General features: G+C 37.6%; 1 protein-coding gene across 1 annotated transcript; it reads right to left on the minus strand.

Moving 5' to 3' along the window:
• Window positions 1-18,391: 18,391 nt before the first annotated feature.
• Window positions 18,392-93,577, minus strand: LOC129670238 (cysteine-rich secretory protein 1-like). Its single transcript, XM_055598719.1, has 12 exons — window positions 93,465-93,577; window positions 93,024-93,063; window positions 87,210-87,376; window positions 74,722-74,939; window positions 61,616-61,695; window positions 58,817-58,951; window positions 54,809-54,899; window positions 52,326-52,474; window positions 48,805-48,902; window positions 45,959-46,047; window positions 38,288-38,445; window positions 18,392-18,422 (listed from the first exon to the last, which is right to left on the minus strand). The coding sequence occupies exons 1-11, from the start codon at window positions 93,575-93,577 to the stop codon at window positions 38,318-38,320; spliced, it is 1,308 nt and encodes a 435-aa protein (XP_055454694.1). The 3' UTR covers window positions 18,392-18,422; window positions 38,288-38,317.
• Between the last annotated feature and the right edge of the window lie 50,602 nt (window positions 93,578-144,179).

Below are 144,179 nucleotides of genomic sequence, written 5' to 3' on the forward strand. Positions count from 1 at the left end.
AAAATGATCCTAAATCTGAGGTTATGAAAATAATAGATGTCTTAAAGGAGGAAAATAAACCTTTCAAAATAGCTTGGGAAAACACAAGCAGGTGATAGAATTGAACAAATCCCTTAAAGAAAAGCAAGAAGCTACAATCAAGCTGGAGAAGGAAATGAATAAAATTGTTCTATCTAAAAATGGAACTAAAAACAAGAAAAAAATAGAACACAATCTGAGGCAATCCTAGAGATGGAAACTTATAGAAGAGGACAGCAAACAAAAGACACAAGCATCACCAGCAGAGTAAGAGATGGAAGTGAAAATCTCAGGGTTAAAAGATATAATTGAATACATTGATACCTTAATCAAAGAGAATGTTAAATCTAAAAAGCTCCTGAAACAGAACATCCAAGAAAAATGAATCACTATGTAAAGACCAAAACTATAAGTTATAGAAGAAAGAGAAATCTCCCAGCTCCAAGGCCCAGAAAATAATTTTCAACAAAATCACAGAATAAAACTTCCTGAACCTAAAGAAAAAGATGCCTATGAACATGAAAGAAGCTTCCAGGACTCCAAACAGACTAGACCGGAAAAGAAAATCCTTCTGCCTGCAAATTTCATGATTTCCTCATTTTTAATTGCTGAGGACTTAGAAATGATCATCCTGAGTGAGGTATCCCAAAAGCAGAAAGACACACATGGTATATACTCACTTATATAGACCTATAAGATAGGATAAATATACTGGAATCTATACACCTAAAGAAAATAAACAAGAAAGAGGACCTGGGGTAAGCTGATCAATCCTCACTTAGAAAGACAAACAGGATGGACATTGGAAGTAGGAGAAAACAAGTAACAGGACAGGAGCCTAACACAGAGGGCCTCTGACTCTACCTAGCAGTGTATCAAAGCAGATATTAAGACTCACAACCAAACCTTTGGCAGAGTGCAGGGAATCATATGAAAGAAGGGGGAGTTAGTAAGACCTCGAGAGGACAGGAGCTCCAGAAGGACCAAATATATCAGGGAACAGGGGTCTTTCATGAGACTGTTTCTCCAACCAAGGACCATGAATGGATATAAACTAGAACCCCTGCTCGGATATAGTCCATGGTAGCTCAGTATCCAAGGGGTACTCTAGTAAGCAGAACAGGAACTATTTCTGACTTGGCTAGCTCTTCGACCCCCATACCTGAGGAAGAAGCAGCCTTTCAAGGCCACAGAAGATGACATTACAGTCAGTCCTGAAGAGACCTGATAAACCAGGGTGAGATGGAAGTGGAGGAGTTCCTCCCCTATCAGTGAACTTGGAAAGGGGCAGGGAGGAGATGAGGGAGGGAGGATGAGATTGGGAGGGAATGAGGGAGGCAGCTATGGCTGGGATACAAAGTAAATTACCTGTGATTAATATAAAAAAATAAAAATCATTATAAAAAATAAAAAAGAAAATCCTTCTGCTACATAATAATCAAAACACTAAATATACGGAACAAAAAAAAGAATTTTAAAAGGTATCAGGGGAAAAAGGTCAAAACACATATAAACAAAAACTTATAACAACTACACCTGACTTCTTAAGAAAGAATATGAAATCCAGAAGGGCCTGGGCAGATGTCATGCAGATGTTAACAAAGCACAGATATTAACCCAGACTACTATACCTAGCAAAACTTTCAATTACTGCAGATGGAGAAAACAAGATATTCCATGACAAAACCAAGTTTAAACAGTACCTAGCCATGAATCCAGCCCTACAGAAGTTACTAGCAGGAATATAAAAACTCAAGGATGCTAACTACACCCACAAAAACACAGTAAATAAATAACCCCACATCCACAAATTCAAAAGAAAGGAAGCACACACACTGTACCACAACCATCATCAAATTATCAGGAATCAAAAACCACTGGGTCATTAATATCTCTAAACATTAATGGTATCAACTCCCCAAATAAAAAGACATAGACTATCAGAATGGATGCAAAAACATGATCTGTCTTTCTCCTGCATACAAAAAACACACTTCAGTAAGAAAATATAGATATTATGTCATAGAAAAGGGTTGTAAATGGTATTCCAAGCAAAGAGCCCAAAGAAGCAGGCAGGTGTAGCCATTTTATTCTCTAATAAAATAGACTTTCACCCAAAATTAATCAAAAGAGATAGAGAAGGACAGTTCATACTTATCAAAGGAAAAACCCATCAAGACCATGTCTCAATTCTGAACACATATATCCCGAATGCAAGGGCACCCTCATTCACAAAGGAAACATTACTAAAGCTTAAATCACACATTGAATCCCAAGCATTAATAGTAGGAGACTTCAACACCCCACTTTCTACAATGGACAGAAACTAAATGAGGAAATAATGAAACTAACAGACATCCTGAATGAAATGGACTTAACAGACTTCTACAAAATATTTCACCCCAAATGGCAGAGAATATACCTTCTTCTCAGCACCTCACAGAAACTTCTCCAAAATTGACCATATACTTGGTCACAAAGCAACCCTCAAAAGATAAAAGAAGTTTGAAATAGCTCCCTGAATCTAATCAGACAACCATGAAGTAAAGCTGTAATTCAACAACAACAGAAAGAACAGAAAACCTACAAACTCATGGAAACTAACCAATTCCCTACTCGATGACCACTTGGTCAAAAAAGAAATTAAAAAAAAAAAAAGAAATTAAAGACGTTCTAGTATTCAATGAAAATTAAGACACAACATACACAAATTTATGTTAAAAAGCGCTGCTAAGAGGAATGTTCATAGCACTAAGCACGTCATAAAGAAATTACAGACACTCGATTCTAGTAACTTAGCAGCACACATGTAAGCTCTAGAACAGAAAGACCCAAATATATCAAAGAGAAGTAGATGATAGGAAATAAACAAAATCAGGGCTACAATCAATAAATTGAAAACAAAGAGAATGATACAAAGAATAAATGAAACCAGGAATGGGTTCTTGAGGTAACAAAAAAGATAGACAAACCCTCAGTCAAACTAATTAAAAGGCATAGAGAGAGTATCAAAATTATCAAAATCAGAAATGAAGAAGGAGACATAAAAATAAGCACTGAGGAAATTAGAAAAAAATAAGAAAATATTAGTTCTTATTTCAAAAGCCTGTATCCCATAAAGTGAAAAATCTAATGAAATGGATGATTTTCTGTATGGATTTCACTTACCAAAGTAAATGGTTGGGATTTTAGCTGAGACTCCCAACAGGGGGTACATGAAGACAGAAGTGACCATCTCCTAGCCAGACAGGACTAATGGAAGAAGGGGATCAAAAAGCCACCAACAAATCCTAAACCAAATATTACACTGCCTACAAGAAGTGCAGGGATAATGAGGGAAGAAAGATAGAGGAAAAGTCCAAACAATAATTGGCCCAACCTGACACTCACCCCACAGTAGAGAACCATCCCCTGACACTAATAATGATACTCTGCTATACCTTCAGACAGAAGTCTAACTTTACTGTCATCTGGGAGGCTCCAGTCAGCAGTAGGTAGACACAGATGTTGGGACTTACAGCCAAGTATGGGACAGAACTCTGGAGGTCCTGAGTAAAAGTTGGGGGAAAAATGAAAGGACATGAAGGGTCTGAAATCTCAGAAGGAGTCCAACAGAGACAACTAACCCAGTCACGTGAGGTCTTTCAGAGACTGAGACATCAACTAAGGAGCATGCATGATATGGACCTAGGACCCCTGCACACATGTAGCCCACTGGAGGCTCATTCTTCATATGTGCCGCCTGGGCAGTAGAGGGGGTGGTATTTATTACATGGACTCTGTTGTCTGCTTTTGGGTCTCTTCCCTCTGTCAGGGATTTCTTGACTGGACTCAGGGGAATAAGATAAAAACAGTCCTGATGTGACTTGATGTGCTGGGGAAGGTTAATTCTGGGAAGAGGGGGGCCTCCCCATTTCTGGAGGAAAAGGGTGAGGGGAAGGAGGAAGAAAGGGAAGTGGAGCATTGGCTGGTATGAGAGGAGGGAGGGGCACCCTAGGAATGTAAAGCAAAGAAATTAATATGAAATTTAAAATATGTTAAATGAAGATCACTTAATCAGTTTAGACAGTCCTATAACTCCTAAGAAAATAGAAGCAGTCATCAAAAATCTCACAAGGAAAAAAAGCCAAGGTCCAGATGGTTTTAGTGCAGATTTCTACCAGACATTCAAAGAAGAGCTAATACCAATACTTTTCAAACTATTCCCAAAAATAGAAACTGAAGGAACATTGCCAAACTCATTCTAGGAAACCACAGTCACCATGATACCTAAACCAAAGACTCAACAAAGAAAGAGAATTTCAGACAAATTTCCCTCATAAATATTGATGTAAAAACACTCAATAAAATACTTGTAAACAGAATCAAGAAACACATCATCCAACATGACCAAGTAGACTTCATCACTGGGATGCAGGAATGATTCAACATATGAAACTACTTCAACATAATCCGCCATATAAACTAACTCAAAAAAAAAAAAAATTCACCATCCTTTCCATAGATGCAGAAAAATCCTTTGACAAACTCCAGTACACCTTCAGGATAAAAGCACTAGAGAGATCAGGGATGAAGACTCATACATAAACATAGAAAGGCTACATACAGCACACTGATTGCCAACATAAAATTAAATGGAACACAAAGCAATTCCACTAAAAGTAGGGACGAGGGAAGGCTGTCCACTTTCTCCATACTCTCTTCAACATAGTACTTGATCCTAGCTAGAGCAATAAGTCAACTAAAGGAGGTCAAGGGGATACAAATTGTGAAGGAAGAAAGCATCACTATAATATGACAGCATACATAAATGACCCCCAAAATTCAACTAAGGAACTCCTACATCTGATAAACAACTTTAGAAAAGTGGCTGGATACAAGATTAAGTAAGGAATAAATAAAAACAAAAACAAACTAAACCATAGCACTGCTGTACAGAAATGACAAATGGGCTCAGGAATAAATTAGGGAAACTACACCCTTCACAATAACCACAAATAATATAAAATATCTTGGTGTAACTCTAATCAAGCATGTGAAATACCTGTATGACAAGAACTTCAAGTCTCTGAAGAAAGAAATTGAAGAAGATATCAGAAGATGGAAAAATGTTACAGGCTCATGGATCACTAGTATTGACATACTATGTTACAAGATTGCTGTCTTACCAAAAGCAGCCTACAGATTCAATGTAATCCCTATCTATCTTGATTGAGTTAACCCAGAAGCCAAAAGACACACCAAGTGTATATACTCACTCATAAGTGGATATTAGCCATATAATATAGGAAAAAAATATTAAAACAAATACTCCTAAAGAAGTTAAACAACGAGTTTGCGGGGGGCGGAGCCAAGATGGCGACTAGCACACACAGTTTCCGAGCTGTGGAAGAGATAAAGTTCTGAGTTGATGAGTGGAAGAACTTCTGAAGCCAGGGAAACAACGGAGAGACTTTCTAAACAACAGGGAACATCGCAGGAGGTGAAAACCTTGGTCTCCGGTCACCCAGGGACTTGTTTGGGGAAGGTGAGAAACGATCCTTTGATCTCTCGGCACTCCCCTCCCCCAGACCTCCCTCCTCCTCGGCACAGAGGACTCGCCTTTCTCAGCACAGACCTAACTGCCTGTGGCCTGCAGCCACTGAGGCGGAGCCCCAAGCCCTTTATCGGCAAAGGCCAGCAGTACTGTGTCTCTGAGCCCCAGATTCACGCATGGCGGCTGCACCATCCTCCCAGGGCCCGAGTCTGCTAGACGCCATACTAGCTCCGCAGGAGCGCCATCACTGATGGTACGGCCCGCCCAATCCCACAGTGACAGAGAATACGCTATATACTCACCAAAACCAGACAGAAACGCCATACAAGCTAGACACACCAGGCGCTGGGCCTCCGAAGCTTGGAGAGCACAGTGAAGAGACCCCAGGACTTCCCAGAAAGCATCTGGACTAGCAACCCAGTCTCCAGTTACAGCGGGACTTTCTAACCTGGCGGCGGAGCAGCACTGAGCTGGCGGGGCACATCAGCCCTCCAGCTTAAGACTAACCAGGGACAAACCAGAGAACAGAAAGGCTGGTTACCCCGATTCCCACTGACGTGACCACCCTGAAATCTCCAGCTGCAGCAAGAACTCATAACCTGGCAGTGACAGCAGCACGGAACTGGCGGAGCACATCAAAGAAGCAGGGCCAAACCAGAGAGCAGAGAGCCCAGATACGCCGATCTCTGCCAATTGTCCTGCCTGTAAGTGAGTGCACCCTTGAGAAACTGCAGCTCCACTGATCCTGGGTTCTTCTAAAACAGAAGCCAGGCATCGAACCCCCTCCCACCCATATACCCACTTTGGGAAACAGAGGGGCACTTGGAACATTGAAGTTTCTGCTCTGTGGGTCTAATTGAGGAGTTAAGGCAGTTAATGCCAGAAATTGCGCTGCGATCATCACTAGCGCCTGCGACATATACATTGCAGAGCCCCTCCCACACACTCAAGGGTTCAACATTAGCCATCATTCTGTCCCTCGAGACACATGCCCACACCCACTTACACACACACAAACATATAAACACGCACACACGCACGCTTGCATTTGCCTCTGTTTGCGCCTGCGTACTTTCCTCCCACAGGTACAGCTAGTCCTCAGCATACACTAAGGACACGGGACCTCTCTCAACTTCCTGAAGAATTCTCCAGTCACTAGAGAGAGACAGTACCAGTCTAATCGGCAAAATCCAAAAACAAACAGGGAAGGTCTCAGATAAGCCAATGGCCAGGGGTAGGCGAAAGAACACCTCCAACATAAATCAGGACATCATGACTTCACCAGCAAACCCCAAAATCGATGGATACTCCAATTCATCAGAAGCACAGGAAAATGACCTTAAAGCCATGCTTGCTCAATTATTTGAGGCTCATAAGGAGGAAATGAACAAATCTTTCAAAGAGTTGGCCAGTCAATTGGAGGTAAAGAAAGAAGAAATAGACAAAACCCTTAAAGAAACACAGGCAAACATAGCCAAACAAATAGAGGCATAAGTAGAGAAAAAATTAGTGGCATACAAAAAGGAAATGAACAAAGAAATAGAGTCCATCGTAGAGAGACAGGAATCCAAATTCAAACAAATAAAAGAAATGGTGCAAGGCATGAAAACAGAATTAGAATCAATAAAGAAAACACAAAATGAGAAAACTCTTGAGCTGGAGAACTTGGAGAAAAGATCAGGAACCACAAAAGTAAGCATCACCAACAGAATACAAGAGATGGAAGAGAGAATCTCTGGAGCTGAAGACACACTTGCAGAAATTGATACTTCTCTCAAAGAAAAAGTAAAATCAGAAAAATTCCAATCACAAAATATCCAAGAAATCAAGGATGCTATGAAAAGACAAAATCTAAGAATAATAGGAATTGAAGAAAAAGAAGACTCCAGGCTCCAAGGTCCAGAAAATATTTTCAAAAAAATCATAGAAGAAAATTTTCCCAACTTAAAGAAAGAGATGTCCATAAATATACAAGAGGCCTACAGAACACCAAATAGACTAGACCAGAAAAGAAACACATCACGTCACATCATAGTCAAAACACTAAATCTACAGAACAAAGAAAAGATATTAAAAGCAGCAAGGGAAAAAGGCCAAGTAACATATGAAGGTAGACCTATCAGAATCACACCAGACTTCTCATCAGAAACTATGAAAGCCAGAAGGGCCTGGGCAAGCATCATGGAGACTCTAAGAGATCACAAATGTCAACCGAGACTACTATACCCTGCAAAGCTTTCAATCAACATAGATGGAGAAAACAAAATACTCCATGACAAAACTAAATTTACGCAATATCTATACAGCAAACCAACCCTACAGAAGATACTAGAAGGAAAACTCCAATCCAACAAAAACGAATTCACCCAAGAAAACAGGGCATACAGATAATGTCCCAACAAAAATGAAAAGAAAACAAGCAATGAAACAAGGTAAGATCATCGACTCCATTACAAAAGGAACTAACATGCATTGGTCAATATTATCTATCAATATTAATGGACTCAACTCACCAATAAAAAGACACAGGCTAACAGAATGGTTACGGAAACAGGACCCAACATTCTGTTGCATCCAAGAAACACACCTATGCAACAAAGATAAACACTACCTCAGAGTAAAGGGCTGGAAAAATGTTTTTCAAGCAAATGGTTCCAGAAAACAAGCGGGAGTAGCCATCCTAATATCTAATAAAATAGACTTTCAACCCAAGTTAATCAAAAAAGATAAGGAGGGCCACTATATTCTCATCAAAGGAAAAATCCAACAAGAGGACATCACAATTTTGAATATCTATGCCCCAAATACAAGAGCACCTACATTCGTAAATGAAACAATATTAAAGCTTAAATCATAAATTGATCCTAATACCTTAATAGTGGGAGACTTCAACACCCCACTCTCATCAAGGGACAGATCAACCAGACAGACACCAAATAGGGAAATAAAAGCACTCACAGAATCCCTAAATCAAATGGACCTAATAGATGTCTACAGATCTTTTCACCCAAACTCAAAAGAGTACACCTTCTTTTCAGCACCACATGGAACTTCCTCCAAAATAGACCATATATTGGGTCACAAAGCAAGCCTCAACAGATACAAAAGGATTGAAATAATCCCTTGTATACTATCTGACCACCATGGACTAAAGCTGGACATCAACAACAACAGAAACAACAAAAAGCCGACACGCACATGGAAACTGAACAACTTACTACTCAATGACAGCTGGGTCAAGGAAGAAATAAAGAAAGAAATTAAAGACTTTCTAGAATTCAATGAAAATGAAGGCACAACATACCCAAATTTATGGGACACATTGAAAGCAGTGCTCAGAGGAAAATTTATAGCACTAAGTGCCTACAAAAAGAAATCCGTAACATCACATACAAACAACTTAATGACCCAACTGAAAAACCTAGAAAAAAAAGAAGCAGATACACCCAAGAGGAACAGACGGCTGGAAATAATCAAACTAAGGGCAGAAATCAATCAATTAGAAACAAATAAAATTATCCAAAGAATCAATGAAACAAAAAGCTGGTTCTTTGAGAAAATCAACAAGATAGACAAACCCTTAGCCAAACTAACTAAAAAGCAGAGAGAAACCATACAAATCAGCAAAATCAGAAAGGAAAATGGGGGCATAACTACAGACACTGAGGAAATCCAAACGATTATTAGGTCATACTACAAAAGCCTATATGGCACAAAATTTGAAAATCTAAATGAAATGGATAACTTTCTTGACAGATTCCATCTACCAAAATTAAGTCAAGATCAGGTAGAAAGACTGAATAGTCCTATATCTCCCAAGGAAATTGAAGCAGTCATTAACAGTCTCCCCTCCAAAAAAAGCCCTGGACCAGATGGCTTCAGCGCAGAATTCTACAAGACCTTCAAAGAAGTACTAACACCAATTCTCCTCAAACTATTCCATAAAATAGAAACAGAAGGAACACTACCAAACTCATTCTATGAAGCCACAGTCACTTTGATACCTAAACCACACAAAGATCCAACCAAAAAAGAGAACTTCAGACCTATCTCTCTTATGAACATTGATGCAAAAATACTCAATAAAATACTTGCAAACCGAATCCAAGAACACATCAAAGATATCATCCACCATGACCAAGTAGGCTTCATCCCAGGAATGCAAGGGTGGTTCAACATACGGAAATCCATCAATGTAATCCACCACATAAACAAAATGAAGGAGAAAAACCACATGATCATCTCCTTAGATGCTGAAAAAGCATTTGACAAAGTCCAACACCCATTTATGTTTAAAGTCTTGGAGAGATCAGGGATACAAGGCACATACCTAAAGATAGTAAAGGCAATATACAGCAAGCCTATAGCCAACATCAAACTCAATGGAGAGAAACTTAAATCAATCCCACAGAAATCAGGGACAAGACAAGGCTGCCCACTCTCTCCATATCTCTTTAACATTGTACTTGAAGTCCTAGCCAGAGCAATAAGACAACTAAAGGAGATCAAGGGGATAAAAATCGGAAAGGAAGAGGTCAAAGTGTCACTATTTGCAGATGATATGATAGTATACATGAGCGACCCCAAAGATTCAACCAGAGAACTTCTTCAGCTGATAAACACCTTCAGCAAAGTGGCAGGATACAAAATCAACTCAAAAAAAATCAGAAGCCCTCTTGTATACCAAAGACAAAAAGGCTGAGAAAGAAATTAGGGAAACAACAACCTTCACAATAGCCACTAATAACATAAAGTACCTTGGTGTGACTCTAACCAAGCAAGTGAAAGACCTGTTTGAGAAAAACTTCAAGTCTTTGAAGAAAGAAATTGAAGAAAATCTCAGAAGATGGAAAGATCTCCCGTGCTCATGGATTGGTAAGATTAACATTGTGAAAATGGCCATCCTGCCAAAAGCAATCTACAGATTCAATGCAATTCCCATCAAAATACCAACTCAATTCTTTACAGACCTTGAAAAAAAGATTCTCAGCTTCATATGGAGAAACAAGACACCCAGAATCTCCAAAACGATCCTGTACAACAACAGATCATCTGGAGGTATCTCCATTCCCAATCTCAAGCTGTACTACAGGGCAACAGTAATAAAAACTGCATGGTATTGGCATAGAAACAGAAAGGAGGATCAATGGAATCGCATAGAAGACCCATAAATAAACCCACACACCTATGAATACTCAATATTTGACAAAGAAGCCAAATCCATTCAATGGAAAAAAGACAGCATCTTCAACAAATGGTGCTGGACCAACTGGATGTCTACATGCAGAAAAATGAAAATAGATCCATATTTATCACCCTGCACAAAACTAAAGTCCAAGTGGATCAAGGACCTCAACATAAAACCAGATACTCTAAATCAGTTGGAAAAAAAAGTGGGAAACAGCCTAGAACTCATTGGCACAGGAGACAACTTCCTGAACAGAACACCAACAGCACAGGCTCTAAGAGCAACAATCAATAAATGGGACCTCATGAAACTGAAAAGCTTCTGTAAAGCAAAAGACACTGTCATCAAAACAAAAAGACAGCCTACAGATTGGGAAAGAATCTTCACCAACCCTTTATCTGACAGAGGGCTAATATCCAGTATATATAAAGAACTAAAGAAGCAGAAAAGCAACAAACCAAGTAATCCACTTAAAAAATGGGGAACAGAGCTAAACAGAGAATTCTCGAAAGAGGAACATCGAATGGCAGAGAAACACTTAAAGAAATGCTCAACCTCATTAGCCATTAGGGAAATGCAAATCAAAACGACCCTGAGATATCACCTTACACCCATCAGAATGGCCAAGATGAAAAACTCAAGTGATAGCACATGCTGGAGAGGTTGTGGAGAAAAGGGAACCCTCCTCCATTGCTGGTGGGAATGTAAACTGGTTCAACCACTTTGGAAGTCAATCTGGAGCTTTCTCAGACAACTAGGAGTAGTGCTACCTCAAGACCCAGCTATACCACTCCTAGGTATATACCCAAAATTTGCTCAAGTACACAACAAGGACATTTGTTCAACCATGTTCGTAGCAGCTTTATTTGTAATAGCCAGAACTTGGAAACAACCCAGATGTCCATCAACGGAGGAATGGATACAGAAATTGTGGTATTTTTACACAATGGAATACTACTCAGCAATCAAAAAGGAGGAAATCATGAAATTTGTAGGCAAGTGGTGGGATCTAGAAAAGATCATTCTGAGTGAAGTATCCCAGAAGGAGAAAGACAAACTTGGTATATACTCGCTTATATAGACCTACAAGATATGATAAACATAATGAAATCTACACACCTAAAGAAGATAATCAAGAACGTGGACACAGGCGAAGGTGATTAATCCTCATTTAGAAAGACAAATGGGATGTGCATTGAACTTATGACAGGAGTCTACCACAAAAGGCATCTGAAAGACTCTACCTAGCAGTGTTTCAAAGCAGACACTAAGACTCATAACCAAACCCTCGGCAGAGTGCAGGGAATCATATGAAAGAAGGGAAGTTAGTATGATGTGGAAAGGATAGGAGCTCTACAAGGACCAAACATATCTGGGCACAGGGTCTTTTCTGAGACTGACACTCAACCAAGGACCATCTATGGATATAACCTAGAACTTCTGCTCGGATGTGGCCCATGGTAGCTCAGTAACCAAGTAGTTTTCCAAAGTAAGGGGAACACGGACTATTTCTAACAGGATTTCAAGGGCAGGCTGTTTGACACCCCCCCCCCCCCCCCGGGGGAGCAGTGTGTTTGGCCCCAGAGGAGGACTTTGCGGCCAGCCCTGAAGATACCTGATAAAACAGGGTCAGATGAAAGGGGAGGAGGTCCTCCCCTATCAGAGGACTTGGAAAGGGGCAGGGAGGAGACCAGGGAGGGAGTGTGGGGTTGGGGAGGGAATGAGGGAGCGGGATATAGCTGGGACACAGAGTTAACAAAATGTAACTAAAAAGAAAATAATAATAATAATAATAATAATAATAATAATAATAATAATAATAAAAGTCTTCTTGGAACACAGCAAAAAAAAAAAGTGAGACCAACAAAAATGCAAAAGAATGTTGCAGTAAATATGAAAAAATGAATAAAATACAGAAATATTTAGTAATGCAGATATAATAGACAGAAAATTCTATGACTTAAAAGGCAAGACACAGAGAATGAAAAATGGTATTAGATTACTCAAACAATCTCTTGCTTGAAAAGGGACAAAAGACAAAATAGTGCATGATTGACTCAACCATCAATGCTGGGAAATTATTCAGGGCTGTTTTCCAATGTAAATTGAACCTACCACAGAGGGCCTCTGAAAGCCTCTGCCGTGCAGACTGTCAAAGCAGATGCTGAGCCTGATGGCCAACTGAAGGGCAGAGTGAATGGAATTTTATGTAAGAAGTGGGAAATAGCAAGAGCTGGAGAGGACAGGAACACCACAAGGAGAACAACAGAAGAAGAAAATTTGAACACAGGGAACTTCCCAGAGACTCATACTCCAACCAAGGACTATTCATGGAGATAACCTAGAACCCCTGCACAGATGTAGTCCATGGCAGTTCAGTGTCCAAGTGGGTTACATAGTAATGGGAAGAGGGACTGCCTCTGACATAATCTGATTGGCCTGCTCTTTGATCACCTCCCCCTGAGGGGGGAGCAGCCTTACCAGGCCACAGTAGAGGACAATGCAGCCACTTTTGATGAGAACTGATAGACTAAGATCAGAAAGGAGAGGAGAACCTCCTCTATCAGTGGACTTATGGAGGGGCATGCATGCAGAAAGGGGAGGGAGGGTGGGATCGGGAGGGGAGGAGGGAGGGGCTTATGGGAGGATACAAAATGAATAAAGTGTAATTAATAAAAAAAAGTAACAATAATACAGAAAAAAATACTTTGACCCAGCTTATTCTAATAGTACCTTTTTGCCTTCAAAATACTTAGATGTTAATGAATGTTTCTATTGCCTTGGATCCTGTCATTCTTTCTGTGTAACTGCTTTTAGGATACTCTTGTCATAATTGAAACGTCAGGCTTTATTTGTCGCTGTATATCTTGCCCATTTTGAATGCACTTAATTTCATAGAAATGTAAGTACATCATTTCCTCTGTATGCTCTGATCAATCTAAAGTGTTTCCTATTCTTTGCATCAACCTTTGGAAGATGTCTTGGAATTTGAGGCAAGCTTTTGGGACCTGCAGTCTGAATGCCACATGTTGAACTGATTCTTGCTCTGATACTTTTGTTACTGTGTGTTAAGCTTCTTTCCTCTTAGGCAGCAGATTTCAGATCACCTAGAACTGGAGTCCAAATCTGTTTTGCTAGGCTTGCATATTAATACCAATATAATTAAATCACAATAAATTACATTTGGCACAAAAAAATTTAACTAATATGATGAGAGAAAAAAAAAAGGTCAAAGAAAAACACTTCATTCAAACCACTTTCTGCAGCAACATTCTGCAAACTACATTCTGCAGCCAATGCAGAACAGCCACTTATGTCTTCAGAGCTGCAAATACCTGTCTCTACTCAATAAAAGAAGGAGATCCGGAAAAACCATAGACTAATGGGAATTTGCAACAGAAGCTGTTCTGAACTGAAAGCTCATGAAACAAGATATTTGAGCTAAGACTGGAGCATGAAAGTAATTTCCATGGTAGGATGACAGTATTTACAATGCCAGTGACACATGGAACCTCTGTAGTTAAAATATATGGGCATAGCCTAGCAATCTTAAAAGCGAAATCTGGTCAAGTGGGAACACACCATGATGTTGTCTAGAAAACTCAGTTTCAATATGTTTCCTCATCTTCCCTTTATAGATCTCAAGACCACGTTGGGCCTAAGCTGTCATAGGGAGCATAAGTCCTACTTGCAACTCATTATTTACTGTTCCACCAAGTAGAAGAATAAACATCATTGCTCTCAACGGTCTAGGCAATGAGTGTATAATAATCTAAGGTAACATAGAATTTTTTGTAGGTCCTTTGTAGTTATTTGTGTCTATGGAGTAAGAGCAAGAAAACGGCATTGTAGTTAGCTATGGAAAGATTTTTAACTCAAATTTGAGTCATAAATGCCAATGAAGAATAGGCAGTGATTTGAAAGAGAGAGTTATGGAGTATATTCAAGGGTTTGAATATACAATTTTTTTATACAATTTACAAAAGTGGTAAATTGTATAAAAATGTCAAAAGTACTAGATGTTTGCTGGTAATGACTCTGTATTGTCTTTGAACTAGGTAACAGTCTGAAGCAAATCATATAATTTTTAAATAAAAATTTGAAGGTGAAAAGTTAAGACACATTATAAAAAGAAGGTACCACTCCTTCAATTTACAAGGTAAGCTATTTATGAGTTCCATCAGGAAGGCTAATGCATCCACACTGAGTGGCCTTTAGGAGCATTTAAAGAATCTAGGATTTGGCAAATTAGAAAACTGGACATTATGTGAAATGAGTGAGTGTATTTAAAACTTAATAAAAATATGAAACCACCCATCTCTCAAAGCATGGATTGAGTGAACTTAAATAGAATATAAATACAATGCATTAATTGTTTTTATATTTTCCTATTGAAGGAACAAAGTGAAATTTGATTCAAGTGTAAGAAAAACTGGCTTAATTTATTTATTTATTTTAGCCAAACACTTTTTTATTTTTATTATGGCATATTTAAAGTTACTAGTAACATTGATCAGTTGGTTTCAATTTGCATTTAACTAACAGAAGCAAGATTGTGTTATCAAACAATTTGGGATGTAAATCAAAGTTAAATAGAGCAGAGAGTGACACAAAGTCTGAATGATAAATCATGTCTTTGAAACAGTCTGTTCATTATCTGTAACCATTCTGAGATTTTGTTACTCCAAATTTAGTTAAATTTTTGATGGGGAACAAAGTTGCCGTTAGACTTAACCAATCACAAATGCATCTTAAGTTTAATGACAACTCTATTAACTTAATAAATAACAGAAATTTATAGATAAGCTTCATTTGGTCTCAGTCTTAGCTGCATTTATTTTTATTTATTTTTTTTTCGTATTTTATTTTTTTCTTATCAGTTACATTTTATTAACTATGTACCCCAGCCGTGTCCCGATCCCTCATTCCCTCCCAGTCCCTCCCTCCCTCATCTCCACCGTGCCCCTTGCCAAGTCCACTGATAGGGGGGACCTCCTCCCCATTCATCTGATCCTGTTTTATCAGGTATCCTCAGGACTGGCTGCAAAGCTCTCCTCTGTGGCCTAACAGGACTGCTCCTCCCTTGGGGGGGTGGGGAGGCCAAAGAGCCAGCCATTGAGTTCCTGTTACAAATAGTCCTTGTTCCCCTCACTATGGGAAACCAATTGGTTACTGAGCTACTACAGGCTACATCTGAGCAGAGGTTCTAGGTTACATTCATACATGGTCCTTGGTTGCATGTCAGTCTCAGAAAAGACCCTGTGCCCAGATATGTTTGGTCCTTGTGGAGCTCCTATCCTTTCCTCATCAGACTAACTCCCCTTCTTTCTTATGATTCCCTGCACCCTGCCAAAGGTTTGGTCATGAGTCTTTGCTTTGAAAACACTGCTAGTTAGAGTTTTTCAAATGCGCTCAGTAGACTCCTGTCAATGTTTAATGCATATCCCATCTGTCTTTCTAAACGAGGATTGATCATCTTACCCCATGTCCGCTCTCTTGATTATCTTTTTTAGGTGTATAGATTTCATTATGTTTATCCTATCTTATAGGTCTATATAAGTGAGTATATACCGTGTTTGTCTTTCTCCTTCTGGGATATTTCACTCAGGATGATCTTTTCTAGGTCCCACCATTTGCCTGCAAAGTTCATGATTTCCTCCTTTTTGATTGCTGAGTAGTATTCCATTGTGTAAAAATACCATAATTTCTGTACCCATTCCTCCGTTGATGGACATCTGGGTTGTTTCCAGGTTCTGGCTATTACAAATAAAGCTGCTATAAACATGGTTGAGCAAATATCTCTTTTGTGTACTTGAGCAAACTCTGGGTATATACCTAGCAGTGGTATAGCTGGGTCTTCAGGAAGCACTATTCCTAATTGTCTTAGAAAGCACCAGATAGATTTCCAGAGTGGTTGAACCAGTTTACATTCCCACCAGCAGTGGAGGAGGGTTCCCCTTTCTCCACAACCTCTCCAGCATGTGTTGTCCCTTGAGTTTTTCATCTTGGCCATTCTGATGGGTGTAAGGTGATATCTCAGGGTCGTTTTGATTTGCATTTCCCTGATGGCTAATGAGGATGAGCATTTCTTTAAGTGTTTCTCTGCCATTCGATATTCCTCTGTCGAGAATTCTCTGTTTAGGTCTGTTCCCCATTTTTTAATTGGATTACTTGGTTTGCTGCTTTTCAGCTTCTTTAGTTCTTTGTATATACTCGATATTAGTCCTCTGTCAGATAAAGGGTTAGTGAAGATTCTTTCCCAATCTGTAGGCAGGCGTTTTGTTTTGATGACAGTGTCCTTTGCTTTACAGAAGCTTTTCAGTTTCATGAGGTCCCATTTATTGACTGTTGCTCTTAGAGCCTGTGCTGTTGGTGTTCTGTTCAGGAAGTTGTCTCCTGTGCCAATGAGTTCTAGGCTGTTCCCCACTTTTTCTTCTAACAGATTTAGAGTATCTGGTTTTATGTTGAGGTCTTTGATCCACTTGGACTTCAGTTTTGTGCAGGGTGATAAATATAGATCTATTTTCATTTTTCTGCATGTGGACATCCAGTTGGACCAGCACCATTTGTTGAAGATGCTGTCTTTTTTCCATTGAATGGTTTTGGCTTCTTTGTCAAAAATCGAGTATTCATAGGTGTGTGGGTTTATTTCTGGGTCTTCTATGCGGTTCCATTGATCCTCCTTTCTGTTTTTATGCCAATACCATGCAGTTTTTATTACTATTGCTCTGTAGTACAACTTGAGATCGGGGATGGAGATACCTCCAGATGATCTGTTGTTGTACAGGATCGTTTTGGAGATTCTGGGTGTCTTGTTTCTCCATATGAAGCTGAGAATCTTTTTTTCAAGTTCTGTAAAGAATTGAGTTGGTATTTTGATGGGAATTGCATTGAATCTGTAGATTGCTTTTGCCAGGATGGCCATTTTCACAATGTTAATCCTACTGATCCATGAGCATGGGAGATCTTTCCATCTTCTGAGATCTTCTTCAATTTCTTTCTTCAGAGACTTGAAGTTTTTCTCAAACAGGTCTTTCACTTGCTTGGTTAGTGTCACCCCAAGATACTTTATGTTATTAGTGGCTTTTGTGAAGGGTGTTGTTTCCCTAATTTCTTTCTTGGCCATTTTGTCTTTGGTATACAGGAGGGCTTCTGATTTTTTTGAGTTGATTTTGTATCCTGCCACTTTGCTGAAGGTGTTTATCAACTGGAGGAGTTCTCTGGTTGAATTCTTGGGGTCGCTCATATATACTATCATATCATCTGCGAATAGTGACACTTTGACCTCTTCCTTTCTGATCTGTATCCCCTTGATCTCCTTTAGTTGTCTTATTGCTCTGGCTAGGACTTCAAGTACTATATTGAAGAGGTAGGGAGAGAGTGGGCAGCCTTGTCTTGTCCTTGATTTCAGTGGGATTGATTTAAGTTTCTCTCCATTGAGTTTGATGTTGGCTATAGGCTTGCTGTATATTGCCTTTACTATGTTTAGGTGTGTGCCTTGTATTCCTGATCCCTCCAAGACTTTAAACACGAATGGGTTTTGGACTTTGTCAAATGCTTTTTCAGCATCTAAGGAGATGATCATGTGGTTTTTCTCCTTCAGACAAACTGCCTTTCAAAGGTGCTTCAATATCTTGTCACAACCTTGGCACACTGATTCATGTCTAGTACAGATGAAAGCTGTTTGAAGAGAATAACAAAATAAAATATTATAAATGTTGAAAAATAAATTTAAAATTTGTAATTGATTTTTGTAAATTTCCCTTTTGTAGACAGAATAATAGACATGTACAGAACAAAACTAGGAATTTTTCTCTGTTAGCAAATACACATCAGAAACATCAATAAAATCATTTAGCTTATGTATCATCCACATTAGAGGCAAAGTTGGCACAATTAAACTACAGTGGCCCTACATGGAAACACTTCCATTGTCATATTGTTAATGAACTTGGCACACATAGTTGCTTGCATATAACCTCTGTCAATATGTTGGTTACCCTCTGTGTCCCATGCACTGCTGTCTCCAACTAAAACATGTTCTCTGCTTAGCTTAGCCATGGCTTCTTTACCAGTGATGTTTTTTCTAATAACTCTGCTGCTTCCATAAATGCTCACTGAAGTAATGGTAAGTGTAAAATGCATAATCATCTCAGATCTACCTAACTAGTTTGTGAAATTGCACACTACTTGAGAATAACGCAATCCAGAGTCTAATAAGTGACAACATTCTGAAGGAGTCTTGAGGCACTTAACAGGATTATGAGTGATAAGAGAGTAAGTTTGCACTTTCCACCAATAACAGGTGTAAGAGCCACCAGTGAGACATGGCAACTGGATACTTAAAAATGGGGGTACAGTTTGATCACCTCCCCCTGAGGGGGAGCAGCCCTACCAGGCCACAGAAGACGACAATGCAGGCACTTTTGCTGAGAACTGATAGACTAAGATCAGAAAGGAGAGGAGAACCTCCCCTATCAGTGGACTTGGGGAGGGGCATGCATGCAGAAAGGGGAGGGAGGGTGGGATCAGGAGGGCAGGAGGGAGGGGTTTATGGGGGGATACAAAATGAATAAAGTGTAATTAATAAAAAATAAAAAAAAGTTTAAAAAAATGGGGATATACAGGGACTTCTGACATGAACTGATTGGCCTGGTCTTTGATCACCTCCCCCTGAGGGGGAAGCAAACCTTACCAGGCCACAGAGGAAGACAATGCAGCCACTCTTGATGAGACCTAACAGACTAGGATCAGAAAGAAGAAAAAGAAACCCTCCCCAACCAGTGGACTTGGGGAGGGGAGTGTGTGGAGAAGGCGGAGGAAGGGAGTGATTGGGAGGGGAGGAGGCAGGGAACTAGAGGGGGATACAAAGTAAATAAAGTATAATTAAAAATAAAAAAAGAATAAAAGAATTGGAAAGAAAAAATGGGGATACACTACAAATACACTGTAATTGAGATGCATGTAAAGTACAAAGCAAGAAGAGTTGAATTCATGTAGGAAGCATGTCTTGGGTTGGAATGGCGCATTGTGAAATATGAGGCAGGGGCAGAAAAAATCTATCAGTGGACAAAGAATTTTATTTTAAATCAACTTTATTTTGAGGACCAACTCCAAAAATTATGCTTTAACCTCTATAGTATGTGACATCTTTTTCAGTCTCAAGAGATAAATAACCTCTACTTACTCTGTAGCATATGGATGGTTTTTAATAGGATTGTTGATAGAATGTTCACTCAATATCTCAGTTGAGATGCTATATTTTATCCTCAATAGCTATAAAAATATGTGTCTCCTAAGAAATGTCTTATGATAGTAATTAAAAATACATCTTTAAAAAATAAATTTTATCTAAAAAGAAAGTTGTTATAAAAAGCAGAAAATTACTATTAACTTTTCTCTTAAGAAAACTCATTTTTGAGTTTTGAAATGAATTTTCTTTATATTTCATTTTGAATTTAAAAGAAATAGACTGGTGATGACAATGTTAGCTTTGATTATTTGATTATTATTGCAATGATTATTACAGATGTCTAGCATGTGCATTCTTTCTACCTCGAATTAGTATGTTTGGTAGGTGTATTTGTTCAAGCACTCTCTAAGGGTTCCTGTTCTTTGGAATATAAAATAGGAAAGAAATATAGACATACATTAGAAAATTGCTATAACGTATGGGGAGATATATGAGGACAAGCCTCTAAAAGTGTACAGAAATCAATCTTCATTCATGGTCCAGTGAATAACTCACCTTGAACTGTCAAAGAATATGCAAAATGACAGCATGTCTTTTACATCTGTTTAAAATGGTGCTCTTAGTCATAGGCCAATACAACTGTTGTAGAAATTCAACCTTAGATCCCATTCTGACAATTCACAGGCATTGTTCTACACCTAAACTCAGTCCCTACATGCACATATTGATAAGATAATGTAAACATTTAAACCTGTGCTACTCTATTATCAATTATATTAATGTTGTTAATCTGAACTGAAAAACAATCACGTCACTAGTTCACACTAGTTCAATTTACTCTTCCCAAATAGAATAAAGCATTTCTGTGTTAATATCTGAAATTTGGATGTTGAGAAGCCCTGAAAATTTTGACTCAGATATGTGAAATAATCCTGTGAGAGTGCTAAGTACAAAGCCTCCTCTTGCACTGAGTTCAATCTTTTCTAACTTTGGGTGACAAGAGGCTGGTGTGTCCTGGAAAGACTAGAGTAAATCCTGAGCTCACACCCTCTTCTTATCATACTTCATCTTGTGCAAATACAAAAGGATAGCTTTTGTGTTTCTTACTGTAAAGCTTGTTGTATAAAGTTATCTCTACTTCAGGTTCTGACACAGACTCAGGAAAAAACCCACCATATCTCCTGATCACAAGACAAATGTCAAGGCTCTCTTGGACACGATTATCTGTGAAAATTTAGGAAATAAATTCGAAGATATTAACAAGTCGTTACATGGCTACAACAAAGACCTAATATTGCTTGAGTACACACCCGATGATATTCAATATATGATTGACAGGTGTATTATCTTGAATATCCTAGGACTATGTTGTTATGGCAAGTAATGGACACTGTAATCTCCCTTAGCATGGCCTGTTCAAGGTCCTCGTGTTAGGCACCAAAAATGATGGTTTACTCACTCATTCAAAAACTCTTTTGACAATAATTGAATTTAGTGAATTCTGAGTTTATTTTTCCCCCAAATAAACTAAAAGCCTCTTAGGGGCCTAAACAGTGGGCCTCCCATTATTCTCTCCAGCAAGTCTGTATACTCATTACTTAACACAAACACAAGAAGCATGGAGAGTGTACATAAATTCAATAAACTAAGAAAATTAGTGTCTCCACTTAGAAGCTGAAGTGTTCTGAGCAAGCTGTGTGTGGAAGTTAGGAACTAGCATCACTTTAAAATTAATGCCCTAACCTTTCCTTCTTTAATTCAGTGGATCTCAGCCTTCCTCATGCTGCAACTCTTTACTGTACCTCCTTATGTTGTGGTGACCCCCAACGTAAAGTTATTTTCATTGCTACTTCATAACTGTTAATTTCTTAATGTTGTAAATTATAACATAAAGATCTGATGTTTATGATATCTAATATGTGACCCCTGTAACATGGTCAGTGGACCCCCAAAGGGATTGTTCCCAAAAGGTTAAGAACCTTTGCCTTAAAGTCACATGTATTTTGTTGGCAGAATTCCCAGTAAAATTCTTTCTTACACTTGCTTAGCTTAATCTGATCATATTGGTATGAAACTGTGCTATGCTTTAGAATATGTACCTTTGTGGTTATTCAATAGTAACTCTCATGTTTTTTGTTGTTTGTTTGCTTGCTTGCTTGTTTTTTGAGACAGGGTTTTTCTGTGTAGCCCTTGCTGTCCTCGTTTTGCTTTGTAGATCAGGCTGGCCTCTTACTCACAGCAACCTGACTACCTCTGCCTCCCTGAGTGCTGGGATTATAGGCATGCACTACCATGCTCAGCTCTTTTCATTTTATGTGATTTTTTAAAATGATTTCACACTAACGTAATAGATTTTGATCACACTCCTATATCTGGCTTTTTTATTTCCATCCATTTTCCATTAACTCTGATTTATTTCAACCAATAAATACTCTCATTATTCTTGCCCTTTTTGTTGTTATTTGTGATGCACTGGATTTAACCAATGCTACACTCACAGTCATGTGTATGAAGTAATGCCTGGATCAAAAGAAAATCACTAATGGCTCAGCCCTGAAGATAATGATTCCACCTGCTCCAGCAGCTGTCCACTACCAATGCTTCCCTAGAGAGCAACCAGGTCCTATGAGAGCCTTGCTCATTTATGACTGAATGTTAACACGGCCTCTCTTGTGCAGGCCTGTAATGGCAACCCAAAGTCCATTTTTCCATGTGGAAAAGAAGAGTAAGTCTCAGTTGGATGCTCCCATTCATTAAAGGTGGTTAACTTCTTAAATGAATTGTAGAAGGTTGTGGTAAAGTACTTGTTCTTGAAGATGGACATGTGTAAATGGAACAGCTGCTCATATTTCAAAACGGCTGGCCATTCTTCTTCCAGCTTCTTCTGAAATCATGATAGGGATATTTCTCCCTAAATACTCACTTTGCAACCTCATAGAGCATTTGAGGTAAGCTTTGGAAGTACTTTTTTCCAGGGAATGAAACTCCTTGACACTCATATCATAGAAATTCCTTAAAACTGATTAAGAATTCATAGTTTGTATTGCTTCCCATGGAATTTTTGGTGGTGGATTCTTGCTGTTTGAATTTGTTTCTTTCTATTGATTATGCCCAGTCCTTAGACAGTGATCGTCTATGGTATAATGATTTTTTTTTTAAACTTGTTTGAGTTTTTTTTTTTTTTTAATTGTCAGGACAGAGTATCAGCTACTAATTCTGTGACTTCTACTGTATCAATAGTAGAAGACAATACAATTTGCTTTTAAATTTATAATTTAAAATACAGTTGAAACATAATTCAAAACGTTTTTAACATTTTTATTTTATGTTTCAGTTGACATCCTTGTTGCAGCCTCATTTCTCCTCTCCTCACACTCCCACCTTCCTATCTACTCCCTCTCCCTGTGCCATCTTTCCTCCCCTTTTCCTATGAAAATGAAAACTCCCTATGCCCGCCAGCCCAGCTCAGCAGTTTCATCAGTACTGAGCATGTCCTCTTCCCCTGTGGCCTGGCAAGGCTCTCCAGCCAGGGAGAAGTGATTTAAAAAACCACTGGCAATTGATTCCAATGTAGTCCCCACTTCCATTACTGGAGGTCCTACCTGAGGCTGAAATTGCCCATCTGTTACATCTTTGCAGGAGGCTTAGTTCCAGTTCATGCATGGTCCTTGGTTGATTCTTCAGTCTCAGCAAGCTCCTCTGAGCCCTGGTTAGTTGGCTCTGTTGGTCTTCTTGTGGAGCTCCTATCATCTTCAGGTCCTTTGCTTTTTCCTCTCAATTTTTCACCTGATTCCCTGATGCATCATGCAGTGTTTGGCTGTGAGTCTTGGCATCTGTTTTCAAGAGCTGCTGGGTAGCACCTCTCAGGTGACAATTCTATCAGTGTCTGTCTGCAAGTTTAGCGGAGTATCCTTCATAATGTCATAGGCTGGCATTCTCTGATAGGGTGGGTTTTTAGTTGGACCAGTCCTTGGGCATTCTCTCAATCTCTGCTCTTTATCTCTTCACATCTTGCAGGCAGGGTAAATTTTGGGTCAACGTTTTTGCGTATAGGTTGGTGTTCTCCTCCCTCTGCTAGGAGACTAGTCTAGTTAGAGGGTGTCCTCTTCAGTCTCTATGGCCTCTGCTACTAGGAGTCTCTGCCTGAATACTCCTAATGTCTTCCTAGGAGCCTACAGTGACATAGGTCTCCAGCTTGTCACAGGGATACCCCAACCCTCAGTTTCTCTTTTCTCTACAGTCAGTCTGTCCTCTCATCCTTGCTCGCCCCACTTCTGTTCTCCGCCCCCTTAACTCTGCCCCTCTCCAACCTTGATCCCTCCCTTCAGCCACTACCTCTTCCTATTCTATTTCCCCTTCCAAGTGAGATTCATGCATCCTTCCTTGGGTCCTCCTTATCACTTATCTTTTTGAATCTATGCCTCATGCTAAGCTAATTGTGCTATGTGGCTAAAATCCACTTATGAATGAGTACAAAGCATGTGTGGTTTTCTGGGTCTGGGTTACCTCACTCAGGATGATCTTTTCTGGTTACATCCATTTTACTGCAAATTCCATGATTTCTCTTTGTTGTTGTTGTTGTTGTTAATAGCTGAGTAGTAGTCCTTGTGTAAATGTGCCACGGTTTCTTTATCTATTTTTTCAGTTGAGGAACATCTAGGTTGCTTCCCAATTCTGGCTATTATGAATAAAGCTGTTAGAAACACAGTTGAGAAAGTATCCTTGCTGTATGGTGCAGCCTTTTTTGGATATATACCCAGGAGTGGTATAGCTAAGTCTTGAAGTAAAGCTATTTCAAATGTTCTGAGGAAGTGCCAGATTGATTTCCAAAGAGACTGTAGCAGTTTACATTAGCTCCAGCAATGGAGGACTATGCCCCTCATGCCACACTCCATGCAGCATGTGCTATCCCTTTAGATTTTAATTTTAGGCAATCTTACAGTTGTGAGATAGAATCTTATAGTCTTTTTGATTTGCATTTCCTTGATGACTGAGGACGTTGAACATTTCTTTACCTGCTTCTCAGTCATTTGAGATTTCTCTGTTGAGAACTCTCTGTTTAGTTCTGTGCCCCATTTTTAGCTGATTTTTTTTTATTGGTGTTTTATTTCTTGAATTCATTTTATGTTTTGTATATTACCCCTTTGTCCATTGTTGGATCGGTAAAGATCTTTTCCCAATCTGTAGACTGTCATTTCATTTATTGACAGTGTGCTTTGCCTTATAGAAGATTTTCAGTTTCAAGAAATCCCATTTTTTATTGTTAATCTTGTAGCCTGAGCTATTTAAATAAATGAAAAGAAAGAAAAGGAAAAGAAAAGAAACTGGAAAATGCCCTACAGACTTGTCTACAGCCTGATCTTTTGGATACATTTTCTTAATTGAGATTTCCTCCTCTCTGATGACTTTAGCTTGTGCTATATTGACAAACAAATACCCACTACACTATGTTAAGAGAAAATTGAGAAATTTGTACAAGGATATGCACTAAAACACATTACAAATTAAACTGAAATAAAATCCTTTAAAATATTCTAATGACCCAGAGGAAGCCTAGGAAAGAAAACAGAGGAAGTGAACATAGGTCAACACCACACACACACACACACACACAACCACCACCACCACACCCGACCACACCACACCATACCACACCACAGAAACATACAGAAAACTAATGTAATAACAGACTGAACCTCCAGTAATATTTGAAGGTGAAAGTAGACAAGGGGTCCCTGGGAAATAGTGATCTAGTTCAGCTCAGGCACATTTCAACCTTTGTCACAGCGTGAGATTTGCTGAGACAACACTGCGCAATACATTACATTTAAACATGTACCAGAGAAGCCGGAAAAAAAAAAAAGTTTCTGAGCAACGGACTTGGCATCATTGCTAGGACTTGACTAGCAGAATTCCACACTGAAGGAGAAATTTGAAGTGGGGACGAGGGTAGGTTTTAGTTACTCTCTCTAAACTACAGGCAAGGAGTAGTTAGCACAATGCATTTCTCTGAAAAAATAAAAAATCTCTATAAAAGCCTTTGAAGGACTAAGAAGAAATGAAAAGGAAAACAAACTTCAGGCTCCTGTTTTGTTAGAAACTGCTTGAGAAATCCAACAGCGCCCTCTGTTGGTGCAGTACAGCAGTGCATCGAAATTCAAAAGTGGATGCATTTTTTTAAATTTATTTTTAAATTAATATTTCATTAATTATAATTTATTCACTTTTTATCCAAGATGCAGCCCCAGTCCTTCCCTCCTCCCAATCCACCCTCTCTTTCTTTTCTCCTCCCACTCCATTCCCACAGTACACTGATGGGGAGATCTTACCCCCCTTCCATTTGACCCTAGCGTATCAAGACTCCTCAGGACTGGCTGCAATGTCCTCTTCTGTGGTCTCGTAAGCCTGTTCTCCCTTCAAGGGGAGGTGATCAAAGATCCAGCCACTGAGTTCATGTCAGAGACAGTCCCTGTTCCCATTGCTAGGATACCCACTTGGACACTGACCTGCCATGGGCTACATCTGTGCAGCGGATCTAGGTTATCTCCATGCATGGTTCTTCAGAAAGTCATAGAGGATAGACAAAGAAGAGGGAGAAAATAGGGAATAGGTCAGGATCCTGCCACAGAGGGCCTCCAAAAGACTCTAGGCACCAGAGTATTAAAACAGATGCTAAGACTCATAGCCAAACTTTATGCGAAGTGTAGGGAATCTTTTTTTTTAATTTTTTATTAATTACACTTTATTCATTTTGTATCCCCCCATAAGTCCCTCCCTCCTCCCCTCCCGATCCCACCCTCCCTCCCCTTTCTGAAAGAAGAGGGAATAGAAAGACCCGGAATGGACAGGAGCTCCACAAGGAGAGTAACAGAACCAAAAATCTTGGCCTAGGGGTTTTTTCAGAGACGAAGTTTCATTCTTAACTCCATTCCTATTGTATCTAGGCTGGCAGTGATATTCGCATGGACACTCCTCCCCTAACAACCATACACATACATATATGATACATATATTATATATGTATCTATATACATATTTGATATACATATATGTATATAACATACTACGAAATATGTGTGTGTCCTAGTTAGAGTTGCTATTATATATGTATATATCCGTACCTATATGTATATTAGTAAATGAAGGATGTTTCATCTCTGTATATAGATACATATATGTATCTATATATGTATATGTATATAGATATAGATATATCTATATAGATATATCTATATAGATATATGTATCTATATACAGAGATGAAACATCCTTCATTTACTAATTAAGAAAATGCCATAAAGTACCAGATAACCAAGCTACAATCCACAGATTCAAAGAAGCCAAGGAGGGGCCAAAGGAGGATACTTGATTCTCACTCAGAAAAGGAAGAACATAGGTATCTAAAGTAGTTTCTGAGCAATGGACTTGACATGATTGCTAGGACTTAAAGAGCGGGATTCCACATTGAAGGAGAATCTTCAAGTGGGGACAGACACTGGTTTCAGTTATTCTCTCAAAACCACAGGCAGTGAGTAGGTAGCTCAATGTGCTTCTCAGGGGAAAAAAAAAAAAAGGGCTATAAAAGCCTATAAAGGACTAAGAAGAAATGGAAAGGAAAACAAACTGCAGGCTCCTGTTTCGTTAGAAACTGTGTGAGATACTTTAACCAGAAGAGCATATGCAGCAAGTACTATCCAGAGGCACTGTGTGTATCCAGACACCTTAAGCATATTAAACAGTTGTGCACAAACAGTGCAAAAGATACACTTCTCATCAATAAAATAGCGCTTCTGTCAATTTGCCTTGTTTTGTAAAATAATGTTACTTTATTAAAATGTTATTTTAGAAAAGAAAGAAAGAAAGAAAGAAAGAAAGAAAGAAAGAAAGAAAGAAAGAAAGAAAGAAAGAAAGAAAAAGAAACTCTTGTGAGAAATTCACCAGAGCCCTCTGCTGGCACAGTACAGCGGTGCAGCTGAAATTCAAAAGTGGAGGCTCTTGTTTAAGACCTGGTTTGTTCTGTGATGTCACTATGAAGCTGTTTCAAATAGAGGAGTTACTGTCTACATAGAGACAGGGAGACATATCCATTCTCCATTCTTTTCTAAACTAGAAATAATATATCGTCTAATATATGTCAAGTAAGAAATACTTGCTTGTAAGAAATACAATACTTGCTTGTAAGTAAGAAATATATGCTGTAAGAAATAAAGTGCTACTATGGAAAAGTTGCTTTCAGATGCAAGACACCACGTTTTGTATGCGAACTTAACTGTCTTTTGAATCAACATTCTCTCCACTCCCAGCTCATACATTACTCACTTTTATTTAGAATACGTTAACTGCTTTGACATATTTTCTACTATTTTACGTTAAAATTTCTCTAAGTTTTTTTCTACATAAATCATTTTATCTGTTTAAAGAAACTCTGGTGTTTCTAAAACATTATAAACAGATAAACACAACTGTCACTGCCAGACCCAGAGGCTTTTAGACAAATATCGTACCAAAACCACCATCCGATAGCCCGCAAAGTAAAAGTCTTGAAGGAATCCTGCTCCCCCAGGTGGCACCTTTGGAAGGAATTCTGTACGCAGCATGTGTGGTCTGCCATCTAGTGGTCCCGTGGATTGACTTTGCTGGGAGATTTCTGCACTTTTGTTCAAGAGAGACTTTTCACCATTCCTTCTATGAGGCTAGGGCTTTCACAGGAGCAACCTGCGAAAGCTTATTTCTTTCCCATAAAAATACTCAAACACTAAAGGCTCATTTAAGAGTTGGGGCTGTGCTACATCGTTTGTGGTAGCAGTTTTGGGTGAACGATCTCAGAATTACGTGAGACCTTTGAGATGGTACTTTGCAGTGTGCAATAGTGTGTCCTTCCCTGTTGGGAAACACAGTGAAACTATAGAATTAATCACATCACTGTGAATCAGGATTCAGTATAGAGATTTAAAAGACCCCATTGTTTTTATCTCCACATAAAGGGCAAGTACGTTGTGCTACTGAACTGCTGCTACTGCAGGAGGTCAGGAATGGAAAAGAGAACATGTTCTGGATTTTCCTAAAATTTCTGTCTTCTACATCTTTTTGTCCCTGCTTTCTTCTTCTTTACTGTGATCAAACAAGCCTCCTACTTGGGTACTTATCCTGAATGCCATTCTTTTTAACGTTGTTTTATCTTTCTCCTGATTTTTGTCAATATATTAATATATTGCATGTATCAATAAATACACACATGTGCTCAATGCAGGATAATAATCTTCTCCTGCATCACACATAGCATTTACCATGTTATAATATAAATGTAATGTTGATTAGACAAAGGCCCTTTATGAACTACGGACCTGGAAGGCAGTAGAAAAGTGCCCACTGTATGATTCACATTTTGTGTAAATAAATCCCAACAAAGCACATAGAATTTTCATCTTTGAGAGATCCAAGATGGCGATGCCAGGAGGACATTGTGTCTGAGGGGCAGGACAGCAGTGTCAACATAGCGACCAGGAGACTGAACTCTGGGACCTAAAACACCAGCTTTTGTAAATGCCAGGTGAGAGGAAATCCTATTTGTGAAATCAGTTAGGACCAACCTCAGGTCAACCAATCAATCCCTAGAAAAGGTTCTGCGGACCAGCGGGCAGACAGCCGCTGGCTCAGATCAGAATGCACAGCCTCCCACCCAGAGCGGCGCCCCCAGTCACCATCCCAGACCAAGACACACAGTCTCCAGACCAGAGCAGAGCCCTCATTTGCTCGCCCAGAGAGGATTGCACAGCCTCCGGCCTAGAAGGGGAGCCCAGAGTGAGGCTCACAGCTACCAGCACAGATCAGGGCGCACAGTGTCCTGACCAAAGCGGCACCCTCAGCCACCATCTCAGAACGGGCACACAGTCTCTGACCCAGAGCTGGGCCTTCAGCTGCCAGCCCAGAGTAGAGCACTCAGCCTCTGGCCCAGAGACTTACTGTGCACTCGACTCACCTTCCTAGGGAGAACTGTGGTCCCCAGGGCACCAGACACTGAGTTTCCCTGTTGGGAGAAAACCCCACAGCTAGGGAATCAGCAGATTCTTCAAGAGAGCTGTACCTGGAAAATAGTGTAACAGCAGCAGCTCACTAAATTCAGAAAGAGAAACCCAGCAGCAGGGCAGCTGTCTCTAGGACTTCTATGGGTGAGAGGAGAGCCACCCTGACTAACAAAGACCACAACTACCACTCAGGTGTGTATGCCTGAGGTGAGCAGTGACAATTACTGAGAAACACTGGCCATTCAGTGACCACACCCAAAAAGCAGAGGAGGCCTCATTCAGGAAAAATCATCTTCCTGCCAAGAGGATTCTCTCTACCCCAGGATACCAGGAAGCACCAGAAACTAACAGCCAACACTTAAAATAGCCCAATGGGTAGAGGTCAGAGTAAAAGCTCAACCAACAAAAGACAGAGCAATATGAAATCTCCAGAACCCAGTCATCCAGGAATGAGCAGCTCTGAATACCTCAGCATAATTGAAATTCAAGGAGATGACCTTGCTTCTATGCTGAAGAAGAGGATAATAAAATAAACAAATAAAATACGTAAAGATTTAGAGGAAGATAAAATCAAACAGATTATGGCCATCCATAAAGAAATGCAGGAAGTTAAAGACAAACAGATTATGACCACCCATAAAGAAATACAGGAAGTTGCAGTCAAACAATTTGTGGCCTTCAGAGAAGAAGTAATTAAATCACTGAAAGAAATAAAAGAAACAGAGGAATGTTCAAACAAACATGTGAAGAACTAAAAGAAAACAAGAAAATACAATCAGACAGGTGAAGGTAATAAAAAAAATCAAGATCTGAAGATAGAATTGGGAAAATTAAAGAAAACAAAACGGAGAAAATCGTGAAAAGGAAAAATTTAGGGAAGAAAACAGGAACTTCAGAGGTAAACATAACCAACAGACTACAAGAGATGGAAGAAAGAATATCAGGTGTAAAGGATACAATGGAAGAAATCAATGTATCTGTCAAAGAAAATGTTAAAGCTAAAAAATTCCTGACACAAACCATCCAAGAAATCCAAGACAATATGAAAACACACAACCTAAGAATAATAGGAATACAGGAAAAGGAAGATTCCCTCCTCCAAGGCCCAGAAAAATATCTTAAAAAAAAAAAAACATAGAAGAAAATTTCTGAACTTAAAAGAGAGGCCTATAAGAATAAAAGAGCCCTAATAAAAGAATACCAAATAAATTAGACCAGAATAGAAAATCCTCCTTCCACATAATAGTAACACTAAGTATACAGAACAAAGAAAAAATACTAAAACCTGCAAGAGAAAAAGGCCAAGTAACATATAATGGCAAACCCATCAGAATCACACCTGACTTCTCAACAAAGACTATGAAAGCCAGAAGGACTTGGAGGGATATCATGCAGACCCTAAGAGAACACAGATGTCAGCATAGGCTAATATATCCAGCAAAACACTCAATTATCATAGATGGAGAAAGCAAGGTATTCAATGATGAAAACAAATTCCTAACCACAATACCTACCCACAAATCCAGCATTACAAAAGATACTAGAAGGAAAAATAGAACCCAGAAAAACTAACTACATTCAGGAAAACACAAGAAACAAATAACCTCACTACAGGAAAACTAAAAGTAGCCAAGCACACAAACACACACATCAAAATCAAAGGATCGTGAACTGCCATGGGCTACACCTGTGCAGGGGTTCCAGGTCATCTCCATGAATAGTCCTTGGTTGGAGTATGGGTCTCTGGGAAGTTCCCTATGTTCAAATTATCTTGTTCTGTTGCTCTCCTTGTGGAGTTCCCGTCCCCTCCAGCTCTTACTATTTCCCACTTCTTACATAGAATTCCATTCACTCTGCCCATCAGTTGGCCATCAGGCTCAGCATCTGCTTTGACGGTCTATACTGCAGAAGCTTTCAGAGGCCCTCTGTGGCAGGTTTCAAGGTTGTTTCCTGTTTTCTTCTGGCTTTCAGAGGCCCTTTGTAGCAGGTTCCGAGGTTGTTTCCTATTTTCTTTTTCTTCTGATGTCCATCCTCTTTGCCTTTCAGGATGGGGATTGAACATTTTAGTTAGGGTCCTCTCTTTTGCTTAGTTTGTTTAGATGTACAGATTTTAGTGGGTTTATTCTATATTGTATGTTTATATGAGTGAGTATATACCATGTGTGTCTTTTTGCTTCTGGGACAACTCACTCAGGATGATCCTTTCCAGGTTCCACCATTTACCTGCAAATTTCATGATTTCCTTATTTTTCATTGCTGAGTAATACTCCATTGTATAGATGTACCACAGTTTCTGCATCCATTCTTCAGTTGAGGGGCATCTGGGTTGGTTCCAGCTTCTGGCTATTACAAATAAAGCTGCTACAAACATGGTTGAGCAAATGTCCTTTTTTGTGGGTTACATAGTAATGGGAAGAGGGACTGCCTCTGACATAATCTGATTGGCCTGCTCATTGATCACTTCCCCCTGAGGGGGGAGCAACCTTATCAGGCCACAGTAGAGGACAATGCAGCTACTTTTGATGAGAACTGATAGACTAAGATCAGAAAGAAGAGGAGAACCTCCCCTAGGAGTGGACTTGGTGAGCGGCATGCATGCAGAAAGGGGAGGGAGGATGGGATCGGGAGGGGAGGAGGGAGGGGCTTATGGGGGGATACAAAATAAATAAAGTGTAATTAATAAAAAAATTAAAAAATATCAAAGGATCGAATAGCCACTGGTCATTTATCTTCCTTAATATCAATGGACACAACTCTCAAATAAAAAAACACAGACTAACAGAATGTATATGTAAACAAGACCCAGCAATCTTTTGCATACAGAAAGAAGCTTAAGTCACAAAGATAGACATTACCTGAGAATAAAGGGCTGGAAGACAGTTTTCCAAGCAAATGGACCTAAGAAGCAAGCAGTAGTAGCCATATCTAATATCTAATAAAATAGATTTTCAACCAAAGTTAATAAAAAAGTTAACCAAAGTCAATGGGGCAGGTCATTTCATATTAATCAAAGAAAAATCCACCAAGAAGACAACACAATTCTGAACATTTATGCCCCCAAAACAAGAGCACCCACATTTGTAAAAGAAACATTAATAAAGCTGAAACCACACATAGATCCCCACATATTAATAGTGGGAGACTTCAACACCCCACTTTCAAAAAAGGACAGGTCAACAAAACAGAAATTAAACAAAGAAACAATGACTCTAACAGAGGTCATGAAGCAAATGGATCTAACAGACATCTACAGAACCTTTCACCCAAACAAAAAAAAAATTATCTTCTTCTCAGCACCTCATGGAACCTTCTCCAAAATAGACCATATAGTTGGTCACAAAACAAGTCTCAACAGATACAAGAAGATTGAAATAATTCCTTGTATCCTGTCTGATCACCATGGACTAAAGCTGGATCTCAAGAACATCAGAAATAACAAAAAGCCTACACACACATGGAAACTGAACAACTTGCTTCTAAATGACAGTTGGGTCAGGGAAAGAATAAAGAAAGAAATTAAAGTCTTCCTAGAATTCAATGAAAATGAAGGCACAACATACACAAACTTGTGGTAAGAGGAAAGTTTATAGCATTAAGTGCCTTCAAGAAGAAATTCGAGACAGCTCATTCAAGCAACTTAATGGCTCACTTAAAAACCCTAGAAAAAGCAGAAGCAGACACACCAAAAAGGAGTAGACAGCTGGAAATAATCAAACTCAGGTCTGAAATCAATCAATTAGAAACAAATAAAACAATTCAAAGAGTCAATGAAACCAAGAGCTGGGTCACTGAGAAAATGAACAAGATAGACAAACACTTAGCCAAACTAACTAAAAGACAAAGAGACACTATCCAAATCAATAAAATCAGAAATGAAAAGGAGGACATAATGACAGAAACTAAGGAGATCCAAACAATCATTAGGTCTTACTTCAAAAGCCTATATGCCACAAAATTTGAAAATCTAAATGAAACAGGCAATTTTCTTGATCGATTCCACTTACCAAAGCTGAATCAAGACCAGATAAATCAATTAAATAGTCCTATATCCCCTAAGGAAATAGAAGTGGTCATTAAAAGTTTCCAAAAAAAAAAAAAGAAAGAAAAAAGAAAAAGAAAAAACAAACAAAATAAAATAAAATAAAACAGGGTCAGATGGTTTCAGTGATGAATTTTACCAGACCTTCAAAGAAGAACTAACACCAATCTTCTTCAAACTATTCCATGAAATAGAAACAGAAGGAACATCATCTTGGTACCTAAACCTCATAAAGACCCAACAAAGAAAGAGAACTTCAGGCCAATCTCCCTTATGAACATTAATGCAAAAATACTTCACAAAATACTTGCAAACCGAATCCAAGAACACATCAAAGATATCATTCACTATGGCCAAGTAGGCTTCATCCCAAGGTATGCAGGGGTGGTTCAATATACGGAAACCCATCAATGTGATCCACCATATTAACAAACCCAAAGGAAAAAAAAAACACATGATAATCTCCTTAGATGTTGAAAAAGCATTTGACAAAATCCAACATACATTCATGTTTAAAGTATTGGAGAGATCAGGGATACAAGGCACATATCTAAACATAGTAAAGGTAATATATAGCAACCCTATAGCTAACATCAAACTAAACAGAGAGAAACATAAATCAATCCCATTGAAATCATGTTGCCCATTCTCCATACCTTATCAACATAGTTCTTGAAGTCCTACCTAGAGCAATAAGACAAAGGAGATCAAGGGGATACAAAATGGAAAGGAAGTCAAAGTATCACTATTTGCAGATGATATGATAGTATAACTGAGTGACCCAAAAAATTCTAACAGAGAGTTCCTACAGCTGATAAACACCTTCAGCAAAGTGGCTGGATACAAATTTAACTAAAAAAAACTCAGTAGCCCTCCTGTATACAAAAGACAAAAGGGCTGAGAAAGAAATTAGGGAAACAACACCCTTCACAATAGCCACAAAGGACATAAAGTAACTTGGTGTGATCTTAATCAAGAAAGTCAAAGACTTTTTAGTATGAAAAAATTTCCAGTCTCTGAAGAAAGAATTAGAAGAAGATATCAGAAAATGAAAAGATCTCCCATTCTCATGGCTTGGCAGGATTAACATAGTAAAAATGGCCATCTTACCAAAAGCAATCTACAGATTCAATGCAATTCACATGAAAATAACCACACAATTCTTTACAGACCTTAAAAGAAAAATTCTCAACTTCATATGGAATAACAAGAAACCTAGAATTGCCAAAATAATCCTGTGCAATAAAAGATCTTCTGGAAGTTATCTCCATCCCTGATCTCAAGCTGTAGTATAGAGTAACAATTGTAAAAAATGCATGTTACTGGTGTAGAAACAGACTGGTGGATCAATGGAATCGAAGAGAAGATCTTGAAATTAACCCATACACTAATCGACACTTGATCTTTGACAAAGATGCCAAAATCTTACAATGGCAGTAAGATAGCATCTTCAACAAATGGAGCTGGTCTAACTGGATGTCTACATGTAGAAAAATGCAAATAGATCCACACTGATCACTCTGCACAAAACTAAAGTCCAAGTGGATCAAAGACCTCAGCATGAAACCAGACACACTGAACCTGTTAGAAGAAAAATGTGGGGAAGAGCCTAAAACTCATTGGCACAGGAGACAACTTCCTGAACAGAACACCAACATCATAGGCTCTAGAATCAACAATCAATAAATAGGACATCATGAAACTGAAAAGCTTTTTTAAAGCAAAGGACACTGTTTTCAGAACAAAACAACTACCTATTGATTGGGAAAGGATCTTCACTAACCCTATATCTGACAGAGGGCTAACATCCAGAATGTATAAAGAACTCAAGAATTTAAACAGCAACAAATAAAGTAATCCAATTAAAAATTGGGGAACAGAGTTAAACAGAGAATTCTCAATAGAGGAATATAGAATGGCAGAGAAACACTTAAAGAAATGCTCAATGTCATTAGACATCAGGGAAATGCAAATCAAAATGATCCTGAGATTTCACCTTAACACCAATCAGAATGGCAACACATACTGGAGAGATTGTGGAGAAAGGGGAACCCTCCTCCACTGCTGGTGGGAATATAAACTTGTACAACCACTTTGGAAATAAATCTGGCACTTTCTCAGACAACTAGGAATAGTGCTTCCTCAAGATACAGCTACAACACTCCTAGGCATATATCCAAAAGAGGATCAAGAACACAATCAGGACATTTGTACAACCATGTTTGTAGTAGCTTTATTTGTAATAGCCAGAAACTTGAAACAACTCAGAAGTCTCTCAACTGAGTAACAGATACAGAAATTGTGGTAAATTTACACAATGGAATATTACTCAGCTATATAAAAAAAAAAAAAAAAAAAAAAGGAAATCATGACATTTGCAGGTAAATGGTGGGACCTGGAAAAGATCATCCTGAGTGAGCTATCCCAGAAGCAGAAAGACACACACAGTATATACTCACTCATATAGACATAAAATATAGACTAAACCTACTAAACCTACTAAAATCTGTACACCATAAGAAACTAATCAAGAGGGAGGACTCTGGCTAAAATGCTGAATCCCCATCCCCCTCCATTGTTCTACAAGGAGAGCAATAGAACCAAAAAATCTGAAGGGTTCTTTCCTGAGACTGATACTCCAACCAAGTACCATGCATGGAGATAACCTAGAACCCCTGCGCAGAGGTAGCCCATGGCAGTTCAGTGTCCAGTGGGTTCCATAGTAATGGGAAGAGGGTCTCCTCTGGCATGAACTGATTGGCCTGCTCTTTGATCACCTCCCCCTGATGGGGGAGCAGCCTTACCAAGCCACAGAGGGAGATAATGCAGTACTCCTGATGAGACCTAATAGACTAGGATCAGAAGGAAGGAAAAGAAGACCTCCCCTATCAGTGGACTTGGGGAGGGGCATGCACAGAGAATGAGGAAGAAAGGAGGGTTAAGGAAGGGAGGAAGGAAGGAGCTATAAGGGGGATACTAAGTCAATAAAGTGTAATTAATAAAGAATTAAAACAAATTTTCATCTTTGAAGCTAAACATGTTTTCCACCCCCAATCATAAAGCATATGAAAAACAGCAGGAATTTGAGGAACTTCAGTTTAGAAATTTTTCAGGAAGAAAAGGTAAACTTTTGAAAGAAAAAGCCTGAGAAAGTATCTTCACCAACCCTATATTTTACAGAGGGCTAATATCCAGAATATATAAAGAACTAAAGATGTTAAACAGCAACAAATCAAGTAATCCAGTAAAAAAAAATGGGGTACAGAGCTAAACAGAGAATTCTCAATAGAGGAATGGCTAAGATCACCCATCAGAATGGCTAAGATTATAATGTTTTCCCCAAAGTTCCTCTCCAAATCATAGACCATCTAACAAAACCCGAGTTCCAGGCAGGAGAACCCTCCCTTCCAATTGCTGGTCAGGTGAACATAAGAGAATATGAGACTCCTTCAACAATAAAGGCCGTCGCCATTGCCCTTGGTTGCCAGCCAGAACTTGCAGGTAAGATCCTATCTCTGAAGATCAAGTGACAGCACATGCTGGAGAGGCTGTGGAGAAAGGGGAACCCTCCTCCACTGCTGGTGGAAATGTAAACTTGTACAACCACTTTGGAAATCAATCTGGCGCTTTCTCAGACAAGTAGGAATAGTGCTTCCTCAAGATTCAGCTCTTCCACTCCTAGGCATATACCCAAATGATGCTCAAGTATACAACAAAGACATTTTTTTCAACCATGTTCATCGCAGCTTTATTCGTAATAGTCAGAACCTGGAAACAACATTCCCTCAATGGAGGAAACTGTGGTACATTTACACAATGGAATACTACTCAGCAATTAAAAACAAGGAAATCATGAAATTTCAAGAAACATGGTGGGAACAAGAAAAAAAATGTAAGATAGGTTAAACGTCCGAAAGTCTGTACACCTAAATGAAGCTAAACAAGGAGGTCCTGGGGTAAGATGATCAATCCTTACTCAGAAAGACACAGATGAAGGACTCAGTCATTATTTGGGTTATATTGACCTTCACACCACAAACCACATGTATCAAATTTGAGGCAAGCATTTTATTTGTCTTCTCATTAAAACAAGGAAGCTTAAAACTGTCTTATTACAGGATAGATCAGGAAATGGAGAACATCATCTTGATGAAACTATATTGATATCTATAAATAGTGATTAAAACTTAGGTTCTTGAGCACACTATATATAAAATAACAAATAAAATCAGCAGGCGACCTTACACTACATTAAGGTGAAATAAGGGATCCGGAAGTAATCCTTTACCTTCACAGCACAGTAGTCGACAATAGCCAGTTATTTTATTTCAGTTTTACACAGACAAGAAGCCTTGCAGAATTGCAGAACTGATGGATGTGAGCATCCAATAAGTCTCATTTGTTTGTCACAGTTGTTGTATTCATCGTAATAAAGGCAAGGGTTAGCTGAAAAAAAAATATAACAGTACATAACATTGTGCTTAAAACAGACACAACCATTGAAAAAGACATTATCTTCCTAAGAGAAAAGGATAAACATTCTATACGATACAGGATTAATTTGATTAATGTGAGCTGATAGGTATGCACTGAATCAGATCCTTCTGAGGTAAAAGACAAAATTCTTTTCATGATATAAAGATTTATTCAATCTCAGTTTTTTAATTGTTGACACTATACCTCAACAGACTGGAGATGAATAATCTTTTCAATTCCTCTGTTATTTTGAGAATGATAATGTCATAACAATAAAGCATACTTTAATGCATTAAAGTTTCAGCCATTTTTAAAAATTTATATTAAATTTATCATTGAAGGACAGAGGTAATCTTAAGAGGAAGCAAAAGAAGCTATCCAACCAAGTCTCTCCAAGGACATGTCACATCCATTGAAGAATGAAACCATCCTCACAATACATTAATCAGCTGAGAGTTCTCAGTAATTTTTTTTCTTGTATAATAGGAAAATAATTTCAAATTAGTGAAAGAACTGGCATCATAACTACTTCCTCAACATAAAGAAATACAGCCTAAAGAGAAATCTTTCTGCTTGTGAGAAAGAAAGAGAATTAAGTCCAGGTTGTAGACTTGAAACCCTTTATGGAACTCAAAACAGAGAAATTCAGAATCAGAAAAAGCCCAGCCAACCTTTGTATCACTGCTCATGAATTGAGCCTTCAATCCTGTGTTAGCCGAATTGTCATAATCTTCCTCCACCAGCCCTCTGATGTACAAAATGACATCAGTTTCAGAAAAGACCCTGTGCCTAGATTTTTTGGCTCTGTGGCTCTTCTTGTGGAGCTCCTGTCCCCTCCAGGTCTTTCATCTTTCCTTTCTTTCAGAACATTTCCTGCACTCTGCCTAAAGTTTGGCTATGAGTCTCAGCATCTGCTTTGATACCCTGCTGGGTAGAGTCTTTCAGAGGCCCTCTGTGGTAGGTTCCTGTCCTGTTCCCTGTTTTCTTCCTCTTCCAATGTCCATCCCATTTGCCTTTCTGAATAAGGACTGATCATCTTACCCAGAATCCTCCTTCTTCCTTAGTTTCTTTACGTATACATATTTTAATATATTTATCCTATGTTATATGTCTAATATCCACTTATAAGTGAGCATAAAGCATGTGTGTCTTTCTGCTTCTGGGATACCTCACTCAGGATGATCTTTTCTAGTTCCCACCATTTGCCTGCAAATTTCAAGGTTTCCTTGTTTTTAATTGCTGAGTAGTATTCCGTTGTGTAAATGTGCTACAATGTCTGTATCCATTATTCCTAAGTTGATAGACATCTGGGTTGTTTCCAGATTCTGGCTATTATGAATAAAGCTGCTATGAACATGGTTGAGAAAATGAGCTTCTTTTTTTTAAATTTTTTATTAATTACACTTTATTCATTTTGTATCCCCCATAAGCCCCTCCCTCCTCCCCTCCCGATCCCACCCTCCCTCCCCTTTTTGCTTAATAACAAAAATATTTCAAATGCTATAAGATTATGGAATTATGGAAATATGTAGAAATCATGGAAGAATAGAAATTATACAAATTATTTGTGAAAAACCAATGGAATGAGAAAGAAATGCTATATCTATCATTTATGACTTTGAATGTAAGAATTGATTTCATTTTCCATTTAAAAGATGTAGTAAATGAATAGACAAAATTAGACAAATATATGTTGCTTGCAAAAAATCTTTGAGGATACATAGAAAGTATGAAGATGGATTAAGATATGGCATATCAATAATCAGAAAAAATCGAGAGTAATGTTAAATCTAATAAAATAAAAAAGGTCAGTACATAATGATAAACATTAAGAGAGTGAAATAATTGAAAATTTAAGTACATATGCATAAAAGCTTCTAAGTATATAAACCAAATGTTAGTAAGTTTCCAGGAAGTAATATTAGAGGACTTTAGCAGCCTACATTCATCAAAAGACATTTTTGTCCATAAAGTAAATCAAGAAACAGAAGAGTCAATTTATGAAGTAGACTAAACAAACTTAGCAGAATCTACAGAATATTTCAAGCAACAAGTACAGAGCATACAATCTTTTTATCAGCATATGGAACACCCTCAAGCATAAATCATATGATAAGCTACCATTCATGTCATAACAATTTTAAAATATTGGAACTATTCAATAAAACTAGAAATAAGAAACCAAAAAATGCTTTGGAAATCATGGAAATTATACAACTTAGTTATGAATAACCAATGGATGATAAAGTAATCGAAAAATCGCTTTACTAATATTAGTTTTATAATTTGGTATGAATTACATTTTATAATAGTTTAAGTTAAAACTTTAAACTATTTAGAATTTCATACATGAGTACTGTATTTACATCATTTTCACTCTTCCTCATCTAATCCCAAAGTTTGTTCCTTTAACTGATGATCTCTTTTTTAAATTTTTATCTCTTATATTAATTACAGTTTATTCACTTTGTATCCCACCTGTAGCCCCCTCCCTCCTCCCCTTCCTATTCTACCCTTCCTCCCTCAACTCCTCCTATCCCCCTCTCCAAGTCTATGGATAGGGGAGGTCCTCCTCTCCTTTCATCTGACCCTAGCTTACCAGATCCCATCCGAACTGGCTGCATTGTCCTCCTCTGTGTCCTGGCAAGGCTGCTCCTACTTTCTGGAGTGGCAGTCAAAGAGCCAGCCACTGAGTTCATGTCAGAGACAGTCCCTGTTACCCTTACTATGATACACACTTGGATACTGATCTGCCATGGGTTACATCTGAGAAGGGGTTCTAGGTTATATCCATGAATGGTCCTTGGTTGGAATATCAGTCTCAGAAAAGACCCCTGATTATCTCTTATTTAAATATTATATCTGTGTCAATGCTTGGATGACCTGTCAAGGAGCTCATTCCATGAATAAATCTGATTCTTCATTTTTAGGCAATCATTAATTGCCTGTTGCTCTTCATCTAGGATGTCAGATTTTGACATCCTTATTGACATGAATGTCAGCTGGTGTTGACAATGTGCATGCCTTGTTTAGGTGACCTTATTGTTGCTATCCCATGGGTATGTAACTTCCCTTGAAGATCTCAGAGCACATGTCCTGCTCCATGGATCTTACAGTTTCATGGCCTCCTCCTCTGGAATGTTTTCTTAGTTCCGGTTGTAAGGGGTGTGCTGTAGTTGTATCAAATGGAGTTGCACACCCAATGTTAGTCTCTGTATTTTGATCAGTTATGAGTTTCTGTAATAATCTTCATTTCTTGCAAAAAGAGACTTCTTACATGGGAAGGGAGAGCTAAACTTATATGTCAAAATGAAGATTAGTGTTTAAAATCCAGTTAGAAATTATCCTGGGTTAGGAAAGTAACAGTAATAGGTTCTCTTCTAGGGCCTGTGGCTTCAAAATCTATGGGAGTTGGCAGTTTTACAATATTATGCACGAATTTATTCCTACTTAGAAGATCCTTAGTCCCACCAGATAGCTGTTGTCTACATCAACACTTGGGGATATCTTGTCACAGTGGTCTTTGTTGTAGTTTGCAGAATTTACAGCACCACAGGGGAACTATTGATTTCCTTTGGCTCTTGGCAGCTTGCATAACACTTTCACAAGGTATGAGAGGTGGTCCACAGGAAGGAGGCTTCCAGGTCAGTTCAAACTTGAGTCCTCTGAGTCCTGTATCTCACCTCTGTACTGTCTTCAGAGATAGGATCTTACCTGCAAGTTCTGGCTGGCAACCAAGGGCAATGGCGACGGCCTTTATTGTTGAAGGAGTCTCATATTCTCTTATGTTCACCTGACCAGCAATTGGAAGGGAGGGTTCTCCTGCCTGGAACTCGGGTTTTGTTAGATGGTCTATGATTTGGAGAGGAACTTTGGGGAAAACATTATAATCTCATGTTGAATAACTTTTTAAAACTACATATATATTTTTAAATGATATATAAGTTCCTAATGGTTTTTCTGAATATGCTTAGCGTTGCATATCCCTCATTCCTCCTTCTCCCTTCCCTTCTGCTTTTATCCCCAGTAATAGTCTCCTTCCTATTTTTTCCCATGTTGCATTTTAGAGTACCTGTGTACTATTATTCCCTCTTCTAGAACTCCCAGATCCACACCAGTGTTCAATATTACTTTCCTAGTTGCTGAAAGTTACTCCAAGTTATATACTAACATACAAAAATTTGGAGCCAAGACCCTAGGAGAGAACATGTGGCATTTGTTTTCTATGCCTGGGTTATATCACTCAATACATTATTTTCCAGTTTCATCTATTTCCCTGAAGAGTTTATTTATTTCATGTTTTTCCAGAAGAACACAGTTCCACTCTGTGTATAGGTGTCATAGTTTCATTACCCATTCATCTGTCGAATTGCATTCATGCTGTGCTCATTTCCTCATTACTGTGAACACCGTCGCAATGACCACTGCTGAGTAAGTATATGTGGAGAAGAATATCAACTCCTTAAAGCATATGCTTAGTGGTATAACTGGATGTCAAGGTAAATCTACTTTAAGTTTTTGAGACTTCTCCACATTGATTTCCACATTGACTACATTAATTTCCATTTCTACTAACAATGAGATTTCCCATTGCCCCCTCCTCCATTAAGTGTTACTACTTATATTCTTCATCTTAAAAGTTCCAAATGTGGTCAGATAAAATCACAGTGTACTTCTTATTTAGGATCTTCTTAATTTCTAAGGATGTTTAACTATTCAAAAGATATTTCTTGCCCACTTTTTTTCTTATTTTGAGAATTCTCTGTTGAGCTCTATAGTCTATTTTTAATTGAGTCATTTGTTTTCTATGCTCTTGTTTCTTGTGTTCTTTGTTTATTTTGGGTATTTATTCTCTATCAGATGTACAAATAACAAACAAATTCTCTCTCAGTTTCTTAGCTTCCTTTTTATTGGATTGATTTTGTGAGGTAGCTCTGATGAACCCATAATGATTGAAATAATTCTATTGTATCATTTGCTGCATAGAAATTAGTCAGTTCTATGAGGTTTCATTTGTCAACTGTTGATCTTAATTTGTGAATGAAAACCAAGGCTCAAAGTCCTTCCCCACAGCTATCTCTTGGAGTGTATGTACTATGTATGCTTTCTCTTAGCAATTTCAGTGTTTCAAGGTTCGCATCAGTGTATTTGACCTATTTGGGGTTGTTTTGTGCAGGATGTTAGATGTGAACATAACTTCATTATTTTACATGTGAGCATTCAACTTTCCCAGCACTGATTGTAAGAATGGCTGCCTTCTCTCTATCTTGTGTTTTTGGCATCTTTGTCCAGTTTTCTCTCATGATGGAAACACTGTGTGAATCATAGATAGAAAGAAGTAACCCTTTCTTATAAGAAAGCCACTTCTAATGAGCCAGTAGTTGACATCATGCTGAATATTATAATTTTGATCTAAGATTTGAAGCTACAGAAGTATTCTCACTGTCATGACTTTTATTCAACACAGTGCAGAAATCCTAGCTGGAGTAGTCAGAAAATATAATTAAATGAATGGCTTTTTTTAATTGGAAAATGGGTAGCTGAATTGTCATTGTCTGCAAATGACATGGTTACATACATAGAAAAGGACAGATATTCTGCCAAAATTAAGAAAACATAATTTAGTTCAGAATGGTTACAGTACATCAAAGCAGCATTTACAATCTGGAACACTGGTGTATGCACTAGCAAAAATCTGAAACAGAAATTAATACTAATAATACACTCAAAAATCACACTGGAGTGAATTCACTCAAGGTAGTCATATCTTTATCGTGAAAATGATAAACTATTGTAGGTGAAACACAAATACAAGAATAAATCTGTGCTATTGAATTACCATTTTTAAAATGTCATTTCAGGGGTCCACCCCGAGACAAAGAACTAATGACTACTCTGAGAAAGAAAATTAGCCTCTCCCTCCCAGAGATGAAAACCATTACTGATTGTCCAATTCAGAGTGATCAACCTTGAAAACAAGCACACCAAAAAAAAAAAAAAAAAAAAAGGGTGTCAGCATGTTATAATTACATATTTGTATTCACACATAATTCAACACTAATATCCCTCAAAAGAGGCTATCACCTTTAGAGTAGAGGGACACATTGATCAGTGTGTTCTAAGAAGCAGTTAGAAGCGAGGGTGGCAATTATGTAATTGGTGTTAATATATAATGATAACATACTGCTACTTTTAAAAGATGAGATTTTGAACAGTGCTCCAAAATGACAAATGTTTGAAAAAAAGAAGCAGATATGATCACCCTGATCACAAAAACACATATTCACCCGTCAGAATATGACCTTAACTCCCACAGATGCAACCTTTATGTGTTATTGGGCAAAAGTCAGAAATTACTTAAGCATTGAAGGGTAAATTTTTATGGAACCCTCTATCAGAGAGTTCTTGATCTTATATAGAAGAAATGATGTTCAGTTTACAAAAATTCCACACTAATATGTATTCAGGCAAATTGAGGGTTGTAGGGCAGCAAGCATTTTGGAGAGACTGGCAATCTGGAAGGAGTCTGCATAACTTGTGGTCAGCAATAAGGTATCCCAGGAACTGTCTAGGAACAGCAATCACACATACGTTGGAGGAGGGTACAAATATGTTTTCAAATACTGATTTCATTTCCTTGAGATCTGGTTACTGCTCTGGCATGCATACTATTATAATGTTGAACTAGCTCCTGTGACCATGTGATGAAAGGAATGTTCCTCAGTTATTCCTGATTTGATGATTAAAAGGCCTAAACCTGGGCAGGACTGAATGGGGTAGGTGTGGCCAGAGTTTGAAGGCTTAGAAGAGAGGAGGAACTTGAGAGAAAGAGAGAGGTATAGGAAGAGAAAAGATGCAGGGGACCATAATGAATTAGAGTGGAAAGGAGCTAATAGATGGAGGAAAGTACCCAAGACAAACAAATAAAAATATATGGAATTATGGATGGGAAGTAGCCCAGGTGAAAATTATTAAAGCAGATGGCATGGGATGGGAGCTTGAAAGATAAAGATAGCTTAGGAGGTACTATCTGTCATGCCTCAGGTAAAATAAGGCTATTCTAAAATCTATCATGTGTCTGTGTCTTTTATTGAATGTAATAGCAGGTTAGGTAATCTGCCATAATAATTATAGTGCTAATAATAAACACTATTAGCCATACCTTTAGTTTAACCACAACACACTTAGGTTAAGATTTTTACCTAGGTTGGCTTTAATTCATACTTTTAAACTTTGGATGGAAACTTGAGTTTTCATACCTAGATATTCTAATCCCCCTTCTAATAGTAAAGTCAAAGAAATTGCTTACCCTGGGAATGACGGAGAGGGAAGGAGAAATAATTTAGATATATCTTAAAGTAATATTGAGATGAAAATTGTAGAAATATAGAATGTAGATTAATGCTAAGAGTAAATGATATGTGGTCCTCATATCAATATGCTAACTTCAAGCAACCCAAATTAAACAACAAAAGCCACTCACTGCACAGTCCATCTTCACAGTGATCTGGACAATCTCCACATGGTGAGCCTTCCTTATAAGGCTTATTTAGCATGTCAGGATAATTTCCCCTTTAGAAAGAAAAGAAGTAAAGGTATAATAAAAAACTACCACTGGAAAATATTTATTCACTTATGTTCACTGTCAACAGCCAATTCAAAAGGTATATTGTTTAGGCAGATTTGTGAACAAACAGAGCTAATATTTGTATTGAATATATGACCCAGATTTATTGATATAAATATTGTTTTTGCATTCAACCACTAACAATTCTGTTGAAGGGCTTGTAGTCATTGTGCCCTATCTCTTAACATTCCTGTACTAACAGGACTCAGAACATTTGTGCTGTTAAGTCCAGAGCATGGGGCTTTAGTATAATATTTATTTGTTTATGTATTTAATCTTCATAGATCTTAAGAAAGTGTTGGCCAAAATTCATTTGCATTGGGTCATTTTAATCTCCTTTTACAGCAATGACGAACATACACTATATAAAACACAAAAGCACATAAGCAGGGATAAAACTAAATAAAGTACTAGGTGTAGGGAAGAGCACAGAAGAAAAAACATCAATGTAAAATATTTGAAATTTCAGAAAGTGCAAAGAATACTTGCCTGTCAACATCTAAAAGTTATTTAGATAATATGCACTTCTTAAGTATTACCACATTTAAAGTTACATGAAGGCACAGTGAATACAGGTGTTCACTTAAACATGTTCTAGAAATACTTTATAATCTATGAATATGCCACAGTTCAGTAAGCCCTATTTAAAATCTATATATGGTCCACTTTTTTCAAAATTTTTTAAATTATTTTTATTTTTATTAATTATAGTTTATTCACTTTGTTTCCCCCCTGAACCTCGATCCCTCTTCCCCTCCCAATCCCACCTTTCCTCTTCACCACCCATGTCCCTCTCCAAGTCCACTGAAAAGGGAGGTCCTCCTTCTCTTCCCTCTGACCCTAGTCTATCAGGTCTCATCAGGAGTAGCTGCATTGTCTTCCTCTGTGGCCTGGTAAGGCTGTTCCCTCCCCCACTTCAGGGGAAGGTGATCAAAGAGCAGGTCAATCAGTTCATGTCAGAGGCAGTCCCTGTCCCCATTACTATGGAGGCCACTTGGATACTGAATTGTCGTAGGCTACCTCTGTGCAGGGGTTCCAGGCGAACTCCATGAGTGGTCCTTGGCTGAAGTATCAGTTTCAGAAAAGACCCCTGTGCCCAGACTTTTAGGGTCTGTCGCTGTCCTTGTGGAGCTCCTGTCCTCTCCAGGTCTTACTATCTCCTACTTTCATAAAATTCCCAGCACTCTGCCCAAAGTTTGGCTGAGTCTCAACATCTGCCTCGATACCCTGCGGCATAAAGCCTTTTAGAGGCCCTCTGTGGTAGGCTCCTGTCCTGTTCCCTGTTTTCTCCCTCCTCCACTGTCCATCCTCTTTGCCTTTCTGAATGGGGATTGAGCATCTTAGCCAAAGTCCTCCTTCCTGATTCGCTTCCTTAGGTGTACATATTTTAGTAGGTTTATCCTATGTTATATGTCTAGAATCCACTTATGAGTGCATATATATCATGTGTGTCTTTCTGCTTCTGGGATCCCTCACTCAGGATGATCTTTTCCAGTTCCCGACATTTACCGCAAATTTCATCATTGAGTAATATTCCATTGGGTAGATGTACCACAATTTCTGTATCCATTCCTCAACTGAGGTGCATGTGGGCTATTTCCAGCTTCTGGCTATTAAAACAAAGCTGCTACAAACATGGTTGTGCAAATGTCTTTGTTGTATACTTGCGAGTCTTTTGGATATATGCCTAGCAGTGGTATAGCTGGATCTTGAGGAAGCACTATTCTCAATTGTCTGAGAAAGCACCAGATGGATTTCCAAAGTGGTTGTATAAGTTTACATTCCCACCCGCAGTGGAGGAGGGTTCCCCTTTCTCGACATCCTCTCCAGCATGTGTTGTCACTTGAGTTATTCATCTTAGCCATTCTGATAGGTGCAAATTGAAATCTCAGGATTGTTTTAATTTGCATTTCCCTGATGACTAAGGACGTTGAACATTTCTTTAAGAGCTTCTCTGCCATTCTCTGCCTAGAATTTGTTACTAGTACCTGGGATGACAGTATTTAGAATACATAAAATGTTATTTATTCTAAAAAATTAGTCATTTTATTTTTGTGTTTGTACTGTGTGTGTGTGTATATATAATGTTTGTATGTATGTAATGTATATATGTAAGTTATGTATGTATGTATATGTGTGTATGTATGTATATATGTATGTATGTACACATGTCTGTAGGTGTCAGTGGAGGCTGGGGGGTGTCATAGAATCTCCTGAACCTAGAGTTATGGGCAATCCTGAGACTATTGTTTTTGGGTCCTGGGAATAATTTTTGTCCTTTGCAAGAGCAACAAGTTCTCTTAATCGCTAAGCCATCTCTCCAGTGGCACATGAATTTCATTTCTAAAAGAAATGCATAAGTCAACATTGGAGCTAGAAAGCTGAGCACAAAAACAACACTTGTCTGAACAGTTTTTAATCGATGCTGCAATCAAATTCAGTTCAAGTTCACTTCCCTGTGTGATAATACTTTCCACTGAATGACACATTGTAAGATCACCAATAAATTTTCTGAATGCTTATATCTCTTATTGACTTATTTAGTAAAAACAAGATAAAAAATGAAGGGTTCACGGTACATATTGACATTTTACTAATGACTTTACTGGAGAAAAACAACATTCACTTATAATACTTGAAACATTAGACAATTTTTAGGAGGATAATGTATTTAGAAGGAATAATAAATTGACATTACATACTCATGACAATAGTGACACACATAGAGATATGTAGCTGTGTTTTGTCTGCGACATGATGCAACTTCACAACCAATTAGGTAGGAAGAGGCCCAGACCATCTGTAAGGATAAGAAATGGCATTATTACAGATTTGCATGCTCCCTAAATGACTACAAGATCATCCGCATTATTTTGATTCAATGTAAGCTTGCAGGGGGTTGAGCAATGTATCAGCAGTTACAAGAAATTGCTGCTTTTTTAGAGGATATGATTTTGATTCCAGCATCTACCTGGACTGCCCACAACCATCTGTAAATCCAGACCCAGGATATCCAAGGCCTTCTTTATTACTTTTGTGGGCACACTTGAGCACATACACACAGACACAGAAACACACACACATAAAAATTAATCTTAAAAAAGTCTTTAGTTTGCATTCAGCATGGCTTTCTCAGAAAGCAGACATATGAAAAACTCGGGTGTTTAGGTCATCATACTGGAACCTGTTATATTCATTCCCACCAAAAACCAGAAGTAGTGCCATCCACTCTGCTCATTCTCTCCACATCAAACCTATATGGTGAAGAATCTAAGCTAATATGATAAAGATTGTTTAAGACTCAAAACAAAAAGCAAAAAGTGTTGGATTTTTTAATTGTTTATTTTTTGAGACAGTGTTTCTCTGGGTATCCTTGTTAGGACCAATGAAATTGATGACGCCCATAGCAGATTTTATATGAAAGAGGTTTATTAGATGGAGATGAAGAGAAAGAGAAGGAGAGAATGAGACATGATGGGGGAAAACAAGGGATGCCCTGAGAGAAAGGGGAGAGGGCAAGACAGCAAGAGAGAAACAAACTGGAGGGTTGAAACTTTTTTAATTTAATTTTTTTTATTATTAGTTACATTTTATTAACTCTGTATCCTAGCTGTATCCCGCTCCCTTATTCCCTCCCAATCACACCCTCCCTCCCTCATCTCCTCCCTGTCCCTTTACAAGTCCACTGATAGGGGAGGACCTCCTCCCCTTTCATCTGACCCTGTTTTATCAGGTATCTTCAGGACTGGCTGCAAAGTCCTCCTCTGTGGCCTAGCAGGACTGCTTCTCCCTTGGGGGATAGGAAGGTCAAAGAGCCTGCCATTGATTTCCTATCAGAAATAGTCCCTGTTTCCCTTACTATGGAAAACTACTTGGTTACTGAGCTACCACGGGCCACATCCGAGCAGAGGTTCTAGGTTATATCCATACATGGTCCTTGGTGGAGTGTCAGTCTCAAAAAAGACCCCTGTGCCCATATATATTTGGTCGTTGTGGAGCTCCTATCCTTTCCACATCATACTACCTCCCCTTCTTTCATATGATTCCCTGCACTCTGCCGAAGTTAGAAAGACAAATGGGATGTGCATTGGATGTATGACAGGAGTCTACCACAGAAGGCATCTGAAAGACTCTACCTAGCAGTGTTTCAAAGCAGATACTAAAACTCATAACGAAACCTTTTTAAGGAGAAACATAAAGAAGACTGCAGGTGTGGCTACCTGGAGGGTTACAAATGATGGCATCATCGGTTGCTAGGCAACTCAGAAGCAGGCTGCCATATACTAACAGCCTTGGCTGTCCTGGACTCGCTCTGTAGAACAGGCTAGCTTCAAATTCACCGAGATACTCTTGCCTCTGCCTCCCTGAGTGCTAGGATTACAGGTATGCATCACCATGCCTGGCTGAAAGATGCTTTCTTACTGGTCAAGCATTCAAATGGCTTTCAATGCAAGTGAGTCAAGTTTAAATTCCATCTCTGAACTTCTAAGATGGGTGATGTTTTTGTTTGTTTTGTGTGTGTGTGTGTGTGTGTGTGTGTGTGTGTTGTTGTTGTTGTTGTTTAGCAATTTCTTGGTTAGAGCTTCAGCTTCTCATCTGTAAGATGGGTATAATAACACTGCTCTGTACATGCACATGTATAGTGAGGGTTAAACATTAAAATTATTAAAAATATAAGAAATTGGAAGAGGAGGTGGGGGTAAATTCAGTAGGGCTCATTATCCCCTGTGACCTCTGTAGGATCCTGCCTAGGATCAAGGAAACTTATGGTTCCAGAATGATAAGAGTCCATCAGAGTGGGGAAACAAGACATCCAACAGCAGACATGACGATTGGAGCAGAGGCTGAGGGCACACATCTCTAGTCTCATGCAGAAAGCAGAAAGAGCTGACTGGGAAAGGCAGAGGTCTTTAAACTATCAAAGCCTGTGTGCAGTGACATACTTCCTCCAGCAAGGCTATACCTCCTAAACCTCTGCAAAAGATACCAAAACAGGGGACAACGTACTCATGTGGGCAAGAATATGGAGACAGCTCATTCAATCCACCACAGTACATATTTATTTTTGTGGATAATGAGAATTGAATTGTTTCACTTATTTCTTTGACAGTTGTCCAATTCAGTGGAAAATCAGTTCTTATGATATGTGCTCATGATATTTTGTATTTCGTTTTAGTATGTTTTAATGTTCCCGGTTTCACAAACATTTAAATTCTTTTTTGATTAAAGTTTTATTGTTTTAATATTAGGTACAATTTATAAACTTTGTATTCCAGCAGTATCCTGCTCCCTCATTCCTTCCCAATCCCACCCTCCCTCCCTCATCTTCTCCCTACCCCTTTCCAAGTCCATTAGTAAGGGAGGACCTCTTCTCCTTTCATCTGACCATAGCTTATTTGGTATCTTCCTGCAAAGTCCTCCTTTGTGGCCTGGCAGAGCTGTTCCTCCCTCGGGTGTTGGGGGGGAGGTCAAAGAGCAGGCCATTGAGTTCATGTCATTATACTTAATCACATCAAGTCAATCTCTTGTCTACTGTTCTCCACTGATTGCTTCCTGATTTAAAATGAATGTAAATTTTATAATGGCTAACTGGTTTTACTCATACCTCATCACTTCGGTTCTGCCGTGAACACTTTTTATATTCCTATTAATCACTCTTTAGCTTTCTCTAGCACTAATAAGGAATGAATACTAAAATTAATTAAGAAGATTGTTCTGTTTAAAAGGTATAGTAATACTGAACTACTTAGAATGTTTAGCAAGGAGCCTTAAATAGTTTAAGGTGAGATTATCAGCACATTAACTGAAAGAAATTAAAGAAGATCTGGTGTGGTTTGAAAATTGATATTGTTTCCCCACAGTATCAGGTGCTGAACTTTTTAACCATAGGATAGTTGTACTTTGCAAGAAGTTTGACTCTCCAGTAGATACAAGAAAAACATTCAACATAGTTAGCTGTTAGATAAATTTACCCAATATTTTAGTAAGATTCCATATCACAGCTTCAAAAAAATTAAAAGGACAAGCTAAGAGGTGGGACCACATGAAATTTCCCCTGTTGGCCCTTGCAGATCAAGTGTTGTCATTGTACTGGTCCCATTCCAGGACTGGGGTTGTTGGAATTTCATGGGTCATTTTCCTTAGGCCTGAGGGGAGAACTAGTACTTATATTTTACACACATATGTACCCAGCCTTGTTTATATCTAGAAGGATACAGATTACCTGAGTATAGTGTTCAGTCTCAAAGTCATCATCTGTTGAAGGCCATTCTCCATATTTGAAATGTTTGGACTCATTGTACCAGCTTTCAATTACCTTTGACCAGGAGAAGGGGTAATATTCCAAATGCATATTTTCTCCACAAAATGTATCTGAAATGAAGCAAAGTGACTGTATAAAATTTCTTTAAAAAATAAAATACAAAGGTTTTCCTCATTTTGTCTCATAAATGTTTTAATGATCACCTAGGCATAATTTTATAACAGGAAATAAACTCGTTTGATTATCTGTTGAAAATCTTCCTTTTTGTTGGACAAGCATGTGCTGCTCAAGTCTGATGAGAAATTGACATTGGCAGATTATGAAAAGGCTTTGAAATGATGACTACAGATATTTTAATCTCTGTCAATTAAAGAATGATGGTGAAAGACTCTATGAGCACTTGGGAGCTATAACTGAACTCTGGAATTGAAAGCAGTTGTAAAGAGTGTACACATTCTGAAAAGATGTTGGGTCCATTCTTCATACATGCTTCAGGTAGGTTATGGTACTGAGGAATAATCTGTATTTCTCTATAATACAAAGATCCCCCATTGCTAATGCACTAATTAATACCTTGGCATAAGAGTTCCGATAATCTGTCGACATAAAGTTGCATTTTTATTTTTAAAAATTAGTTTGGAAGAAGGCCTTTATAAACTGTTACCTAATTTTGTAGGATGCACTAAAAATTGGGTAGTAATTATTTAGGTCATATGGCAAAACCAAGCCCACCTTTGAGCATTCAAAATTGATTATCAGGATAGTCCTACAGTTACATATAATTTAGTCCTTAGTGCCCCAAAGCCGAGGAAATTCCAATTCTGATGTTGTGGAGACCTGAGATAACTTTGATTGGAAGCCTCCTAGGTAACTAGACACACTCAGTCCTTTAATAATGCTATTTGTGGTTCTTCTCTCCTGTTGATCACAACTTAGACCCCCAAACAAAGAAAACCCAGATTACAAAAATTAAAAACAATATCAGGCTACAGTCTACCATCAAGCGTAGGTAAGGGTCAATGTAGATCGAACCTTTTAACTTACTATTGTCAAGTTGTTTGTATCCATGATTTTTTGAGATGTAATTGATTCATTTAAATTTTGTTTAATGGTAGTTTGTATCTAAAATACACTACACTCATTTCTTGAAGGCTTATTCTCTGGATGCCAAAGGTTGAGTAGAGTTGTAGAAGCTTTGAGAAATATGGCCACCCTGACAGAGTTGGGTCTTTAAAGGTACTCATGTCAAGAGTAGCTCTTTGCACACCTGCTTTCACTTACTTTCTACAGCTCTGTATCCTATGCTTGTTTGTTTGCTTGTTTGTTTGTTTGTTTCTAATTGGGGTCAGCAGCCTCCTCCATTTTAACCTCCATCATATTATTTGGCCTCAGTTCAGTCCTGAATCACTCAAGCTAAAAGCCATGCACTGTGCTTTCTGAAGCCATTAAATAAAAATGAACCTCCTCTGGCATACAACAGGGTAGGCTCCTAGGAAGATGTGAGGGTGACTGCAGCAAAGGCTCCCTCCCAATAACAGTGGTCCTGGAGACTGAAGAGGCAACCCTCAAATTAGACACAACTCCTAGTGGAGGAAGGGTAACACCAACCCACTCACAAAAGCTTCAACACAAAATATACCCTGCCTACAAAATATGCAGGGATAATGATAGAGAAAATAGAGCAGAGACTGAGTGAAGGTCCAAACAATGCCTGGTCCAACCTGAGTCTCACCCCATGGGACACAGCCAACCCCTGACATGATTAATGATACTCTGTTATGCTTTCAGACAAGAACCTAGCATAGCTGTCCTCTGAGTGGCTCCAACCAGAACTGATGGAAACAGATGCAGAGAACCACAACCATTGGGTAGAGCATGGTTGATGAATGGGAGGAAGGATAGAAGGACCCAGAAGAGACAGGATCTCCATAGAGACCAACAGAGCCAACTAACCAGGGCCTAGGAAAGCCTTTGGAGGCCAAGGACCATACATGGACCGGACCTAGGCTCCCTACACAGATGTAGCCAATGAACAGCTCCATCTTCATATTGGTACCCTAGAAAGGGGAATGGGGGCTGACCCTGACAAGTACTCTGTTGCCTGCTTTTCAATCCCTTTCCCTTAGTGAGGCTACCTCACCACACCACAGTGGAAGAGGATGCACTCAGTCCTGATGCTACTTGATATGCTGGGATGGGTGGGTAGAGGGGACTTTCCTTCTCTGAGCAGTAGGGGATGGGGGATAGGGGAAGCAGGGATGAAGGTTGGGACCAGGAAGAAAGGAGGGAGGGGACTATAACCAGGATGTAAAATGAATACATAAAAATTAAAATTAAAAAAGATAAAAAAATACACTTCCCTTTAAAGTGATTTTTCTTTTTAGGCCTTTCATTCATGTTAGAAAAACTGCTTCAGAGAAGTTGAGTAATAAAGACACACATACTGTCAAGTCTCCTCTCAAGCGGGTCACTCTCTGCCTTGTCACAATACCTCGCCAAGATCCTAGCGTTTTCTGCAGCAGCTAGACTCCAACTCTACAAGGCAAGGAAAGAAAACTCCATGAAATTAGCATTCTCAACCTAAGATACTTGCTTAATGTTGTTAAAAAAAAAAAAAAAAGAAAAGAAAAGAAAAAAGAAAAAAAAACCTATGGGACTTGTAACATCTTTTTTTTTGGAAGCTGAATTTTTATGTAATTACATTTTCCCTAAGCATTCTAGTACAAACAAAAAGGAGATAAATGTGTAACCCATTTTAGTTTCTCAAGAAATAACAAATTCAAAATCAAGTTATAACATTCAGAGCAGAGTTTGTTCCTTAGGATTTAAGTAAAGACTTCTCAGGAAGACAGATTAGTGTCAGAAAACTAACCCAACAGTTTGCCAATTTTTTTTGTTTGTTTTGTTTTGTTTTGTGTTTTTTTGTTGTTGTTGCTGTTTTTTGTTTGTTTGTTTGTTTGTTTGTTTACCTCTGTGCTGGTCAGTTTTCTGTCAACTTGATACAAGCAAGAGTCACCTGGGAGGAGAGAGCCTCACCTGAGGAACTGCAACCATAATGTTGGCCTGGGAGCATGGGTTTGGGGGCATTTTCTTGATTAATGATTGGATCCGATTTGGGGTGGTATAAGAAAGCAGTCTGAGGAAAGCCATGAAGAGTAAGCCAGTAAGAGGTGTGTGTCCATGCTCTCTGCTTCAGTCCTTGCCTTGCCTCTCCTCATTGATGTATTCTTATCTAGAACTGTAGTCCAACTAAACCCTTTCTTCCACATGTTCCTGGTATCACACCAACAGGGAAGCAAAACGAGAAGATCCCTAGGCATGTCGTGTTAGATCCTTGAGTCTCAGTTTCTGTAAAGATGATACCTAAGTTATTCTAGAAGCTTTGCTCAACAAACTCAATGTGGTGATCCTCACAGTAAAGCCATGATGTTCTGAGTCTCACAATATGCACTCAGCAAATAAATGACATCTGTGACTTCAAGCAGAGTCACTTATCTCTGCCTGAAATGCTGATCAAAGCAAAGGAGGGAGCAGTTAGTGTCATGAGAATCTGTTACTAACTGTGTTTCTTCCTACTCTTCCATACAGTAACTAAGAATGGACAATGGTATATTTTACTGTGTGAGAGAAGAGAAAAAGAGTTTTAAAAGCTTTTAAGGATCACACAAATGAGAATTTCCGCTCAGAACTGTGCCCTGAGTTCTCCATGTGGGTGGGACAAGGGTTTATGTGCTGAGTTGAAGCATTTCACTATATACAGCTTAGACACAACTAGATGGGAGTAGCTGCGACATCCTGACAATCCTCTGTCCAGAAGCCTCAGAGTCTGTCCACAACCTATGTGAAACACTGCCAACTATTACAATAGAATTCACCTGTTTTAAGAACAATTACAACTTTTTGAACTCAGTTTCCTCTGCTTTCGTGTTTTCAGCGTGGTGTTATGAGCAAATTTTTAGAACACACAAAGTTTACTGGTCTTAACAACTTTGGGAACAACATGAGCATTAATGCCATCACTCTTTAGCATGGAAGTCAAATTGTGACAAGGGAGTGAAAAAGATAATTGTTGTGTGTGTATCTGCTGCCATCTCGTGGTTCTTTTATATAATTACTCTTCTGGTTGAATTACAGAGTTCAAAACATTGTTATTGTTTTTACATTTCTCAAGAAACAAAGATCAATTTTTCATACATGTGTCTATCTGAGGAAACTGAGAAGACCAAAAATTACATTCTGTCTGCAATAAGACTTCTCAATCAAGAGGCTTTCCTAGCTGCAACTATTTGTTCATCTGGCAGGAAGAAGATTGGATATTATTGGGTTGCAGCCTTGCCAGGTCACAGAGGAAGAAAATGCAACCAGTCCTGATGAGACCTGATAGGGTAAGGTCAAATAGAAGGGGGAGGGAAGACCTCACCTATCAGTGGATTAAGGGAGGGGCATAGGGGAAGAAGAGGGAGGGAGAGTGAGATTGTGATATAACAAAGGAGGCGGACACAGCCAGAATACAAATTGAATAAACTGTAATAAATAATAATAATAATAATAATAATAATAATAATAATAATAATAAATTTTAAAGATAATTAAGATAGGGGTTCCTGAGTATGTTCCTCTTGCGTTAAGAAGTTTGAATAAAATATATCATATTTTAGAGACTCTTTAAAGTAGAGAAAATTAAACTGGAGAATTAAATTAATTTTAAAAATTGTAAGAATTTTTCTGGAGCTCACCATGTAGCCTAAGTTGGATTTGAGCACACAATGATCCTCCTGCCTCAGCCTGGAAATCTATGTAAATGCTGTGATTTAGCTATGAACCACTATGATTAGCTGACAGACATTTATTAACAGTGATACAAACATGAATACCCATGACAAGTGATACTTTTAAAAATTGTTTATCAAATAATAAATACTGTTAATTTGTTAGGTGATTCAGAGACAAATTTTCAAAAACTACATTTTTCCTTTTCTCTTGTTGCTTCCTCTCCATCATTACAAGAGGATACTGTCAATTAAGATTAACCTCTAGGACAGTGTTTCTCAACCTTATGAATGCTATGACTCTTTAATACAGTTCCTCACCTTGTGGTGACCCCTAAGCACAAAATTATTCTGTTGCTACTTCATAACTGTAATTATGCTGCTGGCATAAATCATAATGTAAATATCTAGAATAGAGGATATCTGATATGTGACCTCCAAAAGGCTAAGATCCACAGGTTGAAAACTACCGCTCTATGGCCTGCATTGTATCTGAACTTCATCACTTTCGCTGTCCTGAGCCCTCGCAAGGATGCTGGCTAAGGTTCCTGTCTTTGTCTCATAATAAAACCGCCAGTTCTTGTGCTGCCAAGGCCAGATCTCTAAATTTTTTGGACCTCACCTCAATGAAACTCACTACTAGATTTTTTTTTTTTTACATAAAACTCAAATTTTCTTGTTGATACACAGAAAGTTTTACTGGGATACAGGCATGTTCATTCATTTACACTTCATCTGCGACTACGTTTATAGTGCCCTGACACAGATGAGCATTGTCTCAGAGGCCACATGGCCTGAACAATTTATATTTACTGTCTGGGATAGTAGCTGAAAATGTTATTGACCCTGATCCATTTGAGGGGAACTATCATATTTTATAGCCATGACCTTTCTTTGTAACTTTTGTAATTAAAAACTATCTCAAGTCATAAGTGGAATTACGCTTGTAAGGAAAGTTTTTGATCAGTTACGTAGCAATTCAATTTCCTCTCCAAGCACTAAACTTTCTGCACTTCTAACTTGTATTTCTATTATCTGGCATCCACTGTGTAGTAATAAGATTATCTTTTCACTAAGTCAAACAATAACAAAATAATAGCATTCCCATTAAAACTCTGAGACATGTGCGCTAAAGGTTTATCTTCCTACAACAGAAATAGTCCAGATTTGGCCTCTGTAATGCCCCATATCTTGTGCTTTCTCAGCCATGGAGGTTGTAAAGCTAAAGAATCCTTTTTTTAAAAAATCCCTTTCTTTGATAGGATGGATTATATAACCATGGTTGGCTATAAAACGAAAGAGAAGTCTTTTTTTAATTTTTTAAGATTTTTTCTTCACATTTGATTCATTATATATTCTGATTGAAGCCCCATCCCTGAACTCCCCCCTAGATTTTTCAATGTTTGCTTATTTGCTTAGTTTTGATATCTTGATTCCCAATACGTGTCACAAGTTTGAAGGCACCTAAGGGTGATTTTTGAGCTGAGTCAGAATTGTAGCCCTATCTTATATATAGAAATGTTATTTACATCCTCTTGGACTCAGTTGCTGCTGCTGTTACGTCATAGATTTGTTGTGATGGCCAGACAATTAGCATAGCCACAGTTCATAGGACTAACTTCCAAGGAAGGAAATACCACCAGTGTCCCCAATGTCACTGCTGATGCTATTCTGTATACTTACCATTTTCACCATGTTCTTGGCTGGTGGGGACACTTTTCTCCTGAAGGCATTGTGTGCGTTCACAATTTCTTCTTGTTGGTCTCTTTGCAGTTCAGTTACCAGCTTCTTATAGAGTGCTCTATGCACTTTGTGATGCTACCAAAAAAGTATTGATTAGTATCACTTCTCTTAAAGTGGCACCAGTCCCATGATCTATATTCCCTGTAGATCTACAGGCAATGTGAAATTAGAACTTATAATGAACAGGCAATATGTTCAGTATTCAGGAATCATTAAAATGTAAGTTTTAAGGATTTCTAAATTCTCGTATTGAATAAATTATGCTACATAAATTATACTACATAAATTATGCTATTCTTAGAGATTTTCAAATTTATGATTCAGAGGGTCAAGTAGAAGTTCTTGTTATTGGACAATAGGAATCACAGTGGCCATGGCTTGACATTTCTTGTTCACTGACTGACTATCTGCTTTGGCTCATTCTCTATACAGCTACTGAAAGCAGTACCTGTACTCCACAAATGAACCATGTGCACTTGAGTACTTCTCAAAGTGTTTGTGTGTGTGTATATATGCATGTGTAAGAACTAAACTTAAGAATGTATTTTGAGAGTGTGACCAAGTGTTCTTTTCACCTTCCAGTCTTATTTTTTGTTCGTATCTGAAAACTGCAGTGTCTACAGTGCATGCATTGAAAAGCTCAAGGCAAATTCAAACTCAGATTTCATCTTAGAATGTGCGACTCCTTTTTAAAAAAAAAGTATAAATTTTATTTTGTAACTGAGTAAGAGGAAAATGATTTATAAACAGTCTATGTCAGCATTAACCATCATAAAGGCTGTCTTATTATATGTGTCATTTATAACACATGCACTTCTTTTATCCATTATCAAAAATACGTTGTGCAATTTGAGAAGGGTATGTTTCTTCCTTGGCTACCACAGGACTGTTGACATACATTTAAGAATGGTCAGCATCAAAAATGTTTCCATGACAAAACAGAGGTCACTAGGTTCAAGAGAAGGCATTCCCACGGAATCCAGGACTCTACAGACACTACTTCCTTTCTAAGGGCTATGCCAACAGGCTGTTTTATTTCTCTTATTGCAATCAAATCTGATCTACATCAAAGAAAAGTTTTGAGACTCCCAAGAATCCACAGACTCCTTTGACAGACTCCTTCCTCCTCTGAACACTTTATTTTAGGGAAACAGATTACATTTGCCTCTCTGTTCATCCTCAAACATTTACAACCTCTATGACAAAACAGTAAAATTTTGCCCTTGTTTCCTGATATTCAGTTTCATTTAGTCTCATTTAAATCTTGTGTCCTAAAGCAAATTTTCCTGTACACCCAGATTTCTCTAATTAATGCAATCATCTAATATCCACATATGTGCTTGGAAGGCACTGGGGTCTTACGTCCTTATGAATTTTGCTCTTGACTCTGGTAGGGCAGATACTCTCTTTCATGATTTTTCCAGAATTGGATTGTAGTAACCTAGAGTACCAGATCATGAAGGTAAACATGGGCTTCTAACTCCCTGCTTTTTTTGTTGTTGTCACTTAGCAATGCATACTGTACTTGGTGTGAGCTCTGGTTTTGGTTGGGAGATGTCCCTCCACAAAAGGAGAGAAAAATAAGCAGAGAATCAGAGGAAAGAAAGAAGAAGCCTTCTATAAGCCTTCAATAATCTGCATCCTAGAAGATCTTTGGGTCATGGACATCATGGTGGAGGTGATACCATACTCATACCAATCCATGACTCCAGCAGCTGACGACAGCAATTTCTCAAAAATAATATGTGAAGTTTTACCACTTTCAACATATCCCTTTGTCTGATGATACACACACATACACACAGTCTAGCTCTGTAACAGAATGAGTGATTTTAATTCATTATACAATTAGGTAAACTATATTAAGGAGCATGTTGTTTTTCTTGTCCTATTTTAGTTGCTAAAGATCACAAACTGTTTATGATCACTGACCACAAACTGTAAGACAGTTCATCTTTTATACCACTGAGGATGTTGTTTTTGTTCTGTGATCATTGAAGTAATCATTATTATTAACACCATCATCATCTCTGCCATTGTCAACTTTTTGTGGTCATAAGGATTGAACTCTGGACATACACATAAAAGAGAAGTGTTGTAACACTGAAGTATATCATTAGACCAAAGGTTTTATTTTTATAAGCGAACAGATCCAGGCATCATATATTGATTCCATTGCTGATTCTCTCACACATCTCTGTAGTTGTACCTTTCAATTTCATATTTAATTTTTATGTATAACATTCTTAAAATCATAAATGGTGTAATGTAATTGAGGACACGGTTATCTGGGAGGAAAAGTAATAATAACCGTGTTTGTTAGTCTATTTGCTTCTATTAGTCATGAAAACACATGGGTAAATTGTAGAGAAGTACTTGTCTATGCTTTCATTATTTTTCTCCCTCCATTGCTCATTTCCTTTCTCTCTTTCTTTCGTAGCCTTCATCCTTTTGTTTATTTATTTTTCTGATTGTTTAGAAACAAGGGGTTAAAGTGAAAGTTGAACTTGGAGCCCCATCAATTCTAGTCATCTAAACTTGATGGCTTATTCCTATTCTTTGGTTCCATCCTTGCTTCCGCTGTATTAAGAACAGGACTTGTTTAACAGCATTATTCAGTGAAGACAGGAAGTAACAGATACAGCCTTCTCAGAGCAGTGCATATGAAATCATTTCATCACAGGGTTGTTTGTTATTCTTCTATAAAATAAAGTTCTGTAGCATGCAATCTGTACATACTCTGTAAGGCAGAGACAGTACAAGGACAGCAGCAACAGCAGCACCAACAAACCATAACAAGAAGATTTTTACTGCCATTCCTGAAAAAAAAAATAACAGAATTTTAGATTACACACAATGTGTACAACAGTATTTTCTAAGACACCTTAAACTACTTTTACTTTGTTTTCTTTTCTTTCTTTTATTTTTATTTTTATTAAATGGGACATGAAAATAAAGTATATTATACTTTAGCTAAAGGGACTCAGAAAATAATATACAGATGATTCAATTGATATGGACTTCTATTTAACATGATTTTTTTCTTTTTATTTATTATTTGTTACAATTTATTCACTTTGTATCTGGGCTGTAGCCCCCCTCCCTTATCATCTCCTCTGAGTCCCATGCTCCCTTCCTCTTCTCCCCCTATGCCCTTTCCCTAGTCCACTGATACAGGAGGATCTCCTCCCCTACTATCTGACCCTAGCCTATCAGGTTTCATCAGGACTGGCTGAATTGTCTTCCTCTGTGGCTTAGCAAGGCTGTCTTCCCACAGGGAGGTGATCAAAGAGCCAGCCACTGAGTTCATGCCAGAGATAGGCTCTGCTTCTTTTATGAGGGAATTCACATTGAGACTGAGATGGACTTTTTTTAAATTAAATTTTCATTTTTTAAATATTAGTTACAGCTTATTAACTTTGTATCCCAGCTATATCCTGCTCCCTCATTCTCTCCCAATCCCACCTTCCCTCCCTTATCTTCTCCCTACCTCTTTCCAAGTCCACTGATAGGGGAGGACCTCCTCCCCTTCCATCTGACCCTAGCTTATCAGGTATCTTCAGGACTGGCTGCAAAGTCCTCCTCTGTGGCCTAGCAGGGCTGCTCTTCCCTCAGGTGGGGAGGGATGTCAAAGAGCCAGCCACTGAGTTCATAAATGTAAACTTAAAAAAAAATGTTTATTTAGTTATTCACTTTACATCCCAATCATAACCCTCTCTTTTCTCTCTGCCTGGTTCCTCCCCTCCCTCCCTCATCACCATATCTCCCTTCCTTTAGCCCTCAAAAAAGGGGAGGGGGTTCTCACTACTAACCTATTTCAGCACATCTAGTTGCATTAGGACTGAGCACTTCCTCTTTCTCAGCGTCTTGGCAAGGCAGGCCCACCAGGGGGAAGTGATCAAAAAGTACACAACAGAGACCATGTCAAAGACAGCCCTCTCCCCTTTCTAGCAGACCCACATGAAGACCAAGCTGCCTCTCGGGTACATATGCACAAGGGGGCTTTGTTCCAGTCCATGCATGGTCATTGCTTGGTGCTTCAGTCTTATCACACCCCCTCCACTTCCAAGCCCAGGCCCTGGTTACTTGGCTCTGTTGGTCATCTTGTGGAGCCCCTTTTCCCTCCTTTTCTTCCCCCCTCCAATGTAAACTTCTTAATTTCCAGAGTGTGAGTATGTGCGTCATGTATTGATAGAGGATTAAGGTAATAGATGATGGCATTTAAGTTGCTAACCAAGTGACTAAAGCTAAAAGAATTTATCTTATATTTTCTTCATTAGCTTAAACTAATCCAAAAAGGTGCATAACTGTAATAGAAAAGGTCAAGAGATAACATCAGAAACATAGCTTAAAATAGACTCCATCAGCCATGCCTTATTTGCAAGAGTACAGAGAAGGGAGTTGATCCTGTTTCTATTAATGTATGTATGTGATTTCTGAACATTTCTATTACTTTGCAATGAGCAATTATCTTTGTGAAGTATCCAAATCAATACTAATGGATCATTGTTCTTATTTATTACAGGTACTTAATTCTAATAATGAGTATAAGCTTGTTAAATGGTATGGCACATTTTTCCCCTAACAATCTGTTATGCTTATTTTTATAAACTTAGTAATTATCTTTTATGGAAATTTCTAATTTTGTAAAGCAACTTAACTTTTCTGGTTCTGGGTTACTTCACTCAGGATGATCTTTTCTAGTTCCATCCATTTGCCTGCAAATGTCATGATTCCCTTGTTTTTAATTGCTGAGTAGTTTTCCATTGTGTAAAAATACCACACTTTCTATATCCATTCCTCCACTGAGGGACATCTAGATTGTTTCCAGATTCTGGTTATTACAAATAAAGCTGCTGTGAACATAGTTGGCCAAATATCCATGTTGAATGGTGAGACATCTTTTGGGTATATGCCCAGGAGTGGTATAACCGATCTTGAGGCAGTGCTATTCCCAATATATACTCACTTATAAACAAATATTAACCATATAATATAAGATAACCATACTAAAACCTACAGACCTAAAGAGGCTAAATAACAAAGAGGACCCTCGGGAAGATACTTAAATCTCCGTCAGAATGGCAAACAGCATAGACACCAGAAGCAGTGGAAGAGAGGGAACAGGAGGGGAGCCTATCATAGAGGTCCTCTGAAAGGCTCCACCCAACAGAGGAGCAGATGCTGAAACTCACAGGCAAACTTTGTGTAGAGTGCAGGGAGTCTTATGAAAGAAGTGGGGTTGGGGATAAGACATGGAGGGGACAGGAGCTCCACAAGGAGATCAATAAAGCTAAATAATCTGAGCCCTGGGCTGGAGAGATGGCTCAGAGGTTAAGAACACTGGCTGTTCTTCCATAGGTCTTGAGTTCAATTCCCAGCAACCACGTAGTGGCTCACAACCATTTATAGTGAGATCTGGTACCTAATTCTGGTGCGCAGGCAGACATGCAGGTACAATGCTGTATAAATAAATAATAAATAAATAAATCTTAAAAAAAATAATCTGAGCCCTGCAGAGACTGATTCACTAATCGAGGACCATTTGTGGAAATCACCTAGACCCACTGCTCATATGGTAGGCAGCTCAGTCTCCGTGTGGATTCCAGAGTAAGTGGAGCAGGAGCTGCCTCTGTCATGAACTCAGTTGCCTACTCTTTGATCACTTCCCCCTGGTGATGCAGACTTGCCAAGCTACAGAGGAAAAGGATCCAAGCAGTCCTGATGAAACTTGATAAACTAAAGTCAGACGGCAGAGGAGGAGAACTTCCCCTTTCAGTGGGCTGGGGGAAGGGGATGGGGGGGATGAGGGAGATAGGATGGAAGCAGGAGGAGATGAGGGAGGGGGCTACAATCGGGTTATAAAATGAACAAAAAAAAAAGGAAAAAGGAAAAAAGAACAAAAAAGAAAAGCAACTTAGTTTTTGAAGGGTTAAATATTAAACAAGAATATTCATGCTTATTTCCATACCCACGTGGTTGTCCTATCAATGCCCTCAAATGTCCCATGCCCACCTTTAGCAGGAGGGATGCTTCAGAAAATAAATCATCTGATTTTATTCTGCCTTCTCCATCAACTCCATTCCATTCATCCTCATTTTGCAAATGTTTCTCCCATCCTCCCAAGCAACCATGTCCAATAATTATCACACAGAAGGCAGCTGGGATCCATGAGACAAGAGTAGGGCCAGTAACAACCAGCTAGAAGGTATTCCAGACCAGGACAGTGAAACAATGTGACAGGTCTGCCAAGAAGTAAACAACATTCAAGCCAGTCATTTTATTATCTTATAGTTCTATCCAGCTCTGCTCCAAACAGCTGTTTCTTATAGGACAGTGAGTCAGTGAAGTAGGCCAACACTGTCTTGTGCTGTTTATCTCTTTACTGTTTCACTCTCTTACTCTCATTCTCACTCTGGCTCTGGTTTTCTTTTCTCTTTCTTTCTTTCTTTCTTTCTTTCTTTCTTTCTTTCTTTCTTTCTTTCTTTCTTTCTTTCTTTCTTTCTTTCTTATTGTTTGTTCTGTTTTGTTTCCCTTTTCCCATCGCCATCTTTCTTACTGTTATATTCCCAAAGCCTAGAGCCAGACTTAGTTTGTGATATCTACTACATACCTTTCTCTCCTCCTTTCAGTTTGTCATGAGGTCAAATCCCTACATATCCACCCTGTTTTTCCCTTCCTTCTATTACTCCCATTCCCGTGTATGGCCCTTTCCTCTGCTTCTCATCTAGCAATCCAACTTTAATCACCATTCTCACTGAGACTGCTTACCTAGTCTTTCTCTTCTACTCATCACAAAAAAATAACTAACCTGATACTCTGCAGGTTGTTCCTTAAACAATCAGTACTTAACAAGAGTCTCCTTCAGTTACTTGTTGGTCTATTATCAGAATGTACTAGTGGGTAGTGACTGCTCCTGCAGTCATTACCCAGCCCACAGAAAGAGACTGGAGATGGAGCCTGGTGCCAAGAAAAATAGTTGAGTAGGTGAAAATATCACCACAACTTTACTAGAACTGAGAGTCTACTGAAAATTACGAATACATCCACTGAAATAAGAGAAGCACCCTGAACCAAAAGAAACAGCCAAAATCTTTAACTGACATCTAACCCAGATGGGCAGATTCTAGCACAGAATGCTACAATCTGCTAAGTTGTCTCATATCCTGAATGTGAAAGCATATTATATTCTATAAATTGCCTTTAATTAGTAATAAAAGACAGCATTGTAAAAACATATTATCGCATAAAGAGTGATTAAAATATATGCGTGTGTATATGTTCATGCAAACGTTTTAGATAGAGATATGTCACAAATAGATGAAATATATATGTTTTATATAACACACATGAAGGATAGAACATGATAATATATGCCTGTCACTTATCTGTCAAAAATAGACAAACCACAAAATTTTTATTCTGACCTTGGAAAAATTATCATGTGACAACTGGTTTCTGGTAGAATTATGATTACTATAGCACATTTGTCTCATACCAAGAACTTTGCTTTAACACAGATAGGGTGGCTGAACTGAAAGAAGGAAATCTGCTAAGAGAGAAACCTCAAATCCCGGAGCCTGCTTTGACTTTGAGGCTGTGGACAGGTAGAAGATGTCCACTCAGGTTAATGTCCTTAGAGAATGGAAAGCACAAAGAAACTAGGGGATCTCATTCCTTAAAGTTCAAACAGCACTTACAGCCACCAAGACAAGGCAAGAGAATAATATTTAATACATAATCATCATGATTGCATTAAGGATTTTACGATTAAAAGGTTATCCATGGACTCTTGACAGGATTGCAGTTAGCCTAGGTACAAGAGTATGAGATTACAGTGACTCTCTTGGGTCGTGCTGATAGTCACAACTCAAAATCAGGAGGCAAAGGGTGGAGTAAAGGAGTGAAAAGTAGCAGGCAAGAGCCTGAGGCTTCAGCTGGAAGCAAAGCATGGCATCAGCAATGATGCTGGCATAAAGGTGGGGACTGGAGCGCATGACTCAGAAGCTGAATTAGGCTAGGAGGAGAAATGGTCTCAGGTTAGAGGCCTTGTGCCTCCAGTCTGAGCCTGTTCAGTAGGCCACTAGGACGTGATAATTCCCGTGGACTGACCAGAGCTAAGCATGTAGTGAATGTTCCATGATTCTCCATTAATCACAGCCTGAAAATCTAAAAACAAACTTGACCCAAGATGTTAACTAGTTTTCTGAACTCAGCTAAAACAGACATAAAGGATAATAAACTCATCATTTTCTTCTGAACACACTTGTTTTTATTCAAAATGTGAAGATTTCGGGCAATATTCTTTTAAAAACAGGTAATACTCCACACTTGAAAAACTGACTATACAAACTTTTTTTTCATAAACCTTAAGCTTTGACGAACAGACTGTGAACAATTAAAATTTAATATTTAGTGGGAGGAAAGATCAAGGATTTGGGAAAAGGCTGAGGAGGATCAAACAGTGCCCCTGGCAAGCATTGGGGAACACTTTCCCATCTAGAAATTGTTAGACCATAACCTTCGGTAATCAACTTTAATGAAGAACAAGCTCTTCCTTGCCTTGACCGAATAACCACTAAGAACGAACTCTGCCAAAAGCTTATTTTCCACATTAACTCCTCTTTGCCTTGGCAAATATGTTAACCCCCACATTCAACAGACTACAGAGAGGCAGACAAAACACAGGAGTCCAGCTTGATCACTTTGTACATACATGTATACCTGTTTCACTTCTATAACCACCAATAGTCACATTGAGTCTTCCCTATATCCAGATAGGTTCCTCTTGCCCCATTGTGCCTACAGCTCCCAAATGAAACAGCACTCTGATCTTCATGGGAATGCATTGTTTTGATCAATTCTTAACCTGTCTAGAGTAGACATATGGATATTTCAGTGCTGGCTTCTCTACTATTATGCCTATTTGAATCATTCATGGTGCATATGAAGAAGTTTGCATTTGTCGATAGCTATGTAGCAGTCCACTATATATCTAATACATAATGTATCTGTTTTATCATTCACAGATACTTTGATTTTTTTTTCAGTTGAGATTTTTAGTAAAAGTTCATATGGATATTTTATCCATCTTTTGGTACAAACTATTTATATTCCTTTAGGGAAGTGTACTGTATAACTTAGAGCATAACTATTGGGTTATATAAATACTTTTGTTTCTATTAGTAGATATTAACAAATAATTTTCCAGAGTAGTTAATTTTTAATAAATGCATGCCTTTTATAAAATAATCCATGCTTCTTATCCTCACCCACTATTTTTTTGTACATAATATTTTTTCATTACACTTTTAACTTGTATTTGTCCCACCAGTAACAATATTGAGTATATTTTTGTGTTTTACCAGACACAGGTACCATCTTTTGTGTACTCTTTACTAAATATTTTGTCTGTTGTAATAATTACTTTAATACACTTTTCTTATTGGGTTCTGAGATTTATCTGTATGTTCTCGATAATTTTTCAAAATATGCCACAGTTTTTATTAGTTTGTAGCCTATTTTTAAACTCCCTTTTCTCATTTCATTAGTTATTTGAGACTTTCATACAATGTATTCTATCATATTTATTTCCTTTTCCATTCCAAACCCATCCTTTTCCTTTCAAAAAAAAAATCAACTTTGTGTCTTAGTTTTTATTTGATTTGTTCGTTTGCATTTTAACCCTATAATGTACAATTTGTGGGTGTCATATACTCTTCAATATGGGATCATCCATTAAAGTGTGATCAAGCGACAAGGTATCATACCTTTAAAAAAAAATACTACCTCTCCCTCTTCCAGAAGTTTTCATGTGCCAATAGTCCCTCAACTATGAGTGGATTCATGCCCACTTCCCTTCTCCACTTCCCTTCTTTTCTGGTATTAACTTGTTGCTAGTACCTACATCTTGTCCATTCTGTCTCAATCCCTATAAGTTCATATCTACAATATTCATAGTTTGTCCAGAAAACAATGTTCACATAGACAATGTCCCTGAATATTATAATTATTTTGCCCTCTTTCTCAATAATCTCTAAGCCTTACATGGGGAATATATGGTATAGGTGTTCCATTTTCAGTTGTATGACTTATTTAGCAAAAGATTAAAAATTGGATGTCTAGTATTATTTTCACTTATTATAGAAAATGGTGTGTTTGTGGGTCTCCATGTACATGAGTTTTGGGTAATTTCTGTTTATCTGAAAAGATAAATCATGACAGTGTTTTTCATCTGGAGATTGATCCAGCTTTGATAAAAAAAAAAAAAAGAAGAATACCAAAGCTTGGAAACTTGCACTGTTAGCCATTGAGAGCATTGCTCTCATAAGTTTAGAAAAAAATGATCATGGGAATATTATAGGCTACAAAAATAAATTTAAACATATTATCATCTGATTTGTGACAAAGCCTAAAATGAAATCAAATAAGGAAAATTCACTAGAACACCTAATAAAATGTAATGAATTAGAACTCTATCTCACATATTAAACAAAAATTACATTTTATATGCTGTATATTTAAAAGTGGATACTGCATGAATTATTGCAGATTACATTTGATTGACATAAATCCATACTTTTTGATATTAACCAATTATGTGTAGTCATGAATTTTGAAATAAATTATCATATTTTTTGCTTTTCCATTTTTAATTTTTGTATTAAATTTATTTCATTATGTTATGTAACAATGGTCACAAAACAACAAGCATGTACGTACAGAGAGTATGGAATATATAATGAAGGCAAGATTGTCCTAAAGCAATGCACAGACGAATAGCACACACAATGGGAAATGTAAGTAGGAAGGATAGAGCAATCACAAGGAGAATGAGAAAGGAGAAAGTAGCAGAGAGGAAACACTGGTGAGGAAAGCTGGGACACGTAATTTTTTTCAGAATAGCAGGTCTCTCATGAAGACACTGAAGCCCTAAAGAAAGATCAAAGACAGGAAACTAGAAGAGCTGAAGAAAGAAATTTGAACAGCTAAAAATAGCCATCTTCCCCCAGGTCCACAATTTCTTTTGCAGGTTGCTTTGGTTATGTACAGTAAAAATGTTTATTCTATCATCCGCACAGTACCTTCTCATTGCCCATTGTAAACTGCAGATATAGAAGATGTGAAGGATTTCTACCCCTTGAAGTGTAATTCTCTTCTGCTAGCTGTGTATTTTGACTGCAACTTCAAACAGATTCAGATGAAATAAAAGGTATCCAGACTCCAGTAGCCTATAGTTAGAAGCTTTACACTGATACAAAGAGTGCAAACTAGTCCAGTCTCTCTGGAAATCAGTGTGGAGGGTTCTCAAAAATCCAACATGAAGTTTCCCATATGAAACAACAATACCACTCCTAGGTCTTTACCCAAAGATCTCCAAGTCAATACATCTCATAGACATCTGAAAATCAGTGTTCGTTCCAGCATTATTCACAAAAGCTCTATATGGAACCAATTTAGCTCTCTAACAAATAACAGAGAAGCTGAGGTGTGGCGATGCATGCCTTTAATCCCAGAACTCAAGGAATTCGCTGTGAGTTTGAGACCAGCCTGGTCTACAAAGTGAGTCCAAAGCAGCCAAGGCTACATAGTGAAACCCAGACTCAAAAAAATCAAGTAAATAAATAAATAAGTAAATAAATAAAGAGAAAGAACAACAACAACAAAAAAAAACAACAACAACAAGAACAAAAAATTAAACAGAGGAAGAATGGTTAAAATGTGATGTTTCTCTATCTACACAGATATAGAAAGAATCTATATAATGAAATCCTGTTCGGCCATAAAGATGAACATAGTCTTGTCTTTTACATGAGAGTGGAAACAACTAGAGATAATCATCATTAAGTGAGTTAGGACAATCTTATAAAAAATGTCACACATTTTCTTTCGTTTGTGATTCCTTGATATAAAATATGTACACAAAATGACATACAAAATATATGACATACAAGTAGAAGTGAAACTGCCTATTGTGACAAAAGAGATTAAGGGGGAAAGAGAAAGGAATGGCGGTATGAGGGGAATACACTCAACATAAACTATAGAAATGTGTAAAATTTAAAATGTAAATAAAGATGCACAAATTGGGACTAACAGAGTTTACTCCAGCAGTTTATAAGAATGAACTCAACAAGTAACATTATCTGGTACAGAATGTATTTATCATAAATCTTGCTAGATTGTAGAAATGATGGACCTTCACTTCTCATTAACATTGGAGACTTTGCATGTGATCTATTTTATAACAACGCTGCTGAATTGTTACGTAAACATTTCCTTTATGATTAAATGGACTGAAATATGGCATATAACTTACCCAAGTCCACAAAGCTCTTAAAACTGTGTGCTGATAAGAACCAGATCTTTCTGTGCACTGTGTACTAATGCTTTAAATGATTTCACAAAGAAGATCTGCTCAATGAGGCAGTCAGTACAAGGGGAATGACTTAAGCAGATCAAGGAACAGCAGCACAAGTGCTTTATGAATACAGCATGTTCAGAACAAAGCTATAGTCTGCAGATTACAAATCATGATCATGGGCACATTTCTATAACGTACGATGGCTTAGACAACATCACCAAGAGACTTTATCAGAGTTAAAATATTACACTGTGAAATTTAGCTTCAGGGCTCCATAGAATCACAACGGAATAGTAAGATTACTGAAAGGTTTAGTAGTGGTAAGGAAGATGGTGATAGGTTGTCAGTTTTATATCATTCTCTAACTCAAAATAAACATTTATTGGCGTGTGGTTTCTATGTGGTATGAATACATATGTTCATGTGTGTATATAGCTGTGTTCGCACTGTTTGTACTTATACTTACAAGTGTGTGGAGGTCACAGGCAATTGGTCAGTGTAGAATGCCTTCCTCGATTGCTCAGCACATCATTTTTTTTAAGAGACAAAAATGATTCCTGGTGAAATACATACCATCTCAGTTTGTTAAAAAGTTACATTTCCATTGGCTGGATAGTATTTTTTTTTCTTCTTTTTCTTTATATACCATTGGGTGTTTTTTTTTTTTCATTTTAAAAATTTATTTATTACAATTTATTCACTTGGTTTCCCAGCTGTATATCCCCTCCCTTTTCCTGTCCCAATTCCACCCTCCTTCCCTCTTCTACTCCCATAACCCTTCCCCAGTTCACTGATAGGTAGCTGGCTTTTTTATCACCTCCTCCTCAGGGAGGAAAGCCTTACCATAGAGGAAGACAATGCAGATAGTCCTGATGAGACCTGATAGGCTAGGATCAGCACATCATTTTTTTAAGATGATCTCTGAGGGACAGGCTTACCAGGTCACAGAGGAAGACAATGCATACAGTCCTGATGGGACCTGATAGGCTAGGATCAACACATCATTTTTTAAGTTGATCTCTGTTGCTAAGATTAGTCTATACTACCTGGCCAGCAAATCCTAGGAGTCCTCCTGTCCCCATATGCCTAGGAAAAAGATTAAAAGAATGTGGCAGCAGTCTTAGCTTTTGATTTCGGTGCTGAGCATCAGATTGAACTCTGGTCCTAAGGTGTGTCTGGCAGGGACATTACCTACTGAGTCATTTTTCCAGTCTTTTATTAAAATCTTAATATGAAATATATCCTTTTCTGCATGCTTAGCTGCTTATAATAAACAAACACACACTGTGAAATCTACAGAGGATTTTTTTTTCTTTAGTTCCTGGTGTTTAGTGCTTGCAGTGCATTTATGAGATGACATTCCAGGCAGGTTGAAAGGTTCTAAGAATGCCAAGAAAGCTAGTCCACTCTCATAGAGATCTCAGTGATTACAGAAAAATAAACATAAAAACAAACAAAAAAAATACATCTACAAGAAGACAGGATTCTGAGAAACAATCAGAGGTATATGGAGATAAAGTGCCTTGAGAATTCTAGAAATATTAAGTAGGTTTGTAATAAATGTTAGAGTAAAACTAAATATCCAGAAGTCTGTTTTGTTTTGAGGGTAAGACGTAAACAGAGTTGTTTTTTTTTTTTTAAGTGAGCAATGACAATAGACAGAAAGCATATATGAAAATAGAAAACTCATTCTAGGACTAATGTTGTTTTTTTTTTTTTAATCTTTAGTTGCTTTTAATTTCACTTATTATTCCAGAAGCATCAAAGTAAGGGGTCAGGAGTTGTTTGAGCTGGTTCTTGTATAAAACAAAACTGTGTTCTCAAGTGAATTTTAAGGAGCTTCTTTTATTTACCTTCTTTTGCCCATGCATAATTTTGAATGTATATGATTAAAATAAGAGACACATTGAAAATATACATCCACAGTAGAATAATGGTTATATGATAATATCTATCTCTTCTTTTCATCTATCTATCATCTATATCTATTCTGTATATCTATAAGTTTTCATTGATATATAAAATATATCTATCCATATATATTTTTGCATAAAATTGTATAAACATTTTTTCTCCATGGCTCTCTGATATATTTTTTTCATTGTAGATTAAGAAAACATTAAATAAGAATTTGGAGGAATGATATTAAGTTGATAAAGTACCAAAAGTTATTTAAAAATTGTTTAAACCTTTGTAGACAAGGAACTTTGCTTGATTCCCCAAATAAAGTACAGAGTGGTAAGGAATTCATTTGTCCATGTTGTAAGAAGAAAATTGGAAAAGAATTTTGTTTCTTCACTAAACCAGCCTGGTTTATGTATTGGAAATGTATGATTGTCATTTATTTCCTGCTACACTGCTGTTTACAAAGAAGAGTGTTGATTCAACACTAAGTCAACTGTTTGTGGAAGCTTAATTGCTTTGGTTTTATCTGTTGGTCCTGTCAATCCCTGGCATTGCTCTACCCAACACAGTGCTGTCTGTTTTTGTATCACTGATGACTTCATATAGAGTTGCTATCCAGCTTTAAATATGGTTTCAAAAGAATTTGGAAAGTGTTGGAAAGCACAGAGTAACTTGATTTGCATGCAAGCCCCAAACATGGTGCCAGTTGGCTGCTTCTGCTCATCTCCCTCCTATTTTCATAAATTGTTCTCTTTCTGCTTAAGCTTTTTAGCATAGTAAGAAATGATCTACAGTAACTTTTCTCTTGAAACAAAGAATCAAGACACATTGGTATAACATATGATGTAACAACATGATAGAGTATTTTAAATTGGAGCCATCCCAAAAAACCCTTGGGAGATAAATAAAGGCTAATGTGTTTGTGAACACATCCTGTTCATTAAAATGAATGCATTTAAAAGAAACTTTGAAATGAGTCATTCACTTAGAAATCAGCTACTAAAAATTTAGTAAGCATAAATGTATAATACACAATGAAATAAGACCCAGCATCCATGTGCTAAGTACTATAAAAGAAAGTTGCAAGCTTTTTTTCCAAAATAATTACATACGTTCTAGCTGAAAAAACTCCTAGTGCAGGATTTAACCAGGATTTAACACTGTTACCATCTTCTTTTGGGATACTCTCACGCTCATATGTGCATAGGAAATGTTTCTCTTGAGTCAAGTTAGATGCCTGATACTGAAAACCTAGCTAACTACTCAAATATAGTCAAGTCACAGTTATTCTAAGAGAATCTACAACACTAATTTACTACAACAGCATAATCCTTAAGAATTACCTATAAATACTTGTTCTTATACTCCTGGATAAGTGGAGTCTCATCCCTTACCAAGGAAACCTCTTTTTGAAACAGACAGAGACCATTAAAGAGAACCCAACCAATCTAAGTATGAACTTGTAGAGCTCAGTTTCATACCCAATGTTCAGAGAATTTATGGAAGCATGTCTGGAAACATTCTGAGAGCCAGAGGATCAAGGTATTCGGTATAAATTTCTGTCTCCTAGTAATACCAGAAGCCACATCTCTAAGGTCTTGGCAACATATCATCCCAAACATGAACTGAGCAAGGATGACACCAATGAGCATGTCAAACTTGACAGAGAAGAGTCCACAAGACTGCTGTTCTACCCAAAGAAATATGGACAACTGAGGAAGTCTTGGAGTGGGAAAAATGGCCTTTCTAGGAAAGAGTACACCAATTGGCTTTTCCAGTGCCACATAGTCAGCCCTAAAAGTATGCAGAGAGATGGCATTATACAGACTGAACAAGTTATAGTTAGGAATTTAGTGAAAAAAGGGGCATGAATTTGAGAGTATGAAAGGGTATATGGGAGTATTTGGAGGGAGGAAAGGGAAGGGGAAAATGTTGTAATTAAATTATAATCCTTAAAAAGATAATAAAAAAATGTTCTGTTCGCTTGCTTTGTTTTCTGTTTTTTTCAGCTTGTTCTCCCCATGGCCTCATTCTCATGCTGTTTCCACATGATGAGATAACCTTGTCTCTTGTCTTCGTCTTCTTTTTCCCTGGTTGAACTCTTCCTTAGGAGAGTTTACTGGGAATCAACTATCAGTCAGAAAATTTCTGCTTATGTTCCAAAGTCTTCCTAGCTGATGAAGTTGGTTTCAACCACATAAAAATTTCACTGTATCATATATAAACATCTCCTACATAAAGAATAATATGAGTCATTTTTATAATTTAATTCTAATAGAATGCATAGAAATCATGACTATTATTTTATAATTTATAAATTTTAAAATCATTTTAATGTACACCCATCTTTCTATACAAGTTGTATTTTTTGCCTATTCCTGAAACAAAAAAGCCAAAAGTCTTAAGAGTTTAAAACAATAAGCATACTCAACAGTTTCTGGGTGTTAGTGATTCAGAGTTTAGTGTGGTGTTTCATCAAATGTCAGTAGAGGTCAAAGATATTTATCATCTTTTTGTTTTGTATCCAACTTAATTCATTAATGATTGGAGTGCTGCCTTTTGTCTTTCCATGGGGAGCTTTTTTAATTTTCCTGATTGTCTTCCTGAATACTGAATAGCATTGTAGTTTGCAAACATATCTGTTATGATAAATTATTTAATTATTTTTTTACTACATTTTATTCTCTTTGTATCCCAGCTGTGGCCACCTTCCTCATTCCTTCCCAATCTCACTCTCCCCACCTCATCACCTCCCATGCCCCTCTCTAAGTCCACTGATAGGTGAGGTCCACCTCCCCTTCCATCTAACCATAGCCTATCAGGTTTTATCAGGACTGGCTACAATGTCCTCCTCTGTGCCTGGCAAGGCTGCTCCTCCCTCAGGGGGGTGGTCAAAGAGCCAGTCACTGAGTTCATGTCACAGACAGTCTCTGATTCCCTTACTAGGACACTGAGCTGCTATGGGTTACATCTGAGCAGGGGTTCTAGGTTATATCCATGAATGGTCCTTGGTTTGTATCAGTCTCAGAAAAGCCCCCTGTGCCCAGATATTTTGGTTCTGTTGCTCTTCTTGTGGAGCTCCTTTCCTCTCCAGGTCTTACTAATGCCCCCTTCTTTCATCAGATTCCCTGCACTCTGCCCAAAGTTTGGTTATGAGTCTCAGCATCTGCTTTGATGCCCTACAGGGTAGAGCCTTTCAGAGGCTCTCTGTGGTAGGCTCCAGTCCTATTTCCTGTTTTCTCCCTCTTTCAGTGTCCATCCCGTTTGTCTTTCTAAATGAAGATTGATCGTCTTACCCAGGGTCCTCCTTCTTGTTTAGCTTCTTTAGTTGTATCGATTTTAGTATGTTTATCCTATACTATAGGTATTGTATCCACTTATAAGTGAGTATATACCATGTGTGTCTTTTTGCTTCTGGGATACCTCACTCAAGATCAAGATCCCACCATTTGCCTGCAAATTTCATGATTTCCTTGTTGTTAATTATTGAGTAGTATTCCATTGTGTAAATGTACCACAATTTCTGCATCCATTCCTCCATTGAGGGACATCTGGGTTGTTTCCTGGTTCTGGATATTACGAATAAAGCTACTACAAACATGGTAGAATAAATAAATGTTCTTGTATACTTGAGCATATTTTGGATATATGCCTAGGAATGGTATAGCTGGATCTCGAAAAAGTGCTATTACTAATTGTCTGAGAAAACACCAGATTGATTTCCAAAGTGGTTGTACAAGTTTACATTTTCTCCAGCAATGAAGGAAGGTTCTCCTTTGTCCACATCCTCTCCAGCATGTATTGTCACTTGAGTTTTTTGTTTGTTTGTTTGTTTGTTTGTTTGTTTTATCTTAGCCATTCTGATGCCTGTAAGGTGAAATCTCAGGGTCATTTTGATTTGCATCTCCCTGATAGCTAAAGACGTTGAGCATTTCTTTGTTTTTCTGCCATTCTGTATTCCTCTACAGAGAATTCTCTGTTTAGCTCTGTACCCCATTATTTTAATTGGATTACTTGATCTTTTGCTTTTTAACTTCTTTAGTTCTTTATATATTCTGGATATTAACCCTTTGTCAGATATAGGGTTGGTGAAGATCCTTTCTTAGTCTGTAGGCTGTCATTTTATTCTGACAACAGTGTCTTTTGCTTTACAGAAGCTTTTCAGTTTCATGAGGTCCCATTTATTGAATGTTGATCTTAGAGCCTGAGCTGTAGGTGTTCAGTTTAGAAGTTGTCTCCTGTGCCAATGAGTTCTAGGCTGTTCTCCACTTTTTCTTCTAACTGATTTAGTGTGTCTGTTTTTGGTTTTTGTTTGTTTTGTTTTTTAGCACCTTTTAAGAGTTTGGAGAGATGGCTCACTGATTAATAGTGCTTGCTGCTCTTCCAAATGGCCTAAGTTCTGTTTCCAGAGCACATATTTAATGGCCACTGTAACTCCACATCTTAGAGACCTCATGTCCTCTTTTGGTCTCCTCAGTCCCCAACATGCAAATGGTATACATATATATACCAAGACATGCACATGTGCATAAACATAATAATATAACATTTAAAATGTTTTTTTAAATATCTGCAGCATTTGGAAGACTGAAATAAAGGTGTAAGAAACTTTGGTGGAAAAGAAAAAGATTTACTTCTCAACAGTTACATAGAGAGACTTAATGTATGGCTTCTATATATTCCTGAGCAAATAATCCAAGAACAGGATAATTTGTAATGTGCTTAATGAGTTTGAAATGAGTTTGAACGTATCTAGCCATATGTTCCTATGTACTGACTATAAAAGTTGGCCATGATTTGACCAAGTACTTCAGAAACTGTATAAGGGCATATGTGCCATAAGACCAGGATGTTACAAGAATCCTAAAAAATTACTTTCTTTCTTTCTTTATTATTTTTAGTATAGAAAATTACTTTATTGAATTGTTTTTAATAACAAAAAGTCCTCTTACCTGATTATATGATATACAGAAATTAAAAATAACATTAACTGATAACTATCTAGTGAAATTTAAAGGCACAGTGTGGTTTTTGAGCTTCACATACATTTATTTATCATGTCTTCACAGAAACTATTGAAGAACATTGCTTCTTTTATTTCCTTCAATGTCAAAGTAAAGGGAAAGCACCAGCAGATTTAGATCATTGTCATTCAACTAGGAAACTAATGAGGGCATGGGACATTAGAACCTTAAATTTTATAACTACAACCTCATTGTCCTTCAGGAAATAATTAATATTTGCTCTAACATGGTACAGCTCTTATGTTAGAGCTGTGATCCTAACCAAGGCTTTCAACATAATATTATCAACATCACAATTTAAATTTTCCTCCCAGGGTCAATAATGTTTTCAAAAAGTGGCATGAACTCAGTTAAAACAATTCTCCTGGGTAAAGAGATTAGACAGATGTAGAAACTGCTCTTATCTGCTTGGTTAAGGGAAATAAAACTAATCAGTAAAGTAATATTTTGAAATCGTGATAAAGTTCTGCTCCTTTTTTCTTAGTTATGTAAAAGATTCTGGAGCTGAAGGTTAATCTCTGAAGAACTACAAAATTAGCATATGAAAGAGACTAGTTGGCAGAAAGAAAGCCTGGACACCCTAGGCCTTCCTACATTACACAGAGATGGTTGAGAAAACTGGTGCAAGGTAAATGGTCTATGAAAGCCCCATCCTTTATTTTGCCTTTGAGTATGCAACTGTCTTACCAGTTCTAGCTCACATTTATCCTAAAGAATGTTTTTAATAAACTGCACCTGCTTATATTAGCATCCATGTGTCTTTGTCAAATTGCATGTTCTAGAACTTAAATATCTGGAAATCCGGTGAATGGCAACTATACTCAATAGCCAATGATGTCAGTATAATACATAACTTTAAATCTATTTCAAAATGCATGGGTATATTCTAGGTTTATTTCTGTCTTATGTTTTTTGAGAAATTTGTCCAATGTGTTTTGATTATATTTAAGCCACCCAGATATTCCCTCTCTCACACTCTTTCTCTGTGTCTTTGTCTTTCAATTAAAATCATCAAAGACAGATAGTGCTGTTCATATTCTTCATTGTGGCCTTCAATGGAGAACAGTCAACCCACAAGGGCATGAAACCTTCAGGAAAAACAAATTCTGTGTTCCAACAACAATAAATCACTAGTTGCTTCAAAACTAGGAGTAGTGCTACCTCAAGACCCAGCTATACCACTCCTAGGTATATACCCAAAATTTGCTCAAGTACACAACAAGGACATTTGTTCAACCATGTTCGTATCAGCTTTATTTGTAATAGCCAGAACTTGGAAACAACCCAGATGTCCATCAACGGAGGAATGGATACAGAAATTGTGGTATTTTTACACAATGGAATACTACTCAGCAATCAAAAAGGAGGAAATCATGAAATTTGCAGGCAAGTGGTGGGATCTAGAAAAGATCATTCTGAGTGAAGTATCCCAGAAGGAGAAAGACAAACTTGGTATATACTCGCTTATATAGACCTACAAGATATGATAAACATAATGAAATCTACACACCTAAAGAAGATAATCAAGAAAGTGGACACAGACGAAGGTGATTAATCCTCATTTAGAAAGACAAATGGGATGTGCATTGAACTTATGACAGGAGTCTACCACAAAAGGCATCTGAAAGACTCTACCTAGCAGTGTTTCAAAGCAGACACTAAGACTCATAACCAAACCCTCGGCAGAGTGCAGGGAATCATATGAAAGAAGGGAAGTTAGTATGATATGGAAAGGATAGGAGCTCTACAAGGACCAAATATATCTGGGCACAGGGTCTTTTCTGAGACTGACACTCAACCAAGGACCATCTATGGATATAACCTAGAACTTCTGCTCGGATGTGGCCTGTGGTAGCTCAGTAACCAAGTAGTTCTCCAAAGTAAGGGGAACACGGACTATTTCTAACAGGATCTCAAGGGCAGGCTGTTTGACCCCCCCCCCCTCAGGGGAGGAGCAGTCTGTTAGGCCACAGAGGAGGACTTTGCAGCCAGCCCTGAAGATACCTGATAAAACAGGGTCAGATGAAAGGGGAGGAGGTCCTCCCCTATCAGGGGACTTGGAAAGGGGCAGGGAGGAGACCAGGGAGGGAGTGTGGGGTTGGGGAGGGAATGAGGGAGCGGGATACAGCTGGGACACAGAGTTAACAAAATGTAACTAAAAAGAAAAATAAAAAAAAAAAAACAAAGTGAATAAATTGTGATTGATAGATAGATAAATAAATAAATAAATAAATAAATAAATAAATAAATAAGTTAAAAAAAAAAAAAAAAACCTAAGGATGTGACTGTAGGTTCACCTCCCTTCTCCATGCTGGGATTTTGTCTCACTTGGGCTTGTACAGGTCTCAAGGATACTGTCTCCACTGGTGTGAATTCATATTTGAATCTTCCTTCTTCCAGAAAACAGTTTCCTTCTAGTCACTGACCATCCCTGACTCTTATTCTCTTTCTACCCCTCTTATGATTCCTGAGACTTGAGGGGTAAGGAGTATGCTATGAATGTCCTATTTAGGGCTGAACATTCTGCACGTTCTTCTTTCCTCCTCCTTGACTGATTGTGGTTCTTCATGTTAATCGCCATTTACTACAAAAAAGCAAAAACAAAAACAAAGCAAAAACCAAAACAACAGCTTCTCTGATGAGAGTTGGGAGATGCTCTAAAGTATGGACAAAAGATAGGTTATGAGGAATTTGTTCAATATGACTTCTCCAAAATTATTCACAGAACATTCTAGCACTAGGAAAAGCTAACCAGGAGAGGTTAAGCTTCTAGGAGAGTACTTAAGTTAACCTTTTTTCTGGCCCTAGGTCTTTTATTTAGTATACTGCAGTGTCTATAAGAAGCAATATTACTGTCCAGGGTAAACTCCATTTTCAATTCTTTGTGTGTGTATGTGTGTGTGTGTGTATACATATACATATATTAGAAAGTTGCTATAGTAGTCGTTTTCCATACGACTTTTTGAAATGTCTTTATTGCCAGTTATCCTCCCTGCACCCCTTCCTCTAACCTACCCTCTTGCTCCCCTGCCCATGAAATTCTTTCAAGACTTATTTTTATTTTTTACTTATATGGAGTTTCATGTGCCCGAAAGTGCATATGTTTGTGGATGTCCGCAGGTACCATAAGAAAGTTTGTATCACTTGAAGGTGGACTCATCTGTATCTGTGAGTTACCATATGTGAGTTTCTAGCAATATGGGTGCTGGGAATTGTACTCTGGTCCTCTGGAAAAATAGTAAATGCCCTTAATAGTAAGCCATCTTTTCAACCCCTACATTTTATTTACTTATTGATTTTTGTTTTATTAGTGTGTATTCATTATACATTGTGTTTGGTTAGTGAAGACATTTTTTTCTACTTTATCAGATGTTTTAATCGCAATAACACCTTCACAATCACTTTTCTCACATTTACTCTCTCCCCTCTCAGTGTCTTTCCTTTTTCTAGCCTCCATCCTATTTCATTCATAAATTAAAATGTCTTATGTATCTATTACAACTCTGTGACACATAAATTATAGAAAACCTATGCTACTATTGTCTTTCATTTTTGCTTATTTCACTTAATATAATGATCTCAGGATACATTCATATTTTAACAATAAAGAATATAATTTCATTCTTCTGTACATCTATAGGTATGTATGTTCATATCTGCTTATGTATATTCTTTGATGATGGACACCTAGGCTCATTCTATTTCTGGATACTATGAGTAGTACTATAGTAAGCATTCTATGGATGTATCCAATACTATATGGTTAAATATCATAAGTGAGTATATACCATGTGTATCTTTCTCCTTCTGGGCTACCTTGCTCTTTGCATTCTTTACCACATATTTTAGTGCCCCTGCTGTGGTATAACTGAGCTCAAACAGCTTTCTTCTCTTTACTCCTTAATAAAATGGTTCTTTTCTCTACTTTCAACAATCCTTCCAATAAAAGTGTGAATCTATTAAATCTATATTCTTTTTTTACATGAACAGGTGATAAAAGTATAGGTTAGATCTATATGAAGACCATGATTCTTTTTCCCTTTGAACATTCCAAATACTTCTAGTAAAAGCTGTTGGAGGTTCCCCCTCATTCTGACTACAGAAAAGGTGTGAGGGAAAAGACGAGTCCTGGCATGGTTTCTAGAAAGATGGAAAGTAGAAATTGACTATACTGATCCCGTGTGTAATGACTGTCGCACAATTCATTCTCATTTTGTTGTTGTTGTGGTGGTGGTGATGGTGGTTTTTTTCTTAATTTTTCGTTGTCCTATCCTTGATTTTGCTGAACTTAAAGCCTTTTTTTTTCCTTTAACTTCTGCAATATATCAGATCCCTTTTTCAGCAAAAGAAGCATTCATTGGCATATGTAAATAAAGAAAGAGGGTAGCAGAGTAAACCTTTAAGTACAGACATTTAACAAATGATTGTAAGTCTTTGATTTCAATCATTCCTTTACCTGTTTACCACCAAATCTGGATTAACAATGTGTTGTAAGCTTAGTATTTTTCACATTATATGGGGTCAATAATTAAATGACAAACATACAAACATCAGACATGTTTATATATCTAATGTTGTTGAAATTCACATGCATTTGTTCTACTTTTTCTGTATGTAAAACTATGTTGAAAGGCAAGACATTGTCTGAATACAAAGTGTTTTTATAATGGTAATCATGAAGATCGATGCATCTTACTGTAGTCAACCATAGAGAGTCCTCTCTAATTTTTATAAACCATGAATACTATGAAATCTATGTTCATAAGAATAAAGGGATTCTTAAAGCAAACCTTACAGATATGCCACAAAGGTCTTTCCTGAATCTAAAAGGAGGAATGGCTCAGGACACAGGAATCCCTCTGATGAGGAGGAGGTTAAATGTGTTGTAATTTCAGCAGTATCACTGAGCAGTGCAGATGGGGATGGAGATGGCCAGCAGATGGTGCCAAGGCAAGAACAGCAGATGCTGGTGAGCGAGAGCTGAGCAGATGGTGCAATGGCACAGGCCATGTCAGCCTCAGCAGCAAGAAGTATAATAAGTTCACATTAGAAGATTCTGGAACAGCTGTCCTGAAGCTAGTACAATATGAAGTCATTAATTTCAATGATCATTTGTTAGTGTGCACTGGTGCTCAGTGTTAGCCAAAGCCAACCAAGAACTACTGAGAAAGCAGGAAGATATCTTGTAAGAACAGTCAATGATTTTATCTATTATATCTGGGTTAGTTAGATATTATTCAATATGTGTACACTTGCAGGTAAAAGAGAATATAGGGAGACCTAATGTCTGTGTCTTGCATTAGCATTGATATTGACATGCTTCACTGAAATATATGATATCTTAATTATTTTTCCAAGTTTTTGTTATGATATGTTAAAGCTCAGATACATGACAGTACTATTGAATGTTTTCTAAGAATTATAAATTCCTATTTACACCCTAAATTCTTAAGTCAGAACTATGCTATAAACAAACTGTTTCTCATGGATCCACAGACAATAGATTGGAGTACCCACATAAAGATAATTGAGGGAATGCTTTTTAATGTAGTGTCAGTATGAATAATTTTAATTATAAGTGAAAGAAATTGTTTTGGCTTTGTTATTGTTTTGGTTTTTTTTGTTTGACTTTTTGTTTGTTTGTTTGTTTGTTTGTTTTGATTTTGTATGTGAGACGTTAGACAGTATAATAAAGGCTTCATCTATAGCAAGGTCCAGGTTCTGGCATGCTTAGATGACCACCCCTCAGTGACTTCTGTCTACTTCACCTCTCTCTGGAGACCTGGAAGTTTTATTCTCTAAGCAAATCTTAAGTTCTTATCTCTGAAAATGAGCATTGTTCTTACCTGGCTGCTCTTGGCAAACGAGAATCCCTAGGTCTGCAATGCAGAGTGCCCTCATAAAGAAGCAAGTGAGCACCACAATCCAGGAAATAAAACATGCATTGCTATAACTGAATAAGAACGTCATGGGATGGGCTTGAACAATAAGACATTTTGTATGAAATGGGTATTAAATTTGTTGTTGCAGAAAAAAAAATAAGGAAGAAAATGTTTAAGTCACAGTTCAAAGTATAGTCCATTGTGGAGGGAAAGCCAGGGTAGTAAGATCTTAAAGCAGTTGATCACAACACATCCACAATCAGGAGACAGAGAGAGATGAATGCAAACTGGTGCTCACCTCCATTTTCCACTTTCTAATGGAGTCCAGTATCCCCTGACCAGGGAATGATTTCTATCACAGTAGGCAGGGCTTCATACCCAATTAAGATATTCCTCCATAAGTGTGCCTATTTCCCAGGTGGTTAGAATCTAGAGGGCCCATCAAGTTGACAGTAACACTAACCATCTCAGCTACCCAGTATTTGTCATTGGAATGGGAATTATATACACTTCAGGAGCACAATTTTCTATTTTAAAAAGTTTTAGAAAATTCCCCAAAGTAAATGTGCATATTCACAGGCCCTTCCCTTTCTGTAATCTTCCATAAAGATATCATTATCACACATCATGTTGGATAGTTCCATCATGTCAATCGACATATGTAATTAGAATATTTGTTTGTTTGAGATAGAGTCTTACTGTGCAGCCAGGTCTGGCCTAGAACTCATTATGTAGACCTGGTTGGCCTTGAATTTGTGGTGAACCTCTTACTCTGCCCTCAAAATTCTGGGACAGTCAGTATATGCCACTACCTTTATCTTATAAATTGACTGTAGTGTGTTAGATACTGCTGTTCCTGCATACTGAAGTGAGTAGTATTTAAATTCTAGAATATCTATAGGATATTTCTTAGGATAGAATAGTTACAAGTACAGGGGCTGTAGACGACAGCCGTAAAACAGTGCTTCTGGACATGGCGGGGCCATTGCACATATATGTTTAGCTGTGACTATACATGCACGATCTGCACAAGGTCAAACTAGCCAATATCCTAGCACAGACTGTGACTGTTGGGGGGGGGGGCGTAACGGAGTCTGTTTTCTTCAGGGATGCAGAACATGGTTGGATTAGACATGCTCCAGAAGTCATCTTTACACCCACGCATGTGTAGGTCGTGAATTGTGGACTTGGTGTGTTTTTAGAATGCACACATGAAGTTGGCCGGGGTGAGCAATGCGAGGCTAGTAAAAAGTTTGGAGTGGAAGGAATGCAGAGAATTTGATCAAACTGCTTTAAACACATGAATGAAATTCTAAAACAACAACAACAAAAAGCAGCATAAAAGAACCCATAAAAACCATTAAGTTTATGTAAAACTATAGTTTTATTTTTATTTTGTTTTAGTGTGTTTTTTATTATAATTTTTGTTCATTTGGTTTGTGGGACTAGCAACTGAATGAAGGATCACACAAACTAGGCAAGAGATCTACCACTGAGTTTTTTCTCCTTTTTGTTTCGAGACAGAATCATCATAGCTGGCCCAGGCTGGCCTTGAATTCATTCTTCTGTCTCTGCCTCCTGGTGTTGAGATTATGGATTTACACCAGCATGACCTGCTTCAATTTTTTACCTTAAAACAAAAGTCATCACAACTCAAAATTTACACCTTTCTCTACTTTTTTGGACATTTCATTATTAACTCTTAAAGTTGTTTCCATCCATAGTATAGCTATGGGGTAGAATCACAATATAGATGGTCTTTGGTTTGCTATGGTTTGACTGTATTTTTACAGTGTTAGAAGGGTACAACTGCATTTCCAGATTTGAATTTTGATGTTTCTTGAGCTACGGGAATACAATCCCATGATACTTTCTGTGGATTCTGGATACCTGAAGGGTCCTAGTCATCCATGCTATCATGAGGATTAGCACCTGATATGCCACATGGCTGTGCAGCTGAGTGAGGGACTGCTGGGGATTAGATATATTTAATACTTTTCTGATTTATTATAGGTGTTGTGTTAGAATTCAGAGGGCACTTTCAAAAACTTCCATGTGTTTCTTTGAAACAAAGAATTCGCCCAGGGGCTCATTGATAATGGTAGAAATACAAACAGAACACTAAAAAAAAAAAAGTTTTCAAAGATTAATACTGGCCATTGAGAGGGGGAAGGTTAGAAGGACAAAGGCCTCGAGCATTCAGAGTCTTGACCTTTAATGAATCATTTACACAGCACACATCTTTTCCTCATTTGAAGAGCCATGTTTTGTTTTTGTTTTTGTTTTTGTTTTTTATTTCACAGTGTTCTGTCCCTTACTTGTAATTCTGGAAAAGATTCCCCAGTCTTACTGTCAACTGGCTTCTTCCATATACTAATCCTGAGTCTCCCTCTCTCCACCCTACTCTTCTGTATATTATAACATTTCCATCTTAAGAACTATAATCCTGCTATAAGTAGAGGAGCCTCTTAGTAAATGAACCCCATTGCTCACCTTTTCTCTGTTCTACTTTCAGAAGCACAGTACTGCCCATTTGAAGCAGGTCATACTGGGCTGCTAAAACCACCAACCACATCAAGTACTGGTACCTGGAGTAGCTGTAGTCAAACATTCGTAGGAACTCCTCTGAATGTAGAGAGGTGTCCATTTTTATGTAGTGTATTTAGGGTGTGGATTTGTGTATAGAGTTAGAATTTCAGGTCTACATTTTCCACATCTATGGCTTCAGCTAACTGCAGATGAAAGATATTCTAATAAACATAGCATAGCTGACTGAAAAAGTCAAGATTCCTTTTTCTTACCACTATTCCCCTAAAGAATACAGTCTAATAGTGGTTTGCATATTATTTGCATTTTGTCATATTTTAGGATAATATCTTAATTTAAATATTTGCATAGGAACTGGAGAGATCGCTTCAATATTCAGAGCAACTGAATGTCATGCAGAGGAACATAGTTCTATTCCCAGTACTCATGCATAGCGGCCCACAACCACTTCCAACTCCAGCTCAAAGAGATCCACCCCCTTCTTGTTTCCACAGATAACCACATTCACGTGCATATTTAACACAGACAGACACATGCACATACATAGAAAAATATATCAACAGACTATAGTTCATGGCTAGAGATATGGTTTGGAGGCCAAGGGCACTTACTGCTTTTGTAGGAGACCAGGGTTAGGCTTCCAGGTGCCATGGCTCTTTGCAAGAGTGCATCCCAGCATCAGCTTCTGGTGTCTCATAGCCACTGGTAACTCCTGTAGCAAGGAATCTGATTCCCTCTTCCAGCACCCACGGACACCCAACTGCATGTGCGGGTGTACCTACACAGACAGGTACACATAAAAAATAATAAAATAACAAACACAAGAGAAACAGTTTCCCGCACATAATTCCAACAGTCGAGCCAAAGATATACGTAATTATGGAGGATAATTTGTTGAGGGAAATAATTCAATCCTACTTTTAAGAAACTTTATGCTATGTGATTGAATTCTTCAGTTGTCTTGAGTTTCCAAAAGGATTACTACAGACTTTTAAAGAAAGAAAACATACATCTATACACTTACATGTTATACAGCAAATGTAAATTACTTTGCCTTCATATATTATAAAGAGGTTTCTAACTCCTGACTTAACAAAAGAAGTATACCTAACTGAACTGACTAATTCAGAGAGTTGAGGTTTTTGCTTGTTCTTTGCCAGAGTTCCCTGTTTAGGGGTGAGAGTAGCTTTTATTTATGGGTATAAATATCCAGGTTTAGAGAACTTTTTGGAAGTGTGGGGGTAGACAGGGGTGGGAAATAGGAGAATTAAGGGTGGGTAACATGTTTCATGTATATGTGAGAAACTGTCAAGAAAAATTAACAACAAAATTAATCTAAGAAAGAAAAGCCAGATTTAAGGTTCACATTAGTAATTATTAGCAAAATAGAACCTGGATCTCTTTTGTTATACAAGATTAAATGAAGAGAAATGAAGCAATTACTGTTTGCTTATAATAGTAATTATAATATTGTATATAATACATAGTCATGCAAAATATTTTGTAACCTTGTCTTTTTAAGGTAACTCTTCTGAGCTTTTATTGTCTGATGATTTGAACAGAACACTATGGACTTATGGTTAGTATTTTACAATAACATTCAGTTAATATATGAGTATTTTTTTTGCACAATTCTTTTCTCCATTACTTTATATCCATACATGATAACCATACCAAAAAAAATAATTGATTTCTATTATAAGAATTCCTGTAGAGATAAATGATACTTTTTCTGGCAGTACTCATGAATAGTTGAAGATATGCCAAAAATAAATCACAAGAAAGTCCTGTTTGTCAGGATGCTTAGCCCCAAAATGGGTTATTGTCAGCATCGAGCAGATGTGAGGTGATGGCACTGTGGCAGGTCATATTTCCAAGTAGACTTGGCAACAAGGCATGTTAACCTCGACTTAAGCTAGAAAACCCCTCTGAAATCTCTAGTCCTCATTAACACATAAGCAAGCAAGTCTTCAATTCTCCGTTTATGCTAAATAGCTGATTTTAACAGTAAACATACAAAAGTGTGGGCTAGTACAAATGTACATGCACAAACTGCCTTTTTTGGTGGCTTTATACTCAAAAAGAATCTCGTGCCATGCAGTAAAGGTACAAAATTTGTAATTTTGTGAAGAGTACCCCCAAGACCTATGAAGATCCAGGTAATTAACATAACTAGATAAACTACAGCTTGGTAGTACTTGTTTCAGCTTATAGACCTAGTTTTTAGAAGGCTGATTATTTTTAAAAATATAATTCTAAAATTTATTTTTTTAGAATACAGAATTGTTCTAGCAATTAGAAATGAATTTGGCTTTAGCAGGTGAAACACATCCTTTTTTAATTCATGAACTTTAATTCGTTTAGTTTATGTGGGACATAAAGTTTATTTGGACAACCAAAGCAATACTGAAGTTATCACAATATCTAATTTCAGAAAAACCCACACTACAATGGTCACATGACTTTTGAGAAAGATATCAAAACCATGTGGTTAAGAAAAGACCATAAATATCAATTAGTGACTCTAGGAAAACTGCATATTCACAATTAAAATAAAACTAGATTCCTATTTCTTTTTTTTGAACATTTTTTATATATTATATGAATTCTTTTCATGCTTTCTCCCTCTTCCAAGTTCTTCTAGATCTTCCTCACTTCCACAGCTACCCAGCTTTAGGTCCTTCCTTTCTCCCTCGCTTTAGAAACCAAACAATCAGGTAAACTAACAAACAAAAAATCCAAACAAACCAAAATATAAACAAACAAACAAAAACAAAACAAAACTCACACACTTTCTTATACTGTACAAAACTCATAAGCATATATACTGTTTTTCATACTGAACAAAATTCAACTTAAATGATTCAATGAGCTTAATGTAAGCTTTGAAACTACTAAGGAAAAACAAGAAAACCCTTAATGATGAATAGTCAATGACTTTTGAATAAGTTTCCAATAGTCCAAGATATAACAGCAAACACTGATAAATAGGATTCCCTTTCCCTTTCAGCCTTAATAGGTTTTTTTGATATTGTCATTGTTCAAATCTTGTTTATGAAGCCATTTCCAAGAAAGACTGTTCCACAGAAGATTTCCTGGTATCTTGCTTTTACAATGACTCTGCCCTCTCTTCTATGGTATTTCCTGAGCAACAGATGTAGGGCTGTAAACATATCCATTGCAGCAGGTCTCCCATGATCCCTTGATCTCTGCATGGAGTACAGTTGTGGATTTTTAGTTATCATCTCCATTTGCTATAAACAAATGTCTTTGATAAGGTATGGTATTATAAAATATAATGTTGTGAGGGGGTACTTTGGTAGGCCCATGCCAAGGTGCACCCTTGAGAAAGTACACCGTGCAAGAGATCTGGTATAAAGGGAGTTTATTGGGGGAAGGGAAAAGATTGAGAACCTGGGAAAAGGTAGAGGCAGCAAGGGATCCATGAGGGGTGGGGTTGGGAGTGGGAGAGCAGAGAAGGAGTGGGGAAGAGAGAGAGAGACCACCGCTAGGAGCAGAAAGAAAGCTGGGATGGCAGCAGTTTTACTATTCTGCTGCACGCACATGCAGTACCTGCCTATGGAAGCAGATCATGAGGTAAGCAGTTGCTAGGTCCATGAGGGCAAGGCAAGCTGAATTGCCTAAATGTTAACAGATGGCATCTACACTTCTCAATGGGTATAAAGACAAGATTTAGAATGTAAGAAGTTCTGTAGGCCTAGCAAAATGGCAGTAGTAGATCCTCTTTTAAGATACCTGACCTCATTAGACCCAGGAGGCTGGCTAGATTTCTAGGACCAGTCATAATTTACCTCCTGTTTAGAGGCCCTTACTCCAATTAGATACCTATTGATTGGTTACCACCAACATGGGAGTGGCTCTTATGCCACATTTACAGATATATTACCATGCTGATCATTAGTGTGGTTCATAGGAGTCATAGCTGGATAAGAGTATTATTAGCTTCCCTCACTTATCAGCTTTCATTGAAGTTTTCTGATACAATGAAAGCCTGATCACAAGACAAAAGTATTCAGGTTAGATCTCGACCAAATCATTGAAGTGCTACATCCTAAGCCTGAGGTGTTTTCAGAAATAGGGGTTTACTTTAAAAATGAGTGGCAACCAAAGTCAAAACTCCCATAGTTTTTGGTTTTAGAAGTCACTTAGAGTATCTGATGACTGCTGAAGAGTGTCAGCCTCTCACAGGAATGATCCTCCTAAATGTTTGTCTAATGCAAAGTGGTCAGCCCGGAAACCATACACACACAAACCACAAAATGACCCAGCAGTTGTATTTCTATATTTGTACATAGATGTAAATCTATATATGTATTTAGAAATATAATTATGAAAGAAGAGATTAACAGATTGAAAGTAAGGGCATGGGAAGAGTTAGAGAGCAGAAACTTGACAGGGCCTGAGAAGAGACAATGGAAGGGAAGGAATGATATAATTACATTTAAATTTAAATTGCTTTTTAATTAAAAATAATTGGCAAATGAGATTACATAAAATTTAAAAGCCTCTGCTCAGCAAAACAGACACCATAGTGAAGGGATCATCTTCAAAATAGCGAAAATTATTTCCCATAAATTCATCCACCAATATATTAATGTCCTAAATATATAAAAATATATTAAAAATAATAAGAACAAAGAACACAATTAGTATATGGGTAATTTAATGTGACAGAAACCCCTTTCATGAAGAAACACAAGTAAAAAGTGCTTAGCATCTTGAACCACTGTAATGTGCAATTCAAAACTACACTGAGATTTTATTTATCTAGAATGATTATCATAAACAAAGAACAATAGATGTAGCTGAGGATGAAGGAGAACAACCCTTGTGTGTCACTGATGCATATGTAAATTTGCCAGACCATTTTGGAAGTCAGTGTAGATGGTCCTCAAAAAGCTTAAGGAAGAATTATTGTATGACCCAGATACACCAGTCTCGTCTGTGTACCAGAGGAATCAAAATCATCTTACAATAGACATTCATAAACATCCATTTTTATGGTTACTCTGTTCCCAACAGGGAAGTCATGGAATAAGTATAGGGACCTTTAAAAAGATGAAATGTGAAAGATGAAGTTTGAAAATTAGTAGTGGAGTTGATGAAGTTAAAAGAAACAAGACCAATTAAGAGAAAAAGAAGCATATTTTCTTCATATGTACTATTCAGATTTTTCTAAAAAGTGTGAATGTAAATGGGAGATTTAGTGAGGAAGAGAAGGGCACCATTATAAATTATGTAATTAAAGGTAAACCAGGGATTGAATATAGTTTAAATACATCTCTATATAGCAATGTATAAAACTTAACTATTTTGTATATTTAATATCTGTTAGTGAAACGTACAGTTTCAACTCACAAGTCTCCTTTATAAAAGTACATTTTCAATCTTAAGTAAGGAGATAAAAGCAATTGAGAGAGAATGGGAAATTTAAAAGAATTAGACACATGTAGAAGAAATGATCTGAGCACACGCAGACTGCATTTATATCAGAGACAGTCTTGGAAGCCCTTGCAATGATGGTGTATGGCATAGATCAAAGTGCAAAAGTGAGGTACATAGCTTTAGATAGTGCCCATGAGTGAGAGAAATGAGGGTCTTTTGATTAAGGGTATTTGTAGGAGGCACAGCTTATTGTAGGAAGAGCCAGGCTTATTAGACACAGGAAACTATTTCCTTCAAAGAGAGAGAGAGAGAGAGAGAGAGAGAGAGAGAGAGAGAGAGAGAGAATGACTGAGTCACCTGCAATATTGGAGTGGATATGGCAACCTGTGGATGTTTTTGCTATTCTATGGAGCCAGCCTTCCTGAATCTCCCTCCCCCTTAAATCATGAGCATTGTTTAGGCCCTAATCCTGAGTTTTGTCTCCCTATGAATAGAACCCATTTTTATGAAAGATATGAATAGAACCCATTTTTATGAAAGAAGTCCCATGTATTTTGTATCCTCCAAATAGAATCTATGCTTATGCTTATTACAAATCTTTATTCCTTAGTCCCTTGCCCTGAGTACTGTTTACCAGCCAGTAGAACTCATTCTTATTGTAAAGGCCACAGGTGCTTTGTTACTTTGCTAGGGAGTTTCTATATCGCTGTGCCTAAAGCTTAGTTGAGATAATTGTCACATGAAAATCTTTCCCCAAAATTTTACTGTGCTTAAATTTGTAAGAATAATAAACCATGAGGTCAAACTCTAAAGTTTTGACCAGTGCCTACAAAGGTGATACTGAATCGATTTTCATTCTTTACTTCACTTAATTTGTCACCCTTCTGGCTGTGAGGTTTACAGCTTCCCAAGAGGTACTAAGGTAGAATGTTGGGAGCTCCCAAAGTTGAACCAGGGGAGGAATCCCACTTTCAGGAATAGGTAGGCTCAGAAACAGGCTGTTGATTGGCAGTACTTACCTGGAGTATGACCTGTGGATGCAAGCAGATCTCCTGAAGCCTACAGAAAGATACAAATTAGCTTGGGAGACAATTTAAATTCTGATTAATGTCAAAGTTCTGAACAATATTAAGACAACAGTAGTATGGTGGGGGAAGAGTTTTATATACTTAAAATTACTTTATTATTACCAACCTTAAAACACCATCTTAGACCTTCAAATATTTCATCAGAAGCTCAGACTTTACATAAACTGTTCATTTTTGAGAGGGCAGGTGAAGCCTGATTAATATGACAGAAGCTTACCCATTATCCAGACTGTCTTCCCATTAGGCTCCTGTTGATATCAGTGGTGCTTGTGGGCACAAATCTAGGGCAGCCTGACAGCATCAGTCTTCAGGTTCTGGGCGCAGCAAATCTGAGGCCATTCCACGGAAGAAGAATTTGGGAGAATGACTAACCTTATTTGTTTAGGCTCTCCTGCTGTCACATTTGTCCACAGTTCAGGCAGGACCTTAGCAGCAATCAAGGTGAAGCAGTGCTGCACAGTATCATAGTGTCCAGGTGGAGTCATGTTATTATACCCAAATCTTCCTGGAGGCCATGGGGTCACCACTAGAAGCTGGGGGCTCTGTCACATTAAGCATTTTTATTAAGCATTTAAATGTAATATTCTGTAGATTTTCTGATGGTTTTGAGGACCATGATCTATTAAGTATAGCTGAGCAAAACAAACTTTTATTGATTGTATAGATACCCATCCTAGGCTTAACCTTGAAAACATAAAACAAGAGACTAGGTAAAGCTTAGTTGTTTGTTTGTTTGTTTGTTTAGCATGACAGAAAAAATATTTCTGAGCTAGTATCAAAGGGAAATGTTCAGTCTTAGATACAGTTCACAAACTGGCAATTCTTCTGGTCCCACTGCATCTTTACAGACTGAATAGCAAAAGCTTAATAGGTGGCAACAAAGCCATGGCCCCACCCCCTTTATTCCGAGGTCATCTCAGATTTCAAGGACATCTGTTTGTGGATTAACCTCACCAAAATTGCCAATCCCAGAATATTGAATTGGGACACCACTTCCATACTTTTGGGATTCTGGCAAAGAATGGGAAAATGAGTGCTTCTGGGTATAAAATTAATCCCCAGATACCTCTTGATAATGATGATCAAACCCATCATGATGATGAGCCAAGTGTTTTAAGTGCCACAGATGGATATTTATTTATTTATATATAATTTTAATTAATTTATTTTTATTAATTACAGTTTATTCACTTTGTATCTCAACTGTAGCCCCCTCCTCCATCCCTTCCCAATCCTGCCCTCCCTCCCTCATCTCCTCCCATGCTCCTCCCCAAGTTCACTGATAGGGAAGGTTCTCCTCCTCTTCCCTCTGACCCTAGCCTATCAGGTCTCATCAGGACTGGCTGCTTTGTCTTCCTCCATGGCCTAGTAAGGCTGCTCCCTGCTCAGAGAGAGGTGATCAAAGAGCCAGCCACTGAGTTCATTTCAGAGACAGTCCCTGTTCCCCTTACTAGGGTATCCCCTTGGACATGGAGCTTCCATGGGCTACATCTGTGCAAGGGTTCTAGGTTATCTCTATGAATGGTCCTTGGTTGGAGTATCAGTCTCAGAAAAGACCTCTGTGGCCAGATTTTTTTTTTTTTTTTTTTTGGTACTGTTGCTCTCCTTGTGTAACTCCTGTCCCCTCCAGGTATTTCTATCTCCCCTTTCTTTTATAAGATTCCCTGCACTCTGCCCAAAGGGATATTTAAATCTGCATCTCCAGTGATGTACCATCTATCCTGCTGCTGTCTCCATCTGCCTACATCTTGCATGGGTGTGGGGAAGAATCAGGATGGGATAGGGAGAACCTAGAGCCATGTATGGAGACACAGCCCCAGGAATTGGAGGAGGGGGAGAGGTGAAAACATGCTTCCCCCCAAATCCTGGAGAGAGTAGATAATCTCCGCAGACACCCAAGAGGTATCTGGGGATTAATTTTATACCCAGAAGCACTCATTTTCCCATTCTTTGCCAGAATCCCAAAAGTATGGAAGTGGTGTCCCAATTCTGGGATTGGCAATTTTGGTGAGGTTAATCCACAAACAGATGTCCTTGAAATCTGAGATGACCTCGGAATGAAGCCTGGCTTTGTTCTGGTCGGACTCCTCTTCTCTGGGGACATCTTCACAGAAGAGAGAGAGTGGGGCGGGACATGAATCCCTGAAGAGGCACCTGATACCTCTTGGCAGTAGCTGAGGGGCAAGGCACTTACTGAATCCAAAGTTGCCTCAGGCTGACAGGGAGGTCAAAGGAAGGAAGTGGTTGGTTCCCATGTTGCCTCCTTAGCTTGGCTGGGTACTGAACTTCTTTTGGCGTTTGAAGATGATTAGCAAAGAACTACGAGGTGAAGAGAGTGGTCCCAGGAAGTCCAGCTTGTGGGACTCAACTTCCCCTAAGTCATAGGTACCAGATGATTAAATAAATAAAATAGAATGAGCGAATGGGGAGATTAAGCTATATTATATAAATGCAGGTTTATTAGGAGCAGCGGGGGGGGGGGGGAGGGGGGGGGGGGGGGGTTGGGGGGGGGGGAAGGGGGGGGGGAGGGAGGAATGGGGGCAAGGGGCAGCAAAGGTGGAAAAGGGGGAAACAGAACCAAGAAAGCTGGTTACATAATCAAGGAGCTCTGGTAGAGAAACCACACCTCTAGGTGGAGGGCAGGGTATGACAGACATGCCTTGCAGCAGGCAGGGACTTTGACACACTCAGTATGGTTTTATATAGTTCTTACAGTTTACCTGTGTGCGTCATGATTTTAGTTTATTTTTAATGGATGAGTAATATTCCATTGCGGAAACATATTTTCATTATCCACGCTTCTGTTAAGCAACATCTAGGCTGTTTCCAGTGTCTAGCTATTACGAATAACGCTTCAGCGAACACAGCTGAGCAAGTGTTCTTTGTTAGGATGAAATGTTCTTTGGGTATATGTCCAAAGTGATATAGCTAGATGGTGAGGTAGACCAATTCCCAACTTCCTGAATTATGGCTACAATGATTTCGACAGTGGCTCAAGCATTGAAAGATTGTTTTCCTTTACTACACATCCTAACCAGCATGAGCTGTCATTTGTTTTATTGATCTTGGCCAGTTTGGAAGGTGTAGGAGATTTGAGATGAAACCTTACAGTTGCTAGAAGACGTTAGTCTGTAATTCTCCTTGTTGGGTCTTTGTGAGGGTTAGTTATCAGGGTGACTATGGCCTCACTAAAAACATCGGTCATTGTTCCTTATTTTATCTTGTTAAATAATTTGAGGAGTATTAGCATTAAGTCTTCTTTCAAAGTCTGGTAGAAGTTTGAGCTAAAACCATCTGGCCCTTGGTTTTTTATTTGTTTTTTGTTTTTTGTTTGTTTGTTTGTTTGTTTTTTTAGGTGGTAGACTTAATTACTGCTTTTATTTTTATTAAGGGACATGACTCTGTTTAAATTGTTTGGCTGGTCTTGATTTAACATTGATAAGAGGTTTGTACTGATAAAAATTATCCATTTTGCTTAGATTTTCTAATTTGGTAGAATATAGTTTTTGAAGTATGCACTTATGATTCTCTGGATTTTTTTACATTCTTTTGTTATGACCCCCCTTTTATCTGTAATTTTTGTTAATTTGCAACCTCCTTCATTACCTTTTAGTTAATTTAGATGTGGTTTTGTCAATATTATTAATTTTCTCAAAGAACCAATTCTTTGTTACATTGATTCTTGTAATTTTGTTTGTTTATAATTTGTTGGATTCAGAACTGAGTTTGATTATTTCTTGCCATCCACTCCTTTGGGGTGTGATTTTTTATGTTCTAGCGCTGTTAAGTTACTAGTATGCGATCACCCCAATTTTTTTATGTGGGCACTTAGTGCTACCTTTTAGAACCACCCTTATTGTGCCCTATATGTTTGAGTGTATTGTTATTCATTTTAATTACATTCTAGAGAGTCTTTAATTTTTATAGTAATTTTTTGTCTTAACCCATTTTTTATTTGCTAATGAATTGTTCAGTTTCCCTAAGTTTGTAAACTTTGTGTTGTTGATGGCCAGTTTTAGTCTGTGGTGGTCAGGTAAGATGCAGGGTTGTTATTCCAATTTCTTGTATTTATTGAGACTTGTTTTGTGTGTAAGTAGTCAGTTTTGGAGAAATTTCTACAAGGCGCTGAGAAGGTATGTTTAGTTTGTGTTTTGGTAAAACATTCTGTAAACACCTTTTAAATCCATTTGATTTAAACACTTCAGCATTTTGTTGTTGTTGGTTAGTTTTTGTCTAGATAACCTGTCTGTTGGTGAAAGGGGGATATTGAAGTCTCACACTATTAGTATGTAAGGGTCAATATGTGATTTAAGTTGTAGTGCTTTGTGAACTTTGATGCTTTTCTGTGTGGTGCATAGATGTTAGGAATATCAATGTCCTCTTGGTGGATTTTTTTTTTTCTTTGATGAGTATATAGCGTACTCTCCTATCTATTCTGACGAGTTTTGGTCTGAAGTCCAATTTTTCAGATATTACACTAGCTGTGCCACTTTAATAGGTCCATTTCCATGGAATATGTTTTTTCCATCCTTTTACATTGAGGTGGTGTTTATTCTTGTTGTTTAAGTATGTTCCTTGGATGCAGAAGGAACATACTGCATCTTATTTTTTCATCCAGACATGAGTCTGTGCCTTTTTATTGGAGGATTAAGACCATTGATGTTGTCCAAGGTAACCATTTGTTTGATGGTGTCTTTAATGCTTCATATTCTCTTTTCCCTCTCTTTTGTTATGTTGGTGAGACTTGTTTCTGAGGTTCTTATTCAAGACCCTAAACTTTTTATTTCCAGTTTCCATTTCTTTTATTGACTCTTTTCCTATTTTCAGTTTTGAACTGTTTCATCAATTTCCTTCCACTGTTTGTTTGTGTTTTCATAGATTTCTTGAAGGGATTTACTTATTTCCTCTTTAAGAACTTCTATCATATTCACAGAGGATTTTGTAGGGTCCTTGTCTTGTGCTTCAACTATTTTGCATTTCACATGGACTACTGGGGTAGGCTTGCTCAGACTAATAGAAACACATTGCTCTGTTGATTATTGATTATGCTGGAGTTTAAGCATTTGGGTTTGTGAAGATTGTATATCTAGAGGCTGATAGCTAATCTTGTCTTTGTTGATGAGTGTTTTGTTTCTTATTTCTGTTGTTCTCGCTTGTTTTTAGGAGGGTGTGATAGCTGTGTGTTGCCTGACCAGAAATTCTTCTGGGATCATGCTAGGTGTGGCCGCTGAGGGTTCCAAGTTCAGTGTGTTTTTAATGCCTAGTGTCTCCACAGCCTTAGTCTATGGTTCACACCTACTTCAAATATAGGGCAGCAGATCTTTCAGAAATCAGAGAGCAGACTATATGGCTTGCTTTTCTGTGTTTGAAATGTTTTTTTGAGACGTACTCTTTTCCTTCCTAGCTTATTCTCTAGGCATATCAGCTAGAAAGTGGGATAATTCATACTCTAGCTCTGAGAGTGCATTCCTTACATATATGTCTTTAAATCATTAGATAACCAGAAATATGTGAAGTGGTTCTCACCTGAGACTTGTGAGGTATTAAGAAAAGAAAGCACAGATACAATATGAAGAAAGCAAGTGAGAAGAGAAAACAAATCTGCCAGCCAAGAAATTCAAATTTCTAAAATATGGTGCCATAAGAAACACTGATTTCATGGAAGGATACCAATAAGAGATCATTTCTGAGAGAAGAAAAATAAAAGAGGCATCTGAATGAGAATTTAAATTAAGCTTGAATAATCTTTAAAAAAATAAAACAACATTCCAAAAGTAAACAGAAGGCTATGAAATGAAATCAGTTGGATATGTATCAAGGACTGTTGCATGTAGACAAAAGCACAATATTAGTCTCAGAAACAAACAAACAAGAAGTTACCCAAGTGTATACCCCTCACTTTAAGGAGTCCTAGTTTCTTCAAGATTGAAGAGCTAATGCTGATTCTGTTGTGTAAGAGCTTGGAATATTGTCCAACAAACAACCTCACATTTGACTTTCCATCAACAAAGCCTGAGACTCCTGGCAGGAAAGAAACACAGTTTAAAGAATTAGCATCCAAGTTCACTCCATCAATTGTGAATCCTTGTAAATTGATACATGGTCAGTATCCCTTGACCTGTCAATGCTTTGTAAAACCTATTCTGTTATGAGCTTCCTAAGAAAGAGCAAAGCTGGGGAGAAAATGGAATTGTATGTCTCAAACATTGATTCAAAGTCAGATAAGCTTGCCATCCACTTAATCCTCTCATTTATAAAAATACCAGTAATCATACATTTGATGTGGGCATAGACCTGTCCTAGACAAGTCCTGAAGTTGAGTTTAATCACCTATAGCATCTTCTACACCATTGCTCATCTACTGAGAAAGCACATATATATGGAGGTGTTATCTATTCAGCTACCACGGGGACACTATTTTTACATTAAGCAATGTATTACTTTTTCATATAAAGATTTATAGAACCTTTGTTCAATGGTTTTGTGCATTCATGATTTTACTTAATGCTAAAACAGATCAAAATGTAGATGCAACCCATTTAAGCCCTCAGGGTCTGGACGGTATGGAGTGCTAAACATTATCAGTGAGCCAAGAAGCTGTCAGCACTGCAATAACTGGTGCCAAGAGAGGCCTGAGCAGACTGCTCACTGCTGGCACTCTGCTCTGCCTGACAATGATGCTGATGGTAAGGATACACTGCTGCTGGTCTGGTCCTTGTCAGAAAAAGAAATCAAAAGCAGTTCTACAAATAGCCATTTCAGTAACTTCTAGGAACCAAATACAAAACATTACTGTTTTGTGTTATGGAGAGGGACATCAGAGGCAGGCTGGCATCTGTGCTATGAATGGTACATGCCATGCTTTGTCTTGAACAGTTATAGTCCCATCTCAAGGCAAATGTGATAACTGGAAGTTGAGAAGAGATTTAAAACTCTTGATAATATCCCCAAATTGTATTTTTAGTTCTACCACTGAGCTATTTCTGTAACTAGACATACAGATAGAAGGTCAGGTAGCTTTGGCACTTATAAGAGCCTTCTGTTAAAGAAAAATTGCAAATTTACAAGTAAAGAAAAAGAAAAAAAATACATTCAAATTTGACATTCATGTGAGAATTAATATTATGTCAAAGTAGATATATGAGAAACAATAATATGATAGGTAATTATTTAGTAATCAATTATAAAATTATTCCTTTGTAATTTATACCAGAGTCTTTTACATGGTACTAAATGGGCAGATTTTCTAGTATAAAGTACATTATTTGTCTTTGTATGCATGTTAACAAAACCTTTTAGACAACAAAGAAATCATGATATTGAATAAGAATAGAAATACAGCAACATCAATACAGTTTATGTGCTGTTATAATATCTGTGAGAACTCAAACATGGCAGAATTGAAAAACAGAATCTGTATGGCACTGCATCTTCCATGCTAAGAATGCATAGACATGGGCATGCATTACGCTTCAGGCTCCCAAAGAGAGTGTTAGGCATACTTACAGGGACCACTGGGCAATGAGTGACATGAACAGTGAACAGTGCAGTGCAGCTTCCACCAATGAAAGCGTCCTTGAAAGGATTTGAGAATTACTAAAACAATTACTAATAAAAAGAAGACTTGAAAGCAATATATGTAATTCTCTGACATTCTCGTGACTTTAATTACACACAAAAAGTGATCTATGGGGGCTAGAGAGATGGCTCAGAGGCTAAGAATACTGGCTGCTCTTCCGTAGGTCCTGAGTTCAATTCCCATCAACCCACATGGTGGCTCATAACCATCTATGGTAAGATCTGGTGTCCTCTTCTGATACACAGGCACACATGAAGACACAATACTGTATCAATACGAAATAAGTCTTAAAAAGAAAGTGATCTATTCCATTAAATGAACCACAATTTCTGTATCCATTCCTCAGTTGACGGACATCTGGGTTGTTTCCAGCTTCTGGCTTTTATGAATAAAGCTGCTGCAAACATAGTTGAACAAATGTCCTTCTTATGTACTTGAGCATGTTTTTGATATATGCTTAGGAGTAGTATAACTGGAACTTGAGTTAGCACTATTCCTAATTGTCTGAGAAAGTGCCAGATTGATTTCCACAGTGGCTGTACAAGTTTACAATCCCACCAGTAACAGAGGAGGGTTCTCCTTTCTCCACATTCTCTCCAGCATGTATTGTCACTTGAGTTTTTGATCTTAGCCATTCTGATTGGTGTAAGGTGAAATCTCAGTGTTGTTTTGATTTTCATCTCTCTGATGACTAAGGATGCTAAGCATTTTTTAAGTGTTTCTTTGCCATTCTACCTCTACAGAGAATTATCTGTTTAGGTCTGTACCACTCAGCAATTTAAAAACAAGAAAATCATGAAATTTGTAGGCAAATGGATCTAGAAAAATCATCCTGAATGATGCGTCCCAGAAGCAGAAATACACACATGGTGTATACTCACTTATAAGTGGATCATAGACCTATAGTACAGGCTAAACATACTAAAATCTGTACACCTAAAGAAGCTGAGCAAGAAGGAGGGCCCCTGGGTAAGATGATCAACCCTCATTCAGAAAGACAAACAGGATGGACATTGGAAGAAGGAGAAAACAAGGAAACAAGACCGGAGCCTACCACAGAGGGCCTCTGAAATACTCTACCCAGCAGTGTATCAAAGCAGATGCTGAGACTCTTAACCAAACTTTGGGCAGAGTGCAGGGAATACTATGACAGAAGAAGGAGATAGTGGCAGATGGAGAGGTCAGGAGCTCCACAAGGAGAGCAACAGAACAAAAATATCTGGGCCCAGAAGGCTTTTCTGAGACTAATACTCCAACCAAGGACCATTTATGGAAATAACCTAGAACCCCTGCTCAGATGTAGCCCATGGCCCCTCAGTATCCAAGAGGGTTCTCTAGTAAGTGGAACGGGGACTGTCCATGACATGAACTCAGTGGCTAGCTCTTTGACCACCCCGCTCCCAAGTGGGGAGTAGCCTTGACAGGCCACAGAAGAGGACAATGCAGCCAGTCCTGATGAGAACCCAGATACTAGGGTCAGATGAAATGGGAGGAGGACCTCCTCTCTCAGTGGACTTGGAGAGGGGAATGGGAGGAAATGAGGGAAAGAGGTTGGGATTGGGAGCGAGTGAGGGAGTGGGCTACAGCTGGGATACAAAGTGAATAAACTGTAATTAATAGAAAAACAAAAGTTTAATTAAAAGAAAAAGAAAGTGATCTATGAAAAATGTGCATGTGTTCTAAAGGGAGTTTGAGGAATACAAAGCAAGCTTCTTTATTATTAAGGGTTTTACATTCCAGCTTGATCAACAGATGCTTTTTTTTAATTACAATTTATTTACTTTGTATCCCAGCTGCAGCCCCCTCACAATCTTGCCCTCCCTCCGTCTTCTCCTCCCATGCCTCTGCCAGTCCACTGATAGGGGAGGTCCTCCTTCCCTTCCATCTGACTCTAGCTTATCAAGTCTCATCAGGACTGGATGCATTGTCTTCCTCTGTGGCCTGGTAAGGCTTCTTCCCCAAGCCCCCTTAGGGGGAGGTGATCAAAGAGCCAGCCACTGAGTTCATGTCAGAGATGGTCCCTGTTCCCATTATTAGGGAACCCACTTGGACATTGAGCTGCCATGGGCTACAAACAGATGCTTTTTAAAGATTTATTTTATTTTTAGTTGTACGTGGGTAGTAGGTGGGAGTGCTCACCTGGACAGAGGTGCCATCGAAGGAGAACTAAACTGTCAGATTGCCCTGGAACTACATTGACATATGGTTGTGAGTACACCCTTAACTGTTAATCAGTCTCTCCAGACCAATAATCAAGAGACTTTTAAGGTAAAGATGCTATATGCTAATGATTACTTCATTGTTGTAATGGTTAAATTTGTCAAATCCCACACACTTTACTTGTGATATATATTTTCTATTTGCTGCTTATCTAAAGTTCAACTCAATCTATATCTAATAAAACACCAAGAAAAATTGTAAATACAACATTTTTTATGACTCATCACTATTTTCAAACACTTTTTTCAGGACACTGCTTATTCTTGAATTATTTATCCACTTTCTTTTCTTCTGTTCCTATGATCCATAAAGTTTTTTTTATTAAAATATATTTTAATTATTTTATTATTTTTGTACGTGGTATTTTGCTTGCATGTATGCTTGCATCATGTTTGTGTCTGGTACCTCAAGAGGACAAAAGCTGGTTGTTGGATCTCCTGGAACTGTGGCCACAGTCAGTTGTGAGAGGTCATAAAGGTGCGGGGAATTAAATCTGGGCCTTCTGAAAGAGCTGACATTGTCCCTAGCCACTGAGAAATATCTCTTTACCTCCACTTCCCCATTAATTCTTAAATTGCTGCATTTGGTGGTTAATTCTTTAGTTTCAGGGGTGATGTTTCATTAAAAAAAAAAAAAAAAAAACATATTATATGCCCAAGGTAAACTATGGCATTTCTATAACTATATGTAATGCATTTTAATTATAATTACCTCCTCTGTTATTCTCTCCTGGCCTTCCTATATTCTGCTTCACCTGTTTCCAAGGCAGTCCTATTTACTGTTTCCAAACCTGCTGTTTTTATTTTTGCTGCCCTATTGTTATTGTTGCTTTAAGTTTCCATATATGATAAAAAAATTGTCATGTGGGGCCAGCTTTTTCCACTTCCGTCATGATGATCTATGATCTATCATTTTTGTCACTTTCCTGAGAACAGCATAAGTTCACTGAACATGTTTGAGTTACACTCTATAATGGTTGTTTCCTTTTCTTTCTTTTTTGTTGTTGTTGATTTGTTTTTGTTTGTTTCTTTGTTTTATCAAGACTGGGTTTCTTTTGTTGCTCTGGCTGTCCTAGAACTCTCTCTGTAGATCAGGCTGGCCTTGAACTCAAAAGATTTTCTTACTCTGCCTCCTGAGTCCTGGGATTAAAGGCATGTGCCACCACCTTCCTGCTTTAATGATTGGCTCTTAATTACACAGATTTCAGGTTCTTCTAGAAGCTTTATGGATGATGAGCTATTGTGGCTTATCTCAGAGGTTGCTGGGAGGCCCATAATTAAATTCACATATTGGCTTTACAACACTCTCTAATACAATTAAAACTCTCAAATGCGTGCTATTTAACGTATACTGTGGCTATCACTAAAGTTTTCTGGCAGCCATTAATTGTTATATATTTAAATTTAACGAGTTAAGTTTTATTAAACATAATTATGCAAATTATACTGTTTTATATTCTAATGCTATTATTTTATCTTTCACTGGTATATAACCTACTGCCTTTTGCTATTCTGAAATATTTGATGATTAATATAATATATACTAATCCACTTCTCTTTCTTTTTCCTTTTTTAAATTTTATTTATTTATTTATTACAATTTATTCACTTTGTATCCCCACTGCGGCACCCCCCTTTCTACTGGCCCCACACACCCTTCCTTTTCCTCCCCTATGCCCTTTTCCTACTGTCCCTGATATGGGAGGACCTCCTCCCCTTCTATCTGACCATAGCCTGCCAGGTCTCAGCAAGGCTGGCTGTATCATTTTCCTCTGTGGCCAAACCAAGCTGCACCCCCCTAGAGGCTGGTGATCAAAGATCCAGCCACTGAATTCATGTCAGAGACAACCCCTGTACACCTTACTAGGAGACCCACTTAGAAACTGAGGGCTCTATGGGCTTCCTCTGAATAGGGGCTCTAGGTCCTCTCTATGTATGGTCATTGGTTGCAGGATGCAAGAGTAAATCTCTCTGCCTCTCACTCTTTCCCAGAATTCACCTTTTAGAACACCCGCTTCCTTATTTTCTGCCTCAGCTAACATCCCACTTCCTTATTTTCTGCCTCAGTTACCAGGCCATCCGCTTTTTTTTTTTTTTACCAATCAGAGATAATTGGGGAGCAAAGTTTATACAACATTGATTATTGTACGTGACAATGTCCCTGTCTGGACTGCAACCAGATTCTAGATTTCGGGGCACAAAACTCAGCACATGAATACACTGCACACCCCCAAAACCAGTTCAGTGCCTATGTATCAATATGAGAAACCATGGTGTCAAGGAACTATATTGGTCATATTGGTCAAGACAAGATGGCTGTTTTCCACTCAGAGAAGAGCCCTTTCAGAGCAGATTTCAATTAAAAACACTTTAAGTGATCTGATTATGTTTCACTTTGAAATTTTGAAGATTATTTTTCGTTTTTAGAGCTTGACTGCATGAAAAAAATAACTATACATAAACATAATCCTATTGCTCAGTGTAACAACACTGATTTCTTATAAATAATATCTAAATTACTAAGTAGAGAAGAGAGGAGCAATTTAGGATGAATACTATAAACGTGTTGCAGAGGGCTGACCGAAGGGTTCACATGGAAAAATAACAAGGGGTGTTGACTTTAGATGTGGCCCTAGATGCTCTGTTGTCATATAGAGCTAATGGTTCTGAGTATGACTGCTTTGTTATTCAACACAGCAGTTCCTGGGAAAGTAGCATCGTTATTGTACGGTGAGAAGTCTTATCTATTTTCTGACTTTTCCTGGGATGATATTAACAAAAGTTTATTGACCCTACATGGCAAATACAATAAATTATTTTTGTTTTGTTTCATGTATCTTAGAAAGTTTATTGCTATTACTTACAAAGGAATGATTTTGGAGGTTGCTTGCAGGAACAGGCATGGCTCAAAAGCACCTGTATCATAGAAAAAGCTTATCTTAATATGGGTGGCTCTTCAATGAACGCTCCACTCCTGGTTCTCTCTGAAGAGCTTGTTCAGAGGGTAATAAGGTGTCCTCTCATCACCAATTACTGTGTATATAACCTGAGGGAGTGGCTTTGGAAATCTTGAAACTTTCAGAAGCTTTCTGAACCTTGTAATATTTAGTTGCTTCTTGAGTCTTAGACGTTTCCTTTCTCCATCAGAAGGAGATGTTGGAAGAAAGAGCTACATAACGCAGCCAACTGAACTGTTCAGAGATTTTTTTTTTTTTTTTCCATTAGGAAGAAGCAAGTTTATAAGTAAGCTTTTGGGTTGTTTGGTTGGCTGGTTTTTGTCATCACAAAATAATAAAGGAAAAACACAAAAGAAATACAGAGATTAGATTATCCTCCTAAACTTTGAGACAGTAAGATACAGTCTCAAGTACCAATAGTCAAAAGTTTATCAGCTTTTATTATGTGAGACTAATCTTTAATATTTCATGTCTTAAGTTACTACCAATAGTTTAATGTGTAGATGGCTAAAATTCACTTACTAGACCATAATAAAAATAAATGAAGAGAAATGTTTTAATAAAGCATTTAACATTTTATACTTATTTATAATTACACTATCAGAGCTGAGAATTTGGATAGCTTGGTACCTGTATCTTATGAAGTTCAAAGAGGCTCAGAAGAGAGAATATCTTTAAACTAGGATGACTGATGAGTAATTAAGAAAGGTAATTTTCAGGTTCCATTGCCCTAGGATTCTAGTTTATCCCAGAGATAATCCCTCACCAATTCCAATCCTCTTTCCCTGTACTCTCTTTCTTCTCTCCATCCTCTCTGGAACATTTCCTGCCTGCTCCTCTCCCCACTCCCTCGCCGAGTTCCCTCTCTTTGTTCAACTTCCTCCATTTCTTTTATTCTATTTCTGTTACTCAACGAGATGCAAGCATCCTCCCTTAGGTCCTCCTTGCTACTTAGCTTCTTTGGGTCTGTAGATTGTAGCATATTTATCCTCTACTTTATGACTAATATACACTTGTGAGTGAGCACACAGCCATCTTCAGTAACTAGAAAAGACTTTTCAATAGAGGGGTTGGGAAAAGAACCTAGACACCTAACCTTAAACCCATAATTTATCCTGCATACAAGAAATGCAAGGATAAACATAAAGCAGAAATTGAGGAAAAGACTAACCAATGACTGGCCCAGCTTGAGACCTATGCCATGAGAGAGAGCCCACCACCGATACAATTAATGATATTTTGCTATATTTGCAGACAAGCACCTAGCATGACTGACATCTGATAGACTTTACCTAGCAACAGATGCAGAGGCCCACAGCCAAACTTTTAGCTGAGCTTGGGAAATTCTGTGGAAGAGGGAGGTCAAAGGATTAAAGGAACCAGAAAGGTCAAGGACATCAATTGAACATTTACAGAATCAACTAACCTGGGCCTGTAGGGGCCCACAGAGACTGAATTACTCAACAGAGAACATTCATGGGACAGACTTAGGCCCACTGCACATTTGTTGTGCAGCTCTGTCTTCATGTAGGATTATTGTAATAAATAATAAAAAGGCTAATAATGTTTATCATCAAAAGAGTATAATTATTACAAAAGCGTATAATTATTACAGTAGTTTCATTTAACCTACTATTAAACATTAAGAGACACAGACACCTGATAGGTTTTAGGTAAGCCTTATTTTACGTGGGGCTGGGAAGATATTACCTCCTAATGGATCCTGTTACTTCTCAACCCTAGGTCCCATGCCATTTGTTTATTTATTCCTACCTGGGTTATTTCCCATGCAATAGCTCCATAAATACTTGCACATGCTTCTGATCTGGGCCACTCCTCTTCCCACCATTCTCAGAGTTTACTTCTCCTGGTCCATGTGGTTCTTCACCTATCCCATGGTGGCTCGCCTTCTTTCTCCTCCCTTACATGTCTCCTCCTACTTTTTCCCATGATCCTCTACTTCTCCAAGCTCCAGAGAACCTTGGCCATGCCTCCCTGACTTTTGCCCTGCCCAGTTGTGTAGGTATTCATTTAGACAATCAGAGATATTTTGGAGGCAAGGATTACAAACACCATTTTGGGGTATGTGAATGTCTGCTTGTAAAAAACAGCAAGCAGATGTCAGAGGGCAAAATAATTAATTAAATTCAAAGCACCAGGCCTTGCTGTTACTTGGGACTCCTAGCAGAGGGAGTAGTCTCTAACTCTGTTGTCTGCCTTCGAATCCCTTTTTCAAAACTGCCTTGTCTAGCCACAATAGGAGATGATGAGCCTAGTCCTACTGGAACTTGATATGCCAAAGCTGTTTGATAACCAAGGGAGGCCTTCCTTTTTCTGAGGACAAAGGGAGGATGGCAGGGAGGTGAAGTGACAGGGAGGGACTGGGAGTAGAGGAAGGAACAGAAGCTATGATCAAGATGTTAATTAATTAAAAATAAATTAAGAAAGGTAAAAGTAAGTTTACCCTGACCTGGTGAAATAGTGACTGAAAGAAAATGCTTGCTTAAACATTTGGTGTTATTTTTGCTTCTTGTTTCTATTGATTTTTTTTTTTTTTTTGAGAGAGTGAGAATAAACATGAACTTGAGTGTGTAGGTGGTAAGGAAGATCTGGGAGACACTGTAGGAGGGGAAAGAACATGATCAAAGCAAGGATGTTGAAATAGAAAAAATTATAAAAATGAAGATTTATATTTAGAAACTGGCAACAACTGCTAATATATTAAGATAGAAACCTGTCACTCACGCTGAATATGGATATTTTGAATGGTATATACTGCCAGTGTATCTGTGTGCATACATGAGCATGTGTAAATGAACTTGTATCTAGAAAACTTTTTTTTTGCTTATAAATATTTTTTCTTTTTTTCAAATTTTACTTATTAATTACACTTTATCCACCCTGCATCCCCCCATAAACCTCTCCCTCCTCCCCTCCTAGTCCCCCCCTCCCCCCCCTCACGCATGCCCCTCCCAAGTCCACCAATAGGGAAGGCCCTCCTCAACTTCCCTCAGATCCCAGTCCACCAGATCACATCAGGAGTGGCTGCATTGTCATCCTCCATGGCCCAGTAAGGCTGCCCTCAGGGGGAGGTGATCAAAGAGCAGGCCAACCAGAATATGCCAGAAGCAGTCCCTCCTCCCATCACCATGTAACCCACTTAGACACTAAACTGCCATGGACCACATCTGCGCAGGGGCCCTAGGCCATCTCCATGCCTGGTACTTGGTTGGGGTATGAGTCTCTGGGAAGACCCCTGTGTTCAAATTTTTTGGTTCTGTTGCTCTCCTTGTGGGGTTCCCGTCCTCTCCAGATTAGTTACATTTTGTTAACTCTGTATCCCAGATGTATCTGGCTCCCTCATTCCCTCCCAATCCCACCCTCCCTCCTTCATCTCCTCCCTGCCCCTTTCCAAGTCCACTGATAGGGGAGGACCTCCTCCCCTTTCATCTGACCCTGTTTTATCAGGTATCTTCAGGAGTGGCTGCAAAGTCCTCCTCTGTGGCCTAACAGTGTAGACAACTTTTTAAAATATTTTTTTATTAATTATTTGTGAACTTCATAAATTCTAATTCGATCATATTCATCTTTTATAGCTCTTCCCAGATACATGCCATATCTCATCCCAAACTAACTTTATGCCTTCATTTTCATTTTTTAATGAAAAATCTATTGAGACTAATTTGTACAGCCTTATACTCTTGGATGTGTAAGAATAGTACTGCTGAAAATCAAAGTTCTATGATTTGACATTATTTGTTTGTTTGATAGTTTTTGTTTCTTTGTTTCTTTGGTTGATTGGTTAATTTTGTTGTTGGTGATGATTTGTTTGTTTGTTTGTTTGTTTGTTTTTGGCTAGAGATTTCCTTTGTAGCTTTGACTGTCCTGAATTCTATGTAGACCTATCCAGACCTGTCTGGTCTCAAACTCTCTGAGAAGACCTGGCTGGCCTTGGACTCACAGAGATCCATCTGATTCTACTAACTGAGTACATCTCCATGTCTGAAGCATGATCTCTACTTTTTAATTGTTTTTTTTTTCTATGACTTATTTTTAGAAATTAGATACACTTGTATTTTGAAAGAGAAAAATTTAACTCTAAGTTAAATACATACTCACAAGTTCAATTCTGGTAGCCACTATTTACCTTTCTTTTGTTAGTTTCTGTTTGTTTTTTCTACTCTTGGTTGAGCTCAACTTCTTGTGAATCTTATTTTCCCATTTTAAGCAGTTATTGTTGCTTTTGATAATCAGAATATCATAACATGGGCATGTTCAGAATTTAATTTTTTTTCTCTATCTCTTCCTTTGTTCTGAGTGGGCTTATTTTGAAAATAATGGTTTAAATGGATTTAAACATAAGGTAGCTTTAAAATAGTGGAATATCTATGATCCTTATAAAAATAAATAATGTTTCTATGAATATACAGCAATCTTAAATGCACAAGGTGTAGATATATTTACTGAATAATACTCAGTGTTTACTCTTTGCACAGTCTCTTGGTATTAACAGGGCTTAATCTCATGTTACTAGCAGTCACTACAGGAAGAAATTCACCAATCAGTGAGGATATGATTATGGTGTATCTTTTTCTAAAATTCTAAAAGACGTCAAATATCCTCTGTCAAGAGCAGTTGGCTACAATGGTAGTCAGTGAATTTCATGGTGTGGAGATATATATAATTGAAGATTTCAAGAAATGGAAATTTAAGGGAGAAGATATGTTAACAAATACTAACAGAACAGTATAGTGTACAAACACTGGATACTATATGAGGAAATCTCAGTTTACCTGTTGTATGAAGCTTGTATTGAACAGATTCTAGATGTTAAGTTAAAAAAAAAAACGTTTATTAACTAAATTTAAATGGGTAGCATTTTAAACATTTATTTATAGAAAAACAAGGTGCCAACAGAGCTACAGAAGCCTAGTAAAGAGGCTCATAGGTTATTAATAAAATAACAGGAAGACTTTTCCTATGATCCCTATTTTGACTGCAAAGATGACATGAAAACTTAAAATTTACTTTTAAACAATTGACTCTTACGCAACAACCCAAAGCAAGCAGATCTCTCTGAAAATAATGGTCATTCCACAAAGGAAGTACAAGACATCACAATGTACTAAGAATTTGTTATCCATGGTGAGAAAGTGAAAACAACCAAATAATCAAACAAAACCCAAGCCAGAAGATATCTATTTTTTTTCCTATAGGGAATCCAATTTTATAGAGTTATTGTAATGTTGCTGTAAACATATGTTCATTGCTCAGTCATGCTTTCTTGTTGAAAGACGTGATGTGAAAATCACAAGGTATTAGATTTGCTTGTCCGTCCTCCAGATGTTGTAATTATGTAATTATGTCACAAAACTCATCTCTACTTCACCTCTCTAGGGATTTCATGATTTATCACCTTTGCATCATTACACAAATTAACATCAACACAAACTCTCTCCCTGGGTTACCTTTTGCAATTTTAAATGATATAATTGCTTTAGAGGCTTGTTTAAGCCATTAACCAGAGACATTTTAATTGAATATAAGGTGATAATTGCCTATCACAAGCAAAATAGGCATGTGAAACCTAGGAGACAAACTAAGTGTTAGTTTTGCTTGTTTAGCTGGACTGAGGTAGTATTGATATCATAAATCATTGCTCAAACATTTGGAGAGGATTGAATGAGTGGAGGACCATACATTTTGGAGCATCTCTTTCCTCTATTATTTCCTCTTTTTAAATCACACACTTAACACAGCATTAAGAAAGAACATGATTCCATTCTTAATGAGTGTCCTATGTTGCTGAAAGGTGACACACTGGCAACTTCGGGTGGGGGAGGAGGAGTCCTGCATCCAGAGATTGAATACCAGATTGATGGTGACAGGGATAAATCCTTCCATCACACCTCCAGCAGCTAATCTCAGCCAAGATCACAGGGGCTGGCAGCCTCTGATGCCTGCTCAGGATTCACATTCTTTGACCTGTTAGGCTTCTGCCTCTCTGCAGAGACCACCAGCAGGGGACCTAATTACCGTTGGTTTGTGACTTGGACCTCCCTTCCCTCAAGATTAGTTGAGTGGCATCACTTCCTTTATAACAATTCTCTGTCCTGCTGTGAACCGCTATTAACATGTAAAGGACTCCTTCTCCCCACCCCAGCCCCTTGCACTTCCTTCTGCCCCGTCATAATCTAGTGGGACTCAGCTTCAAACCAGAAGAGAAGGAAGTAATAAATCCTTTGATTTACCCAAGTCCTGAATAGTCTTGCAATGGTACTAAAATAAGCTTTTTTTTTGGTTTTGTTTTATCTACAAAATATTTGTTTCTCTTTATAGGCTGTATGATTTTGCTCACTGTCTGGTCTTCACTTCTCCCTGCATAAGCAGTTTCAGGCTTTATTTAAGTGTCTCATTTCCAAGTGTTCCTGACTTTATGCAGGGCTTGCCACACATCACTCATGCCTTATTTTGTAGGGTGAGTGAGCAATTAGCATCTTTCACAATTAGCCAGGATTTGCTCTGCTAATTTCATTCCTTGATGAAGGTGCTAACTTGGCGTGAAGCTGTAATATGTGGGGTGATTTATTAAGTCTACACTGATGGGTGGAAATCACGGGCTTCCCTTTCCTGTTGAGAAAGTTAACAGCATACATTTGGAAGAGATGGTATTTGAAAAGTGGTGCTGGTGTGATTGAATGTGTGAATGTATAATGAAGTCAACACAGATAGCCCCTTTCTGATTAAATTGTATTACAATCATGTGGCAGTTCGTTAAAAAAAAGAAAGAAAAAATAAAAAGAAGAAAAGAAAAAGACACCAAAGGAAGAAATATGTACTCATCCTCAAGTCACAGTGTCAATGGAGGTATAGAGCAAAATGTTATATCTGTTTTTGTCATGGTCGGTGTTTTGTTTTGTTTTGTTTTGTTTTCCAAACAAACAAAAATCACTACACTGACCTGAAGGGAATTTGTCTAAGTAAGCTGTGTATATAACTTGTAACACAGGCAACAGTTATTTTGAAAAAAAATTCAAAATGAGGCAACCTGACACACAGGCCATTAGATTTATTAGTCATCTTTATTTTATTTTCTACTTTAAGCACACAACTCTCATATTCAGTGTGTTATTCTGAGATACAGTAAGTCTCTCTCTCTCTCTCTCTCTCTCTCTCTATATATATATATATATATATATATATATATATATATTACAACTCAGACTACCCAGACTACCTGTGAACTCATATATGTCTTGCCCCCAAACTTTGAATGTGGACTAACTTTACAGGAACTTAGCAGGATATATTATGTATTTAGGATTGTATATATCAACACAAGCAAAGAGAAAGAGTCCATGTGAATTTGAAAGCAAGGAAGGGATACAGGAGAGAGTTGGAAAGAAAGTAAAGGGAGGAGAGATGATAAAATTATATTATAATCACAACATATAATTGTGTCAAGCATGTATTACCGTCGCCACTTTATTAAAATATGAATTATTTTGACATGTGTAGAGATTCATTAAATTTTTAATTAAAATACGTTTTATGGGAGCTAGAGAGATGGCTCTGTGCTTAAGAGCACGTGTTATTGCAGAGACTAGTATAGAGTTTCCAGCACTTTTACCATGACTCACAGCTATCCATAGCTTCATTTCCAGGGATCTTTTGCCTCTTTTGACCTTCATGGGCACCATGTACGCACATGGTACACAGATGTACAGGCAGACAAAGCAAGCACACATATAAAATAAAATAAATAATTCTAAAAATGTTTTAAAATTCTACACATGCAGATTTATAAATAATATCTCCTTGTAATTTTTGAATATTTTTCTAAAATCTTAAAGACTTACAAAAGAATTTCTCCATTTATTTCAAATTACTGATACATGGGAGGAAAGAAATGAAGCTCAGCTTTAAATATAAATAATCATTCCATGGTGTTTATTTTTATAAAAGAGAGATTATTTTTAGTAAAAAAAAATTGTCTTTTATTTAAATTATACACACTCACATGATTAGTTACATTCATGTCTGTGTACCAAATGTTTCTTTGGTGTCCTCAGAGAACAGAAGTAGGTGTCAGATATCCTGCAACCGGAGTTACAGTTTCGCACAATTATGTATGTGCTGGGATTACCCTAAATCCTTTCAAAGAACAGTCAGTATTCTTAACTTCTTACACATCCTTCCTGTACCTGTCTGAAGACATTTTAAGACAATAGTAGAATGATTTTATTTTCAAGAGCTTATCTACAAAACATACATGACCGAGAAATATTTAATCTGTTATATTTCAGTACTTTATTAAAAAAAATTGGTATGTGTCTTCAACATGTAATGTAGTGGCCCAATTCTTTCCACAAAAGAGAATTGCTATTGTTCTGATAGCTCAAAGCTCACTTCTCAATTAACGTACTCATAATAGTACTTTTTAAAATCTGATGCTGCATTTAACCTTCTTGAGTCTTCATTTTAGCGCTGCTCATCTATATACCTTGCCTCCTTGTAAATCAGGTGCATTGGTTTCCATAGCAACACTCCTTGGCCAATTTTATTTTTGCTGATTTACTTTCTCTCTTTTTACCTCTCTGGGGGTCTCCTTGACACTGCCTTGGGCATAGATGCTGAGATTACCACTTTCACCTCTTCCTTGTATTTATTAACACATTATGAATGTCTTCCAACTTCATCTACATCCATAAAATTTTGTCTGATAGACATCTTGAATACTCAGGGACATTAGTGATATTATAGAAAGATTTCAACATTAAATTGGCTGACCAGTCTAGACCTAAATAGGAAATAAAGATTTAAGCAAAGACCTTTGATATGAGGGTGTGAGCTACACATTTATCTGACAGATAACCTCAGGAGGAATAAAGAACACTCAGAAAAAAAAAGGAATTACTAATATAAATTGAGCCATAGATTTATAAGGACCAGTGCGGAGTCAGGATAGATGAGAATTGAGATGGATAGGGGTTTAGACGAGACAGGATCTTGCAGGCCATAGGAATCAATAAAGTAATATCTATAAGTCACTAAAAGTATAGCATGCACACAGAAACAGGACAGACCATAAACTTCACCACAGCAGATATTTCTAAAGTATGCATATCCATATAAAGTCATGTCCTATGACACCAAGGGACAGAACTAGAACTTAACTCCTCATATCTATTCCAAGCCATTGTTGCCTCTGTAATTATGTGTCAGAAGATTTAATACCTCTACAACTGAAGTTATTAGGTGGAAGACATGACTGCTGTGTTCTATGCAATTTCTTCTCAATGAACATAATTTCATTTAAGTCATTTTGTGAGGAGTGGAAGAATCACCTGTTTTCTACCTAGACCATATCACATAACAACAATGACAAACGTAAACTGAATTCTAGCCCTCAGCTATTATTTACTTATTTTCTATTTACAGAATTTTAGTTATAAATTAAGCCAGGGCAGTTTATTCTAGTTAGATTGCTCCCAGATGTTGGTTCTTTTATTTCTGTGCAACTCATAAATTCTGTGTCTGTAATTGTCCTACTATATGCATAAAAAGCTTGATAAATCTGAGATCTGTTCGTAGCATCTAGAGATTATATTCAGGCACATGAATCTACAATAATACTGAAGAAAATTAAGATGTTACTATAAAGGATATTACAATTTTCAATGTTTCTAAATTCTCTGGATATGTATAGTTTTGGGGAAATATAAAATTTTATATGATGCTTTATTTCTTTTTTAATTTTATTTTGCCATAACACTGTATTTTGTGGAGCTTTAAGAAGTAAAGTCAGATAAATATGTAAATGCCATTTCAGTTGGAACACTAAAATCTGAATTTTTAAAAATAATTTAGTTGAAACATTTTAGATTTCAGTGTGATGTATCTTTATTAAGCTAAATTAAGCCTACTTTCATTATTTGTGTAGCACAAGGAAAGCATTTAAGACACATAGCTAATGATATAATCCACACACTAAAGTGATTTAGAGACATCACACTAAGGTAGACAAAACAACTATAGCTTAAAAAATATATGATCAAAACTTTTTGATGATTATTTTGAGAAGCTTTGGTTACTTAAAAGATTAGTAGCTCAATAACTAAAAAGAAATAAAATTCCTATAAAACTTTAACAATGCTTGGAATAATATATCTAATTCTCCATTTTGGAATATGATGTACAGCTTAGAAATTTCACTGTTTTACTGAGACTTATTGCAATGATTTCATAAAGTTTTAGTAATATACTTATGACAGTTATATCCTTTAAAACTGTAGAGTACATTTTGAGAGGCTACAGTAATTAAACTTAGGAAAACTTGACAAAGCTGAAACAGTATCAGTATCAAAGATACAGGATTAATATTACAGACATGTTGTAGGGCTGGATAAAGCACTCAAGGGCACCAAGAAGATGATACAAAAATAAGATTTGCCAAGTAAAATGGAACAAAATGGTTATTAAAGTATGTTAAACTAGAGAATATATAACTCCTAGGATACCAGTTTGTTGTTTTGTTTGTTTTCTGTTTTAAAACTTCTCGTAACTAGGAATTTACAAAGTAAAAACTTTGCCTACCCAATGCTTTCTTTATAATCTCTCTAATACACTTAGCTTGTGCTCCTTTCCTTTGTAATATGCTAAGAAAAGCAAGATTGATTTGAGCCCGGGACAGAGCTTATAATACTTACTCCCCAAGAATATAACTGAGTATTAATTTGGCAGCCTGCAAGGAATTGGCTGTATTTTTACTCTTCCAGAAAAAATGAGGTCTTTGGAAAGTGTGTTATGTGTGCTAATATTTGTTAATGTATACACACACTCAGGTTGCTTCAAAAACTTTTGGAACCCCAGGTTTTCCTGATTCTACTTCAGTAAAGAATACTGATTTTCATGTATAAAATTTTAACAAGAAAAAAGAGCAGGGCATGGTGGCATACATCTGTAATCCCAGTACTCTGGGAAGCAGAAACAGTCAGATCTCTGTGAGTTTGAGATCAGCCTGGTCTACGAAGCAAATCCAGGACAGCCAAGGCTACCCAGAGAAACCCTCCCACAAAAAATAAATAAATAAATAAAAATAAAACAAACAAAACAAAACAAAAAACAAAAACAAAACAACCAAACAACAACAAAAATCCGTAATAAAAACAAAAAGTAAAATCTCACAAAAAATCTCAGAATTTTAGATTATATCTTAGATTATATTTATATCTTAGAATTTAGATTAAATTTTCCTATGTTTGAATTGCTTCAGAATCCTGTTTTTTTAAAAGATTTATTTACTATTTTATGTATATGAGTGTACATTTGCATGTGCACCTGCATGCCAGAATAGGGCATCAGATCCAATATAGATGGTTGGGAGCCACCATGTGGTTGTTGGGAATTGAACTCAGGACCTCTGGAAGAGCACACAGTGTTCTCAACCCCTGAGCCATCTTTCCAGCCCCAGAATCCTGTTTTGAAAAAGCATTTTTTTAAAAAGTTAGAACTATTTAAGTTACTTGATTTAAATCTTGTTTGACAAATGAGAAAATTGTAAGCAAATTTGATTCAGCTAGTGTTTTTCTGTGATGGTTTCCATTTCTTACAAGAATTTTTGAGGACAGAGTGTAGCTCCCCATATCTCTGGGCACAAGAATAAGATATTGAATGTAGTGAGAAGTCATGCTGGTTTAACATGCTGACAGGGGTAGGATATTCTTTCTAACATCCCTGATTTTGTTAGCTTAGGGAAATGGGCCATGTTTATAATGTCAGGTATGATTTTCTTCCAGTTTCATAGTGCCCTACCTATAGATAAACTACTATAAACAACTAATACTGTTGGGAGAGGGAAATTTAGCTTTTCCCACGGATGAGCCTCCATAATGTTCAATCAGGGCAACAGGTCTGTCTTGAAATCATGTACATACAAACAACTAAAAGAGACTAAGCAGGTTGGATTTACGTATTCGTGGTGTGTGTGTGTGTGTGTGTGTGTGTGTGTGTGTGTGTGTGTAAAACCGTGATAAAGAAAAGGAAGTTATTAATTTGAGAGTACATATGTCCTGGAGAAGTTAGAAGGAAGGTACTTAGCAGGGGCAAGGAGGTAGAAAGAAATAGAGAAATGATGTGATTTTATCCTAATTAAAACAGTATTAAAAAGAAAAATAAATAAAAAAGAAAATCAAATTACTTTCTAACTTACCCCTTACTTTCTAACTTACCCAAGTTCCTGCCATCCCTTTCTTGTCAGTTAGAATGAACAATCACAGAAACTACTTAACAGAACTCTACAGCTTTTGGTAAAGCTTCTCTCTCTCTCTCTTTTTCTCTCTCACTTACTCTTTTCTTCTTATGTTTCTTTTTTAAACAAATATGCAACATTATTCTCTTTTTAGACTTTCCTATTTTTTTTCTTTCTTCAGTGCCTTGAATGAGACACTCTTTTTTCGTTTGTTTGTTTGTTTTTTTTTCTTCCTGAAATTATGCTTCAATCATGCTAAATCCCAGTTTGATCTTGAAATATATGTCTGCCTTATTCTGGAAGATAGACAAATATTTATTCTGATAAGCATGGAAAGGAATACAGGGAGAAAGAGAAAATATAGCATCCCCAGAGGTTGATCCCTACATTGTGAGGGTATAGAAATTTTAAAACATGTCAAGACCGTTTTGAAGTTATGAAAAATATTTGTCACTCAGTGTCTAATGTGTACAATGTGATGCATAAATACTTCTGAACCTTTGATTCAGATTGAGCATGACTTCCCCAAATACTCTCATTCTACCTCTTTACCGAGTCAAACCCTAGAGAGGAAAGTTGCCTTCCAGCCGTCCCTAAAGTAAATCAGTTAGCAGTACAGAGTCCCTCTGCTGCATAGAAGCCTGAAATCCTTCTGTCTTGAGCAATGTTGATACCTATCATAAATTTGAACACTCCAGGAAGGAAGAGAAAAAAGTGTGAATGCAAAGAAAAGGAGCTCAAGATGGATGGCAGAAAGGTACGTTAATATGACCTCAGTAAAAGTAGTCATTATTTGCAGAGGATTCACATCTCTGTTTAGTGAAAACACTTTTGACATTCTTAAGAGTGCTCTGATAGAGAAGTATTGGTAGGTATTGAAAACAATCATCTTTAGCTGAATGTGGAAAATTATAGGACTTTAGAAAATGTTCATAGATTTAAATATGTAATATTTTAAATCTGAGATATATACATCAATGCAAATATATATATTTTTAATATTTGCTTTAAAGAAACGGTTCATCAAACATGGTAGCTGTGTCCAGAAACAAATGTGGGTTTAAGTAGACATACTATCTGCCTGAGCTTTGCTTTGTAAATAAAAATTATGTTTAAAGGCAAAGTAGTGAGGAAAATATTAACTTTACCATCTTGGTGAAATAAAGTTATTAACAGGAATACTTAGCAGCAATGTAAGTGGTAGGAGGCAAGTAGGATACAGTTTAAGAAATATACTTTCAGAGTCAGCCAAACTCTAAGTAAACAAATATAATCACAAACGACAGAGATGTTCTTTAATTAACAAAAATCATACATCTACATATATGCATGTATATTATCAGTTGACCATAGAAGGTTTTGGAGGAACAGACTAGGATGCCCATGAGACTTGACCATTTACTTAACATAAAAACCTTTGTTCCTAATAAGTGTTTTTATACTTTAGATCAGAAAGAATAGGAAACTTGCATTATAGACAGCCATTGTGAAATAAGTGTTATGGAAAGACTGGGACTCTAAATAAGCCATATAACTAGCACTACAGAACTTAGTTATAAACAAATTTACATTTGAATCGTTTGAATCCTCCATTTGATTTTGTGTTAGTAAATATCAGTCTGCCGACTATTTGCTGGCTGTTCAATCTGCAGAATGTTTGACTCTTTCACATATACATATATAAAAAGATGTATTATAGCACTATAGATATTTATGATACACAAAAGATTATAGAAACAATTGTTTTTATTTTTGTTTTCTCCTCAGCTTTTATATTTTCCCTCATTATATGGGATATCTGATAATGCTACTCAAGTTCAAAATAGAAATATGAATTTGAATTTATGTCACTTGATTATATTACACAGATACAATTGCTCAGGAAATTATTTTTAAAATGTGAGGTGTAAACATGTGCGAGGGAACTTGAATAGCAGGCATACAAAACTAACTATATTGGAAATAAAACTGGCAAAGGGTAATGATGAATCTTTTCTAAAATTTTAAATAATTTTCATAGATATTACTATATTTTCCTAAGGATTTAGCATTCTGGGGCATTTTAAAAATATTTTTCCTGAAGCCACTCCTGCTGAGATCTGATAGACTAGGATCAGAGGGAAGGGGAGGAGGACCTCCCTTTTCAGTGGACTGGAAGAGGGACACTGGTGGGGAAGAGAGAGTGCAGGATTGGGAGGAGAGGGGTAGAGGGAGGGAGGGAGGTATGGGGGGATACAAAGTGAATAAACTGTAATTAATAGAAAAATAAATTAAAAATATTTTCCTTTTGTTATTAATATTATTTATTACAATTTATTCAATTTGTATCACTGCTGTGTTCCCCTTCCTCATCTCTTCCCAATGCCATCCTCCTTCCCTCTTCTTCCCTTATGCCCCTTCCAAAGGATCAGGGTTCAATCCCCAGTACCTACATGACAGCTCACAACTGTCTTTAACTCCAAGATCTGTGACATTTTGAATTAAGAGATGTGTATATAAACACAACATCTACAATTCCATGTCCTTTTGACTTATTTTCTCTTCATATCCAAGAGATGGACTGATTATGACTTAGGAAGGAACCAGTACTTGCTAATTTATGTTGTGGGGCTTTGAATTTTCTGACTAAGGTACTCTAGTCTTCTCAAAAAATGTGTACATGTTTTGTTTCCATGACAAGTTGTTTAAAGCTTCTGCATTTACTCTTCAATTCGTGTGTACTCTACCTTTTCTCCTTACCCAGGAGGTTCAGGGAGAAACAAATTGAAGTTAAGCTGACCATCTAGCACAGCATTCCATAACATGGTTTTGTCAACACAGGTTTCTGAGATGAGCTGAAAGATTACTCAGATGAGGACAAGAATGTGTTGTCCAGAGAAAGGGCTGCATTCATGAAGGGACAGAAGAAGCAAATTGGAACACGGATCTGTGAAGGGAATTAAGAAAATTTCAAGGGCAGAATGTAAGGTGAGGTGTAGCCGTATGATATCCTGATTAGAGAACTCACACCATCCTCTCTGCTTTAGACAACGTAGACATGGTTTCAAACAATGCTTTAGAGCTTCGACGGCATTCCATTAAGGTTGAAATTGGCCAGGAGTATATAAAACTCTATTGATCTGTGGCCGTGGGTCATCATAAACTGAAAAGTATTATGCCGAAGCAGAACAAGAAGCTGTTTAACTCCCACACTCTAGAGAGGATATTCACAGGCTCATATACATCCCAGCTAACACTGGAAATTTCTAACAGGAACTCAATGACTGGCTCTTTGGCCTCCCCACCCCCCAAGGGAGGAACAGTCCTGTTAGGCCACAGAGGAGAGCTTTGCAGCCAGTCCTGAAGATACCTGATAAAACAGAATCAGATGAATGTGGAGGAGGTCCCCCCTATTAGTGGACTTGGCAAGGGGCACGGTGGAGATGAGGGAGGAAGGGAGGGAGGGACTGGGAGGGAATGAGGGATCGGGACACGGCTGAGATACAGAGTTAATAAAATGTAACTGATAAGAAAAAAATAAAATTAAAAAAAAAAGAAAATACAATGTAATCACATAACACATGAGTTTCTCTTGGCATTGTATCAGAATATGTGTTGTTCAGCACTTGGAGAATGGCTTTGGAATAAGACAGTTGATGACATGCCTCACCATCACATCTGCTCAACTGCTTCCTTAGAGCAGGACTGTATCTCTGTGTCTGGGATCCCTGTAACACTACATATCCTCCTCCCCACCCCAACACCCTCCCCACACATTGTCATTCCTGACTGACTTCTTTGGCTATTTGCTATCTTTTTGTTGACTCTACAGAGGAAGAGGCAGCTATTTAGAGCTCCTTTTTATTTTCACAGCAGTTAATATTGGACATTGTAGATGGCCTGGTGGTCAGAATATATTTCAAGACCCAATTCTGAGAGCTAGAGCCCTCTTGTATGATAACGGTCTTTTATGTTTCATGGTAATTTCCCATACCTCTGTTTTGGACCTCATAAAGAATCTAACAGAAAGATATCCCCAATAAGATTCATCAAAGCTAATGGTGTTTTCACATACAAGACGACCTCTCATAAACATGTGAATGGGTCCCGATGTCTAAACAAGTTCTCTGCACTTGTGGCTGTGGAATGAAGAACTGATTATGTGCTTATGAACCTTTGTACTCATCATTGCTCCTAATTCTTGGATTGATAATTTTTAAAGATTTTTTATTTAATATTATGTAATTTTCCTAACATTTCAATTTATTGTCCTTATAAAATTGAGTATAATTCAGACTTATGAGAAGCACAAAAAAGTTTATTTTCAAATTTCATACATAAATTACATTTCTTTTCTTTGTTCTGGACCAGAGAAAAGGATCCTTTGATGATCAGTTGCAGTTTCGCATTCTATAAATGAAAGCTGGCATGGGATTAAATGGACACTAGGAGAAAAAAAGCAGAAATTGAATCAGAGATTGAATCTCTACTTTCTAGAATTAACTTAGAAATTAGGAATTGTCTAATCAGCGTTTGTGTTAAAGTGATACACTGAACACTAGTGGCTTTTCCCCTCCCTAGCCATTTAGTACCACTTTAACTACTTTGGTCCTAAGATATTCTCTAAAATAGTTTCTGATCTTCAAGATTCTTGTTTTCAACAGGAATTCATGTTGGGGGTCTCTGCTTATGATTCCTAAAAGCAAAGCCATTGTCCAACAAAGGTTAAATTTTCATAGAGAAGGACAGGGCATAAAAACATACAATGAATATCAGTATCTAAGTCCTTGAATCACCTCAGCTAGGACGGAAAGGAAAAACACAAAAACAGAAGGCACCAGCTCAGCTCCTAGCATCTTCTGTGCCCTTCTACAAAGCTTGCCCACCTACCTACTGTGTTTGAACTTGAAATCTGTAACCAAAGGATTACAGATTATTTAACTTCAGTTACATTCAACCATCCTTCCTGAAGGAAAAATCCATTAATTTATACTTATCCAAGATTTTCTTCCTGGAATCTACTTGGGTGTGCGTGTGTGTGTGTGTGTGTGTGTGTGTGTGTGAGAGAGAGAGAGAGAGAGAGAGAGAGAGAGAGAGAGAAAGAGAGAGAGAGACATTGACAGAGACACACACACAGAGATTTTCCCATTTACCTAGACAAATACTGAGTGGAACTTTCTTTTCTATGTGTGTGAATGCTTATATATATGAGTTTGTAACTGTACATGTGTATGTTATGTGTGTACACACATAGTTCATATTTGTGAAAGTCAGAGGACAACTTCAAGTGTTTCACCTCAGGCACTAATCATCTTTTTGTTTTGTTTTGTTTTGTATTGTTTTATTTCTCAGTGGCCTGGAACTTGTCAAGTAAGATAAATCAGTTTGAAATCAAGCCCTAGGGTGTCTGTCCCCGCCTCTTCGACACTGAAATTACAAGCCTACATTACCACGTCTGCATATTTTATGTGGTGTCTGGAAATTGAATTCGGGCCCTTCTGCTTTCACATCAGACACTGATTTCAGCGAACTGAGCTATGTCCTCTGCCATAGTCTTTCCTTATTAGGAGATATTGAACACCATAATCCCCTCGAAAGCAATTAAAAAAACAAATCAATTGTGTATATACTACAATTTTCTCTGTCATTTCTGTGTTGTTGTATACCAATTTGATTTTGTACTTAAACACTTTTGCATAATACTGTAATAAATATCGAAGTACAATATTTCTATATTATACAGCTTAAGGCCATTTCAGTAAAACCTGAGAATGGTGTAGTGGGGTCACATGGAAGATGTTAGTGTTTTTGAGAATCATCATCTTGAAGTCTGTAGTGAATGAACTGCTATTACCATCAGCACTTGTTTTCCTAAGGACTATGATTTTTTTAAATTTTATTTTAGAGGGGTTGTTTTGGTTTGTTTTGGTTTTTGTCATTGGTGGCAGAGTCCTGGATTTACTTTGTGGACCAGGATGGCCTCAAATTCCCAAAAATCCGCCTGTCTCTGTCTCCCTGAGTGCTGCGATTACAGGTGTTAGCCATCATACTTGGCTGGGATTGTTATTTAGACTGGGGTAAGATGAAGTCTCAAGGTAGTTTTTGTTTGAGTTTCTATGAAGCAGATGATATTGAACATTCCTCCTTATGTTTATTGGCTATTTGTATTTCATCTTTTGACATCTCTAGGTTCACATAATTTTGTTTTCTTGTTTATGTTGTTTTAGAACTTTATACATATCCATAAATTTATATATAGAGAGAGTGAAACTGTCTAGAGGGACGTGGGGGACTAATGGGAGGTAAGAGAGGCAAGAGAGGACCAAGGTAAAGGGTGAAGGGGTGTATGATCAATATATAATATATGCATGTCTGACAAAGATTGATTGAAAAATAATTTTTTTTCTGATTTGTTAGTGCTGCTATCTATTAATTTAATAACCTTGTATAATGGTCAAATGCAAGGTCAATGTATCTTGTTCTATTTCCTTTATTTCATGTTTATTACTGTTATCTGTGATTGACTGAGTTTTTTTCAGTGAAATACAGTTTTTATTTTGTTTTTCATTTTAAAGAGAGTAAATAGCTCTGAATGCTTTTTCAAAAGTCTTTGAAAACTTCTAAGACCAGAACAAAGTGTCAGTACCTTCTTATTTACGATGAAATTTATACAAGAGGCAATAATCAGACATCTAGATAGCAAAATTTCAATTGTAGATAGAATCAAATGTTTAAAGGGTGTGGTTCTGGAACTCTATGTCAGATTTGTGACAGCACAGATAATGTTTTTTAACAGTTGCTGAAAGACTAAGTAGATGACTTTTAATCAGACATTCATAATAACCATCAGGTCAATAAATTTCTATCTTTTTTTGTTTTGTTTTGTTTGAATCATTTTTTTTCTTAATTAATTCAGCTTACATCTCGGTCATAGGCACTTACTTCCCTGCTCTTATCCCAGTCCCCCTCTCACTCCTGCATCCCCTATCCCCTATTTCTCAGAATAGGGGAGTTTCTCTACCCATACACCCCAGCTCATCTATTCACATAAGGACTGAGGACTGATTTCCTCTTTCTACCTTGTGGCCTTGCAGAGAAGTCCCATGGGGGGGGGGGTAGCTCTGACACAGTTCTATCTTAATAGCAAGATGGGTAAATTATTTTCTACTAGATAGCCTCTCTTAGGTTGGCTGTGTTTTATTGATTTATTTGTTTTCTACCCTTACCTCACAATACCGTACTTTATTTCTGAATTCAGAGTTAGACTATAATGAGTTTGATTAACTAGTTAAGCATGACTTTTAGTAGAACATCATTGGAAAGTATAGGTTTTAAAATGCATACTAGGCAAGGTATTTTACTCTCATAGCTGCCTAGTTACTGTGGTATAAAAGAGATGAGTTCATTCATCATTTATGAGATCACCAGTGTCAATGTTAAGAAATTTATAATCAGAAGTAGTTGGTGAATGCAGGTACACAACAAGTTTATGCTTATTGTTAAAAATTCCCGTCTGACTTTCCCAACTCACCTTGTCTGTTCTTCAGTTATTTTTTTTTTCCAATTCAATATTCCTGTTGCTTCTTTCTCCAGTTCTGTGAGAAAGTTAAAAAAAGTAGTCAAACATAGGTTTGTTCATTGGCGCAAGGAGCATAAGCCATAGCTCATTCTAATTGTTTACTTAGCTTAAGGACTTCACTGTCTCTATGAACACTACTTATCATTTTGGCTTAATTTAATGTGCATTCAGATGTTGTTTGCGTTCAAAATTAGATCTAATCACTTTTAAAAAATTGGGTCATTTTTATTATTAGAATTAAATACAATTTATTCAATTTGTACTCCAGCTGTGGTACCTTCCCTTATCACATCCCAATCCCACCCTCCCTCCTCTTCTCCTCCTATGCCCTTCCCCTAGTCTACTGATAAGGGAGGTCTTTCTGCCCTTCTATATGACCCTAGCCTATCAGGTCTCATCAGGAGTGGGTACATTGTCTTCCTCTGTGGCCTGGAAAGACTGCACCCACAGGGGGAGGTGATCAAAGAGCCAACCACTGAGTTCAGGCCAGAGAAAATCCCTGCTGCCCTTACTAGGGAACCCACTTGGAGACTGAGTCTATGGGCTATATGTGTGCTCTCTCCTTCCCCCTCTTCATGGGTTAGTTTTTGAAATCATTTTTCTGCTACTCATTGTCTCTCTTGTCAGGTGTGTTGGCACTTAGTAGCACATCGACTTTCCCCCTGAGGACTGGGTTGGGGTTCATATTCTAGGATTCCCTTTGGAGGAGCAGTTTCCTGTTAGGAGAGAGACTTCCTTTTTGGAGGGGAGAAAAAGTACCGGGCAACAAAAGTAGTGGTTTTCTGTTGCATTCTTCAGGTTTTTTGTTTGGAGTTCAAGAAAGCGTGAATGTGTTGCAGCGTTCTTTGAAAAGGAGTTTTGTTAAGTGATGTTAACAGTTGTTTTTTATTTATATATATTATTGTATTAATGTATTATATAAACAGTTAATATTATTATATATAAATAGTAATATATATGTAGTACGTTTTTTATAAATTATAATTTATTCACTTTGTATCCCAGCTGTAGCCTCCTCCCCCACCCCTTCCCAATCTCACCCTCCTTCCCTCTTTTTCTCCTATGACCCTCCCCCAGTCAAGTGATAAGGGAGGTCCTCCTCCCCTTCCATCTGAACCTAGTCTATCAGGTCTCATCAGGACTGGCTTAACAGTTCTTTTGATAACAAAGTTGCTTCTCAGAGACGCACTAACTCCCTGAAATGTTTACAAGTTAAAAGTAATGTAAAAGAATATTTTTTTTTCTTCTTTTTAAAACTAAACTTATGTAGCCACAAGTCAGGAGTGTTCAGTAAGTTGTAAAACCCAAATTTGGTTTTGTGGTATAAATGAGAAAAGCATTATCACTTTCTCAGTTGAGAGCTGATGCAGTTCTAATCACTTTTATTGTTGGGTCCGTGAATTGCTGAAAGAAGACCCCAGACTCAGATGGTATGCAAAAACCAAAGATTGTTTGTTTATTCTGTCTAGAATCCAGCATGTTTGTGTAACCAACTTCACAAAATGGCTTCAACCCATGAGTTGCTCACAGGCCCGCTTTAAAGACAGATAGGGTCATTTTTACTGTGCCTAAGTGACCCCGACTGGGCTTGGCTGGTGCCTGGGAATGAAGTCCTCTCATTCTGGGTTCTGTTGGGTTAATTTTGTGACATTAACTCATACAATTTTGAGTGCATCAAAAGTATATCTGTGTTACTGAGGGTTTACACTTATCTTAATACAGACAAGAAACATGATAAGATTGTTAACAAAACATCTCCTATTCCAGCTAGTTGGAGGTTGTCACACTGATCACATTAGAACTTTTGGCAATGTCACTGATGCACACCACAGCGCTTGCTAGCTTTTGCCATTGTTATGCACTTAGACTTCACATTTAGAAATAAATGTTTTGTAAGGTCCCTGCTTCTTCGCTGTCCCTGTCACTGGATCTGCCTTGCTTCCTGGAATTCTCTCATTAGTTTCGGATCCATGGGAACGAACATATTCTTCAACAGTGCTATTTAATGAAAAGAACAACATGGGCTGCGAAGGAGGAGTTGGTGGCCCAGTTTTGTTTATAACTAATCTTTGTACTCACTGTGCTTTTATCTTCAAGAATGAGGGCTTTCATTTTATGCTTAGGTAAGCAACAATTAGCATTTAGTTTTGTGCAGAAACCAGCTTTCTTTTCAACTCTACTGCATACAGGTCTGCATTTGCCTTTCTTGAGAAAGCAAAAATAGGTGTCTTTCAATTCAGATTTTACTGTGAAAAGAATAAAACATTAGAGGAATCACTGCATCATTTTTATATACAATATAGACATGAATTTGGGATTTTCATATCAATTGTTGATGTGAAAATAAATATAACAGCGCTCTATTGTGGTAGGGGCTTCCAAATTCATTTTTTTTCCTATTTTACTTGGGATATTAATTTTTGTAATTTTTTTTGTTTCACTGTCATATTTCTATCCATTGTCATATTATTACTGATAGGTTGAACCCACTAGGTGATCATACTTGTATTACATGAAAATGTTCAAATATACATTGCAAGGCCGAGAGTAGCTTTGAGAAGTGCACCAAAAATTTCTATGGCATTATTTCTACTTGGTTTGCCTTGTTAAATCAGCTTTATTGAACTATGTTGACACACAAAGACATGTCCATATCAAATGTGCAATTAGATTAATAATTTAGGCTCATGCAAATACTCATGGCATTAACAACTCAACATATATTATGTCTTTATAATATTTTGGCTCTATTTCAAATAAACTAAAACATTTATATAACTTTGCCTTTCAGATATACACAAGGAAATTAGTTAATAATGATTACATTATTGCACAATATGAATATCATTAGATGTACTTTCATGGAAAATACAAATAACGAGCATACTTTGACAAATTAGGGGATCTTTGAACGTTTCTAAAGATCTACATACTGGCTGGGAACAATGGATTTTAAGGAGTTTAAGGTGGAAATGATGATTCTGGTACACTAAAATATTCATGTTTTCTGTTTTTAGTGAACACAGATTAGCAGCAATATATCTCCTTTATTGTGGGAAAAAAGAGATTTAGGGGAAATTAAACCCATATTATATACTTTGTGTATGCATATGCATACTAGTAATGGAATCCAGGGCCTTATACATGCTAGATAATCAGTTTAGGTACAAATCTACATCACCAGGCCAATAGGATTCTTTTTTACCATATATCTTAAGCCTCACAACACCACTGCTTTACTGTGTAAATTAATGATGGTTCCTTATTTATATTATCTAGAGAGATGTTATTTATTGCCTCTGATACCAGGGGAAAAAGACTTTATTTCACTAGATTAAAAAAAAAAAATGTATCCTCAAATTACACTGTCCTATATGAGGGTGCGAAGCATGTATGTTGACTCAATTGGAATCTACAAATAACAGAAGATGACAGCTGTCAAGCATCAGTATGAGAAAAAAATAGCATTATTTAAGTGGGAATTATAAATTAGGATTCTTCCACTAGTAACAAAAATAACAAATAGCTTCTCTCTAGATAACAGCTACTGTTCCATATTAAAACTCATTTTCATGCACAAGAAGGAATTGCAAATTCCTCAACTTATAGATAAAACTATCCACACACATACACAATGTCTCTTAGGGTTTTAAAAGTACTGAAAATGTCAAGAAGAATGTCACATTTTTTTCCAAAGTAGTGACATGAGAGACACGTGTAAATCATGATAGTATAACTGGAGTTGATATTTTATTATACTAACATGGCTGGGCTAAATACCTGTGTCCTTTCTGAAACTGGCCATGATTTCCAAAAGAAACAAGGAATGGGAGGGATTGGCGGAAGGAAAAGGAAGGGAGAAAATGATGTTTTCTTAAATTTTAAAATATATCTAAAAGATTTTAATAGTTTGCCTTAAATTTATGGTAATGTAATATATTAATTTTCATGTGTAATATGTTTAATTTGCATTCTAAAAATCTTTAAATTATATGAATCTCTTTGTTTGTTTGTTTTTGAGATGTGGTTCTCTGTCATGCCAATACTGATACTGACCTACTGTGCTCAAGTGATCCTCCTGGCTGTTTAAGTAGTTTGAACTAAAAGTGTATCCCACTTCATTTGATTTCAGACCATGTTACCCTTCTGTGAAAAATAAATATGTGGGGATTTTTAATCTATTCAAACTGGATGTAGTCAAAGAATGCTTAGTTGGCTTTGTGCTGCAATAAAATGGACTTGAAGGACAAAATCAAACTGTTCAATGGCTCCTTGTGTGCTAGCTATACTTGCTTCCTTATTTTTTTAAGCTGAGTAGAAACAATTGCAGTATTTTTGCCTAAACAAGAAAAATAGTTGTCCTATCTTAAATCATCTGAAATGTGTCAAGACAGTCTGTTCACTGCTCTTTATCAAAATTCTGCCCTTCAGCTGCTAATCTAAAGTCAGAATAATAAATTCAATGGGATAGAAAGAAAAGCACATAGTCCAAGCACAGGAAGCTCAAGATGGTAAATTTTGCTTGTTTCTCCTTCAGTAGGCCTCAAAGAAGCTGCTCTTTATGGAAAAGGAGATGCTATCAACTTTCAAGATCTTTTAATGTATTTTAAAAATAATTACAATACCATTTTAAAATTTCTTACTCTTTACCCTCACTCTGTACACTATCCATGTTTATCTATAGCTAATCTTTATAAATCACTATCTAGATCCAATTAACATATGTAATTCATGAATGAATTAAATAAATAAATGATTTTAAATTATAGATATATAACCAATATATGACAGAAATGAAATCTGCATTTATATATTAGTAACTTCAAATATTATGTTCTTTTATTAATGTTAATTGCTTTTCTCACAATTATTTAATCAAAATCATATATTTTCAGTTTTCCACAGTGATCTGACTCACTAGGAGCGAGGCCACAAGTCCTTTATTCCTGACACAGTCTGAGAATTCTAACTGCTTCCTTGGCTACCAAATCACTTCCTTGTTCCCAGCTGAAATCTAACAATTTTCCTCTCCTGAAACAGTCATCTTCCCAACGAGACTTTCCATTTTACCTGTACACAACAGGTCCAGAAAACAAAACAAAATGAAGAGAACAGGCAGCTTCATGATGAAGAATCAGTCGTAGCAGAGGTTCTGGTGTTTTAAATAAGAGAACCATGAGTGATTTTTATCTTCTCTGTCTCTTCCTGCAGTGATTCAGTCATTAATGTTTATCAAGTTTGTGCTCTGTTCCTCTGTGCCTGGGGCAAAAGAGCCAGATATTCCTTATCTTTCATCTTGAGAACATAAAAGCATTGTTATTGTCAGCTGATGATTTTTTTTTTTCTAAATAACTCTTCTCCAAGAAAGGCCAATAATGTTGGGGACATCCTATGAACTGTCTGGGAGATACAGGCATAACTTACTCTGCTTTTTTTCTCTGATTCTTAAACACCTGTTTATTCTATAAATCAACTGTTTTTAAAATTTTATTTATTTTTATTAATTACAGTTTATTGACTTTGTATTCCAGCTGTAGTCCCCTCCCCCATCCCTTCCAAATCCCACCCACCCTCCCTCATTTCTTCCCTTGCCCTTCCCCAAGTCCACTCACGGAGGTGGTCCTCCTCCCCTTTCCTCTGACCCTAGCCTATCAGGTCTCATCAAGACTAGCTGCATTATCTTCCTGTGTGGCCTGGTAAGGCTGCCCCTCCCCCCCTTCATGAGGAAGTTATCAAAGCACCAGCCACTGAGTTCATGTTCAGAAACAGTTTACAAAGCCAATGAATCCATAAATTTTTGTATCCTAGTTTCTATACATGAGATCTTTCCCTATTCTTGTAAAATATGATTATTATTGAAAATCTTCGTTATGGTGACTGAAATAAAGCATTCTTTGCTATCAGTTTGTGCTACACAGAATGCAGATTTTAGAGACAGTGAATTTTGAAAGAACTATGCAACAAATTCTCTCTCTCCTCTCAGAGCTAATAAAAATGTGTGTGAAATATTTATAAGATGTTAGGTACTTTCTATCTCCCCCTTCTTTCATAAGATTCCCTGAACTCTGCACAAAGTTTGGTTCTGAGCCTCAGCATCTGCTTTGATACACTGCTGGGTGGAGTCTTTCAGAGGACCTTGTGGTAGGCTCTTGTCCTGTTTCCTGGTTTCTCTCTCTTCCTATGTCCGTCCCATTTGCCTTTCAGAGTGAAGATTGATCATCTTACCCACGGCCCTCCTACTTGCTTAGCTTCTTTAGGTTAACAGATTTTAGTATGTTTATCCTATATTATATGTCTAATATCCACTTATAAGTGAGTATATTCCATGTGTGTTTTTCTGCTTCTGCTATACCTCACTCAGGATGATCTTTTCTGGATCCCACCATTTGCCTGCAAATTTCATGATTTCCTTGTTTTTAATTGCTGAGCAGTATTCCATTGTGTAAATGTACCACAATTTATGTATCCATTTCTCTGTTGTGGGACATTTGGGTTGTTTCCAGGTTCTGGCTATTACAAATAAAACTGCTACGAACATGACTGACAGGAGCTTCAGAAGGAGAGTAACTGAACCAAGAAAATCTGGGCACAGGGGTCATTTCTTAGACTGGTACTCCAACCAAGGACCATGCATGGAGATAACTTAGAACCCTGCACAGATGTAGCCCATGGCAACTTAGTATCCAAGTGGGTTCCCTAGTAATGGGAACAGAAACTGTCTCTGACATAAACTCAGTGGCTCTCTCTGTGATCACTCCACCCCCAAAGCGGGGAGCAGCCTTGCCAGGCCACAGAGGAATACAATGCAGCCAGTCCTGATGAGACCTGATAGGCAAGGGTCAGATGTAAAGGGAGGAGGACCTCCCCTATCATTATCCCATGACTTGGAGAGGGGCAGGAGGAGATGATGGAAGAAAGGAGGGAATGGAAGGGAAAGAGGGAGAGGGCTACAGCTGGGATACAAAGTGAATAAACTGTAATTAATATAAAAAAATTAAAATTAAAAAAGATGTTAACTACTAATGCTGACAATAAGTTGTATGCCATGTTAGTAAGAAAATTAATTAATTAATTACACAAATGCTTCATAAATATGTGTCTATTGTTTTTGTATATTTAAAAGACTATGGGATTTATTCCTAACAGTCCTAATATATCCTTTTTCTTAAAACAATGTAGCCAAACAAAGCAAAAAAAAAAAAAAAAAAAAAAAGAGAGAGAGAGAGAGAGACAGAAAGAATAAAAAATAAAAAGAAAGGAACTTAGATCTGTCGCTGGTACTCCATTAATATGCAACGTTAATATACAATAACAAAAGATGTACGTTTTGCCCTCTAGTCAGGAATCACTAAGCGGGGCCATCTCCAGAGGACGTCAGCACACCTAGTGGCGACTGTGTGCAATACAATGCAACATTCATGAGAGTAAATCCACACCATCTAATTAAAGACACAATTATTTCTCCTCCCGTTTTAGTTTAGCCTAAGGTGGATCTGCCTTTTTTAATTTTTAAAATACATTTAATTGTTCTCCCAGTATTTTTATTCATTTATTTTTATTTATTACAATTAATTCACTTTGAATCCCAGCTGTAGCCCCCTCCCTTGTCCTCTCCTAGTTCTACCCTTCCTCCTTCTTCTCCTGTACAGCCCCTCCCCCAGTCCACTTATAGGGTAGGTCCTTCTCCCCTTTCATCTCACCCTAGCCTATCAGCTTTCATCAGGATTGGCTGCTTTGTCTTCCTCTGTGGCCTGGTAAGGCTGCTCCCCTCTCAGGGGGAGGTTATCAAAGAGCCAGCCCCTGAGTTCATGTCGGGCACAGCCCCTGTTCCCCTTACTAGGTACCCACTTGGGCACTGAGCTGCCATGGGCTACATATGCACAGGGGTTCTACGTTAACTCCATTCGTGGTCCTTGGTTGGAATATCAGTTTCAGCCTACCACAGGGGCCCTCTTAAAGACTCTATCCAGCATGGTATCAAAGCCGATACTTAGACTCATAGCCAAACTTTGGACAGAGTGCAGGCAATCTTATGAAATAAGGGGGAGATAGAAAGATCTGGAGCAGACAGGAGATGCACAAGCAGAATAACAGAACCAAAAAAAAAAAAAAAAATCTGGGCCCAGAGGTCTTTTCTGAGACTGATAGATCTGCCTTCTTTACGGGCTTGATGACTGACCAGCCCAAATGCATTAACTCTTAAAGGATGTCACAGTCTTATTTCTCCACTTACAGGCAGTTTCCAGCCTTTTGGCTAGAGCTAACTGCTTCCTCTTAAAGAGACCCAATGCTATGGTAAAAGTAACTTTAATCTTCAAACCAGGTTTCTCCTTTAAGAATTTAGGAAAGAAAGCCTGTATGTAGCAGAGCTGATACATAGTTTGCTTATTGTAGCTCCTGGCTGGCAACAATGTTATCTGTTGTTGAAGCTGCTCCTTGAACAAACATCTTCAAAGATGATGCCCTCTGTCAGAAATTTTAATAGACAATGCAATGATAGTAACAAAAGTAAGTCATTAAAAAGCTGTTAATTTGATGAACAGACCTTACATATACCTCCATGAGTTTATATTGTATGAAAGCAAATTATAAAAGGATTCCATGTCTACATGGTGCTATGTTTACCAAAGTATCAGTAGGCCATATCTAGAGAGACCGGCTTGTAAACCCAGCTTCTCCTGAGCTCGGGAGGGGAGGGGGGCGCTTATTGCCAAGTCTGACAAGCAGAGTTCAATCCCTGCAATCCCTGAAACATGCATAATGGAAGGAAAGAAACAATCCCAGGAAATTGTCTTGTAACCTCTACACTCATCACACAAATACACACACACACAAACCTCTACACTCATCACACAAATACACACACACACACACACACACACACACACACATATCACAATCACTTACCAAATAAATAAATGTAATAAAGAATTTAAAAGTAAAAGTAAATTGAGTATTGGGATATACCATCATATTAGGATAGGATAGTAGACTATTCCATAGAAGGAGAGAGGCTCTATAGGCATTATTTAGTACTCTAAAAAAGAAAAAAATATCTCATCAGTTAAGGAAAAGTACAAGCTCACATTTTCGGACGCACAAAGTTAATTCTAGTTAAAGTATATCACTAATGTTCAAAATTTGTAATAATGAAGGCAAGATTTTGTAGATATGAGCATTTCAATTTTATTTTTAATAAAAATATTTTTTTTCTTATATGTGATAACTTTGGTATTTAATTTGAAGATACCTGGCACAAATGTAGAAATATTTTAGCAGACTGATGTTTCTGCTAAAATTAATACTTTGTGAGTAATAAATTATAACTTCCATAACAATATTTTTTTGTTTTTTTTTCTTTATTAATTACACTTTATTCACTTTGTATCCCCCCTGTGGTTCCTTCCCTCCTCCCATTCCAATCCCTCCCTTCCTCCACTCTCTGCATGTATGCCCCTCCCCCAGTTCACTGATAGGGGAGGTCTTCTTTTCCTTCCTTCTGATCCTAGTCAATTAGGTCTCATCAGGAGTGGCTGCCTTGTCTTCTTCTGTGGCCTGGTAATACTGCTTCACCCTCAAGGGGAGGTGATTAAAGAGCAGGCCAATCAGTTCATGTCAGAGACAGTCCCTGTTCCTATTACAATGGAACCCACTTGGATACTGAACTGCCATGGACTACATCTGTGCAGGGGTCTTAGGTTATCTCCATGCATAGTCCTTGGTTGGAGTATCAGTCTCAGGAAAGACCCCTGTGCTCAGAAAATTTCATATAATAAGACTTGATAATATTTACTTTCCATTGCTTCCCCCAAACTCTTCCATCCCTTCCCCCATACTACATATTTTTTAATGCCCAGAAAGACTATCTAACAGAGGTCCTGGTCGTCTTTCACTCTTCTACTCCCTCTTTGTTGATGTTTTCTGAAGAAATTATTGTAAATGTATTAACTAGGTTTAAGTACAACACAGTCAGTTGATCTCTGCATTTTGTCCACTTTGGCTCTCTGTAATATCTTTGTAATCATCTCTGTAATGGTTTCTTCTTTGATGAGAGGGAGGAAGTACACTTACCTATTGATATAAATACAAATGTTTGTATCACAGGAATTACACTGGTTTAGGGAATTGGCAATAAGTCTTCTCTAGCTTCCATGGCCTCACTCTCCACAATTGTATTTGTTTATAGTGCCGGGTAAGAATTCCCTTCCATTGAGCAAGCCGTAAGTCCAATTAGGTGGCTGTTGGTTACAAAGCACACCTGTAGGAAGACCTTGCCATGGATGAGAGCTTCAAATCTCTAGATATGAGTATATAAACTGCAACTACTAGGAAAGTGAAAAGAAACCATCATGGGGTGTTGGGAAACAGGAGAACCTGAGAAAAGAAAATAGCACGCAATCTTAGAAATGGGGTAATATATGCGGGGAAAACTTACCTGGGAGCAGAAAGAAAGATAACATGGAAGGAGAGATAAAGAGCCAAGTATTTTTATAGAGCACATATTTAAACTAACTTCGATTGAAAAGGCCATAAAAACAGGTGACTTTGAAGGCTTATTTAAATGCCAGTGACTTCGGAGAATGATCAGGGAAGAGATACACTAGAAATGTACTTTTCACTCACTGCACATGGTGTTATTTAAGAACACTGGTTTCCAGCCTCATGGGGATTTTTTCATTTTGTATTCCATTAGTTCTTATTCTTCTTCAGTCTACCTGTTACCCTAGGTGGGGCAGCCCTTCATTTAGCAGGGGTTTCCTACTAGGTTTGGGGGTTAAAAGGAGAAGATCTATTAGGTTTACAGGAAATGGGAGCAGGGGGCAGGAAAAGCTGCCTTGGATGTTCTGCTGTAGGCTAGGGATGAGACCGGGGAAAGGAAGGTGGAGGGAGATGATCTTTGTGATCCTTTCAGATGGAGGGTCGGATAAGAAAGAGATGTAGCAGCTGGTTTTCTGCTTCAGAGCTGGGGATAGAAGGGAGGTTTGTTATGTTGCTGTGTAGGAAATTCAAGGGGCCTTGCCCTCAGGGACCTTTATGGTCCTGACAAAGTCCTATGTCAGCAAAAGTGTCCTATGTCATCACCTGGACCAGGTACTCCAGATATAACCAGTCTGCCACTCCCATCTGCTCTCTCTGCGTTGGGTTTTCTCCCCTTTCCTGCTCTCTCTGACCTTTCTCTTTTGGGTCACCCCACCATCCCCCTATTTGTCTTCTCCTACATTCTCCACTGTTTCTCTCTTTCTCTCTACCCCCCACAATAAATCTCTTCATTCCAGATCTGTTGTATATGGCATTTTAAAATATATTATTACAATGGTGCCCAAAATGGTGGGGGCTCTTCTGGCTGTGTCTGTTTAAACTCACTGAAACCCCTCTTTACACGCCCTTCCACGTTACATTTCTTTCTGATCCTCAGATAATCTTCCCCACACATATTACCCCATTTCTAAGCTTGTGTGCTGTTTTCTTCTCTCAAGTTTTCCTGTTTCTCCGCACACAGCAGATTTACTTTCTTTCATCTTTTCAATGCTCTTTCAAAGCTTGCTCCACTTGCTCTGCATTAGGACAAGGCATATGTTTTAAAATTGCGTGCTGATTGCTCCACCATGGTCTCAGATGGCTTTAAATTATGCCACTACCTCAGGTCCCCCTACAGATGGTTTTTAATTTCCCTGTCATGTGCCTCAGCTATGCACAACACATGGGGAGGGGGGGCCGCCATCTTGACTTTGGCCTAAGGAGGGTGGAGTCACCTTTCCATCCCACTGTTTTACAAGCTGCAAAACTACAGCCTCTTCTCTTTTCCCAAAATCATATCTGTTTTCCTCTTCTCCCTCTCACATGCTGTTTGATTTGATTTCATTCCATTCGTCTCTTAAATTTAAAATATGGCTTTTTTCCCAACTGCACCTTTTAGCCCCTCCCCCCTCCTCTAGTTGGCCTACAGGATTCCAAAAGTTTTGGCTCCTCCCCTCACCCTTTGTTTAACTGATGCTCTTAAAAAAAAATCTAACCATTTACAAATCATTCCCCTAATATCTAAACTTACTCTTATCTCCATAACTATACTTTCCAACTTGTCCCTTATCAGTGGACTAGGGGAGGGGAATAGGGTGAGTAGAGGGAGGGACGGTGAGATTGGGTGAGGATGAGTGAGGGGTCCACAGCTGGGATACAAAGTGAATAAAGTGTAATAAATGATAATAAAAAATAAAAAAGAAGTGGAATACAGACTCTCGAACAGAAATCTTAGCAGTTAAAACATATGTAGGCTGTTTTCATTTATAAACAATTAAATTAAAGAATATAGATCATCATAATAATAAAGATAAAAATCCATCATTTCTTTATCTGCTCTCAAATAATTTTTTTTAAAAAAAAAAAAAAAGAAAAAAAATTACCCATTGGAGTCATACAGTCAACCCTCCATTTCAGTAGCAGGAAAACATATGCATTTGGAGCTCGGCTTCAACTAGAGATGAGAATAGGAGGACTCGTTAATTGTGCACATCACAAGGAGAAACAGGATAGGCAACCAGCTGCTGATGTCACCATTGTGAAAAAGGATCTAATCATGATTTTATTATTTCACAACACGTATAAATTAGTGTCAATGAATGAAGACAAACCAGATTGGTGGGTATACAAATTGGGGAGAATAGCTTGATCCAATGAATACTGAATATCCAACTACATGATTGTCCTTTGCAGATATGTCTAATCCACTTACACATTTATGTCAATTCTGAGGGTTGAGGCACAAGCCATTCAATGTAGCTGTGTGTGTCAGGTTACAGATCTAAACAAGCAACATCACCCTTGAGGGAAGGGCATACAGTATCTTATAAATGCCATTCCCTCTGCCAGGAAATCACCTGATTTTTTTCTAAGTCACTATAGCTATGGTCTCCTTTTCAATTACATTTATCTTTTTAAGAAGTCAATTATTTATTTCTGTTAAATTTGATTGTTTCTAACTGCCAAAAATTGAAACTGTAAATGTTAAGAGGACCACATGTTATAAAACAACATTTTAAAAACTTTTCAGTCATAATTCACTCTCTCTTTATTTTATCTCCTTTTAGACTAAGAAAGGAACAAGTCTCATTTTTTTACTTAATTTTTAAATTAGTTTGTTTTTTATAAATTACAGTTTATTCACTTTGTATCTCTGCTGTAGCCCCTCCCTCAGCCCCTTCCTGAACTCCTCCCATGGCCCTCCCCAAGTCCACTGATAGGGGAGGTCTCATTTTAAAATGATATGAATTTTTATGTAAATTCAAAGTTATATTTTTATACCATGCTGTATATATGATTCAGCCGTGGCTCAAAATAATTTTTATATGATGCTGAAAATGTCAAGGTTATACAGGTCTGTTCAGATTATCATGCTAATTTAAAGTTAATGTCTTTATCCATTCTTGGAAGAATGAATAAATGCTGTTTAAGCTTGTGCCAGCTACCTGTGATCTGTATTCATCCCTAGGTTTTCTGGTCAACAGATTCGGTGCAATAAATTCAAATGTAATTTTAAAGTTTTTTTTTTTTTCTGTTCTACTATATTGCTTACTCTAAAACTCATAGCTCAGAATTACTAAGTAAAAATTTTGCTTAGATACCCTTATACTATGTGATATGATTCCAAAGGTACTCAAAACTGGGATATATTAATTTCAGAGACACTCATTTGTTTACAATGCTAAAAGTTGGTCATTATACACCATCTTCACTTTCAAAAAGGTTAAAAATCACTGCCTAAGAAATATGTTTAGGCTTGTTTTCTGAATATGGCAGTAGTATTAATCTATAAAATAGCTTTAGATTTTTATAAGCTATAAACCTTTAATAAACTAAATCATACCAAAAAAACTGTTCTGCTCTCTCTTTATGAACTTTTTTATGTTTTTTTTTTTTTTAAGGCTCCAACTTAACCAGGATAATACCTAAAGTTGAAGGCTTTAGATATTAAGATAAGCTAAAAATGTTTTATTTATTGTAGGATCAAGCTTTATTTAGTATTTAGATCTACTTCAGATAATATGGTCTTCAATACTTATCTACAAAATGGCATAATCACAGATCTTAGCATTCTGTTTTATGTTTGCAAGGTGTGGTTTAAAGCAGATAACTAAGTACAGACATAGACTGTTTAACTCAAATATTCTAGCCTTTAAACATAACAGAGACCTGCTGAGTATGACATTTAACATGTGTAATCTTGCTATGACTGAGAGTTTCAAATCCCAGCAGTAGCTCCCCAAGTTCTCCTAGAATATTTGGGTACAATGACGAATGACTTCAACGCTAGATTGTGGTATGCTAACCACTGGGTAAGACTGCTCCTAACACTTTTTTCTAGGGTCCAGCCTGAACTGTGGACAAACTGAACGTCTGGAGAGTCATTATCTCATGTTGCTGAAAATGAGGTGAGGTCAGTCTCTCACATGTTCTTCCACAGAGAAAGCCTCTTGTCACCTGTGCCCAGTGGCCAGACTGTATCTGCCTGCATTACCGTGAAAACCATAGGAGCCTGAGTGAACTCTCTAGGTAGTTGAATATGACTGAGTAGTTACCTCTGTCATTTTGATAAATATATAGATTCATTTAGCTAACAATTTATCCTTGTCATGTCTCTGATTATGTTGACAGCTAGGATCAGCCCTTAAGCCTCACCCCTAGAGCTGCTATGGTCAGGCCTAGACACAGTCTACTTAGTTACCAGACTCTAGAAAACAGGTCTCATATGTAACCTTTCACTATTCCTTTAGCTAAAAGAACTTAGTTTACAAGACTGCTCACAGCAATTTCACCTGTGTCTCGTGCTAAATAATTAGATACAAGGCCTAAGGATACAGAAAGTTAAGTTATGAGAATCTAAGAAAATGTTTGAGCATCTAAGAAGGTGTTTTAAGGTTGGTAAATGCAAGTTATGAACGTTTAAGGTTCTAAAAAGATGTTTCAATGTTGATAAATGAAAGTTATAAAGGAAAGCTTTTAAGAAAGTGGGAGACTAAGAAGGTTTTTAGGTTAGAAAATGAAAGTTGTGACAGTTGAAAGGTCTAAGGTGATTTAAGGTATTCTAAATAGATAAAAATGCTTCATATTTTTCCTGTTGCTATGCTACTGTCCAGACCTTTGACACTAATCACTGGAGCTCTGATTTGTTAATCTAACTCTGATAAAACATTCCACTATGGGATCCACTATCACGGTTCCAAGCTCAAGATTTTAAATCTCCTTTGATTTGTCTTTCAAATATAGACTTGAAAGTTGTTTCTCATTTTTTAGATTTATATAATCCAGTCTTCTAGAGAGAGAAAAGAAGCCCTCTTCCATGAAGTGTAACCATACTAAAAGTCAAGATCTAGTGAACTTTTGCCCCTTCTTCACGGAAGGCTTCTTCCTTTGTAGAGCTCACTTTAAAGAGTGTTTATGCTCTTAACACAAAGGTGTATGTCTACTGAATTTTCCTACAATGACTATTTCACTGTAAATTACAATGATGATTCCAACATGGCTAAAGCTAATTTTCTTCATAAACTCAAAAAGAACTCTTATAAACCACAGGAAATCCACGTGAATCCACGTCTCCGGTCAAATGGAAACCAAATAATTACTGCCAACCAACAGCCTAAGTTTCCCCACCTGTTGCTTGTCTCAGAGGGTGGCCTCCTCTCCTTTCCCTGGTTTTGGGACTCTTCTTTTCTGGCTACCTGATCAATACATTCTTGCACCCAAAACCGGCTAATTGGTGAGTCTTCACTTCTGGTAGGTACCAGTACTTGCTGCTGCTCTCACCAACCTACAACCCTTTATCAAGGACCTTCTCCCTTGGGTGAGATTTTCCCTCTACTCGCATGGTTTCTCTTTCTCCTCTTCTCAAATATCTACAAAATTCTAGTGCTCTGTAAACCATGTCTGCCCCAGCAACAGTGCCCTTGTTCTCTGACCAGTGCTGGCCATCTACTGGAACAGACCATATTCATCTACTAGATTCAAATCTTGTTCTTGGGATGCCTTGACAGGTTGCTGATTCCTACTCTTCCCATGGGAATTCTATTTTCCAGTCTTGCCAGGCTCCCTTTTGGGATACCTTCTGTAGAATTTCAGATCCCTATGCTTTTCACCTGCTTTAAGGACTTGTGCAACCAAACTTGGCTTCAATTTCCCTTAGATGACAGATCCAAGAATAGAACAGTTTACATTACTGCCAGCCTTCGGGTAAATGGAAGGATATTCCTTATGTTCAAGCTTTTTCTATCCTTTGTCCTCCAAAAATTTTCAAATGTACACCTAAAGGAATTTTCACCCTAACCTACTTAACTTTGTCTTCTGCCCATATGTATGCTCCAGTATCGTGTCAGATTTCCTACACCCAAGACAGCACCAAAGCAGCTACACACAGGTTCTCCTGTCTAACCTTCCAGATGGTGTCAAGCTGGACTTGCACTTTTCTTCCCAGCCACAGATCCAAGACAGCAGCAAAACAACCTGCTCTTCTGAAACTTGGCAAACATTTTAGCCTTTGGCCCCCTACCACCAACCCAATGACTGCAGGAAGTAGCCAAAGATGATAAAAGTTCTTCTCACCTTATCCATTTATTATCCACAAATGGCTGGAATGTTGTGCTCAAGAACTGGGAAAAACAGCTCCCAGGAGGAGTTAGTTGGAGAGGTGTGGGGCTACCTTCAGTCTACTTCTTGTCCTTGGAGCAGCGGTCCTTGGGTTAGCAGAAGCCTTTTTTTAAATTAAGTTACACTTTCTTGTTATATGTTTTTAAGTATATATTTTTTATTTCTTTATCTTGTATGTTCATCTTCAAGGCAATTTTCCCTACTCTTACACTGTAAGTGGTAATCAGAACTCAGCAAAGCATATGTGGCTGAAGTAAAAGAAGAGTAACTAAAATTACTGGTCTATTTGAGCATAAAGTGACAGTTAACATACAATCTAGTGGGTTCTAAAGGGCATGGTCATGCACCTTTAATTTTGTTAAGCCACCTACTACCCCTTCTCACCATTCTCTATCCCAACCTACACTAATCTTTAACTTCCAGTATGTTTTCCTGTTCTTTCAACAGTTTTCAGATCTGGTCCTCATACCCCATTTCTGATATTATACAAAGGCTATTTTCCCTGTCTTTAACTTATGTGTTCTAATGAATTAACTTTGCATTTGGAGGCACATGTTACTGAAATTTCTCCAACACATTTGTTACCTGACTGTCTAAGTTCCCAGTCTGGACAACTGGATTCAATCAAATGCTATATTTGTGCATAATTTTCTGTTAAGAAGTCAACATAAAATAAAATAATAGTATTCCTGGTGTGAACTCAGTGGCAGGTTCTTTAACCTTCCCACCCCCCAAGGGGGGAGCAGCCCTGCTAGGCCACAGAGGAGGACTATGTAACCAGTGCTGTTGATACCAAATAAAATAGGGTCAGATGAAAGGGGAGGAGGTCCTCCCCTGTCAGTGGACTTGGAAATGGGCAGGAAGGAGATGAAGGAGGGAGGGTGGGATTGTTAGGGAATGAGGGAGTGGGATACAGCTGGGATACAGAGTTAATAAAATGTAACTAATAATAAAAATTAAAATAAAATAAAAAGAAAAATATGATTCTGAATCAGCAATTAGATTTTCAAAGTATGTCTGAGTACCTGGTAAAATTTTTACTTTGAATTAATGTACCTTTGTATTTTCCAGAAAACTGTTTCTAGTGTCCATATTTTTACCCAGGTTAACATTATATTCAAGAAAATACACGTGTTGTCTAATTTGTCGATTTAACTTGAAACCCAGAACTAAGCAACAAAATACTAGTAAACTTGGTTATGAGCCTAGGTGCTATAGCTTAAATTCAGATTGCATTTAAACCCAGTTTTTATTTTCAAAAATATTTTTTTTCCTACAAAATATATACTGGCTATGGATTCTCGTCCCTCTACTCCTTCCAGTTCCTCTCCACCACTTCTCCTATATGGATCCACTCTCTTTTTGTCTTATTAGACCCAGTTCATATTAAATGTTAGAGTTGTGTGGCAATCAACCTTTCAGAAAGAAATTAAAAGAGGACAAATAATAATACCTACTATGCACTGTGCACCTGCATTTTTTCTTTCTTTTGTTTGTTTGATTTTATTATTTGTATAATTAGTAAGTCCCAAAATATTGACTTATGAAAATCAAAATTTTAATGTGATCTTGATGAATGTGGGAAAGGCTTAAGGTGATCTATAAACGTAAATTGGGACATGAGAAGCATGTGTTAGAAAATTTTGTCACCCATATTTTTCAGAAAAGTATTTCTAGTGTCCATATTTTTACCCATGTTAACAAAATATTCAAGAAAATACAAGTGTTGTCTAATTTGCTGGTTGAACTTGAAATCCAGAACTAAGTAACAAAATACTAGTGAACTTGTGTTCAAAGACAGGACACTGTGTTTCAAGTTGAGCAATGATTAACAAAATTTTATAACAAATAAAATGTTCGTTATCATAATTTTACAACTTCAATTATTT

Source organism: Psammomys obesus, unplaced genomic scaffold (genome assembly GCF_907164565.1).
Source record: "Psammomys obesus unplaced genomic scaffold, mPsaObe1.curated_primary_1811, whole genome shotgun sequence".
Classification (NCBI taxonomy): Eukaryota; Metazoa; Chordata; class Mammalia; order Rodentia; family Muridae; genus Psammomys; species Psammomys obesus.

Coding starts and splice junctions, on each gene's coding strand:
- LOC129670238 (XM_055598719.1), bottom strand. CDS start 93,577: ATGACTCCACCTGGACACTATGATACTGTGCAGCACTGCTTCACCTTG. Junction 93,064..93,464: donor GGAGAGCCTAAACAAATAAG/GTTAGTCATTCT, acceptor ATCTTTCTGTAG/GCTTCAGGAGATCTGCTTGC. Junction 61,696..74,721: donor CCTTAGAGATGTGGCTTCTG/GTATTACTAGGA, acceptor TTTTTTTTTCAG/GAATGGCAGTAAAAATCTTC.